This window comes from Thamnophis elegans, chromosome 3 (genome assembly GCF_009769535.1).
Source record: "Thamnophis elegans isolate rThaEle1 chromosome 3, rThaEle1.pri, whole genome shotgun sequence".
Classification (NCBI taxonomy): domain Eukaryota; kingdom Metazoa; phylum Chordata; class Lepidosauria; order Squamata; family Colubridae; genus Thamnophis; species Thamnophis elegans.
The window spans coordinates 36,693,802-36,823,238 of record NC_045543.1 but is presented as its reverse complement, the minus strand read 5'-3'; the positions used below and the strand labels follow the sequence as shown (position 1 = coordinate 36,823,238).

The following is a 129,437-nucleotide window of genomic DNA, read 5'->3' as shown; positions in this document are numbered from 1 at the left end:
TTGAAACTATATAAATGCCAAATAAACTCTGTGTAAAGCCATTTTGGACACCTGCTGTGATGGAGTTCTGAAACCAACATCTGGCGCCCGAAGCAGGGACAAAGACACCCTATGGGGGAGCAACCACCAACATACTTACCTCCCATCTGGAACAGACCCCAAGGTGCATCAATCGTCCTACGGGACCCCTCAGAGGTAAATATGAGTTGCAGTCTATCTTATCTTCAGCAACTACATGTACAAGAACTTAGCTTCTTGTTACAGAAGTCAGGTGTTGCAACACCTGAGACAGAGATAAGGAAGCTGGTTGGTGAGATAGGGAAACATTGTCTTTGGTATCCCGAATGAGGGACGCTTTGTTTACATTACTGGGGAAAAATAGGGCAAATTTACATATTACAGCTATGGTTTCAGTGCTGTCATGCAGTAAAAATTTGGCTCTAAAATTCTGACAGGACAACAATTGACCACAAAACCTCTGCCTGATTATGATCAAGTAAAAATTATTCCCCAAAATCATCTTTAATTGGACTTTCAGCTCCTCATTGAATGTTTAATTCTTCTGCTTCTCCACAGTCAGAGGAACCATTAACAAAGGAGGGGGGGATATAGAAGATACATTTTCTGTTCTGTTCACCTAAGTTGATTCCGCAAGGTCATGAAGTAATTGGCTTAAAAGATTGTTTTCTCTCTATTCCCCTCGGCTCCTCTGATCAGGAAAAGTTTGTCTTCACTGTGCCTGCCGTTTTTTCTATCCCCCTCGGCCCCCCCTGATCAGGAAGAGTTTGTTTTTACTATGCCTGTTTCTGGCAAGCCTCAGCAAGCCTTCTCTAATATCAGGCAGAAGGCTACTGAGTCATATTCTGATTTTATTAACAGATTGCAGGATGCTTTAAGATGACAGATAGACAATTCTGAGGCTCAGATGGAGTTGTTGATGAAATTAGCAAAGGAAAATGCTACTCCGAATGCCAAAGGGCAAATATTGGTCTTGGAAACAGTCTTGATTTGGCAGATACGATTAAAGTGTGTCAAGATATAGGAACAGCCTCTTGTCAAACTAATTTATTGGTGACTGCTTTATCGCAAGGCAGCAAGCCTCAAGGAAAGTTTTACAACTGTGGTAAACCTGGTCATTTTAAAAGGGAATGTTGAAATCTGGGGGTGGGGTATGTTTGCAGCCTCCCACAGCCCTTTCCATCAAGGGTCAAAATCAAAAGCAAAATGTCCAAAGTTATTTCGTTAGTTGATTTACACATTTACTTAGACCTTCTTTGTGTCAGATTTATGTTGCAGAATTGAATTTTTTTTCATAATCATTATCCATCGGCTTTATTAAATCATTATATAGATGATATTTTAATTGGAGCCCCAAAGGTACAACCTAATTGGCTTTCAAAAATGATTTAAGTGTCTATGGATTGCAAATTGCTCGGAGAAAAAATATAACTGCATGAAATGTTGCAATCTTTTCTTGCTCCTGATTTTTGTTGTTGTTGTTGTTGTTTAACTGTACACGAAAGTATTTTGCTAATTAATTTACGGCAGTTGTTGGGGACCCTTACTTGGGGTCATCCGTATTCTTCTTTGCCGACATATATACTTAGTCCTTTATTTGATTTATTGACCAAAGGGAAACACCCCAAAGATTTGATTCCTTCTGTGGTGCTGGCTACAGTTGAAAAGATTAATGATGTTTTGAGCATTTAGTTTGTAGATTGTATTTTTTTTTAGAGACTGTCAGCTAACATTTGATGTTTTCTAAGCTGCCTACAGGAGTGTTAGCTGTAATGGAAGGAAAAAAGGTATATTGCATTGAATGGCTATATTTACTTCATATCCCCTCTCAAAATGTTTTACCATTTATCCAGGCCTATGCTGATTTAATAACTTTGGGACGTACCAGGACTTGTCAAAGAAATGGAGCCGATTTGGCTAATATTGTTCTTCCTATTCCAAAATCTGGTTTTCAATTTTATTTTCAGAATAATTTATCCCTTCAGTGTGCTTTAACTGACTATATGGGTTGTATTGCATATCATTTGTCTAAAGATCTTCGGCTTGCGTGTTTAATGACTTCTTCTTTTCCTGTTCATCTATTGCTTTCGTTTTCTCTGCTTTTGCAAGCTTCTACTGCTTTTTCAGATGGAGGGTGAATGAGTGGAGCAATTGCTTATAAGGACTCTCATTATGATACCTGAAAAGTTTCCTACCTTGCAATACAGTCGTCCCTGCAATGCTTAGAATTGTTTGTTGCTGTTTTAGCTTTCTAAATCTTTTCTCAACAGCTTTTTAATTTAATTTCTGACTCTCATTATGTGTGTCAACTTATTTTTAATCTTCAGGTGCTTATATCACACCCAGGATTGATTTAATTGCATGGCTTTATTTTTAACTTTGCAGCAACTATTATAAGAGCGAAAGCATTTATATTTTGTTTCTCATATATGTAGTCATTCATCTTTTCCTGGACCTCTCTCTGAAGGTACAATTTAAGCAGATGCTCTGTGCATGTTTTACCTACTCTCTTTTCAGATCTATTCTTTAATCACTCTTTTTTCCCCATCAGAATGCCAGGGGGCTGGCACAAGCTTGCCATATTCCACTCAACCAGGCCAAGCAGAATTAATCCCCGTGGTTTGGCCTCTAATCAACTATGGCAAATGGATGTCACATATGTTCCCTCTTTGGTTCCCTGGAAGTATATTCAGTTAATCATGCTATTTCTTATCTTTTTTCAGCCATTACTGCTTTGGGCAAACCTTTCCCTTTGAAAACTGATAATGGCCTATTCTACATTGGCCTTTCTGTAATTTTGTAATTTATGGGCTATCCTATAATTCCACAGATCAAGCCATTGTGGAATGTGCTAATTGGTCCTTTAAGCACTGTCTTCACAAAACAATAAAAAAAGGAGGGCTCTTGGTTACCCAATTTGACGTACCCCAATTTGGCATGGGTAACATAACAGGTTACAAAAGTTTTGCTTCACCCTCTAGGGGGACGAGGATATGTTGTGCTTGCTTTTACAGGGTCTTTGTGGATTCTAGCACGTTGTGTTCGTCCAGCTAAGGATGTTGTGGTACCAGTCCCTAAATCCGATTCCAGAGGTGACCAAGTTGACTCTATAGACAGCACAGCGGCCAATACGATCTTGTTGTGACATGGGGAGACGTGAAAAAAACTGACCACCAAAGCACAACACATGGAACAAATCCCCGAGAACTTATGCGCTGCCATCTTTGCGGTTTTAACTGCCACTTCCTTAGTCATCATTTGTTTGTGTTTGATTGTTAATTGCTGCCCTTTAGCAACAGCTGCTGTCATCTCACCCGAACACTCGCGTGAACAGAGACTGAAGTAAAACCTATGGGTGCAGTTAGCTAATATCACATACTGATGTCTTTTGCTTATCTGAATCATATGACATGGAAAATTTGCTTTCTACATGTTTGGTTCCTGTTTGTATCCCGCCTGTATCCTGCCTGTATCCCGTGGAGGCTGTGGGAGGGGAAATGGGGTCTACGGGTGTGGGGGTGGGCTGGAGCATTACGGTCACTATGGGGAGAGGCAGGTACGACGGGAACTTCAGGGCTAGCCATTACCGGGGAAGGAGGATTCACTACATCACAGAGATCCCTCCTTCCGGCCCTGCTAGTTCCACTCCAGGGCCAGATGGCGAGAATTGTCAGGGCCCTGGTCTCACGCTGCTGTTGCTAAATGCCAGGTCTGTGGTTCACAAAGCTCCCCTCGTCCGGGACCTAATTTTAGACAAGGGGGCAGACCTGGCATGTATTACTGAAACCTGGCTGGGCCTGGAGGGAGGAGTCCCCCTCACTGAAATGTGCCCAGAAGGATTTCAGGTGCTTCATCAGCCGCGACCCCAGAGAAGGGGTGGGGGAGTGGCTGTCATTGTCCGAAGGTCTTTAGTTCCTCGTAGGATCCCTGCTCGAGCTTGTCGGGTGTGAGTCCCTGTTGATGAAGTTGGACCTTGGAGGTCAAGTGGGTTTGTTGCTAACGTACCTACCTCCCAACAGCGATGCAACAGCCCTCCCCTCGCTCCTCGAGTCAGTAGCCGAGTTGGCGGTAGAGTTCCCCAGGCTTATGGTGCTGGGAGATTCCAATCTGCCTACACTTGGTGAACGCTCTGACAGGGCGCAGGAGTTCATGGCTTCCATGACAGCCATGGACTTGACCCAAGTAATTCGGGGTTCGACTCATTCAGCGGGTCACACACTTGACCTCGTATTCCTCTCGGAGCAGTGGAGACGTGATCTAGAGTTGAAGGGCATTAAGTCCTTGCCCTTGTCATGGTCTGATCACTTCCTACTGAGGCTTGACTTTAGGAAACCAATCCCTCACTGTAGGGAGGAGGAACCAATTAGGTGGTTCTGCCCCAGGCGCCCGATGGACCCTATGGGATTTCAGATGGCACTTGGAGAAATACCTGACACTCTCATCCACAATCCGGTGGAATCCTTAGTTGCTGCCTGGAATACAGCGGTGGCGGGGGCTCTAAACTGGATTGCGCCTTTGCGACCTCTCCGAGGCAGCGGATCCAGGAGGGCCCCTTGGTTCACTGAGGAACTCTGGGAGATGAAGCGCCAAAAGAGACGCCTAGAGCGCTGCTGGAGGGCCAGTAAATCTGAGTCAGACCAAGCACTGATGAGAGCCTTTATCAGAGCCTATCTCGTGGCAATAAGGGCGATGAAACATGCGCATTTTGCCGCTCTTATTGCATCCGCTGAATCGCGCCCAGCCGCCTTGTTTAGAATAACCCACTCCCTCTTGAAAGGGAGGGACGCGGATGACCCTTTACAAGGTAGAGCTGAGGAATATGTTCAGTATTTAACGGATAAAGTCGCTTGGATTCGGACAGAGCTGGACTCCAATTGCACGGTACCAGCCGAGATAGCGGGGGAAGGTCTTGAGCGTATTTCATGGATCGAGTTTCAACTTGTCTCTCCTGAGGAAGTGGACAAGGCCATGGGAGCAGTGAGTGCCTCCACTTGTATACTGGACCCTTGCCCCTCCTGGCTGGTCTCGACCAGCAGGGAGGTGACACGCGGCTGGATCCGGATGATAGTTAACACCTCTCTCCGGGAGGGAATTTTCCCGCTCCTCCTAAAGGATGCGATGGTGAGACCCCTCCTGAAGAAACCTTCTCTGGACCCAGCCATTTTGAGCAACTATCGTCCAGTCTCCAACCTGCCCTTTGTAGGGAAGGTTGTTGAGAAAGTGGTGGCCTCTCAACTCCAACGGTCCTTGGATGAAACCGATTATCTGGATTCCTTTCAGTCTGGTTTCAGGCCTGGTTACAGCACGGAAACTGCTTTGGTGTGCTGATCAATGATCTCTGGTGAGCCAGGGATAGGGGTCACCCCTCTATCCTTGTGCTCTTTGACCTCTCAGCAGCCTTCGATACCATCGAACATGGTATCCTTCTGCAACGGTTGCGAGAGGTGGGAGTGGGAGGCACCGTCCTTTCGTGGTTCTCCTCCTACCTCTCGGACAGGTCGCAGTCGGTATTGGTCGGAGGGCAGAGGTCGACCCCAAGGCCCCTCAATTATGGGGTGCCGCAGGGTTCGGTCCTGTCCCCCCTCCTATTTAACATCTACATGAAGCCGCTGGGTGAGATCATACGCTGGCACGGGATTAAATACCATCAATATGCGGACGATACGCAGTTGTATCTGTCCGCCCCATGCCAACTCAGTGAAGCAGTAGAAGTGATGTGCCAGTGCCTGGAGCCTTTCAGGGTCTGGATGGGTATGAACAAGCTTGCACTCAATCCCGACAAGACCGAGTGGCTATTGATGTTCCCTCCCAAAGATTGGCCAAGTATTCCATCTCTCAGGCTGGGGGGTGAAATTATACGCCCCTCAGAGACGGTTCTCAATTTGGGAGTCCTCCTGGGTCACCGAACTGGTAGCAATCACTGGCTGGCCACATCCCTGAACCAGTCACCCAGTTGCTGCTCACTCACCCCGCCCACCTGTTCACACTCACTAGCTCCACCTGCCCACTCACTGCTCACTCACCCTGCCCGCCTGCTCGACACTCGCTCAATGCTCGTTCGCCTTGCCTGCCCGATGCTTGCCCCGCCCATCCCAGCCCTATACATGTTGCCTTTGCTTTACCATATGGCCCAGCTACGCATCTCGCCAGTCACCTCCGTGCCTTGCCTGCTCTGCTCAGCTCATTAAAGGTAAGTCAGCATGCTGCCCTTCACCTTGGGTTGGGCCCCAGGGACATGCTATTCCTCAAGGCCCCAGAGCCACTGCCCCAGAGCCACCACCCACCTCGGCCAGGTTGGGGAATGTTCCATTCCCTGGCTCCGGCCTTGCCTCAGAGCCTCTGCTTGCTTGTCTCCTGCCAAACCAAAAATTGGTTCCAGTATTCCAGGTGTAGTCTTACGAAGGTTTTGTAAAATGGCACTAATACATCATGTGATCTTGATTCTATGCTTGTGTTTATACAACTCAGGATTGTATTAGCTTATTTGGCTGCTGCTGCACACTGCTGGCTCATAGTTAAATGATCATCCACTAGAATTCCAAGTGGACAAGGCCATGGGAGCGGTGAGTGCCTCCACATGTGCACTGGACCTGTGCCCCTCCTGGCTGGTCGCGAACAGCAAGGAGGTGACGCAGGGCTGGATCCAGGCGATAGTGAACGCTTCCCTTCTGGAGGGCTTCTTTCCCCCTCTATTAAAGGCAGCGGTGGTGAGACCCCTCCTGAAGAAGCCATCTCTAGATACAGCCATTTTAAATAATTACCGTCCAGTCTTCAACCTTCCCTTCGTTGGGAAGGTTGTCGAGAAAGTGGTGGCCTTTCAGCTCCGACGGTCCTTGGATGAAACTGATTATGTGGATCCCTTTCAGTCCGGATTCAGGCATGGCTACAGCACAGAAACTGCTTTGGTCGCACTGACCGATGATCTCTGGAGAGCTAGGGACAGAGGTCATGCCTCCGTCCTAGTGCTTCTTGACCTCTCAGCGGCCTTCGATACCATCGACCATGGTATCCTTCTGCGGAGGTTACGGGAGGCGGGGGTGGGAGGCACCGTTCTTTGGTGGTTCTCCTCCTACCTCTCGGACAGGTCGCAGTCCGTGTTGGAGGTCGACCTCTAGGTCCTTGAAATATGGGGTGCCGCAGGGTTCAGTCCTGTCCCCCCTCCTGTTTAACATCTACATGAAGCCGTTGGGCGAGATCATTCGGCGGCACGGGATAAAATACCACCAGTATGCGGACGATACCCAGTTGTATCTGTCCACCCCGTGCCAACTCAGTGAAGCAGTTGACGTGATGTGTCAGTGCCTGGAGCCTTTCAGGGTCTGGATGGGTATGAACAAGCTTGCACTCAATCCCGACAAGACCGAGTGGCTATTGATGTTCCCTCCCAAAGATTGGCCAAGTATTCCATCTCTCAGGCTGGGGGGTGAAATTATACGCCCCTCAGAGACGGTTCTCAATTTGGGAGTCCTCCTGGATCTGCAGCTGACTTTAGAACACAATTTGTCGGCTGTGACCAGGGGGACCTTTGCCCAGGTTCGCCTGGTGCACCAATTGCGACCCTACCTGGATCGGGAGGACCTTCAGATAGTCACTCATGCCCTTGTGACCTCAAGACTGGATTACTGTAACACGCTCTACATAGGGCTGCCCTTGAAGAGTGTTCGAAGACTTCAGCTAGTCCAGAACGCAGCCGCACAAGCGATTGTGGGTGCACCCAGGTACACCCACGTTACACCTATCCTCCGCGAGCTGCACTGGCTACCCATTAGGTTCCGGACTCGCTTCAAGGTGCTAGTCGTTACTTATAAAGCCCTACATGGCATCGGACCTGGGTACTTGAGAGACCGCCTCCTGCCAATTACCGCCCATAGACTGATCAGATCGCACAGACTAGGCCTTCTCCGGATTCCATCTGCCAGCCAATGTCGGCTGGCGACTCCCCGGGGGAGAGCCTTCTCTGTTGCAGCTCCAGCCCTCTGGAACGAGCTCCCCGTAGAGATCCGGACCCTTACTACTCTCTCGGCCTTCCGCAAAGCCACTAAGTCCTGGCTGCTCTGGCAGACCGGGGGGCTGTTGAAATATCCAGCCCCATGGTAACTATGAATGTTGTGTATTTTAAATTGTTGTTTTGTCTATTTATCTCCTTCCCCTGTTTATTGTAAGCCTCCCGGAGTCCTTCGGGAGTGGGCGGCATACAAGACCAATAAACTACTACTACTACTACTGTAGTAATTCAAAACATCACTGGTTTGAGTAGATTACTATTGAATGAAAACTTTAACTATAAGACTATATCTAGTTGGGGGTTGATTGCCTATGATCCGCCCCCTGATGTAATTGTATATCCTGATAGTAGCAGTTCCTGAGAATACAACATGTGTAAAAATAGTTAATTGTATATCTTCAAGTAAAAAACCTCACTGTCTTCGTAACTTTACTGCTTTAAACTTTACAGCTTTTGAGATTATTTCCTTTCACTTTGCTTATGTTTGGCTCCTGCAAGGATGATTTTTTACATGTGGTCAAGAAACTTTTACTTATATTCCTGCTAATATTAGTGAAGCACAGTGTTGTCTCAGCCAGTTAATTCCTGTTTTGCTCTCCAAACAACAACTTCACTCAAGCCATTCTCGACATGGAGTCACTCTAGACAGCACTTGTGACTCTGAGACAGCTTTGCTTAATAAAGTAGAATATGTAGCATTGGCTATATCTATAGTGGGTGTGCCAGCGCTTGCTGCTTGCGCTCGTCTTAATATTAATGATGTTGCGTGTAATTTGGCAAAAACAATTAATGCTACTTCTTTGGCTATTTTAGTAATTAATGTGTTGTTTTAATCTTTCAGATGAATTATGAACCATCCAGCACCAGCTCAACATTTTACACAATTTGGCTTCTGATTTGAAAATTGATACTTTAGGGTCTTGGTGGGAAAGCTTTTAGGCTTGGTTGTCCACAGGTTTATTGGGAAATGTCCTAAGTTATTTAGTCATTATTTGTTGCTATTTTGACTGGTGGGTGCTGTTTTGTTCAGTGTTTTTCCTCCCTTTGCAATATATGTATCACAGCTTTTTGCCCTAAAACCCTCTTCCATACTGCCTCAGGGTCACGTATATGTCCTATATAAGTAATTGTAAAGATGTTCTTCGTTTGATTATGGTTTTTTTACTAACCCCTCTTACGATGCCTTGTCTAACAAAATAAAAAAGAGTGAGGTATAGAGGTTATACAAAAGTTATGTACAGACATGTGCAGCAAACTGCCATAGCTTAGTAACTGGTTACCTCAACATCTATGACCTCACCTAATTAGTAAAACCAGTCAGTACCAGGAACTATTGTGTTATGTGAAGCCTCTACCTTGGCATGGTCTTAGAGATTGACAAGAAGAATAAGCCAATAAGATGCTGTTGCTACCTATGCTCTTGCTTTTCTTGTTGAAACTGTATACAAGCCAAATAAACTCTGCGTAAGGAGACAGACATTTTGGACATCTGCTGTGATGAATTTCTGAGACCAACATGTTTTTGTGTTTCTCATACCATAGAAAGGCATGCCACCCAAGTTGTAAATTGTATCCCTCCAGTACAAATAATTGTCTACGTCTCAGAGTTATCCATTCCTTTAGCCAGGTAAGGGCAGCTGCTTGATAATATAGTTCCCAATTTGGCAACCCAAAATCTCCTCTATTGGTAGTCTTGCCTTAATTTCAGCCTAATTCTTGCCTTTCTATCTTGCCATATAAATTTGGTTACCATTCTATTTAGTGCCTCAAAATATTTCCTTTCTAGTTTTATTGTTATTGTTTGGAACAGGTATAACAATCTTGGTAAGATATTCATTTTGATAGTGACTATTCTTTCTAACAATGATAATTGCATGTTTTTCCATTTTTCCAGATCCAGTTTGATTTGCTGTGTTAATTTTAAGTAATTGTCTTCTTTTATGATTACACATCTCGCTGATAAGTGGATTTTAGTTTTCTCTTTTCCATTAAATCTTTTTTTTCTTTTGTAAGATTTTTAACTACGATTTTAGTTTTCTCTTTGTTTATTTTCAATCCTGCAACATCACCATAGTCTTCTATTTTCTTTATTAATTTGGGTCCCATTTCTTGTGGCTCCTCTATGATAAAAACCAAATCATCTGCAAAGGCATGTAATTTGTATTTTTCTTTTTTTATCTCCATGCCTTTTAATATCTATAACTTGATGGATGTTTCTATTTAACACTTCCAGAGTCAAAATAAATAATAAGGGGGACAATGGGTATCCTTGTCTTGTGCCTCTTTTAATATTAATATTCTCTGTTATGTCTTCATTCACAAATACTTTTGCAGTCTGTTTGGTGTATATTGCTTTGATCATATTGATAAATTCCCCCCCAAATTCCATATATTTTAGCTATAGTATCATGAATCGCCAGTTTACATTGTCAAATACTTTCTGGGCATCTAGAAACATCAGCACCATTTGTTTTTCCAGATGTGCTTCATAATATTCCAGTGAGTTCAGAATTATTCTCATGTTGTTTTTAATTTGTCTATTCAGCAGGAAATCATTTTGGTTTAAATGTATAAATTCATTCAGGAATCTCTTCAATTTTTCAGCTATTATAGATGTGTAAATTTTGTAGTCCACATTTAAAAGTGAGATAGGTCTATAATTTCTAATCTGCAATAAATCTGCATCTTCTTTTGGTATGAGAGTGATATTTGCTTCCATCCAGGATTTTGGTATTTTAGCTGTTGAAAAGACTTCATTATAAACTTCCAGCAATAACAGTCTCAAGGAATCTTGTAGTTGTTTATAGAATTCTGCCAGTAGGCCATCTGGTCCTGATGTTTTATTATTCTTCTGCCTCTTAATTCAAACATTGTTATCCTTTCATTTAATGTAGCTTTTATTTCTTCAGGGACTTTAGGCAATCTGGCCTCTTCCAGGTATCATTTTATTTTATCCTCCAATAGTTCCTCTTGGTTGTACAGATTTTCATAATAGTTCGGAATTATTATTATTATTATTATTTTCTGACATTTTTATGTACCTTTCTTGTCTATCAAGCTTTGTATCTTTCTTTTAGTTTGTATGCCAACTATCTTCCTGGTTTCTTAGCATTTTCAAAGAAATTTTGTTTTATACTCTTCATTTTACATGCCAGTTCTTCTTTTTTTTGATTAGGATTAGTTTGTGTTTTATTATTTCCATTTGATTTTTGAGCTTCTTTTCTTGTGGCTTTTTCTGCAATTCCAATTCTAATCTGTCCAGTGTTTTTGGGTGTTGCTTCTTTTCTTTATTTTTCCTTCCTATATAGGAAATAGCTAATTCTCAGAGATATGCCTTTGCTATGTCCCATACGTTTTGTAATGAGGTCTCTTCCTTTCTATTTTCTTTGAAGAATGTCATTTCTTTTTCTATTGTTTGCATGAATTCCTTGTCTTTTAATATGGATTGATTCAACATCCATCTCACTTTTTTCTTATATCCTTTCCATTTAATGTTGACTGAGTTGTGGTCTGCCCGTATATTTGGTTCTATTCCTGTTTCTTGTATATTAGTACTTAGTTCTTGTGTCATCAATGCCATGTCTATCCTTGACCAGGATTGATGGCTATTTGAGTAGTATGTATATTGGTTTTTCTCCGGAATTCTTTCTCACCATATATCTTGAATGTTCATTTCTCCACCAGTTTAAAAAATGACTTTGGTAAGGTTTTCCTTGCCTGTTTGTTTGTTTTACTGCTTCTGTAGTCTAGCTTTACATCTGTGATTGCATTAAAGTCTCCCATAAGACAAATGTTTTCATAGTCCAATTCTGCAATTTTCTCCTGGAGTTTCCCATAAAAGTCTACTTGCTTATTGTTTGGTGCATATCTAACTGTTGAGAGTACCTGTTTGTGGTTTATTGTTACTTCCATCATTAATATTCTCCCTTCTTCATTTGTATATATGTTTAACTTTTATTTTTTCTTTGATGTATAAGACCATCACCCCTTTTCTTTTGTTGTGGCAGCGAAAAACATAGTTTTCCAATTTTGGGGTACTCTAAGAGTTTATTATATCGTCTTTTGATGTGTACTTCTTGTAAGCAAATTATGTCTAAGTCCATTTTTTGTAGTTTCATAAAGAATCTTCTCTTCATAGGAGAGTTTAATCCATTTATGTTAATTGATAGTAAGTTTGTTTCTTCTTTCGTTATGTCTGTAATGGTTCCTCTCCTAATTTAAGAAAGTAAAGACTCTTGAAACGGATTATTTCAAAAGGAACCTTTAATCAAGCAGGATGGAAACCATTAGAGGCAAAGCAACATCTGAAACGCTTTAGGCAATTCAAGTGGAATTAAATTGATAATGACCCCTTCCCTTTGTCTGAATGCAGATTCTGACCAATACACAAGTGTGAAGATATTTCCTTAACTCTTCTGCCCTGAGAGTCAAATAAAACAGACGTTCCCATGGCTATCTCTAGTTAGACATTAAAGTAAAATATCCCACATGGCCATCATAAACATCCCTCCAGAGGTGCTGGGACCTTTAGTCTTCCAGTGACAGGAAACCAGTTGTAAAGTTGTAAAACTCAGTTGTTACAGGTACAGCTAGTGATTTAACTCTGAGGCCCCCCTCCTCCCATTTGAATGGCAGTATCACTTTTAGGGATCTGACAATGTCACTTTTAAGTGGGCTTTGCTGTCCTAGATGCTCTTGCTTCTCTCTGCTCCTTTGTTCTTACTCCTTCCCATTCTGCTCATTTCTTTTGTTCAACTTCACTTCCTTCTTGTTGTTTAGTTGTAGTTTCATCTGTCATTAATTCCTTTTGTCTTCTATTTTCAACCTTCCTCACTTCTTGTTTGTTGCTCCTGTGGCTTAAAGTAATAGTAGTAGATTTCACATGCACTATCTAGAGAGTCCAGTCGATGTCTTCTTTCATTCCAGGTAACCAAAATTCCCTCTGGTACCAGCCATCTAAAGTTTACTTGGTATTTGATTAACCAGTAATGATCTTTCTCCCACAATTTTCCCCTCCCTTTCAATCCTCAATTAATTTCACTATCTTTTAACTTTAACTCTAAATTCCACACAATTGTATCTAAAATGTCTAAGTAGTCTCTTCAATATCCCTCTTAATTCAGTTATTCTTCTTATAGGAAATGATATTTCTAATCTGCAAGGCCCACAAAAAAACCAATAGTTGCACATCACCTCTATTCAGCAGTTCAAAAAATTACCACTTACCGGTAGCTTCAAGTTAAATTCAAATTTCATGCTGTCCAACGTATTTGTAATCCACAAAGAGTCAAATGCTCTCAAGGACAAGCCTCTATGTCTTCCCCATCTGTTTCTAAGTATCCAGTGTAAGCAGTTTGCAAGTGTTAATTTCACAGGACAGCACTCAATTAAGTTTATCAGCTCAGTTCAGTTCCAAGGAACCCAAGCCTTTTGTATTGCATCAGACTGTTCAATTGTTCAAGGTTTTTTTCCCCCTTTACTTGACAGGTTCCACCAGCAGGTGGCATCCTTACTCTATTTCTCCACTTTCACCTAAATCCACTTCAAACTTTCACTTCTGCAAAGTTCATTTTCCAGGATTACAATGTATACTATATATCAAAGATTATCTTAAGTATCCATGAAGCTGGCAAAATATCCACAAGCAAGCCACCTGCAACCAAGCCAACTCATTAAAGGTCTATTTTTACCAAGCACTTTCTTCTCCTTTGCTTGAGTCTGTCAGCAGTTCATGTATTTAGTTGCCACTGTTCTAGAGGCGTGAATAAAGACCATAAATCTTGTTTTCAGAAATAAGTTAATTTATGGGGTAAATTCCTCAACAGGAGTTAGAAATTAAGAATAGTTCACCCAGATCACACACACTGTTTACCGCTCATCTCCTTTATTGCTCTTTCCTTGGAGCTGTTTAATGGCCATCTTTCCCCCGGGTCAGGATTTGAATTTTTCTGGGATCAAACTGTGAGTTTGCAGGCGCCCTGTGATCGCCAAAACTGCCCCTCTGGCTCTGCCACCACTCCAAGGGGGCTTGGGTCCAATTGAATCCAATTGGACCTCCTGTCAAGTGGAATATGACGGCTTAACATGGAGCTCAGTGAAAGTTCACCATTCTTGCCATGATGTCAACTCCACCCCTCTCAATGCTTCAACTTTCTGACCCAACCCTTGAACAGTACAATCACATCATCAACACAATTTTTGACAAAATTTACAAGACTTAAATGTGGCTTCTGATGAGATCATGGTCTCCTTTGATGTAGTATTCCTATTTACATCCATTCCCCCCCCCCCGCCCCCTAATTGGCATTAAGAACTTGAAGAAGACTATAATTCAGATCATCAGAACAACCTAACCGGGACCCAAATCATGAAGGTACTCCAATACTGCCAACATACTTTTTTCACATGCAAAAGGGAAATGTATGAGCAAATAAAAGGGAAACCCATGAGATCCCCAGTATCAAGAGCCATTGCAGAAACTGTCCTGCATGAACTAGAACACCATGCATTTCAAAACTACACACTTAACTTTTGGTGCTGCTAAGTGGACAACATGTTTGTCATCTTCAGAAAAAAATACACTGAAATACTTTCATATGTTACTGAACTCCATCTTTCCATGCATACAATTCACAATTGAGGACGAACCAGATAGACGATTACCATTTTTAGATGTGCTCATCAACAGGCAGAAAATGAAAGCCTAGAAACCACAGCTTGTCATAAGGCCACCAACACTCCATGCATTCTTAGTTTCAACAGTAACCACCCACTGTCACACAAAATGGGCTGCATCAGAACACTATATGGCAGAGTGAGAACCCACTGTAGTACCTAGCAAGCTAAATAACTGGAGAGAAGGTACCTACATGAACAATTCAAGCATAATGGGTATCCACAAGCATTTATTTCAAAATGCCTGCACTACATGCAAAGGAGAGAAAGGAAGAAAGAAGGAACAAAACCAACTATATGGCACACTCTGCCATATATCAAAAACATTTCAAAAGCAGTAGAACACAGTTTCCGAGATCTGTAAGTGGGCATCGCATACTGCCCAGAGGCTACCATATGAGGACAAATTATGCATTGTAAAGATCATTTGGAGGTGGGAGATACTTCCAATGTAATCTACCAGACCCCCTGCATGAATTGTCCCTGTGACTATGTAGGACAAATGGGGAGAAAGCTAAACACCAGATTGCAAGCACACAAACAAGTGTTCAGATTAGATGACCTGAACTCATTGGTAGCCTCACACTGCAATAAACAAGGAGACACATGTAATTTCCCTACTACTAAGATCATTGGCCATGCAGGTACAAAGATAGCCTGGGAAATGATTGAAGACTGGGAAATGGGCCCCTTGTCAGTTATCTGGAGTGCTGATTTACCACCAGCTTATCAAATACTTAGGAGCCAAAGGCTTGGCAGCACAAGAAAATGACAGCCACTCACCAGCCATCAACACACCAATCATCCAAAAGGAAGGCACCATATAAATACGACTCACAGAAAAGCCAAGGTGGTGCAGTGGTTAGAGTGCTGTACTGCAGCTACTTCAGCTGACTGTTATCTGCAGTTCAGTGGTTCAAATCTCACTGGCTCAGGGTTGACTCAGCCTTCCATCCTTCCGAGGTGGGTAAAATGAGGACTCAGACTGTGGGGGCAATATGCTGACTCTGTAAACCGCTTAGAGAGGGCTGAAAGCCCTATGAAGCGGTATATAAGTCTAACTGCTATTGCTATAAAAGGCAAAGCATGTATTCCAGTAGAGAGAAGTTCCCTGAAGATGGGTTCCAGCATGAGTCCAAAAGCTGGGAAGAGTAAATCTCTGGTCCCGGTGACTGACTGAAATTCGATCTCACAAGAAAGGAACCTTCAATGGAATGTTTTAATATCATTTCACACTGTAGATTATAAGATGACAGAGGTTTGAAAAAAAATGCACTTTCTTATAAACATTTCTACATATATTGAAGATGCATATAAGAGAGGATGAATGTAGGGGGGATGTTTGGCTTAGCATGTTAAATGCTATTTTGCTAAAATGGACATTGACTTCTTTGATTAGAAAAATACATTATCTACATTTATTGGTCATTGGAAGCCTCTTACGGACATTTTGCATAAAAATAAAAAAATAAAATTGTGATTTATGATTTTGATGATTAGACAGGCTGGTTTATAGAGGAAGAAGAGTAACTGATGAAACTTTAGAGAAAGGTTAAATATATATTTGCAAAATATAAAAATATAAAATATATTTGCAATCTGCCCAGGGTCAATGGAATTCAGGGGAAGACTTTGGGTTTGCTGAGAGAAGCATTCCAATATTAGGCTTGAAAATATCAGCAATGTGCGGAAAACACCAAACTATTTTCTGAATGAAGAGGGCACGATTTTGGACAACTGCAGTAATAACATGATTGTGGATTTTAGCTTGGTTCCCTGGTGGCTTCTGAACCATATACAGTATTTATTGTCTTTATCAACTCTCATCTTTGAATTCTGTATGACAGAAAAGGTCTTGCCCTTTTCCACTTAACAGACAGGCTCATATACGGCCACAGAAGGAGACAGGATCATGAGCTCTCATGTAAGCATACTCAGCTGCACACACCCATGTGAGAAATTCCAAAGCTCATCAGCTGAAAAATCCGCGTATTTGCTCTTTTTCCCTTCGCAGGGCCTCTCCTTTAGCCTGGTGTTCCTGTTCTTCTTCTCCTCTGACTGACGTCATGTGGCTGAGGGAGGCAGCAGGTTTTTGAAAACCCTTCAATGTGCATATACATCAGCTCTCTAGTTGAATTGTTGATTCTTTGTTATTTTTACTATGGTTATTCTCAGTTCTTATTTTTTATGTATTTTTCAGTAAAGGGTTTTGAAGTTGTCCTTGAAGAGAACATTCAAATAGAAAGTGGTAATATTTGCTTCTTTGCAAATCCCACTCAGTGAGAGAGAATTGAGAGAAAAGAGTGTTAAAGCTGTGATTTACCAATCGGCAGGTTCTCACAGCATATAAATGACTTCTTTATAAGAGGTGAGGATGAGGATGATTGTATCATTTATCCCCACATTACAGAGGAAAAGGGAATAATAATCTTTGGTTTAATTATTTTACTAACCCTCTCTATCTTTAATTTTTGTTCCTGAGAGACAGCATAACCTCTCTAGATATATTGTCCAGTCTATAAATTGCTGATTTTATTCCTCTGAATAGTGAGTCTCCTATCACCAAAACACAGCTTTTTTCTTGAGGAAGACCTTTTTCTTCCTGTCACTGGCATACTTGACAATGTCTCTTCTCCAGACGTCTGGAACTGAAAACAATTGCAAACTGTCCTCGAAGGATAGAAATGGTAACATTAGAGAAGTGCTCTAAGATGAGCTATTATGTTAAAGCTTGAATTGTTTACCCACTTTTCTATTGCTTTTCCAACTTGGTGTAGAAGTATGAGAAAATTTGTCTTATAATTAGCATGTTCATCCAGGAGATTGATTTAATAAACATAAACATTTCTGTGCCATGGCTTTAACCTTATATAGCCAACCTTTTGGGACATGGCAACCATTGAACATAAATACAAGTGATTCTCACAAGTGTAGCAGATAAGCACAGTCCAAATGGTGTTCTGTCTCCTTCACTGTTTTGTTTGTCATTTGGTTCTCTTCAGACAGTATGACTAGAAGCATCTGGGCCTGGTGGCTAATCACTGGGACAGCAGAACCTGCTTCCAAAGAGGTGGGGGGAACTCACCCACCACATCAAGCTCTATCCGAGCTGACTAAGTGGACTGGATCCACAATATATAAGATGTGCTAGTTTTACAGTGCTATAAAATTCTTTTGAAAATACTTAAAATGTTATGAGAACAAATAAATGTTATCTTAAGGTCAGCAGCATAAGTATTTCATCGAGAAGTAAATTCCAGAGATGAGGCACCACTGCAGACATCCAATTCCTGCCCAATAAGCTTGCCAGAGGCGAACAGAAAGTATCCTGGACTTGGAATTCAGAATTCAGGGGAAGGAAGCATGTTACCTAGGCAACCATTTAATTGTTATTCTAGATTATACTATTGGGAGGTTGGTATGAGAAAGGAGGAGCACAATGGAATTTGCATTATCCCTGTTGGGAAGAAATATGTTGTATTGCTTATTGCCACAGTCTCTCAGCCTCATGTGTCTCTTCATATACAGTACATATTGTAAATCTTCTCACATATGTGTACAAGAATTAGGAAAACAACACTGTTTTGCTGCATATTAGATTTTGGAGAAAATCTAAGTATACTGAAAAGTATTGTTGGGTCCAAATGATGAATTCAAAAAAAGGATTGGTGTGCGTTGTATTGTATTTCACAGCAATTCATAGAAGCTTTCCCTGATTTGTTTTTTTTTTTCCATTTACAACTGGCTTCAGTTCTTGTAATTGACACAGTGAACCAAGATCACAAAAGCTGGCATTCAAATTTAATGGAACATCACTCTTACATTTCTGTTTGCTGCTCCATGCATTGTTAAAATGTGTAGGTCACATAAAGTTTATATACTTATTTTTTACAAGTGTGGATAAGAAAAAAATATTTGCCTAATAGCTGAACTGAAACTTCTGAAACTTCAGACTTCTGTAATACATGACTAGACCTTGAGAGTTATGTGCATTTTTCAGTGCAATGTGTACCCAAGGAACTATACTTTTCACACAATGTCATTCTGGTGCCAACTTTCCAGTACCTTTCAAATTCCAGCAATGTCACTGGCTGGACATCTTACCAAGCTATTCTACTTTATTTTGCCATGTTTCATTTTGCTGGCTTTCAGAGCTTCCCTACTAATCAATGTGCAACTTGATTCTTTTTTTAAAAAAAATTATTTTTTATTTTCAAAACAAACATAACACATAAAATCTTCCTTCTTTACATACTGTAGAAAGTGTATCAGTTGGTTACAAAATGCTTTTGTGCATCTCTTCCACAGTCAACAAGCATAATTCATATTAGCTCAAGTATTTTAACTCAGATATTTATACATGTTATCCTTATACCTCTATTTTTATTTGACTATAATTGTTTAAACGTCCTTCATCATAAAATATACGAAGATTTAATACATAATCACATACTGGCATTTCATTTAATATTTCTAAAATCCTCCAATAACACTGAATCCTTATGTCTTATTCTAGCTAAACATCCATAATATTTAATAACAATCTTTTCTAATCCTCCTTTCCAAATCACTGTTTGCAATTTTCATCCAGTTTCCTTATATTGTACCCATACATATATATAGGTTGTCATCATTATCCCTCCTTAATTTAACTATATCCTGCATCATAACATTTTCCCCTAATAATCAAAACTTAACTGTATCTAACTTAGTTCTTTTTTTTATTAACCTTTGTATATAATCCAAAAGGATTTCTAATCTTCCTTTCATTGATACCATTCAATATTCACATCCAAGTATTACTTATCATAACACTACACATTGTATACATTATTAACATTATCAATTATTTATTTAACTATATCTATTATCACTAAATTTCACTAAGTTTAACTAGTTTTAAGTTATATTCTTCCATCTATCAACTTGTATCTTTCCAATAACAAAACAATCTCATATCTTCTGCCATTTGTGGTACCAATCCTCTAATCATCTTCTTGATCAATTTTGTATGGACTTCTCTTAGCAACTCCTTGCTTATAAGATCTCTCATATAATCTTGATGCCCTCTTTCTGTTTCCTTATTCAGATTGTCTTTGATTGTCAGTTGTGTTATCAATACTTTTGCTAATGGAATTTCTTTCTTTAAGTCCTTAGATTCTTTAATTTTATCTTCTTCTATATCTTGACCTTTGGATAAGATTTCCTCTCCATTTAATTCCTCTTTCTGTATTCCATTCTTTCCATTTTCAGGAACAAACCAATTACCATAGATATCAGGAGGTTTAGTCTCTTTATATTCATTTCCACTTTGGTTTTTTGAGTTTCAATCATCCCGTTTTGCACTTGATGAACATTTTCAATTTTTTCATCATATTTTCTTGTTATGTGTTCTAGGTATTCCAGTTTTTTCTCTACTATATTTGATAATTTCTGTATTTCTGAAAATATATTTTGCAAAGTTAAGACCTCTATTTTTTCTTGATGTTGTGTCATTTTAACAAACACAGTTGCTCTAGCTTGGAAGATTAATAAAATTAAAGCATAGATTCACAAAGAATGTTATTTTCACTTTCTCTGGTTGAAAATATACTTCAAAGGGACATCTGTGTGCTCTTATCGGTCTGTAGCCAAACAGTAAAACCTTGTGGTGCCAAGTCAAAGCAATCCGTGAAAGAAAAAAAAAACATTCCGTTTTGAATACACAAAACTCCGATCAACAAAACCTCCCAGCCTCCGGAGCGAGACACTGTTAAAGAGTTTCTTTTTGTATCTTTTTTTAATTTCAAATTAGAAAAAGAGGTCCAATCTTTAAATGAGTTAGAAAAATACCCACAGCAATAAATGAGTAAAACTTTAGTCTGTAAATTACAGAGAGTCACAAGGGGTAGGTAGAAGAAGAAAACTTAATCCATCCGCTTCAAAAGGTTTGCATAGATTCGATCAGTGAAAATAACATTTAAAAAGTAAGATAACCACTGTCCAAAACTATTCCAAATTTAATTCCGCCACTTGATTCTTCTATTCTTCAATTTAAATTGATTTTTGAGTTTTTATAGGCAGTCTCTTTTTTAAAACAATAAAAATTCCTCACTAGCTGGAAACACTTTCTCTTTCCGTATCCTTCCGTTTTAGAGCCGCCCCGACTTTGTCAGCCTTGGCTGGATTTTTTGTCACTGACTTGAAGAACCTCTCTTGCTTTTTTCAGGGATTTTGCGGTATCCCCGAGATCAGCAAGACGTATTCTTCCTGTTCACCATCTCTTCGGAACACTTTAGGTCCGTTTGGACCACCCAGTGGCAAAAGTGTTCACTGTGGTCTCAGAGCATTGAGACTGCACAACCATATTGTCACGACATTGGCTCCTCCTCCCTGCAACTTGCTTCTTTATCAACCCGAAACTTAGCCAAAGTTATGTACATGAAGGTGATGATGTATCACATATCAAATATATCACATCTGTCATTTAGAACAGAAGTATATTGGCCAAGTGGAAAAGATCAAAGTGACTTTCTCTGGGTTGCAGTGGTCAATCACATACACTTTAACAGTCAAGAACAAAACAATGGAGAACAAATGATTTGGAAGCAGCTTGACATCAAAGGGTCTTTAGCCAGTCTTAAACATTGGCTAATAGACAATTTTCTAGAATTCTCACAAAACTCATTGTTTCTACAGAGGTTGGTTTGTAGAACAACAGCTCCTTTTGAAATTCTCATATATATGAGTGTATATGAAATCATAATGATCACAACAGACTTATTTGCTTCATACATTTTCTTTTCTTCTGTTACAAGTATGATCAGGGTAATATTTTCAATGGATTTACAGCAGCTTTTCCCTATGGAGATTGCACTATTGTAGAAAGTTATATAAGTAATCGTGAATTACTGCCTTGTTATGGTGAAGGGGCTGCGTAGTTCAATGAAGCTATGAGCTATGCTGTGCAGGGCCACCCAAGATAGACCCAAGAGATTTGTCAGAGCTCTCATAGCAGAGAGCTCTGACAAAACGTGATCCACTGGAGAAGGAAATGGCAACCTACTTTGCCATGAAAACCCCATGGACAGTACCAAAAGGCAAAAAGATATGACGCTGGAAGATGAGCTCCTCAGGTTGGAAGGTGTCCAATGTGGTACTGGGTAAGAGCAGAGGGCTAGTACTAATAGCGCCAGAAAGAGTGAAGTGACTGGGCCAAAGCCGAAAGGACGATCAGCTGTGGATGTATCTGGTGGTGAAAGGAAAGTCCCGTGCTGTAAAGATCTATACTCCATAGGAACCTGGAATGTAAGATCCATGAATGAAGGCCAGCTGGACGTGGACAAAAAAGAGATGTCAAGACTGAACATTGACATCTTAGGAGTCAGCAAACTAAAATGGACAGGAATGGGTGAATTTAATTCAGATGACCATCAAATATACTACTGCGGGCAAGAATCCCTCAGAACAAATGGAGTAGCCTTCATAGTCAATAAAAGAGTAGGAAAAGCAATACTGGGATGCAATCCCCAAAATGACAGAATGATCTCACTTTGAATCCAAGGCAAACCATTCAACATCACAGTAATCCAAGTAATCCAACCACTGGAGCTGAAGAGGATGAAATTGACTGTTTCTATGAAGCCCTACAGGACCTTATAGAATTAACACCAAAAATGATGTCCTTAACATCATGGGGGATTGGAATGCTAAAGTAGGAAGCCAAAAGATAACCAGAATAACAGGCAAGTTTGGCCTTGGAGAACAAAATGAAGCAGGGCACAGGCTGATAGAATTTTGTCAAGAGAATACAATGGTCATAGCAAACACTCTTTTTCAACAACCCAAGAGACAACTCTACACATGGATCTCACAGAAATCAAATGTGCTCTGCAACCAAAGATGGAGAAGCTCTATACAGTCAGTAAAAACAAATCACAAGCTTCTCGTTGCAAAATTTAGGCTTTAATTGAGGAAAGTAGGGAAAAGCACTAGGCTGCTCAGGTATGAACTAAATCATATCCCTGATGAATATACAGTAGAGGTGACAAATAGATTTAAGGAATTAGATCTGATAGACAGAATGCCTGAAGAACTATGGACGGAGGTTTGCAACATTGTACAAGAGGTAGCAACTAAAACCATCCCAAAGAAAAAGAAAGTCAAGAAAGCAAAATGGCTGTCTGAGGAAGCTTTGCAAATAGCTGAGGAAAGAAGGAAGTGAAAGGCAAGGGAGAAAGAGAAAGATGCACCCAGTTGAATGCAGAATTCCAGAGAATAGCTAGAAGAGATAAGAATGCCTTCTTAAATGAACAGTGCAAAGAAATAGATGAAAATAATAGAATAGGGAGGACCGGAAATCTCTTCAAGAAAATTGGAGATATGAAGGGAACATTTCATGCAAAGATGAGCATGATAGACTCAAATGGCAGGGACCTAACAGAGGCAGAAGAGATTAAAAAGAAGTGGCAAAATTACACAGAAGAAAAATACAAGAACGAGCTTAATGTCTTGATAACCACAATGGGGTGGTCACTGACCTTGAGCCACATATCCTAGAATGTGAAGTCAAATGGGCCTTAGGAAATCTGAACAACAACAAAGCTAGTGGGCAGGGGACAGTATTCCAGCTGAGTTATTCAAAATCTTAAAAGATGATGCAGTAAAAGTGCTACTACACTCAATTTGCCAGCAAATTTGGAAAACTCAACAGTGGTCACAGGATTGGAAAAGGACATTTTATATTCCAATTCCAAAGAAAGGCAATAACAAAGAATGTTCAAACTATCACACCATTGCACTCATTTCACATGCTAGTAATGTTATGCTCAAAATCCTACAAGCTAGGCTCCAGCAGTATGTGGACCAAGAACTACCAGAAGTACAGGCAGGATTTTGAAGAGGGAGAGAAAGTTGTGATCATATTGTCAACATATGCTGGATCATGGAGAAAGCTAGGAAATTCCAGAAAAACATCTACTTCTGCTTCATTGACTATGCTAAAGCCTTTGATTGTGTGGATCACAACAAATTGTTGCAAGTTCTTAAAGAGATGGGAGTACCAGACCATCTTATTTGTCTCTTGAGTAACCTATATGCAAGTCAAGAAGCAACAGTGAGAACTGGACACGGAACCACTGATTGGTTCAAAATTGGGAAAGGAGTCCAGCAAGATTGTATACTGTCACCCTGCCTATTTCACTTATATGAGGAGCACATAATGAGAAAGCCGGGGCTAGATGAATCAAAAATTGGAATTAAGATTTCCAGGATAAATATCAGCAACCTCAGATGTGCTAATGGTATCACTCTAATGGCAGAAAGTGAAGAGGAACTAAAGAACCTCTTCATGTGCGTGAAGAAGGAGAGTGCAAAAGCTGGTTTGAAACTCAGCATCAAGAAAACTAAGATCATGGCATCTGTCCCTCTCAATTCCTGGCAAATAGAGGGGGAAGAAATGGAGTTCGTGACATATTTTATTTCCCTGGGCTCCAAGATCACCGCAGATGGGGACTGCAGTCAAGAAATTAAAAGAATGCTTGCTCCTGGGGAGGAAAGCTATGGCAAATCTAGATAGCATACTAAAAAGCAGAGACATCATCCTGCTAGCAAAAGTGCTAGTCAAGGCTATGGTTTTCCCAGCTGCAATGTATGGCTGTGAAAGTTGGCCCATAAGAAAGGCTGCTGGCTCTTAGTTATGTAATTGTCCATTAGGACACCTAATTTGCTGGCTTCTGACAAAGTCAACGCAGGAGCCAACAGGAGGCAAATGGCAATCAAGTAACATTGGACTTAAAAACTGCATTTCTTAGCAATGGAGTTGCCAATGCAAATGTCCATGGAGTTACTGCTGTTAAGCAAGGACTACCTGTATAAGGACAACAAAACTAATGATAACAGGGATAACAACCAACTTTAGAATTGACTGTGAAGATATTGAGGTTTCTGCTTTTTAGGATCAGCAGAGAAGGAAAACAGGCTATGGATTAGCACTTAGTACTAGAGCAGCTATGAAGGTCTTGGAAAAGATAATGAGATGTTGGGACATATCTGTACCTACAAACCATGATATTTCTTGTGACACTTGATGGAAATGTGAGTATGGCTTTAAAGGAGCAAGGCAGAAAGAATATTGATGTTTTTTTGAAATTTGGTGATGGAGAAAAGTCCTGAAAAAAAAAAGAAATCCTATGGGCAACCAAATGGATCATTCAACCCAGAATTCTCAATGTACAAATGACCAGACACAAATTGTCTTATTTTGGACAGTTTATGCAAAGACCTAACTCTCTGGAAATATCTATAATGCTGGGAAAAATGCTGACCAACAGCAAAGTGGATGGCCTCAGTTATAGTAGTGATGAGCGCTGTGTTGGAAGACCTGAAAGATCAGGTTAGGGACATATTGTCATGAATACAATGTATTTATGTAGTGGCTAATATCAATAGCAACATAATAAACCCATTCATCACTAAGTAAGGATTTTTGATGTATAAAGAGATAGACATATCTTGTAGTTGGGCTACAATAAGCTCACATACTTGTCTTTCACCACTCCAAATGTATTTATTATATACTTGTGTCATCACATAAGAGGGCACTCACACTGGTATGCTTAGATAGGCTTGAACTTTGAACTTTGAACTTTAATAGGATTTGTATGCCGCCCACTCCCTTGGGACTCTGGGCAGCTCACAACAAAGTAAAAACATTTAAAATATTTAAAAAATACAATGTTAAAAATTAATACAACATCCATTCCATCAAGTGGGGCTGGAAATTAATCAACAGCCCCAGACCTGCCGGAACAGCCAGGTCTTGGTCGCTTTACGGAAGGCCGGGAGAGTGGTGAGGGTACGGATCTCTGCGGGTAGTTCGTTCCACAAGGCCGGTGCAGCTACAGAGAAGGCCCTCCCTTGGGGAGCCGCCAGCCGGCATTGTCCGGTCGACGGCACCCGGAGGAGACCCAACCTGTGTGATCTTATTGGTCGTTGGGAGGTGAATGGCAGGAGGCAGTCTCTCAGGTAGCCAGGTCCAATACCATGTAGGGCTTTAAAAGTAACGACTAGCACCTTGAAGCGGGTCCAGAGACCAATGGGAAGCCAGTGCAGCTCGCGGAGGATAGGTGTAACATGGGTGTATCTAGGTACACCCATTATCGCTCGTGCAGCTGCATTCTGGACCAGCTGTAGTCTTCGGACACTTTTCAGGGGCAGCCCCATGTAGAGTGCGTTACAGTAACCCAGTCTTGAGGTTACGAGGGCGTGAGTGACCATTCAAAGTGCCTCCCAGTCCAGATAGGGCTGCAACTGGTGCACCAGGCGAACCTGGGCAAAGGACTCCCTGGTCACAGCCGAAAAATGGTGTTCTAACGTCAGCTGTGGATCCAGGAGGACACCCAAATTGCGAGCCCTCTCCGAGGGGTGAATAACTTCGCCCCCCAGGCTAAGAGGTGGTATGACAGGACCCTCCTTGGGAGGCAACATCAATAGCCACTCGGTCTTGTCTGGATTGAGTGCAAGTGCAAAGCTGCACTTAGTGATAATGATAAGGTTTTATAATAACTCCTATAAAGTTTATGTATCTGCTCAGAAGTTGAAAATGAGATAATTGCACTAATACTTGTGAAATACACTAAACCATTTGTTTAGTGACCATACAAAGTTAGAATGACATTGAAAAAAGCGATTTGCAACCAGTCCTCACATTTCTGGCCCTTCAGCATCAGTCATATGATTAAAATTCAGACACCTGGCAACTAACATATATCTATAACAGTTGTAGCATCTGGACATATGATCACCATTTGTAACTGTTCCAGTTGGCTTTTGACAAATCAAGTCAATGAGGGAAATCAGATTCACTTAATGATGATGATTCATGTTAACAACTGCTGTGATTCATTTAAGAAACATGGCAAATGAGGTCATAAAATTCTATTCTCAATTGTGGTTGTTGAGGACTACCTACATTTATCATCTTTGGAGGATGAATTTTATTTATTTACTAAACTTGTAAATTGCCTGATTCTGTTAATAACTTCTATAATCACAAACTATCCAGACCAATCTCACAGGCAATTGTGTGCTTCTTATTAAATAATAAAGACTACAAAATTTCTAGGTAAAGGTAATGGTTTCCCTCGCACATATGTAGGGGCAGTGCTCATCTCAGTTTCAAAGCCGAAGAGCCAGCGCTGTCTGAAGACGTCTCCATGGTCATGTGGCTGGCATGACTAAGCGCACGAAAGTTGTTACCTTCCCACCAAAGGTGGTTCCTATTTTTCTACTTGCATTTTACATGCTTTTGAACTGCTAGGTTGGCGGAAGCTGGGACAAGTAATGGGAGCTCATTTCATTACGCAATTCTAGAGATTTGAACCACCAAACTCCCGACCTTTCTGATTGACAAGCTCAGCATCTGAGCCACCACATCCCATAAAATCTTTAAAAAAATCTTTAGAAAAGTATCCAAATTATCGCTTGAAGCAGATAGTGGACCCTGCGAGACTCTAGCCTGGATGGCACTGCCAGCCACCCAACTGGTAATAAGACCTAACAGGCAATGGCAGGGCTATGCTTGCTTTTGTGACAGCACCAGCTCTAGCACCATAGCCAGTATCCACCCCCGCAACCCAAGCACCAACATTGGCTGTGGCTGCACCACCTAGGACCGGGGTCTGCAACCTTAAACACTCAAAGAACCATTTGGACCTGTTTCCCACAGAAACCACCTGGAGCTATAAAACCTGGGTGGTCATGGCCAACTCATCACTCCCACCTAGTCACATGACCCCATGCCTACCCAGGTTTTGATTCCGTGTTTCTGTGGGAAATGGCTCTCTCTCTCCCCTATCCCATTTGTTTTTCTTTCTTTTTCCTCTTCTCCCTTCTCTCTCTCATTTGTTTCCCTCTCATTCTCCCCCTCCAGCTCTCTCATTTCTCTCTCCCTCTTCTCTCTCATTTGTTTCCCTCTCATTCTTTCCCTCCATTATTTTCTCATTTCTTTTTCTCCTTTTCTCTCATTTCTTTCTTTCTCTCCCTCTCATTTGTTTCTCTTTTTCCTCCCCCTTTCATTCTTTCTCTCTTCTCTCTCATTTGTTTCCCTCTCTCTCATCCTCTCCCTCCAGACCTCTCATTTCTCTCTCCCTCTTCCTTTCTCTCCTCCTTCTCTCTCTGTTTCTCTTTCCCTCTCTCTCATTCTCTCCCTCCATCATTTTCTCATTTCTCTCTCTTTAGCTCCCCTTTTCTGTCTCTCATCCCTCTCTCTCTCACGCACACAAGCAGGATACACTCCTGGTCTGGGATCATGACAGCAGTGGCAACTCCTCCTCCTGCGCACTCAGGTAAGTAGCTAGCCATGTTGCGCAGGAGAGACGGAGCTCTTCTCTTCCTGCATATGGCAGTGGTGGCTGCTCCTCCGCATTCCCCTCCTTCCTGAGCCGACATGAAGAGAACCATGGCTAATGCTGAGCTACTCATGAAGGACGTGGAATAACAGAAATCAGCTGGTTGTGGGCAGTGTGGAGAAAACCTAGGGGTGCTCCAGCCGTGCAGCTCTGCGCCTTCTTGGGGCAGAGAGCAGGTCACCCAACTGGGTCGGGCCAGTGTTTTTGTGCGGAGAGCAGGTCATGAGACCAGGTCGGCAGGGAGCCACAGGAGGGGGGGGGGTCAAAAACCCACATGCAGCTCTGGAGCCACATGTTGCCAATACCCAGTCTAAGAGAAACCAATCACCAGCTCTTAGATGAAGTTAAGCAGAAACCCGAAGCAGTTTGGGCACTTCCAGCTGCCCCTTCTAGGGCTAGGGTGACGACTTGTATTCGTGCTCCTTGGGTTGGAAAATTGTGTCCTTATTCTTGCATATAGGTGAGGATCTGAGCAGGGAAAACCCCCAATTTCTGGGGATCTCTGTCAAATTTTACCCCCAAAGGGGGAGCTTTCCTCTCCAGCCATGGGCCCCTAGGTTGGCTAGGAAACATCATCTGGGCTGGACTGGCAGGAGGCTGGATCCCTGGCACAGCTGCTGCTGCCCCGGCCTTGTCAGCTGCTTGGTCAGTCACAGCTGGATCAGAGGTGACTACTCGGGGTCCTTCAGCTGCTGGATCACCCGCTCTCCTCCGTTGGCATTCTAGTTCACCTCGGATGTCGAGGTTTTGCCAGGCTTCCATCACGAGGCGGTTGATGTGCTGCTTCAAACAATCATCCATTAGTGGTTCCCCAGTCAGATTCTCCTGATTGGAAAGAGCTCCCAGTTCCTTTTTTTCATCTGGGTTTGCAGCTGCCGGGGGTGAGGGTCATCTCACTGGTTCTTCCATCCCAGCTGTCCCTTTTTCCTATGCCGACAGACCATCAGGGGTTCGTGGAACTTTCAAAGACAGCTTTGATGTGTTCTATGGGACATATGAGCCAGTGTCGGGTTGGGTAGTTGTTGAGGTTTCTCCCCACCACTTGGCTTCCCCTTGTTCACTGCTGTTTGGACATTGTTGGAGGGTCCCCTCAGTAGAGTACATATGGAAGAGAGAAAAAAAATTCCTCTCCAGTTTGACCATTATTGCAGAGCCTGCTTTATGCAAGGACCTGCCTCGCCTCCCTCCCCTTCAAAAAAGTACACTCTTGAAAACCTGGTATTTCAAATGGAATCTTTTATTGAAAAGGAATGAAAGCAAATCAACATCATAAGTAGGCTCTAGGGCCCTCAGGCTATATAATCTATCATAAAGGGACTTAGGAAGCCCTCCCAATGTTGATTCCCACCAATCCACAGACATAAAGATGTTTTTGTACGGGCCTCTCTGAGACAGAGATAAGCAGGAATTATCAAGGATCATGTTCTTGAGTTCCAAATCACATGGCTCCCCCCACTTTGCATCCTCCAGGGGGTGAGGATTTTCTGGACTTCTGAGGTGCCAGGCAATGGTTATAAATCGGGCGAAAGGTTATATAAATATGCAAGGCATGAGCCAAGGTGGCGCAGTGGTTAAATGCAGCACTGCAGGCTACTGCTAGATCAGCAGGTCAGCGGTTCAAATCTCACCGGCTCAGGGTTGACTCAGCCTTCCATCCTTCCGAGGTGGGTAAAATGAGGACCCAGATTGTTGGGGGCAATATGCTGACTCTCTGTAAACCGCTTAGAGAGGCCTGAAAGGCCTATGAAGCGGTATATAAGTCTACTGCTATTGCTATATTGCTAAGGCAAGACATAAAGGAGAAAGAACAAAATGCATCAAATCCAACTGCCCCATCTTCGTCCACCGAAGAATGGCAGATACACGGATCTGACATCCAATCCTGTTTTCCAGGCACTAAACGTGGCAGCCCTGAAGCTCCAACAAAAACGATGGCTTCCAGGGCTGACACAATGATGCCTATTGCTGGTCTATGACCATAATAGTTATATATTATTATTATTTCCTCCCATTTCTCTTTCCTATACATGATTAAAGTCCCTAAGAAGGGGAAAGGAAGCATGTCATACTGCCATCTTCAGTTTCTACTCTTTACTAGTATCCTGTCATAAAATGCAAGGAAGGGGCATTGGAATGTAGAGAATAGAGATGAGAGGGAAGGAGTGTGTGTGACAGCCTTGACAGAAACTAGAGGTGTGAGAATGGGCATATACTAGTCTTTGAGGACACCCGGCCTGAGAACAGAAAGGCACAAGCACCCAGGTCATTCCCAAAACACTTAAATGGCACAACACCATTGTGCCATTTAATGGTGCGGACTGGTCAAGGGGAGAGGACTAGGAAAATGGAAAAAAATGTAACATTTTGGGTGGGAATCTTCAGATCTAGCCTTTCTTTCACTGAAATCACTTAACCTTAGTAAAAGAACCAATTTTTTCAATCAAATAGAGTTAAAAGTTTTTCTTTCCTAAGCTCCTGAGCTGGGGCTTGTCTGACACTAATTTTTAACAGGGTTCAATCATTCTTGCTTCATTTTACATTCTATTTTTTTAATTTTAGTTTTTTATTTTTATATGCTATTTTCATATTTTATTGTATACCACCAGGAGTCACCTCTGAGGGAGATGAATGATTCAAAAATGTGAAAAATAAATAAGGAACCAAATGTTGAATATTTATAAAGTGTTTTGGTTAGTAAGGACCCAGGAAAGATCAGAAGATAAGCTACTGGAAGTGAGAGTGAAGTAAAACCTCTGCTTATCTTCCAGAATCAGTGTATCACTGCATTCTCATCTCTGGTCTAATAATTGGAAAATCAACTTTCCTTAAAGCAAGCCACTATAATGTTTTAGTTTTTTTCAAGACTCAAAAGTATAAGTGAATGATAACTATAGAAACACATTTTCCTCATGACAACTCTGGGCAAACTGTATAACAGGAGTACAAAAAGTGAAACCTGATCTCACACAACCCTGTTTGTAGTTTCCAGTGAGATTGCTTCCCAAGTTTTGTTATTTTTAATTTGCAAACATAGATCCATTAAGATACCCATTTACTCTCATAACATTCTATACCACCAAGCCTCTCCCCCGGTTCACTTTGGATCATGTTCCCATCAGTTTAGGTTTTAATTTTAATTGTAAGCCATCCAGAGTTGCTTTGCTGAGTTGGGCAGCATATAGATTTAATAAACTATGGAAATTTAGCATGCCTGTGATAATTTTTTATTTAGCATGGCTGAGATAACAAATTTTTGAACCTGATATACAGAAATGGCTGTGCCCTTTAAATCCAGAGTTCATCAGACAGTGGGTCCTATGTAACTTATTTAATTAATTTTCATAGAGATGGAGGGAAAAAAGATCAATGTCGCTAGTTGAACTCATGAGGGTTTTTTTAACAAGGGAATTCACTGGACAAAAGGGCGAGGAACGCAATGGACCTGGAAAGGTAAGAGGCGTGCCTCGCTTCTCCCCCCCCCCCACCTGCCACCCCTTGCTAAAGGGACGGCAGGGAAGGGAACCAGGCAGGCTGCCTTTACCATTGGGGTGAGGTGGGCGGTGTTGGACTGCGAGGCGTGCCTCTTACCTTTCCAGGTCCGTCACGTTCCTCGCCATTGTGTCCAGGGAAGCCCCTGGTAAAAAAAAAAAAACCTTCTTGCGGCTTCAAGAAGTTTGATTGAACTTGCGAGAAGGGTTTTTTTTTTTACCAGTAGCTTCCCTGAACACAATGGCGAGGAACGCAATGGACCTGGAAAGGTAAAAGGTGCACCTAGCTTCTCACCTGCCCCAGAAAATAAGCCCTCCCCCTATAATAAGCCCAAGGCCATATTTTGTGGGGCAAAGAAAATAAGACCCTGTCTTATTTTCGGGGAAACACGATATTATTCTAAATAATATCAGGCAAACAGAAAATCAAGGTTAATACACATTCTGTTGTTTCATTAGATGATGTTATCAGTTCTTTTTATCTGTTGCATTGTAAAGCTCACAGGAGAGGCACACTGCACACTCAAATTAAAAATTAATTTTTTATTGAATAACTTCCATTTTATCTATACATTAACACTGCTGTCATCTTTCCAGTTCCGGACATTGTGCCATCGTGATTCATTCCTTTTAGAACTGAAGAAACAAAATGGCAAGGAACACAATTCTTAAAAGGGGAGGAAGGAATGATTCTTGATTCTTCATAAAGCCTATAGAAATAAGTCAGAAAGAGATGGTCAGGACAATATAACAGATAACTAAGGGAAAAATTAAAAGGGAAATGAAAATATAAACATCACTAAAACCACCCAACAAGTTGGCTTCTTCATTGGTGGCCAATAGAGACTCATCAATTAGCCTTGAAGATTATTCTTTAATATTGGGGGTAAAGGGACAAGATTATGAGCAAAAACTGATATAAGAGCATGCTGCTGCCACTGCCTCCTAGTCCTGCATTACCTGGGCCACAGTACAAAAACTGCAGTCTCTGGCCTGCTGACTATAGCATCAAAGAGTCCTGTGAAAATATTTAATAGAAAAGAAAAATGTGGATAAGTGATTTCAGAACAAATTAATATTATGTGTTTCCCTGACATTCCCATAGTTCTTCTCAGAAATTGACAACTGAAACAAAATAGAATTCCGAGAGAAGCAGTTTGCTTGCAAGATCTTTGGAAGCACATGGCAAATATGCTCATCTCTTTAATACCATGTTTCCCTGAAAATAAGACCCACCCCCAAAATAAGAACTAGCTTGATTTTTGCAGTGGGCCTAATATGAGCCCTAACCCCAAAATAAGCCCAGGGATGGGCAAGACCCAGTGATAGGTTTCTACTGATTCCGACTGGTTTGGCTGAACTGGTAGTGGTCTATCAGCCTAGGTCACTGGAACCGACAATGACCAAGGCCTGCCACGTCCCCAAACAGGTTCTCCAGTCACCACCATCTTATTTGTTAGTTCTGCACATGCGCAGAACAATTTTAATTGAACTGTGCATGTGCGCGCAGTGAGCGCAAACCAGGAGTAAAGCCGGGAAGAACCCACCCTTGGCGTGGCCAGCACTTGTGTTGTGGCCACGGGCAAGCAGATGGTGGGAGGAAGCGGGCAGGCAGCCATAAAATAATACACCCCAGAAAAAAAGTCAAAGTGCTTATTTTGGGGGCCAAAAAAAAATAAGCCCCAGTCTTATTTTGGGGAAAACATGGTAATATCAAAATGCACTCAGCACAGTCCTAACCTCTGCTGCCCATGTGTGGGATAAATGCTTCTATGTGAAATCTTTTCTTGAAGGTTTTCCTTGACATGAAAAGGATAAAAATGAATTCACCTTAGAAAAAAATTCTCATTTCTTTAAATAATGACTTCCAAATTGATGATATGATCAGGAATCTAACATTTGAAGAATTTATTACATGTGAATGAATACATTTATTATACATGAAATTATCTTGCTATGTAGATTAAGGAAAATATGATTGAAATGCATTGAATTTAAGATGTAAATGAAGCATGTCAGCAAACCTAACCACTTATGCATTATTTCCTGAATTGAGATCATTTCTGTAATCATAGCTGAATTAAAAAACCTGTTTGAAGTAATAGAATGCAGATTAAAAAAAAACATTCCATTCCACTGGAACATATTAAAAAATCCAGCAGTTTTCACCCTTCTGTTTAATATGTGAAGTTAGACAAATATATACGTCTATTCACTTCAAGAGAAAGGAACAGTAAAAAATTAGATAGGAACTTAGAAAAAAGCTCAAGAAATAAAGGCATGAAAATAAAGAGAAGGATAATTGAAAAAAGAAACGTCCGATCATTTATTTAATTATACTGATAAACCATTTTTCTTCAACAATGGATCTGAATATAATATACATAATATATCTGGGTGATCCTCTAGCGGCTAGCCAAATACCGATCAGCCACTGACATTCTCTTTGAATGACTTTTTTTTTTTTTTTACATGTAGGAGGTTTAAAAAAAAACTAATAAAGGAAACTTGATGGACAGAAAACATGGATCTAATACCAAAGGAAAGAGAGAGCAAACATGATAGAAAAATGTAAGAGCAATGAGAAAGATCTGCCTATATTATATATGTCGACAACACCATCCAGTATTCAATTACATATCTATGACACTCACTTTACATATTTATATACAGATAGAGGTGTGTGTGTATACACACACACGTACACAGACAGACACATTCTCTCTCTCACACACACACACATACCAATGACTGCATCTCTAAGGATCCTTCTGTCAAAGTACTTCGAAGATATACGTAACAGTCATTGGTCTCATTTGAGACAGTGATGAGTCTGCATATAGACAGAAGGTTGAACAACTGGCCCTGTGGTGCAGCAGGAACAACCTGGAGCTGAACTTGATTAAAAATTTAGAGATGCAAGTGGATTTTAGGAAGAGCCCTCCTATTCTATCACCTCTTACTATATTTGACAGCACAGTATCATCAGTAGAATGCTTCAAGTTTCTGTTTTCTATAATGTTCCAAGCTTTGAAATGGACATCTAACATTAGAATCATCATTAAAAAGACACAACAAAGCATGTTCTTCCTGTGTCAACTTAGGAAGTTCAGATTGCCCCAGGAGCTGTTGATACAATTCTACACAGGAATATTGAGTCTGTCATTTGCACTTCTATAACTGTCTCGTTTGGTACAGCAAATAAACAAGGACAGGTACAGAGTCCAATGGATAGTCAGGACTTCAGAAAAAACAATTGCAACCAGCCTGCCTTCCATAATTTGTATACTGTGAGGGTCAGAAGGGCTGAGAAAATAACTACAGACCTCTCACATCCTGGACATAAACTGTATCAACACCTTCCCTTGGGACACCACTATCATTACATGCCAAAACCATAGACACAGGGACATTTTGCCATTATTGTTCTGAATATCTAATCCTCATAGTAGTATAATGTCTAAGTATATTTATCCATGTTGTATGGCTGTAATATTATTATCATCCTAATCTTTTCTAGTACTCCTTCTTATTGGTATCATTATTATGACTATTATTACTCTGTTGCTTTATGTGTATACTGAGAGTTTCTGCACCAGAGATAAATTCCCTGTGTGTCTAATCACACTTGGCCAAATAAAGTATTCCATTCCATTTCCTATTGCTGTTTTAGATATAATTTCAAATATAAAGATGAGTCAAAAGGTGGAATGTCCTTGGGTATCTTTATTCATTCTTCCCTTTAAAATAAAAATATGGAATGACAGACATTATTTTTGCTTGCAAAGTCATCCAGAAGTGAATATATTACTTTACAACAGAACTATAAATTTGATAGACCTGTGTCCTTCTCGAAAAGCTCCATAGCAAGGTCGGGAAGTTGTTTTTTGCGGTGGAGATCTGATGCTTATCTTCTTCTACTTCCTTTTCTACAGACCTGCAGGGGAAAATCTGTATTGGGAAACATCAAGGTAACTGATCATTTTACATATCACCTGCCACTTACTCCACCTGGGATCCTTATTATGAAGCGTCTTCTTGTTCTTCTTTGCTTTTAGACAGAAAAAAGGATACACCTGGATTTCAGAATTTACTTTTTAAAATGCTGCAAAGGCAACTACGTTTTAAGTAATTATACATTGGTTCCTTTATGGCCAAAGGGCTATATAAAAATAAACAAATTGCATTATAAATTACCACAAATCTTCCTTTAAACTGCTTATGAAAAACAACATAATTCTTCGATCCAGATGAGGCTCATTCCAAAATGAATTTGGTAACTCAAGATAGATTCCTCTTGCATAGTGCAGAACTGGTGGTACAAATATGTCGTGCTTTGTATTCACTCACTTTTTGCTTCCTAATCATTCTTCTATTTACTATGCTGCAAATCATGCACTATGGCAACAAAGCTTAAATAAATCTTTCAAGTGTTTAAATCAAATGCCATACTACAGAGCCAAAAGAGCAAGATTGGATTCAGTTTGAACAAACCCATCCTCAAACTCAGATCATAATAATACACCAATTCAGAATAGATGTCTGTTGTTCTACTACTGGATCTTGAATGGGCAGATCAGACTACTCCCAACCTCTAGAGAGCTAAGGATATAAGCTTGTGTGGTTTGACATGAAAAATACAGACAGTCCTGCCCTCTGTTGAGAATGTCTAAGAAGGAGCTGTGTTCAGAAGCCTTAAAGAGAGGGAGGGTCTTTTTATTTCTTTTTCAAAGGGGCTAAGATATGCTGTCATTCTTTCTACTATATACAGGTAACTTTTCACCTTATGACCACAATTAAGGCTAAAATTTCTGTTGGTAAGTGAGACATTTGTTAAGAGAATTTTGCCACATTTTACGACCCTTCTTGCCACACTTGTTAAGTAAATCTGGCTTCCCCACTGATTTTGCTCGTCAAAAGGTTGCAAAAGGTGATCATATAACATTGGGACACAGCAACAGTCATAAGTATGAACCAGTTTCCAAGCATGGGGATGCTACAAAGATTGTAAGTGTGAAAAATGGTCATGTCACCTTTTTTAGTGCTGTTGTAACTTTGAACATTCATTAAATGAATTGTTGTAAATCGAGGACTACCTGTTTACAGATTCCAACTATTCCCTCATGTAGGCATTTTTAATGCCACAAAAAGAATATTCCCATTAAAAAGATAAGTTAATTTTTTGATACACAATAGAATTAGAAAATAAACTGAAACTACTCCAGGACAATTAACTACTACTACAATCCTGGGTCAGGTTCTCAGCCTCAATCCAACATTGTTATTTTCCATGTCTTCTGTGATTTAAGCTTTCCTTGTGTTTGAAGCTGGAAAGTGCATTTCCACTACTACAAAAGATGCAGATGCTTGTAATTATAGGAAGTATAAGCTGAATTTCAGAAACTGTGAATCAGAATCACATATCTTTTTGCTTTTCGACATAATAAAAAAATGTCCTGCTAATCTAATTTATTTCAGAATACTACCCAAATTTGCACAGGCTGAATGCTATCTTTCTGGTTAGCTTAAATTTGCCCCAAAGCACGTCATTTTAATTGAGCTTTTGTCCCCACCCATGACATTATTAGACTCTACATAATTCACGGTTTAATCTAAACTGGAAAAAAAAATCCCATCCATACATTTCCACTGTCACAGTCTGCTCAGCTATTTTTACCCCAAAAAGAAATGGTTGATCTACAGACAAGGGTGTATCTGCTGCCTCCTTCAAGGAACTGCAAATGCCTCCAATCTTACTGAAGTACTTAGGTCTTCCTGATCAAGAAAGTTGTTTTTCTGCAAATCTTAACTAGGTGAAGTAAAATTAAACACTTAAAATAGCAGGAAATATTTCTCCCAACACCCAATCAACATGGTCAGGATAGAGAACTGACACTAATTTAAAAATGCATATATATATGCATGCGTCATACCTGCCTGCGACACCTCCGCAAGTCTCCTTGACACTTCAGCTGCTCAGCGGAGCATCACACAGGCGCCGTATGCACCATGTGCATGCACATAAGCTCCAAAGGATTAAAGGACAGGTAAGGAGCTCTTGTAAGTGGGTGGGTCCTCCGCAGCACCGTACCTGAACGGTACCTGGTGCTCCAGGCAGGCTCCGGTATGCCTGTACCGGGGCGTACCGCCTGCAACCCACCACTGATACACAAACACACGCACACACACACACACGATACTTTAAAAGGCGGGAAATGAGACTGCTGGAACAAACACCCAATTAGCGAAAATGTGCCCAAATAGGACGGCATAGCGCCAGGGCGGGTGGACAGGCCCACCTGTGATTTCCACCAGTGAACTGTCTGAATACAACCTCTGCTACTGGGCCTAAGACATTTAAAAAAGGAAACTTCTACATTAGTAACATTTAATACAATACAGATCTTTTATATTCATTTGTGAGTCTTTCTCTTTATTTCTTTCTTTCCTTTCTTCCTTCCTTCTTTCTTTCTATTTCCTACCATCCCTCACTTCCTCTTTCCTTTACATTCCTCTTTTGCATATAATAAAATTCCAGAGATACTTTGTCAAACTGTATACCACATTCACATATATGGCAGCAGAAATAAATTGCTTCTCCTATAACATCTTTCCTACAAATGGAAGTACTGCTTAGATTCCAGTGATTCCTACAATTATCAAAGTAATTCACCTGTGAGGAAATTATTGTTAATGTCACAGAAAGTTCTTTAAATTATAAGATACTGAATGATTTACATTGTGCTTAATACACAACTCTGAAATTAAGCATGATATTCCTCTTACACTATTAACAACAGGTAAAATATTCACAATTTTGCAGTGCTACAACTAATTTCTAATAAGCCTCAAAAATTGAGAGGTTCAAAGCATGATTTTAAAAAGGCCAGAAAGAAAGTATTAGAGCCAAAGAAAATTAATTTTGAACTTTTCAGAGAACACATTTTTGTTTGACATTTATTTAGATGCTGAAATTTTCTTCTTAATTAAAACTATTCTTAGTTTTCTGTTTTACACAGTATATTACCTCTGGGCAAATAAGTAGAGATAAGTGTTCCTAAGAAATTGCTTCATTTTCCATTCTATTCACACTGTAAACATATTTCCCATCCTTAGTGACAGCTTCATCTCTATGTGCATGAATAGAATCAATGCAGGATAGAAGTGATAATTAATCTACAACATCACTTTTGTATATTTAACATAAGGATGTAGTTGTTAAAAGAAAAAAGTTGAGAATAATGACCTTCAGCTTGTTTTTAAGGAAGTGATAATGAAATTAAGAGAAATACCTAAATCTGTCAGCTCCCTTAGTCAGCATTCCAGATTAAACAGAAATGTGGACTTAACATATCCGTTATGGTGAATAAGAACTGATCAAGGGTCAGACTCACCATGCAGAGTAACAAGTCAAGGAAGCTGTCTCTCATCTTTGCACGTTACATCAGCTAATATTTTGGAATCCATCTCTCCCCACATGGCAGCATTCTCTGTTCTCGGGTGCCATCTGTATAATCTCCTTCTTCTGCTGCCACCTACCAGTTTTATTATTCTGTTGCAGCACAAGGGCATATAGAAGAAGTTCTTGTTCAGCTCACAGAAAAACCACACAATGGGGATCCTTTAAAGGCATGAAGCTCACTACAATCTTTCCTCCCATACCTCCCATCTCCTTCAGAACAATTTTGGACAGAAGACCAAAATAATAAACTTTGCAGGTATCCTTACAGATGGATACTACATGGCAGATTAAAAATACAAATGCCATCAGATGCTTCCGTTATGTTACCATCACATTTCAACACACAAGATTTTCTGTTGCATTAAGCATACCTAGTTATTACCGTCCTCTTTCATAGTACCCTGTTTCTTTTTCCAAGTATATTTCTAATCAAACTCTGCAATTCATAAACTTAATTCACATAGAACATTAAAAAGTAAAACAGCATTTCCTGAAAGCTGGAACTCTGGGCAGTGCCAAATGTCTGTCTTATTGGATTGCCCTTTTAGTGCAAGCAAAGTGAAAATTTAATTTTGTTGAATAGCGTACACAGGCTCCTATTGTTTTAATATCACTTTACTTCTTCTCTCCAATTCCAGCAACTGCTAATTTGCATGAGCATTGACAATTATAAGGAACAATTTGCAGTATGATCCTTTCTCTTGTTTAGCTTTTTCAAGTCACAAGAGTTGCAGTAGGAATCAGATTGTGTCAAAAAGCCTAAAAATTGGCAAGAGAAGAAAAAAAAAGTCTGTTCAACAGCCAATTTTAATCTAATGTTTTACTCTTTACGCAATGCCTCTGGGTCAAAAATAACAGGGAAGACAATTTTATAAGACTTTTGCAGAGCAGCCATTTTTTGTTTCAAATAAATTTGCAAAAAAGTAAGCTATGTCTGGGAGAGATTAAGTATTCATGAAAAATAGAAGTTATAGAAATAGTAGTATAACAGTAAATCTTCCACATAAAAAATACTGCTTTAAATCTATCTTAGCAAAATATCTTGGCACTTTTACATTTCAAAGCAATATATTTAAGGTTAACCTGACAAAAGAAAACACTTTTCTTGTAATACGATATGTACATGCTCCCATGCAAAATATTTGGGGGATGTTCATCTGGAACATTTTGTTCTTTCATATTAGCCATCATTTCTACCACTGGCTGTGTCACTGTTGTCATATGTTTATGCAGATATTTGAATATTAAATCAAAAATAAAATATTAAGAAGTTATTCAGATTGTTCATTATTACCAATAAATAGCAGTATACTGCGCAACCCATATAGAAAATTCCTGAAATAAAATCCCCCTCTGAATTTTCGCAAGTACGCAATGCCCTCCACCCAAGCCCTGATATAAGAAATAGAAAATTATATAAACTTTTTACTCCTATTTTCCGTACCTGTTAATTGATGCCGATTAGTTTTGTGCTGACTGTGCCCCTGGAAAGCATCAAAGCCCTGTAAAACTTAAGCCAAGAACGTATATTGGGGGAAGGGGCAGCAAGAAGGGGTAGGTACATGGGAAGATCGAGATGGCAGAATCTGTGAAGTTACATACCACACCATCCCTTCTTTCTGTCACTGCACACTGCTTAAATTTTCTCTTGCTGTGATCGTACTTGAACACATGGATCACAATAAGCTTTAAAGTCTAATTCTGCTAAATATACACAAAATGAAGAACAAGAAAAGAAATACCATTTGCTTCCTAAACTCATTCTTTTACAGCAATAATCATATTATGACTCAGGAAGAGAAAAAAGGAAAGCAGTGTTAGCTAATATGGGATGATCAAGAGCTGAAAGTTACCTGCCAAGGGGTTGGTATTGGATGCCACCAGGCTGCTGCGTTTATTGTTTTACCACAGGGGGGGGAAGTTTAGGGAGGAACATTCTCAAGGATTTTCACAAGCGCTCTCTCTCTCGCTCTCTCTTGTCACCAGAAAGGGGAGAAGGGAAGTTTTTCTCTGGATTGTTTGACTTTTTTTGGCTCCTGAAAAGTTTTGCAAAGAACAGTAAGAAAATGTGAATTGTTAGAACATTCAAAAAAAAAAGTAGTATGCACTACACAGAGGTTCCTTAAGTGTTACAAATTCCCACCCAAAACATCAAGTAATTGACAATGCGTTAAACAAATAAAAGTCATTCAACTGAAAACTGTAACATGAGGGATACAGAAATTGCCAATGATGGTCCAAGCCATCATCAGAACATCCCAAAATTCACCCTCCAATATCAAGACACTCAAATATATATTAAAAAGAAAAAGAAAAAGAAAGCAAAAAGATAACCTTTTGTCATAAATTCTATAATACTTTATAAATTCCTAGAACAGTGAAAAATTAAAAATGAAAGAGACAGTAGCAGCAGAGGTTACCTGTCTGAGCACCTACAATTCCATAGAGAGAACAGGAGTGGGTCGTGAGTCTCACACCAGCCAAATAGCTCATAAACCTTCTCAAAAAGAGTGAGCCATGAGAAAGAATTGTACATGTTGATACATCTTACATAGTTTAAACCCTTATACATTTAACCAACTTGAGCTCTGCTTTTATTAAATGGGAGGATTTGAAATTTAAAACAGTATTCATCAAATCTGGTACATGTCCAATGCAGCACTTCTGAAACTGTCTTTTATTCCTCCCTCCCAAATTTCACAGGTTCAAAACATTTTTCTTGGCATATCTTCTATGGTAAATTGCTGAACAAAGTCAGTGTAGTTAGATCCAACACGTTGAAAGTTTGGTGAAACACAACAACAACAAAAATAGTCCACACATATGCTGTCTTCCCAACATCTGTTATTAATGCTCTACCAAAGTGTTCCAGAATGAGAAGTTTTATCAACAATATAAAATCTGAGAAGATACAAAGCTACAAATACAACCTGTAATTCTATACAGTAGAAAAAGTATAAACATAGCATCTGTAAAATAAAAGCACAAACAAAATATACAGTACTCATTAAACTCCATCATTATCATCCAACACCCAAACTTGGTTCCATTTGAATACTGACATTCACTACAACTTATATATTCCCAATTGTTCAATTCTGCTTTGCTAGTTGTTCATTTCAAATTATGATAAGTAATGTTGGTACTCTTAATATACTTGTCAGTATTTTTTTCCAGCGAAGTGTGATGTGTAGCACTACTCTCTACAGAACTTAAACTCTAGTTATTAGAAACTAAATTCATTTTCTTTACCAACAGTAATGTTTTTAAAGCTTCTTTTACAACATTTTTTAAAAAAATTACATTACGTGAGGGAATTTTTTTCAAGCATACAATTTCCTATATGATTTTAACATGCAATGCCAGTTTCTATTTCAACAATGTGTGAGACTTTCCTTTGCCCAAACATTATTCAGTCTCTTTTCCATCTTTCCAATACAACCACAACACACACATGGCCATCACATGGCAAACACATAAACCGAAATATAAAATCCCTTAATGTGTTCATTGTGTATGATTCAGAACAAAGTGTATGTCATTCCATTGCATTTATAGTGGTGTAAATTGAGTCTATATATTTTGAAAAAAAATTCATGTGAAAAACATTTGTCACAAACTGTTTTTTCTCAAACAGTGGAGAAACTCAAATAGCCCAAATATAAGTATTAAAGAGTTGTCAAACTTCTTCTGGCATCAACTTTGTTTCCAGTGAATGTTGCAATATTTTTCTGCTAGTTTACAAAGGTTAATTCTTTGCTCATGTTTCCGAAAGATGTGCAATCTTTTAAAGAAACCTGTATTTTAGAAGGCACATGTCTAGTTAACAAAGGGGTGAAGGGCCAGAAAGCAGAAGGAAAGAAAGCTACTTCGTGTTTTTCTTTTTCTGAGTTTTTTAAAATAGAAACCTTTGTATTTTCTTCAACCTACACATGCTAAAATATTGTTTCTGCTTCATCAGCTAATGTCAACAATCATCCTTCTATTTTGCTTTTAACAATAACAATTAATTCTACAAAATTGTCATTATTGTATTTTAAAAATCTGTACAAGTAGGCATGATCGACCTTCATGAAAGCAAGTTAATACTTTTCTATTTATTCCTAGTGTCTCGGTAAAGTGTTCACAAGTGGTGTTTGATACCGAAGTGGAAGTTAAAACAGCTGAGTGATGAAGTTGGCCAGTAGAATGAAGCTCAGAGCCTTGGAGGGTAAATTGTTGTTCTGAAGCACTGAGACAAAACAACCCTACACACAGAAGCTGCCCATCCTCCAAAGCCCTTTCATAAGCCAACTTGCTGTTACAAATATACTACTGTGTCATGTTGTGGATGGCTGCTTTTAAAGTAACAGTATTTTATTTACATTTTTCTATAATTTCAATATGGTATATACCCAAAGTAAATAAATGAGTGAGAAATGGGTGAGGAGGAGGAAGATGAGGCCATTAAAACAGACCCAAAGCTGATGTTTTGGTTATTTTATCAAATTTAATAAGAAAATGCACAGCCAGAAGTATCAGGGATGGACTGGGAGAGGAGATCATCAGGCATTCTGGAAAAAAGACTGACGAACTGGACAGACAAAAATTAATGACAAAAACAAAGCAAAATACAGACACATACAAAGGGGCCTGAGATCCACACACTGGCGGCCTTAAATCATATTCCCATTCTGGCTGGGCCTTACTGGCAAAGTGTTTCCCAAAACCAAAACCTGCTAGTTTCTTTCAGGATTTATCCTTTGTAAATCAGGCCACTTTAGATTTTAATGCCTTCTATCAATAATAGTGACACATTAAATTTACAAAATGTAATTTTGAAATTTGCAACCATTTCAACCCTCCTCCACACCCCTCCCATATTTTCTACGCATCAGACTTTTTTCTATAAGTTTGTTACTATTAGTGGTGATGTTGAGTAGTACAGGTATTTTTCAAATTGGGCCCTGTTAAAGATGTAGGCATGGAGAAGGAAGTGTTGGACGAGCATGTATTAAAAATGAAACATTAACACAGCATCTTGCAAAAAGGACTAAAACACTAACAAATACAAGTCAATGCACATTTGTTTTAAACTAGTGTTATTCTTTTTCACATTGGATTAAACATTATTTTGTACACCAAAAGTTAACAGTGCTGTTTATCTCAGTTCTTGTGCAAAAGAAAACATGCCGCTTCTGCCATCAATGGCCCAAACTGAATTTTACACACAACTTCTCCCCATCCTGACCTAAAGCAAGGTTTTAAAATTATTTTTTTAAAATCCAGATACATAGCAATTTTTTTTTCTCCCAAGGAAAGTGAATTTGATTTTAAATCTAAACATGTGGACATCTGTCAATACAGAAATGGCAGAAGTTGCAGGTTTATTTCAAAAGCTCATGCTGAAGTAATCAATGTTGCACCCTGTAAAACTGCTTAAAGGCTAGAATTTCATTGTGGACTGTTGTCAGGGATACAATTTTACAGATCTTATTGATAATAGATAGAAATGCTGATATTTAGAACCTTTGAATGAAATAAAAAAATGGCTGTTCTAATTTCTCTCCACTCCTATAGGACATAAAGCAAAAGGTATATAATAACTAATAGGAATGAGCTCCAATGAGGTGAGGGGAGGGTTGGCAAATTATTAGTTCACAGGTGCTTCTGGAGCATTAACTTTTCAAATTACAAATAGCATAAATGAAGATGAACTATTTTAATATGAGTTCAAATATAATGGCATCCCTATCAAAAACAGTTCTTACCCAGTTCTTTTCCTCCATTTCCCAATGCAGAGTATTAAACAAAGTATTATCAAATGAAAAATAGTTAAAAATAACAACTAGACATATGTTCTGTAAGATTAATAGGAAAGCAGCATTCACAGAACATGCATGTTTTGATTCTGAGCCCCAAGTTAAAACCCTCACCTCACCTCTATAAGCTGCTTCCAATAAACAGCACTACAAGTTGGTTGTATTTAAAAAAAAATTTACAAGAAAATTGGTCATAGTTATTTACATGTGGCATCACTCCACTAGGAGCTTAATCTCATTGGCTATTAGCTGGTTCATATTGAATATCCCCCCCGGGAGCTTGGTGAGCAACTCTCTCTCTGTGGTTTCAGGGTCGCTGTCGACAGAGCTGGAGCTAGCACTCATATTGTCGACAGTGGCACTAGCTGGAGGTCCCAGCTCTGGCTCGCTAGTTTCGCTAGCCGTGGATACTACAGAGAGCAAGGACATGCGTCGTGTCAAGCGACCGGGAGGAAGCAGTGAAGCGGCATAGTCCGCAATGATACCAGCTACATCTAGATTGCAAGCCTTGTCAAAGGCAATGAAACCTACATTTGCATTGGCCTCACAGACGCAGAACGAGCCATCATCCTTCATTAGGAGGTCGATGCCACAGATATCCATCCCCAAGATGTTAGAAACTTGGATTGCCAGTTGTTTCCCTTGTTCACTGAGTGAGCACATCATACCTATACCACCTAGTAACAGGAAGAAAGCTAAATCAGGGTACAATAGTATTCCAACTCAAATTCAATAAACCTATATGAGCCACAGAGAGTGCTATGTGAGTTTAATGCTTATTATGGTATTAAGGCTAGCTTTTAAGAAATTTTGTGAGGATTTCCCATTTTAAAAAAAAAGGGGGATCTAGTTGCTGGTGTTAAAAATAAATGCGTTCTAGAAAAACTTTGATGGGTAAATAAGAAAGTAACCAATACAGGCTGATATACATTCTTTATTTATCTTTATTTTCAATCATACCATTTATTTAACTAATTCACAACTACAGTGAGGCTTACCTATGTTTGACCATGCATTTGTTCCCCTCTCTCATCTCAAAGAGATGATATAAAGGATTGAATGAAATAAAATAGGAATATAGAACACTTATGAAAGCCGATGAAATAGTATTAACTTTGGAAACAACGTTCACAAAGAGGAGAATTGATCCAGAATATGGGCCATTTCAGAGTGTTAATTTCCACATAGAAGAAATGACTAACCGTTACTAGTACAAAGATAGTGTGGCATCCCCAGATACTAAGGGACTTGCACTACCCACATAAACCAATTAAAAAAAGCCGTTTTTAAAATTACTAATAGTAGAACTCTCATGAAGTTTCAATATAATGTGTTTCCCTGAAAATAAGACCAGGTCTTATTTTCTTTTGGGGTGAAAAATAAGCACTAGGGCTAATTTTCAGGGGGTATCTTATTCCCCCCCCCCATGTATGGGAGGCCACTTCTTCTGATTGTTCGCAATGACACAGGAGGCTGTGTGGTGCGCCAGTGCCACCACCGCAAAGCAGGGGGGTAGAGCTGCCCCACGACTCCCCCGGTTTACCTCAGAGCCCCCACAGCCAGGCCACCCACACCCTTACATTTGCTTCTGCTCACAGCAGCAGCTCCAGCATGACCCTGTGTGGTTGTCAGCCCACTTCTTCTGCTTGCTCACTAGCGCAACAGAGCAAGAGGTCGAGTGATTTGTCAGTGCCACAGTCATGAGGCGAGGTAGGAGAGTGTTGCTGCTCCATGTGCCCCGCACTAGCCTACCTCAGGGCCACCGCAGCCAGGCCATCCATGCCCCAACACTTGTCTTGCCTTGCGGCAGCAACACCAACACACCACTTGGCCTCCTGCTCTGTTGCGCCTGTGAGCAAGCAGAAATGGGCCACGTGGGCTCCTGCTGCACATGGCCACAAGGCAGATTTCAGGGCATGGATGACTTGGCTGGTTCTTATACAAAATCTCATGATCGGGGTAGAGAAAGTAAAAATTTTTGTAAGACCTTAAGATGAGATTAATTTAATATTGTGGGATGTTGGTATTAAAAAAGGTTCTGGTGATTATACCATGTGAAATTGCATGATGTTGGCTCGGCATATAAAATGGCCTATCTATTCCTGCTACTTCTTAACTGCAGTAAATGATTGGGAGAATGATCTAAAAGGAAACTGCAGAAGTAATGTAAATGTAAAGGCAATCTATACAAATACAAATGTTATACAGCAGTTACTTAATTTAGTGGACTTAAAATTTTATGGATAAATGGCTGCTCGATCTGAGGTTTGAACAACTTTCAGGACTTTGCCCCAAATAACAAATACAAATGTGTTGTTTGGTGAGACAGTTCATATAATAACCAATGGTTCTCACCAAAAGGTGTTTGATGTTATTAGTTTTTCTATGTAGAAGAAAATTTGCTATTTAGTGTATATGCAAGCTTAGGGTTAAATAGTGATTTCCCTTTTAGTCCATTAAATCAAAATTTATTGTATTTGTTTCTTTCAAAATAATCTCTACATTTAGAATAGCACTGGTCTATGAAAAATGTATGCCTTAAAATTAGAATTTAAAAATTTAACACATATCGTAAATTCAAACACATCTTCATTCTTACCAAGTGAGCAATTGCTCTGCATTCTACCATCTGTTGAGCAACGCAGCATAGTGCCCACGACACGGCCTCCCACCACGATGACACGCACATCTTTGCCATGAGACTCCTGGACATATTTCTGGAATAGATATGGGGCTTCATGACGAATTAGATGGCTCAGGTCTGCCAGATGGTGCTTGTCTCTGGCTAGAAACACAGCTTTTCCTGCATCAAAAAAAACACAGAAGATGAAAACTAGTCAGTGATTTTCCTGCCTGTATTTTAAAGAACTGGAAAGGCATTGTGTCTATACATTCTCAACTTCTGTACTGGAAACATTATCCGGATAACTGGTGAATGAATATAAATAAAAATGGCAAAGCACTTATAAATTTGGTGCTACTAAAACAGCAAAATTTGGAAATATTACCTTGAAGTACACTCACAATTTCCAGGGCTTATTCCAGTTCTCACTCCCTCAGTATAGCTCTCTCAGTATCCTTCAATCTTGGCCTGTACCATTCCGTGCTATTCTAGTAGAACTAGGTTGCAAGAGTGTTTTGCAACAGGTTTGGGATTCTCTAGACACATAAACAGAGGGCTGCACCAATCACAGTCTAAAGATGGCAGAGATTCCAAGGTGCTGTTCATGATTAATTGATGAATCAAAGCAAACCAGTTCTAATTAAATTGCAGTTGCCAATTAAAATGATTAGTATAGCAATGGAATATAAACCTAGTTAAAATTCTTGCCAAATCAAAATTCACATTAAATATATTGATTAAAATGTTAAATTTATTGATAAATATCCTTTAGTTGAATACAACCATATTTAGGATAATATCATTAATAAATAAAACATATTTCATGCTATCTTAAGGAGGATTTTATAAATAATCATTTTTCAGTAACGAATATGAAAAATGTTGATTCTATTTAAAATTTCTTCATTAAGGAATTTACTCATGTGTATTCAAATCTACTTAAGTTTTGGGTTGTAAACCTGTCATAGAATACAAAGCATATTCTAAGATAAACAACTAAACTAAATAAATACTAGCAATTAGAGAATACAAAACAAAATCCAGAGATTCAAATCTGTAAATAAGCGTAGGTTCCAATGCTTCGATGAAGCTCTAAGCAAAATAGCAACAAATACACATTATTTACAAAAGTAGGTAAACTGCATATACTTCTGCTTTCATTCTCTAATAAAGGAAATTTAAAAAGTAATTCAGAGTAACATGAATTAACTAATACTGATTCATAATGTGTGTGTGTGTGTATATATGTGCATATGTATGTATATGTGTGTGTGTGTGTGTGTGTGTGTGTGTATGTATATGTGGTTGTATGATGATTAGTAGATTGGTGCTGATTGGTGCTGGCTGTGTGTCCATTGTTGTTTCGTGTTCTAACGGCCTGGTGGGACTCGTTTGTTGACTAGGGCTGGTTTCCAGATGTCTGGTATACGGAAAGTATCATCATGTTTATTCATGTTGTGGGGGTGTTTCTCTATTTCGATAGCTTCCATAATTATTCTCTTGTTGAAGTGTTGAGTTTTGGAGATTAACCTGGTTCCTTCAAAATTAATTTCATGTCCTGTAGCTTTGAGGTGCTGGAAAAGGGAGGAAGTTTTTTCTTTTTTTCTTACTGCATTCTTGTGTTCTGTGATGCGTGCATTTATTCTCCTGTTTGTTTGTCCTATATATGTATAAAAAGGAATGCAAAATGGGTCTCAAGGTTCTTTTCATAGGGAGATCCCACTTTATTGGTATACCCTAATACATTGCTTTTAAATGACCTAACCCCTCAGTTGCTTACTGGGAATGTAAACTGAGGCAAAACCTAGAGCCAAATCTGGCTATTACTCCTCTGAAGGATAGCTGCTGGGAGACTATTAGGCTTTCTTTTACTTTCTTGGGTATTATGAGATCACTGATTAGATGGGATACGGTCTGGCAGAGCACTGGTTGCATTTTTATGTTCCACTATGGATGACCATGTTGCAGAGATATCATCAATTACTGCTATAGGTTGGACCTACTGCTGTAGCTAATGTAGCAATTTATTCCATTACTGCTGGGTTTGGAATTTTCTTTTCTTGTACTCTGCAAAATTTTGTCTCCTCATGCAGAAGTACTGCAGGGAATCTGTAGGTTTTCTATAATTCTACATTCTACTGAGCTGGGAAGATTTGAGGGTGATACAATAATACTTTTCTTTCCTTTCAGTGCCTGTATTTTCCTTTTCAAAAGGTGCTATTAACAGACTTGGATGAATCTGAAATACACTCAAGTACCTATCTGGGAATCTCTAAGATATAAGAGTTAAAGATTAATGCTGACTCATTCATGATGCTTCATGGATGAGTGGTGTTCTTGCTTCTGCTAGGGTCGATTTTTGGTGAGACAACAACAGTCCACCTTAATTTATACAACCCAGTGACATAATATGAGAACAAAATCATACACTAGGTTCATATGAGTGATACAATTATTTTAGAATTGTATGTTAGTTTTTTATTTAGCTACTATTGCATTATTTATAACTTAAATTTCAAAATGTTCATATTACCTATTTTTTATGAAAAAGAATGGTTCCCCAAATGCAGTAATTTCATTTTGAAGTCATCCTCAAAAGCAACATTATATCTGAAACTGTACTGAAGAACATCAGGCACTTGAAGAACAGCAGAGTTAAATTGAAGCCTCCTTCTGTAGACTTCTGCAATACCTGCAATATAATCATCTTACATTGCTCTTCCAGGAGTTCTCACTTAGTTATGCTATTCTCTTCAACTATTGTATTTTATGTGGATTTAAATAGAATCTTATCATTTGCTTGGGGTTTGGGAAATCAGATATAAGTTCAAATTAACTTAAAGTAATTGTAATGTCACAAGATTGGATAGAATAAACTGTATCAGCAAACTGTATGGAGACAAAAAAATACCACTGTAAGGCAAAAAATACCCCTCGGCCACAGCTTAACTTATGAAAGCAGCAAGCCAGTGTGCACATATGCACAGCTCAACTCACACAAACAGTGGGTCAACATGCACACATGTGCATGCACTGGCCCTGGCTTGCTAAGTTGAGTTGTGTGTGCATGTGTGTGCACGTCAGCCTGCCACTTGCACAGCCCAGTTCCCCCCCCCACTGCTCTCCCGAGCTGGGCCGCCAAGCTGCAACGGTTGGGGACCACTGTTGTAAGGAGTTACTTGTGAATAAAATGAAACAAATAACAAGTAGCATAATTTTTTTTCAAAAACTCTCAGAGAAAGTGGAAGTACTGTATATTAAATAATTATTTTCCTACAAGAAATATAGGCATTATAATATGTTGCTGCATTTATCTAAACAGATGCAAATCATTATCCTCAACAAAGTTTAATTAACGTCGGACTTTTAAATCCTCATGACTATCAAAATTTAAAAAGAAAGATTTTTATTGTATGATATTACCATGATACTGGAGACATTCAAAGTGACTGTTTACTATGGTTGGTTGAATAGTCAGCCAGATGTTTAGACTGGATTTGACATTTTTATCCACCTAACCTAATGATGGTGGTGGCATGATGACAATGATAATACAGAACTGAGGTAGAATTGTGCCCAGATTTTATCTGCAGAAACTTAATTCTACTAACAGAAATATGACAGGGGATTCCACTACATTCCTGCAGCATTCAAAATATCTGAAGCCAACCCAATAGCACACCTTCTCTATGGTGCCAGACAATGCCCATTTCCAAATTTGCACCACTAGAACTTGTTCTGAACAGATTCCTAAGATTGTTCTTTCAAGTCTCTAATATCACCTTGAGTCTAGAGACAGGCCTCGTGAAAGTGGAGGCTAGAATGTAGGCAATCATAATCAACTAGATTATTCTTTTTCCTTTTTGGCTTTCCCCCCACTTACTATAGGAATGATTTTCAGTCTACAAAGAATTAAAATCTAAAATATAATGACAACTAAAATCTCATCCTTGGGGTCCTTAGGATCTTCTCCAGCATAGGATATGATCAGGCTGAAGTTCTCATTCAACCCTGTAACAGACACAGAGCACCAACTTGATCTATCCAGGTTCTCATCTTCTTTCTCCAGTGAACCCAACAGGTTTTCTGCTTTCCTTAGGGCCGTGATGGCAAACCTATCGCACATAACACAGAGCCTCTCAACGGGCATGCAAGCCATCGCCCTAACTCAGCTCCACCGCACATGTGTGCGTGTGTGCCTCCTGCCGGCCAGCTGACTTTCGGGTCTCTACTGCACACACAAGAGATATGCATGCATGGCGGGAGGTGGGTCACACACATATGCATGGGGGTGGGGGAGTGTGGCGGGTACATCACCCTGCGGCCCATTTTTGGTTCCAGGAGGCTTCAGGGAGGCCTGTTAGGCCCAAAACAGGGGGGTGCACTGGGGGGTTGCACCTGTATGCGCACGGGGGGGGGAAGCACAGGGGGTCACATGCCCATGTGCAGGGCACGCAGGGGTAGTGTTGTGCATGCATTGTATTATGGGTGTGGGCGTGAGTTATGTCACATGTGCGCACTTTCGGTACATGGTGACAAAAAGGTTAGCCATCACTGCCTTGGGGCATAATTAACAAATCTTGATATACTGATCCGAATGGCCTTTACTTTGGCACAATGTCACACCCTCCCCTCAGCTATCCTTGAAGATTGATACAGGAAGACTCCTTACCCAGAGATACCTTGTGACTCTAGACTAGGGGTCTGCAACCTTAAACACTCTAAGAGCCATTTGGACCCGTTTCCCACAGAAAACATCGGGAGTTACAAAACCTGGGTGGGATGGCCAACTCAACGTCACTCATTCCCAGACACATGACAACTCCCTCAGCCACGCCTACCCAGGTTTAGTGGCTCCCGGTGTCTTCTGTGGGAAATGTCTCTCTCTCTCTCTCCCCCTCCCATTTGTTTTTATCTTTTTTTCCTCTTCCTCGTTCTTTCTTTCTCTCTCCTTCTCTCTTTTCCCTCTCTCATTCTCTCCCTCCATCATTTTCTCATTTCTCTCTCCCCCTCTCATTCGTTTTTCTCTTTTCCTCTCCCTCTTCTTTCTCATTTCTCTCTCCCTCTTTCTCCCCCTTCTCTTTCTCTCTTTGTTTCTCTTTTTCTCCCTCCATCATTTTCTCATTTCTCTCTCTCTGTTTTTGTCCCCTTCTCTCTCTCTCTCTCTTCCCCCATCTGTGTGTCTCTTCTCTCTCTCTCTCAAAAGCCAAAGCCGGGCCGACCTGGCAAGTCTCCTTGGGGCTCTTCACTACTCCTTTTCTTTCTTCTTGGCAACTTTTCGGAAATCCAGGCTGGCTGAGGAGTGAGCATGAGCCGCCACGGTGGCTTCACCAAAGACAACCCTCCTCCTCTTCCCACGCTGTTAGCAAGGTTGGCATTGGCCACAGCTGGTTTGGGCCAGTGTCTCGGAGCGGAGAGCAGGTCATGAGTTGGCAGGGAGCCACAGGAAAGGGTGTGAAGAGCTGCATGTGGCTTGGGAGGTTGCTGACACCCGCCTCTACACATATTATGATTTATTTATTTAATTTATTGGAATTTGTCAAATAAAAACGAGAACAAGAATAAGAGAATAAAAATACAATGACAGGGACGATAGGCACATTAGTGCACTTACGCATGTCCCCTCTACTATATAAAAACAATGAAATATGGACTTCTCCAATTCCTACACTACAGACACATTTGTACTATCCTCAACTCAGCATTACTGTATGAATGCCCAAGGGTGCACAAGACAATTTTATACTTCCCTGCTGCTTTCAGATACCATCTCTGCTACAACATAGTGTTGCAAGCTTTGCACATTTTTGCACAGCAGCACTTAGAATAACCTGTGCCACAAATCAGTTTTAATGAAACATCTTGGTGATAATTATAGTGTTTTGTAATAGATTTAGTTTATATTTTTAATGCTCATTTATTGCTTTTTCTTTTTAGGCTTTTTAGATTTTAATGTAATTGTTATTTTTGTATTTTCTAAGTTTTTAGTTTATATCATACCCTCCTTATGATGTTCTTTGACCATAATATAACTTGTTTGATTCCTATCTGTTAATAAGTTCTGTTTTATTTTGGAGGAGAGCCATCTTTTACTCATTTTATAAAATGACATTCAAAAATACAGTATATTACTAATACAGTAGGGCAGAGTGAGGAGTTGAAAAATATCTGAGAAGAAGGCAATTATAAACCACTTCTGTGGTTTTCCACGAAAAACCCTACATGAATACATCCATGGTTACTAAAAGTTATGTTCAACTCATGGGCATTTTCAAGAAGAATGTTTCACTAATTTATATGCAGAATCAAACAGCCCCAAAAGTTTCTCAAACTTGACAATTTAAAAAAAAACATATTTAAATTGAACTGTTGGGCCCAAGTTTATCAATGAATTATGTTTTGTGGTAGTTGAAAGAAAAAAAAATGTAAAATTTTATTATTACATCATTAAAGATGCAATATAGTAGTGTAGCTATATGACTTGTATAATTAGACAAAAATGTATCTAATGTTGATAAATGAATACAAATAAGTTAGGAAATGTAGATACAGCATATTCAATGTATTCTGAAAGCAGGTTGTTAATATGTCATTTTAACAACTTTTGTATTTATGATTAAGAGCACTTTTGCAGCTAAACATTTTCGAAAAAACAGCTCTCATTTAACACTATGACAATCATATACAGACTCTCACACCCACCTCTATGACCTCGTGTGTTCTTCACGACCATAGGGAACTCCAACACTTCTGCTTCATCAATCATTTTGGCAAAGTTTTCATGACCCCCTAGAAAAAAAATAGCCAAAGCTGTAAAAAGGGATACACACAAATGTGAGTTTTGGATATTTTCTTGTGGTTACAATGCAAAATGCTGTGATTCTAGACCAGTGGTGTCAAACTGGCGGCCTGCAGGCCGGATAAGTCAAGTACAGGTCACATCCATCCAAGTTCCATGAAGGGAAAAAAACATCATGATACGTCATGTGACAGCAACGTGACGCAGCTGAAGCCCGTGTTCTAGACAGAAAAAAGCATATTACTCTTGAATATTCTCAGGTTACTTTCTAATATTTTCAAAAGTTTATATTAAGGGGTAAACAGGGGTGAAATCTACACATGAATTATGGCATACTTTTAATTGTGTCCTGGATAAAAATAATTTCCTATAAATATAAAATTAGTAAAGGTAAAGGTCCCCCTCGCACATATGTTCTAGTCGTTCCCAACTCTAGGGGGCAGTGCTCATCTCCGTTTCAAAGCCAAAGAGCCAGCGCTGTCCAAAGTCATCTCCATGGTCATGTGGCTGGCATGAATAAGTGCTGAATGCACATGGAATGCTGTTACCTTCCTACCAAAGTTGGTTCCTATTTTTCTACTTGCATTTTTGTGTTTTCGAAATGCTAGGTTGGCAGAAGCTGGGACAAGTAACAGGAGCTCACTCCGTTACATGGCGCTAGGAATTCAAACCACCAAACTGCCAACCTTTCTGATCAACAAGCTCAGCATCTTAGCCACTGAGCCGCCGTGTCCCTGTAAATATAAAATTAGCTTACATTATATTGGTACAAGATATAGCTTTTCCACTTGCAATTTAGCTCTGCCTAAGAACAGAGCTAAAATGAGTGTAGGACCATTAGAAGATGATACATTATTAACATTTCAAAATCCCGTAGTTATTATAGATATATTTACATCTGAATGAATTTGGGAAATGTAGTGGATTACAAATAAATTGGGAAAAATCAGGAGTGATGTTATATAACCATAGTAAAGAAGAAGTGGATGTATTGAAAGGAAAATATAAATTAAAATTAGTAGATAGTATTAAATATTTAGGTATTGACATCCCCCAAAATATTCAAGAGTTAAAGAAAATAAATTATGAAAAGTTAAAGAAGATGTAAAAGATAAAATACATAAATATAGGAAAGTAAAATTATCATGGTTTGGAAGAATTGCAATGATAAAAATTACTAAATTTACTAAAATTAACTTTTTGTTTTGGATGATCCCAATTAAATTTTTGGATCAAGAATTAAAGCAAATACAGAGGTTGCTGGAGGTGCATTGTAATGGAGGTAAGAGAGCTAGAATATGTAAAGCATTATCGTATGAACCATTAAAAAAAGGTCAGCTGGGTCTTCCAAATGTTAGAAATTATTGGGTAGTTAATCAATTAAAGGTGGTCCTAGATATTATAGCATCACCTAGAGATTTAATATGGAGGAATATAGTTGAAAGAATTAAGAAGAATAGAAACATATTGATTTAAAAATGATATCTAAAAAATTGCTAAGAGGATTCAAAATACCTTTTTAAACTTTTTAATAGAACTATAGAATAAACGGAGATACTGGTTAATGCCAGGAATTTCTCCTTTAACACTGGTGGTGGAAATAGAGAAATTCCCTAAGATTGACTTGAAAGAATTGATTAGCAAATTAAAAGAAAATCAGAGACATAAATGGGAAGACTGGAAGAACAAGAGAAAGAATATAATACAACTAAAGAATGTTTTATTGGATATTAAATTAATTAGTTGAATTTAATACAATTAGAGAAATGGATAAAAATGGAAGAAAGATTTGAAAAGAAAGATAGACAGCTAACAAAATTGATTTGAAATGATTATAAAAGAATGTGAAGTGAGTGAAGAATATATAGGTAAAGGAAGAATTGGGAAAATATATAGAATATTAACTGAATTTAAAGATCAGGCAAAAGGTCTAAAATTAATTTGTGAGTCAGATTTAGGAGAAATAATGATACTGATTGGAAAAATATTTGGAATAGAATATAAGAGTATGTAGAGCTAAGGAAAATGGATATAAAATGATATGGAGGTGGAATCTAACACTACGTAAATTAAATCAAATAGATGTTAAATATAAAATATATGTTGGAGGTGTGAGAAAAAGGTTGGAACATATGAACATATGTTGTGGAATTGTGATAGTGCATAGTAAATTTTAAAAGAGATGATTAAAGTAACAATTATAATGAAATATGGGGGATTTTATAAAATCAATGTTGGTGGAAGGCAAAGGGAATAAACCTACTCAAGAATATATGTTGTTTTGGAGGGGATAAGGGCACAATTGGAATATATTGTATATATTTTAGTTGATATAGAAGAAGAAATATGTAATAAAAATAGTCTGCCGGGGGTGTATGCACTGTAATATTTGTATTTGTTTTGTATTTGAATTTATACGTTTGTATTATTTGTATTAAAAAAGAAAAAAGAAACCTGAGGTGTGCTCTCCCCTGAGGCCAACTCCTTCCCCTGTTCCTGAGCCATTTATGGTGGAAGGTGAACAATATTTTGAAATTAAGGAAATCTTGGACTCCCGTACACATACTCCCGTGATGTGGAAAGATTTTCTAGCTACCCAAAACAATGGGTTAATCCCCACCATATTAGAACTCTAAATTAATCAAATGGTTTCATAACCAATATCCTAATAAACCTAAATGAGACATAACAAAGTTTCCTTCTTTTGGGAGGGCAGCATGCCAGGTCCCCTGCTGGGACGCTGCCATTCTAATGCAGCAGGAGGATATTGAGGTTGCATTCTCTGCATGCTTTCCTTTTTGCTTGTATCCGTGTAGGATTTAGGGAGGGGGGCTATCCTGAAAACAGATGGGCTTCCTCCCCGCTGGTCCTAGCCTGACACCAAGGTCGCTACGCCCTGTAGTTCCCTGGCATGAAGCCGCACTCAGGGAACTATCTTCAGGCAAGAAATCATGATGCCGAGAAGCTGTGATAGTTTGACAATCGGTACTGATCTGGTCCGCTTGCACAAACGAATTCTGTTCTTGAGATTGCGTAGATGGTCTGGCGAGAGGAACACCTGGCAAGATATCGAGTCTATGATGGTGCCGAGGTGTTTGAATTCAACAAATTCCAGTGTCAAACCGAACCTGACCGTGTCCTAACCCAGGCATCAGTAGTGTAGCATCCCACTGGTTAGCGAAAAAACGTAACCTGCCTCCAATGGGGAACTGATCCTGAGAGGGATTATGAGCTGCGGTAGTATCAGTTACCGCCCCTCCCCCCGAAAGGGACGTTTAGATTGGTTCCCCCTCTGCTGTCGATACTGTGGCTGCCTAGGTAACTGAAAGAATCCCCCCTGTAGGCAAAAACCCGAGGGAGAGTACTCCGATTGCCAGGAGGGGCCCCCATATTCCTGGGCACGAAAGGGCTGCCTTCTAAGGTAGGGTGCTGGGTGTGAGAACCCCCTCCTGGGGTTGGAGGGAAGAATTTTGCGTTTATCCTTACCCTCAATCAATAGGGGAGTGAGAGAATCCCCAAATAGGGTGCCCCCCGCATATGGTTCAGGTGCCAGGCGCCACTTATGTTTGACATGTTTGTCACTGTCGCAGCCACAACAGTCTGTGCGAGGCCACCAATGATGCCATTGCTCTGGAGGCGAACTGAGTAGCGCTCAAAGTGATGTCTGAAGTAAATTGTACAGCAACTACTTTATTCAAAATGGGCTCTTGAATCACCGGCCAGAATCTGCTCTTGCAGCTGTTGTAGCCAGCAAAGGCTCGAGCGGGAGAAAAAGGACATCGCCGTCGAGACCCATACTGCCCAGGCAGCTGCCTGGTGGTCCTGTTGGAGGACCTGGTCCGCCCGCCTGTCCTCTGGCTTGAGGATGTCCTCTTGCGCCCCTGGCATCATGGTGTTAGTATACAAAGCGGCAATAGGGGGATCGATAGTGGGCCACAACAGTGACTTGTCGAGAGGCTCGGCGACATTGTAAAAATGCCTGTTATTGGCTGGTCCAGATGTAGGAGTAGACCATTGTCGGCGAATTGTGTCCACAAACAATTGTGCAGCCAGGATGACATCAGCTTCCATCTTATGCTCAGTGAACCACACACTTGTTGACTGAGCCTGCTGAGTGGGCTCCTTTGCCCCTTGATCCCCAACCAAAAAAGAGGCCTTGGCCTTGCACAATAGGGGGGTAAACAAATTGGACGGAAAGGGGCTGGTGTAGGTGGGCTTGTCGGGAGCGGGTCCCTCCTCCTCTGATAGGTAGGCCTCCCTGATCTCCCCCTCTGAAGCCGGAGAGACGCAGCGGTCAGACTCAGGTGGTGGAGGCTAGGCATAACCACCACCACCCGTGTGGGAAGGTGTCCGAGGAGCTACCACCTGTTGGCCTGCAGCCTTCTCCTTCAATCCTGCCACGATGCCGTTTTATAGCCTCCGCTACAATGTCTTGGAACCCTGATGTCATCACTGGCACAGCGGAAGGGGGGGGTACATGGTTTGAAGGGTGTCACAGTCCCCTCTGGACGAAGGCAGCTGCGGTAGGGGTGAAGGTGGCTTCTGCACTGTGACCTTGCCAACGAGTGTCTGAACTGCCCCACAGTCCTGACATATTGATGGGCAATATAGGGTCGAATGGGCCTTGACACGTTTGCAGTTGAAGTGGAAGTGAAACTGGGTGGCTAGGGGCCCGTGGCTCCTTATCTGGGTGGTGGGCAGGAAGCCCTGCGGTCTCAGAGTGCTTGCTCTTGGATGAGGCCTTATGGGGTTTTTTGGTCTTTGACCCCTTACTGCCAGAGGAATAGCCCTTGCTGGAACCAGTGGTCCCTGGGAGACAGCCAGCCTGGAGGGGGATAGGGCAGCCTGGGCCACTGCAAGGAGCCCTTGTCAGCCTCCATTGCGCTCCTGCCAGCCTCTGGGTTTCCCAGATCAACCACGCTGCTGTTGGCCATATGGTAAGCAGAGAGGCTCAAGACAAAATGACTGCCACGGTGTGGCTCCACCTACCTTCTAAAATGGTGTTTGCGCTCCCATTGGGCCTGTCAGTGCTGCAGGTCGCACTGCCGCTCTCGCACTTCGGCGCCTGGCTGCCTGTTATTTTAGGAGCCTCCTCGTGGCTCCACAGCCGCCTGCCTTGCCCAGTGCTTCCGTGCCTTATCCAAAGCCTCGCTGAGGCAGGAAGCAGAGGCGTGTCCGATTGGTGCTGCCCTGCTGCCACGCAGCAAAATGGCTTCTTCTCCAACTCAGGAGGTTGCTAGGGCCCAGGAGATAATTTCCTCAGTTCGCAGCAGCAGATTGTTTGTCATTGGGGTGAATTGAGCAGCGTGGGGAAAGAATTAGCTCCCAGCCAGAGCAAGGGAAAACTTCGTGCGTGCCTGCAATTAGCAGCCTTGCGGCAGTCAGGCTTCAGAGCCCTGAATCTGGCAGTACTCACAGTCAATGAAAGCAGAAATTTTGAATTAAGCAGGTTCGTAGCAATATATATCAGAGATGGAAAGGATAACACGACCGTCCCAGAGTGGACTGAGTCAGAAACTGGGTGGTACCGTCATGGAGGCGGGTCATATAGGGGTTAATTAATTAGTAATCGGACTCAGTCCAATCAGAGCAAGAACAGTGTCAACCCATGCATGGATGTATCTCCACCCTTACTGAGAACTAACAAAAAGCCTTGAATGCTATAGTGGCAGTGTTTACAAGTTGGAAGAATGCCGCAACAGGAAAAAGAAATTTTAACATTGCAAATGATTATGTTTGAAATTCAAAAAATATTAGTAGTAACAAAGAAAAATTGAGAAGATTGAGAATATAGAACACGAAACAGAAAAGTTTGATGGAAAAATTGAGGATATTTATCAATGAAGAAAGTTAAGGACAAAGTTCTAAAAATTTAAGAAAAAAATTAGCAAAGAGATAAGAAAATTGTGGATACTGACAGAAACTGAGCGTGGTTGGAAATGGCAAGAGCGGAATATGGAAAGGGGAGATAGATAGACTGGAACTCTACCCCAGATTTCAAAGTATAGAAGAAAAGAGAAAAATTGGAGGTAAGGAGAGAAATCTTGATAGAAGCACCAGTGATTACCAAAGGCAAGCTGATGGAAGAGCAGATGGAGGGTTTCAAGTTTCATAAGATACGAAATGAACTACAAGTTGCGAAGAGAAGTCCATACAAATAAACCAAATACAATACAACACTTACCAAGAAAGTAATCAAAATACAAACGCTACAAATGGCAAGAGAAATAAGACTGCACTATTACTGTAAAGATACAAGTCTCTTAACCAAGCATCCAAGCTCAAAGCTCCTCTGAAAAATGTCCATGTTGAGTCAAATACTGTCCGATCTTCAGGAGAAAGAAAGGGAAAGAACTCATGTTTTCGTTATCTCTTAATTTCATAATCTTTAGATGGGTGTTATTTTTTTTGCAATTTTTTTTATTTTCATTAAACAACACAAAAAAGAATCATCTTACATTACATCTTGTAGAAAGTGTGCCAATTGGTTACAAATAACTTTCGTGAATCTCTTCCATAGTCATTGCTTATATTCATATCAGATATCAAAAATGCTTTATGAATCTTACTGTCAACATGGCATAATTCTCATTTGACAAGTTGTTTTAATGTCCTTTTGCCTAAAATAACCATAGGTAAAAAACACAACCACCTGATGGCATTTCATAATTAGTAGCAAAAATCAATCCACATAACTTTAAGCCTTATAACATATTCTAAATAAGATTAGTAACAAAGTGTCTAAGTCTTTTTTTTCAAGTCACTGTTTACATATTTGTGGTCCAAGTTCCTTTTGGTAAGTATGTGCGTCTGTGCGTATGTGCGTATGTTGCGTTATATATATATTATATATATATAATATATAATATATACATATATATATCATATATATATATATTATATACAGATATAGTATATATATCTATAATATATATACTATCATTATATATATATATATAGATTATATATATAGCTATATAAGAAGATTATTCTTTACAATCCCCGGGATGCCCAAATAGGCGGGAGATCAACTACTTCCATTCTCCTTTCCTTCGGCTCGTCACAAGAGTACCATCCAGCGAACCCAATATGTTTTACTGTTGCCTTTTTGTTACATTTTTGTTGTATTGTGCGGAGAAATAATAAGGGGTATATATATCCCTTATCATTATCATTCCATTATTTATTGTTATAGTAATGTTGGTTAGCAGAAAATCCTTTAATGTTTATATCCAATTTCTTCTCATCAAGCCAACCCATATGTGTACTTTATTGCCATTATCAATTATTATTTAACATAACAATCTAAAAGTTACTAAATTATACTTACTATTTATAAAACGTAGTTAATTTTTTGATATCAACTTTCATATATCCAGTAACATTACACCTTTATAACACATTCAAAATAAAGATTAATTAACAAAATTTCTAAGCCTTTTTTCCAAGTCACTATTTGCAATTTATATTCACATTCCTTATGTTAAACCAGTACATATGTATATCATTAACTATATCTCTTATCATTTCATTATTATCATTAATATTTATTAACAAAATCATTTACTATTTATATCCAACTTCCTCACATCAGCCAACAACAAATATGTACCTTGTTGCCATTATCAATTATTTATTTAACATAGCAATCTAAAATTAATAAATTACTACTTAGTAATCACCAGACTTAGCTACTTTGTATTATCAACTTTCATATATCAACCTGTTTCCTTCCAATAGGCATATAGTCTTATTTCTTTGCCATTTGTGGAATTAATCTTCTGTTTATTTCCTTAGTAAGGTTTTATGGACATCTCTCCACACCTTGTTACTTGTGCATCTCTCTGGGTAACTTGGCGCCCTCCATTTGCTACTTTAATTAATTATCTTGATTGTCATCATGCTTCTGGTAAGGTTTCTCTCCTTAAAACCATCATTTTTTCCCTTTTTTCTTCTTCTGTGCCTTTGGGGTGGAGCTCCAGTCCATCAATTCCCTTTTCCATACTCCCATATTTTCACTTTCAACCACATTCATTCCACAAATCAAATAATCAGTTTTCTTATTTTTGTATTCATTTTTCTCTTCAATTTTTGGTGCTCCATCTCCATCATTTTTTTCTAGTAAAACAGTAACCTTCTTCTCAATTCTCCCAGTTACCTCCAGCAAATTTGAATTTCATCCCAAATATTTTGCAAAATTAAAGTTTCCTCTTCTGAAAATTGATCCATATTCCAAATTGTAAATTGCTGCCACTCTAGCTTTCCAGACTTTTTTAATATTTAACTTAAACGCAAGATCATTTGTAATCTTCACAAGAAAGAGATTCTGTTTTTTCTCTCTCCCAGTGCCGATAAAGCTCTCAAAGGACACCTGTGTAAAACACTTCGTGCCCTTGGCTTCTTATCACTTGTTATTTACGGAACTTTGAAGTAGAGAAACAGTAAGATCAAAGGAGAAACAGGAGAAATGCGTAGTTTCAGAAACTCTAGCCTCCAGCCTCCGAGCGGCAGTATTGCTTCCTTTCACTCTCTAATGTTGTCTCAGGCTTAAGGGAAACAAAGTTCTTAAATGGAATTTAATAACAAATAGTAGAACTTTTGTTAAATAGAGAAAGGAAATTTTAATCCTTAAATTGAAAAAGTAAAGCAACAAAAATAAAAGAAGAAAAATTGGTCCGTTCGCTTTAAAAAGAGGAGAAAAAAAGTTGCAAGCACTTCAATCCGCAAAGTATAATTACTAAAAAGAAAATATATATATATACTATCCAAAACAATCCCAATGCAGGTTAATTTTGGCCGCTTACTTCTTCTGCTTAAGCCTTTAATTATCTTAAAAAGAGAAATTTTGGGGGGAAGTCTTTTTCAAAACAGAAAGGATTCCTCCACCAAATGGACGCACTTTCTCTTTCCGCTTCCTTCCATTCCGGAGCTGTCCCAACCTTCATCAGCCTAGGCTGCCTTTTGTCGCCAGCTGAAAACCTTCTCTTTGATCGATCAGGGATTTTGCGGGGTTCCTGAGATCAGCAAGAACGTAGTCCTTCCTGTTCACCATCTCTTCGGGATGGTTTAGGTCCGATTGGACCACCCAGCAGCAAAAGTATAGGCGGAAGTCTAGGAACATCAAGACCGCATGTCCGTTCCATCGTGATTTTGGCTCCTCCTCTCCGGGTGTTATATTTTAAAAATCCATTCTCTGTGATGACCCGGAAGAGGCGGAAATTCAATGTTTGTCATCCCATTCTGGCTAACTCTGCTCCCAACACTTCAGGTTTCAACAAACTACAACTAGAAGATGGGGTGGACTTTATGAAGTGGCTGGACAGGTCTAACTCTATTGTAACAGGGTTAGTGATGCATTTAATCAGGAAAGGTCCAACAACCTGGGTCCCAACTTCTTAGAAGTTGGTAATGACTGTAGATAGTGTGTGGGACAGGTAACTTTGATCCCCCATGTTAAACTTCTTTGGCTCAATTCTTTTCTTGTCCCTTTGACATTTATAAGCCTCTCTAGTAGCAGTAAGTGGCTTTACCGTACAACTGTTTGTAACTGGCTATCCAGTCTTTCAGTGAGGAGATCACTGGATCCTTGGTAAGTACTCGGCATAGGCTTGAAGTCCTCACTGGCTGCAATTCGGAAAAGGGTTAAATTAGTACTACGATAAACAGACTGGTTTAAGCCACTTCTGCAAACTGTAAAAGGTCTGTCCAGTTGTTTTGTTGATAGTTGAAGGACCTATGGTACTGTTCACTCGTTCACATCACCTATTCATTTCCAGATGATGACTAGAACTAAGTCCCTGATCAGTACCTAATCAATTCAAAAAGGCCCGCCAGAGCCTTTTTCAATTCAGAGGTAAATTGAACCCCTCTATCTGATATATGATACATTGGGTGCTCCATGTAGCCAGTAGATGTGATGTAAAACAGCTTAGTGAGTCCCTGCACCGTGGCTATTCTTTGGCATGGGGCAAAGTGCACTTGTTTTGAAAATAGGTCTGTCACCACCCAGATACTGTATTCCCCATGCTTTTGGGAGTTATATTGATAAAGTCCATAGTCATCTCTCTCCAGAGGGCTGACGGCTCCGCCACAATCTGAAGCAGTCCCTGTGCTTTACCCTTTCTCGCTCTTAACAGATGCACACATAGGCAACTGGACACTGTCAACCCTGGAGCCACCTTTGAACATCTTCAGAGTTGCCACAGTAAGGCTGGCTGGAGCTGTGGGAAAGGGAGGGGGGAGTAGAGATAGCTGGGGTAATATGTAGCCAAAATAACATTCTTTCTTCTGGGAACCAAGGGCACTCTCACCAGCCCCTGGAAGGGCATAGATGGGAGGCATCTGGGATGGAGAGACTTGATTGGGGTATGTGATGGTTGAGTGGCGATGGGGGGTGGGGGGGAGAGAGAGATCTTTGGATTTTGAACTGGGTGGGGAAATCCCAGGGGACTTCAGATTTGAGTTTTCACCAGGTATGACATATGACATGCCTAATAAATCTATACATTGATGAACCCTGCCTTGGAGTTTTGATTTCCTATGGGCTGTTACTGGAACCCTGACAGACACAGAGCTTTCAATATCTTTTTTAAAGGAGGGCCACCAGAATTGTCATTTTATCAGATGCAATGTCTTTACAAATTCAAAATGTCCTGCCACTTTCGAATCATGGCATGTCTTCATAATCAGGAGCCTTTGGCTAGTTGGCACATACAGTTTTGCTCCCACCCAAGCCAGTGGCAGGGGCTCAGTGGCTAAGACACTGAGTTTGTCGATCAGAAGTTTCGGCAGTTCAGCGATCTGAATCCCTAGTGCCACGTAACGGAGTGAGTTCCCGTTACTTGTCCCAGCTTCTGTCAACCTAGCAGTTCAAAAGCGTGTAAAAATGCAAATAGAAAAATAGGGACCACCTTAGGTGGGAAGATACCAGCGTTCCGTGTGCCTTTGGTGTTTAGTTATCTCGACCACATGACCACAGAGACGTCTTCGGGCAGTGCTGGCTCTTCAGCTTTGAAACGGAGATGAACACTGCGCCCTAGAGTTGGGAATGACTAGCACATGTGTACGAGGGGTAGCTTTACTAATACCTTTATCTTTAAGCCAGTTCATCCTGAATGGAGCAGATATTACCATGGTTACAGTACCATTCATCATCTGTTAGCGCTGTTTTTTAGGGCAAAGGCCTCATCGCTGCTGGTACCTTTCTTTCTCCTGTGCTCTGGTGGTTACTTGGGATGCCAGTGACACAATGGGAACACTGGTTAGAATATTTCTGTTTTGGAGCAATTGTATTATGGCATCCATGATAGGGCATCAGCTAGAAAATCCTGAAAGTGTTGCACTCAACATGCTTGTTTAGGGGAAAGATTATGGGAAGTTTTCAACGCTTCCAGGTTTTCATGATCAGTCCATACCTGGAAAGGGAGTTTGCTCCCTTCTAAAAAGTGTTTCTAGGAAAGGAGTGTCCATCTTACAGCATAAGCCTCCTTCTCCCATATAGTCCAATGCTCCTCAGGTTCCAACAGTTTCTTCCCAATTCAAACCTCCCCCTCTTTCAAGTCCACCGGCAGCCAATACAATGCTGTCTAAGTGTTTTGAGAACTCCGAGGAGTTAGCTTGAAGGCAGTGTATCCCCAGGATGCAGTAATGGTGTCAGGCTAGAACCTGCTGGAAGGAAGGCCATCTGTCTTCAGGATAGCCCCACCTCCCTAAATGCCATGTGGTTACAGTAAAAGCGAAAGCATGCAGAGAATGCAATCCCAATAGCCTCCTCCCCCCTCCTCCAACAGAATGGCAGACACCTAGCAGAGGACCTCTCAAGAACTTTAAATGTTCTCACTGTCAAGAAATTTCTGCTTAGTTTATTGGATTTCTTTTTAAGGAGCTTCACATGCTTCTGATCCTACTCTCAGGTACTTTGACAGTCCTCTGTGACAGTCATTCAATTACTTGAAAACAGGTATTCCCCCCCCCCCCAATCCTTCTCTTTGCTATGCTAGACCAGAAGTGTCAAAATCAATTTCACTGAGGGCCACATCAGGGTTGTGTTTGGACTTGGCGGGATGGGGTGAGCATGGCCAGCTCAATGTCACTCGTGTCGGGGCACCTGTTGTGGCCTGAGCTCTCTTCCAGTGAAATTGGAAGTCTTACTATTTCCAGGGTAGCTCTGCAGGCCACATCTAAGCACCCCATGGGCCAGATCAGGCTCCTGGGCCTTGATTTTGACACCTCTGGGCTAGACATATTCGGTTCCCTTAACCGTTCATTTCATGAATTAGCTTTGTAGCTCTTCTCTGAACTCTTTCTATGGTTTTAACATCTTTTTTGTATCTTATGGCTAGAATTGGATGCAGTATTCCAAGTGTGGCCTCACTAGTGCAGTATAAAATGGTGGTATCATTTCTCATGATTTTGATGCTATCTCGCTGTTGATGCAGCCTTGGTCGTTTTTTGCAGCTGCAACCCACTGCTGGCTCATACTAAATCCCTCTCAGTTATATATAACGCATATAATATTGCTCTTCAACAATTCCATCATTCTGTATCACAAGCACATCATTAGGGAAAAAATGCTTACTGTGTTAAAGAACAAACTTCTAGATTGCTATCTACTATTGTGTCACTTGAGTTTATAGATGTACAGTTTTTTCAGCTGTTAACGTAAAATTGGAGATATTACACTTGATCTTAGTCAAAAGGCTGGGAAATTATATGGGAGAAGAGATAGCACTTTTTTCACGGGCAACAACGGAAAATAGGAAGACAATAAGTTGATATGGGTTAAGCTGACTGGCTAAAGGAGAAGGAATGAGAAGGCTAGAAAAGCATTTCCAGCAGAACATGGCTCCTTCCTTGTAGCTTATCTTTTGGTCTGCTATAGATCTCAGTTTTATACTTGGAATGCTTTCTAAGTCAGAAGAAACTTCCCTGGGAAAGGGGAAGCTCTGGAAATCAACCCTTCTGCAACCCTGGATAGCTGGACACTCTCAGAGTGCTTCTTCAAGAAGAAGTAATCCGATGATTCTCTGGCTGGGGGCGGGGTAACCAAGAAGCAAGTTCACTCTGGAAGAACCAGCTGTTTAAAACAGACAATAAAGTGTGCCACCAGTTCTTAGACGCTATCTTTTTGCATATTTACTTTTCCTGTCAAAAGAGGCTTCCTCTGACTGCAGACTGCTTTTTCCTTTTTGTTGAACTATCATCATTTTGAAGCTCTGTAACTTTAAGATGGCAAGGAGGGGAGGAGTTGGTGTATCCGAGGCAAAATAAAAAAGCTGGAAATCACTGTGGAAACTACTCTTGAAATTTTGGATTTAAATATTTTAGAGGACTTTATATCTTTAATTGACTCTGCTGAATTTTTTTTAAAGAAGGACTGTTTAAATCATGTTTTGATATTGATATGAGGAGGGGAAGAAACAGTTCCGATTTTATTTGCTTTTGACTGGACTAGTTGTGTGAGGCAGAGATTAAGTTCTTTTTTGCAGCTTATAATACAGTGGTGTTGTTTTACCACAAGAGGGAGCCAAAAGCCTGTAATATTGGTAATCCTTTTTAACTCTTCAGTAGCATCATATAACCCATTGATTTCATGTTATAAATTTACAAGTCTAAAACTCAACTTTAAAATCTAAGCTCTAGTTACACTGTGATGGCATGGCTACATGTTAGATGATGGAGAAAATTGGGGGGGGGGGGGAGAGAAAAGAAGAAAAGAAGGTGGTAACTGGAGAACCAAGATGGATTATAGGCAGCACTGGTTGCTAAAGCCTTGTTAGTTCCAGAAGAAATTAGGGTCAAGACAAGAAATAGAAGCAGATGAAACCAGAAAATTGCCAAAGTAGGAATGGAGAGGGGACAAAAAGAGGTATATCTTCCTCATGTGATGGCTATCATGAGGCTAGAGAAAACTACATCTTACCAGTATATGAGAGACTGCTAGCCAATATAAATGAACAGAGCATAGAATAACAAATTTGGAAGGGACTTTGGAGGTCTTCTAATCCAACCCTATGCATATTTAATGCTATTCCTTGGATTTAAATGGAGAGGGAATATATGTACACCAGGGATGTGCAGTCAGGGGAGGCAGGGCCTCACCACTGTCATCATGAAAAGAAAAAAATGTAAAAGGAAAAAGGCTGAGGTAGTTGCTGCCAGAGTCACAGTGGATGACTCTGCTTAGTGCTTAACTGTGTAAAAAAGCCACTAAAAAAGTGCCCTCTACAGGGGGCGGCAGGAGAATGAGGTGCCTCATTTAGTCTGACTTTATGATCACTCGAGCAGAGCTAAGCAAGGGTTAAAAGCCGAAAAATTCCTTATGTAGATGAGGCACATGATTCTCTTGCCTCCTGTAGGGGGCGTTTTTTAGAGGCTCTGGAAGCAGCTAGCTCAGTCTGATCTCAAAGCTCATGCCTTTTTCCTTTTACATTTTTTTTTCTTTTCATGATGGCAGGCAAGAGCAGAGTTGAAATCCTCTCTGAAACAGCTGGAAAAGGTGTGTGTGGGGGAGGGGAGAGGAATTCAAAAAGTTTGAATGCATGCAGAGCCACATTGCCTTTTCAAACCCCCCCCCCCCACACACACACAGAGCTGGATAAAAGTATATAAGCCCAGCTTCACTGATTACAAGTTTGAAAAGGCAACATGGCTCCACCTGCAATCAAAGGCTCGGATCGGAAGGCAGCAGGGGAATGGGGGGGGGGGCGGTATGGCAGAGTAGCTGCTTTCAACCCATTGGAAAATATATCCAATCCAACGTCTGTGTTTGTGTTTGTTTGAGAGTGAGTGAGTGAGTGAGAGAGGGATCCAACTTCTCTGTGTGCGTGTGTCTGAGAGAGAGTGAATTGAGGGGGAGAGGGAGGAAGAAGGGGGAGGGAGAAGAAAAAGAATGAAGTAAAACTTATTTCACAAAGGAGAAAAAATGCTGTCGCTTTAAATCGGAACTGAGCTTGCCTGGCTATGAAATTCTGGGAGTTGAAGTGCACAAGTCTAAAAAAATTTGAAACACCTGTGTCAGTGCCTCACCAGCCATAAACCTCACAGCACGTCACTGATGTACACAAAACTTATTTCACAAAGGAGAAAAAATGCTATCGCTTTAAATCAGAACTGAGCATGCCTGGCTATGAAATTCTGGGAGTTGAAGTCCACAAGTCTAAAAAAATTTGAAACACCTGTGTCAGTGCCTCACCAGCCATAAACCTCACCGCACGTCACTGATCTACACATACACACAAACACATGACAAACTCTCAGTTGCAGGAAGCTGCTTGTGCTAAAACTAAATTACTAGGGATCTGTATGTTGGATTATTTCCTGTCAACACAAAATCTGATGATGCACTTAATATTAGTTTCAGTTAATATTTCACAAGTGCGTAATAATTGTAGAGTTTTTCTTGGCTTACCATAAGAAAAGGTGTCTGGAAGAGGCACACCGTGACCAGCCAATTCTTGGAATGTCCAGAACTTGTTGACACAATTAAGTATGGCTTGTGGACGGTTCATTAGCCGGCAGCCCATTTTCTCCAGATGGCGAAGGACTGTAATATCACTATCACTCTGCACCCATGGGGTTGGTACACGAACCACTACTACTTGCGGGTAAGCAGTGATGAGTTCCCCACTGACCCGAAGACCTGCAGAAAAGAGTAACAAAAGATGCAAATTTGATTAAAATCATAGTTAATAAAGAAAAAGCACTATATTTAATATATTAGAATGGTATAACCAGCCCCTTTAACTTTTGGGAAATGACACATAGATGTTACACTATATCATGCCCCATTGCATTAGGTTTTATATGATTTTCACACAAACACCAAAGGTCCTGGTGGTCTGCATAAATAAAAACACTATAAATTATGTACTATGTATACTACAGTATAGATCAGCAGTCCCAATTTTTCTGGCACCAGTTTCAGAAGAAACATTGTCTTTCACAGACCAGGGTGAGTGGTATGGTTTTGTACACAACCTAGATCCCATGCATGCAGCTGAAGCTTTACTTGCTCATCTGCCATTTGCGCAGCCCAGTTCCTAACAGGCCATAGACTAATACTGGTACCAGGGATTGGGGACCCCACAGTATCTACTGCACTTAGTATATAAAGTATACATACACACACACACTATATCCTCTCTCTCTGTGTCTTGAATGAATTAAAACACAAGCCAGTTATACGACACTGGGACTCTTAAAAAAACATAACTTAGAACTGCTCTTGTTTTCTTCCAAGCTCAGAACAACATTTTCAAGTACAGTGTGTTCTTTTCTGAGTCTGGTATCTTTGAAATGGCAATTTTCAATTTTGAACATTTTGAACTTTGAACTATCTATATACTGATATTTGGGGAATTTTCTGTTATTCAGTAGTAAATATTGTATCTGAACATGAGCCCCTGACTTTTTATTACTTCTTTTCCTTTTTAAGAAATTGTATTTTTTTAATTGTGTGTAGTCCTTGGTGCTCTCTGAATTTTACAGTTTGCTTTTATTACTCAACCATATAACATCTTCAGCACTCAACTGAATTTTATTGTATTCTTCAATTGCTGTATTATGGTTAAGGTGGTCATACCCTCCAGGCCTTGTTTTTTTGCCTTTTTAAAGTTTGAATACTAGCTTAATATTTTATACATTCCCCTTAATATGTAGACGATTAAATTAAGGTTATGTGTCAATAGTCTTTCCAATTCCACTGCTTATTTTTGTTTTTACAAAACTCTATGCAAGGTCAAGAACATTTTTTTGTCTTGCACAAAATTAAGTTTAAAACTTCTTATTCACCAGCCTTCTTATAAAAAGTAAAGGGTGAAGAAAGGGGAGTATTTAGCTTTCATTCCTTTCATGCACTTCCATGGACTAACTGAGGGTATGTGAAATAAAGTAGGAAATCCTACTAATGGTAGTGGTGCAAACTTTTTTTTTTTTTTGGAAAAACAACAACAAGGTGAATAGGAAATCTTCAAATTTGAGAAGAATTTGATGTCAGGGTTCCAAGTAACGAAAGAAGACTCCGAGACTTGAGTTTCCTGAAAGTTCCACTTTATTAGAGATATATTGGCACACTGGGAAAACCCAAATCTGAAAGTTTCCAGGTTTTTCCCACCCAAATGAAAGTTCAAGTCCCTGCCCAGCACTCACATGTCCATCACATGGTCTAATCAGGCACTGTCCCAACTGGAGATGCCTCCCAGTCACACCACTCCAGTTGCAGGGCAAGACGTCCTTGACTTTGAGAAAGGAATGTCATTTTGACTATATCTATCACACTCCATATGGATCCCCCTCCCAATTTCCCACAGCATTAAATGTGGCAGGTCTGAAGGCCCAACGCAAAAGATGGTTTCGAGGCCTGACATTTGAGTTATTGGGGGGGGGGGGCAGTGAAGAAAAGATTGAGTGCCAGTGATCTAGTCTGAAGAATAGAGAACATTGCTCCATTAGATCTCATAGGAGGACATGATCTAGATTTTCATTGATTACAGAATATCATGTAGTGGCAGCGTTACCTCTAAGCTGTGCGCATGCGCGGCCGCGCAGGTAACAAAAAAACACCACGCACAAGTTTCAAACTACAGCGCAGTGTTTTTTAATATCTTTAAATGTGACTAAAAATATCCCCCCTCCCTCCCTTCTCTCTGCACCGAAATCTCTCCTCCATCTGGTGATTGGTGAAATCAAGGAAGACTCTGCCCGGAGATAGATGACGCTGCAGAAGGGAGAATTCCCATTGGTCTTCTGGGGCTTTGTTAGTTCCTGGGAAAATGGGATTCGCTGGTTGTAGCCTGCGTTTCTCTGCACATCCGGGGTTTCTCAGGCATTGCCTCATTTGAAGCCCTTCGGGCTCAGCCTTTTTTCTGCGATCCCTTTGCTTTGGGGAGAGAGGGAAGCAGCGTGGGATTGGACTGCCTGAGCCAAAGGGGTCCACGGGATCTTGAGACTTGATTTTTGAGCAGTACCAATCCTCTCCACTCTTTCCTTTTCCTTTCTGTCCTTCTAACTTCCTTTCTTTTTCCTTTCCTTTTCCTTTGCCTTTCCTTCTTTCCATTTCCTTTTCTTTCTCCTTTCCTTTCCTTTTTTTTTTTTTTTTTTTTTTTTTTTTTCCTTTCCCTTTCCCTTTCCTTCTTTCCATTTCTTTCTTTCTCCTTTCCTTTCCCTTTCCTTCTTTTCCATTTCCTTTCTCTTCCCCTTTCATTTCTCCTTTCCTTTCCTTCTTTTTTTCCTTTCCTTTCCTTCTTTCCTTTCCTTTCTTTTTTCCTTTTTCCTTTTCTTTTTCCTTTTCTTTCTCTTTTCCTTTCCTTTCTCCTTTCTTTCCTTTTCCTTTCCTTCTTTTCCATTTCCTTTTCTTTTTTCTTCCTTTCTCTTTTCCTTTCCTTTCTTCTTTCCCATTTCCTTTCCTTTTTCCTTTCTTTTCTTGTTTCCCATTTTCTTTCCTTTCCCTCCCCTTCCCTTCCCTCACTCCCTTCCTGGGGGTCTGAGGGAGAGGGAGGGGACCCTTTTCCTCCCTGCCCCACTCCCAACATCTGCTCTGATGGCAATTATGGCTAAAAAAATTCAGGTGCTCAGGCATGAAAATGTGCCGCTCGAACACTATACTTTTCCGCACACACTGAAAAAAAATTAGAGGGAACATTGTGTAGTGGGACACAAGAAACATGTTTTGACATACTATCCTCCTTTTGGAACACCATACCACTCAAGTTTACATTGGCTCTGACCTTGCCAAAGTCTTGGTTATCGTCCAGATGAGGATTCAAGAAGTTAGTGAAGCCTGCATAGTTTGTTACTGTTGGTGATGGGTTACCCTTGGCTGCCAATTTTTGTTTTTATTTTATGCTGAATAATATAGAGCATGTTATTCTATATTGTTTCTGCATAAAATAAAAATGAAATGTGGCAGACAAGAGTAATCCATCACCCAAAGTAACAAAGGAGAACACCTCCTTCTATGATGGGTCCTTGATAAGGCAAAGGGGCTTGTGTGGGTAAATGAAATTGTGGGTTATGTTATCAGACATGTCCAGAAGGGCCTCCCAAGGCAAACAGGCCATGACAGATTCCCCAGACTAGCACCAATCACATCTGCCAACCCGCATTGGACCAGAGTGGAAGATTATGGCCTATTCCTTCCACATGCCAATACAACCTCAAAAATGACCCACATTCTCGGGAGCCTTAGGGCAGGGGTGTCAAACTCGTGTTGTCACAGCGGCATGTGACATATCGTGACTTTTTCTCCTTCACTAAACCGGGCATGGGCGTGACCAGTGCGTGACACATCCAGCTTGCAGGCTGCAAGTTTGACAGCCTGCCCTAGGGCAACTACACATGGCAGCGGGAAGACCTGCCCAGAGGCAGAGGGTGCTAAAAATTACCAGGTTAAATCAGGCTCCCTTTGGACTTGAAGGTGGAAATACCAGATATCTTAGTGAAGGAAGTATCAAGTGCAATAAGACCAATAAAAAATGGCAAAGCTTCAGGAAATGACTGTTACAGTTGAAATGCTGAAAGCTGGTGGTCAGTTTACACAAGATACTAGCAAAACTATACTTGAGATGCCTCAGAGAAAAAAAAAACCCAATGCATGGAAACATGATAAAGCAATTATTATACACAAGAAAGGGCTCAAGATGGTTTAAAGAACTATTACCCAATAAGCCTACTTTCAGTCATCTAGAAGGCTTTCACCAAGATAATAGCAAAAAGAATATTGAGAACATTAAATGATGTATAGGCAAAGGAACAGGCAGGGTTCAGGAGTAGCTACAGCACAATGGATCACATATAATTGGCAAGCTAAGCATAATTTTTCAGAACAATCTCACCCTATGCCTGAAAAGTTTTCGATTAGTGTGTACTACCAACTGTTAACATATGCCAGTAAAACATGGATATTAATCTCACAATTAATACAAAAACTAAGAGTGATGCAAAGAGCCATGGAAAGATACATACCAGTGGTGGGTACGACCAGTACGCCCCGGTACAAGTATACCGGTGCCTGCCGGGAACACCAGGTACCAGTCCAGTATGATGTTCCAGAGGGCCACCCGCCTTTTGGCACTCCTTACCGGTATTTGAGGTTTTCAGGGCTTCCGTGCACAAAGTGGTACAGAGCCTACGCGATACTCCGCCAAGCAGCTGGAGCGTTGTGGAGGGCCGCAGGCGGAAAGTATACATGTGCACACATTCATGTGGTGGATGCCCATCACAATTCCTCTTCTATCCCCTTATCTAGATCATTTATGAAGATTTGAAGAGTACTGGGTCAAACCAGAACCTTGAGGTATATTCTGTCCATGTAGATCTGCCCAGGGTACGATCTTACCGGTTTAGCAACCAGTTCGCTGAATGTGTGCTTTGTGCACACCTAAAGTGGCCTGATGCGAGCTGCGCGCGCATGCATAGTTCACAGGAAAACAGTTGAGGCAAAGGAATCCACTTGTGTTATCCTTATCAGCTGGGGTAAAAAAACAAGGAAATATAGGTGAGTATAGTCCAGGGGCGGGGCGGACCCACCTGAAGGTCGGAGCGAACCGGTTCGCTCTCAGCTGATTTTTGGAGCTACCGGTTGTGCCGAACTGGGGCCAAACTGATAGAATCCCACCTCTGATCTGGCCCCATTGAGTGCAGATGGTTAGCCAGATGCAATCCATCGGGGGTGATGCTGTTATCCCACATTTTTTCTAAATATTTTGTTACTTTAAAATTCTGTTTTCTGTCTAGTGTCACCTTGGTGAGCTTTATAAATTGAAAAAATTAAATTACGCATTTTTCTCCTGTTTCTGTAAAAGTAAAGATTTATGTTCTTTGAAAAATAAAGCAGAAGATTAACAATGTCTTTTTAAAAAGATATTTTAGAGATAGTCAATATATTGCAGCAGTGCGTTGCTAACAGGGCAATTCTGGAAAGCCCCTTTCCTTGGTATCCTAACAACTGAACATGTCTTAGCAAGGAGGTGATGAGATTTGACAATTTCTTCAAGCACTTAAGCCAGAAGCATACTTCCTAGTTTCTCCAGTTATCAACATATCAACATACATGTCAAAGTTCACTCTATAGTAAGATAAAGGCTATAATTATACACAGCTTATACCGTAATTCTTTTTGCTCTGCCTATCTAGACATTTTTTTTCATATTGATGCTTAAAAAACAAAAAACAAACCAATTCATTCATCGTCCTTTTAATCCTGATTTTTTCAAATGTTACAGAAAGACCATAACTGTAAAGAGCAGAATTTTGCTACAAGATACTTCATTAGCTGGCAAAGCAAGCATTACTGCATTGCTGCTGAGTTGCGCTTAGATGTTTATTGCATAGAGTTGCACTAATTTCAAGGAAAGTTTAACTTAATAAGCCACACCAAATCAAACAAGAATCTTTATAGCTCAACTAGAAGGCTATTATCTTATACATACTAAAGGACAGTTCTAATATGGCATGCAGATAATTTGATACTGTCAATGTGGCTAGTTATCTACCATATGTACAAATGCAAACACAGCATTGCAAGTATGGCAGTTATGTATATAAGGACCTTGTGAGGGTAGAAAGAAAGATCCTGGACCACAGCCTATATTTGACTGAAATGCTTTTTAAGATGTTTTAATATGTTAGCTGAACTACTATGAACAATTGGTTTCCAAAAACCAACAATGCACATATAGACTGGGTGAAACCAGGCTTCATAGCAGCAACTGTGAGAGGGATCTTGGAGTCTCAGTGGAGTCTCAGTGTAAGGTTCTACATTTAGGCAAGAAAACGAAATGCACAGGTACAGTATAGGTGGTACCTTGCTCAATAGTAGTAACTGTGAGAGGGATCTTGGGAGTCCTAGTGGACAACCATTTAAATATGAGCCAGCAGTGTGCAGCCGCTACCAAAAAAGCCAACACAGTTCTAGGCTACATAAACTGAGTGATAGAATCAAGATCACGTGAAGTGTTAATACCACTTTATAATGCCTTGGTAAGGCCACACTTGGAATACTGCATTCAGTTTTGGTCGCCACGATGTAGAAAAGATATGGAGACTCTAGAAAGAGTGCAGAGAAGAGCCACAAAGATGATTAGGGGACTGGAGACTAAAACATATGAAGAAATGGGTGCAGGAACTGGGTATGTCTAATTTAATGAAAAGAAGGACTATGGGGAAACATGATAGCAGTGTTCCAATATCTCAGGGGTTGCCACAAAGAAGAGGGAGTCAAACTATTTTCCAAGGCACCTGAGGTAGAACAAGAAGCAATGGGTGGAAACTAATCAGGAGAGAAGCAACTTAGAACTGAGGAGAAATTTTCCTGAGAGTTAGAACAATTAATCAGTGGAACGCTGGCTCCAGAAGTTGTAGATGCCCCAACACTGGAAGTCTTTAAGAAGATGTTGGATAGCCATTTGTCTAGAATGGTATAGGGTTTCCTGCCTAGGCAGGGGGCTGGACTAGAAGACCTCCAAGATCCCTTCCAACTCTGCTATTGTATTGTATTAAATATGAGTTAATAGTGTGCTGCAGCAGCCCCCAAAAAGCCAAGGCAATCCTAAATTGCATTACAGAGGGATACCATCATACTATTTTCCCAATTTCTACCTTCTACTCTATTTTCTAATCCTCATGAAGCAATTACCATATTAATAAGTATTCATATCTCTAACCATCATCTATTGCCCTGTTTAGTATTTCAATTATTATTGACTTTTGGACAAGTCTCCCTTTGGGATGTTTCTAAAATATCAACAAATCATTAGGATAGTAAAGTTCAATTAGACTTTAATGTCATATATATTTCAAAGTGTTTTAGTTTAATTTGAAATTGGGATAGTTATAAACAGTAGAAGTTGTATTACTGTATTATCTAAATAGCTGGCATTGTTATTTTTAATTGATTCTACATGATGCTTATGGAGACTATTACAATCTCCACTTTTTTGTTTTCTCCAATTTTATATTGTCTAAACATATTTGTCTAAAATTGTGGATGAGGAATTTTGTTGTTTTACACCAAAGCACCATTCTTATAAAAATAATTGGTACATTTCACCCGGAACACCCTGAGGTTGGGAGCCAAGTGTAAGAAAAAAATATAGGTAGGTAATAAACCATTATTTTCCTTTTCTACAATTGTTTTTAGAATTTGTGATGCTATGCATACATGAGGACTACGCTTACAAAGACTGTTATCTCTAATGTACTCAGTGAAGTATAGTTAAACAAAAACAAAAAGTACATGTATACTTGCACAATGAGGATTTTCAAGACTCCCATATACCACCCTTGCTTTTGGACTTCGTATGATGATACTGGATGGTACAGCTGTGATAATTCTTGAAAAAATATATCCTGGTCATAGTGATTCATGCACTGACAAGCTATTTATTAGTTATTACAATGCACTAATGTATCTTTTTAAGAAAGCTCTGATCTTTCTTCTAGTGAAGAATGACACTTCAAAGAAGTTCAATTTTGAAAGATATTTGCTTTTTGCTCTAATTAAAAAGTTACATATTTTTAAAACATGAATGAGACTGAAATAAAAACAAATGTTTCTTCCAATATTGATTTTCGCATACCTGAAATCAGCTGACAATGGCAATATTCCAAATATGGAATAGTACACTTGGCAAAAAATATTCATTTGGCAACAATGCCAAGAGGAGCAGGTAACCAAAGCAGAATACCAGCCCAAATCTGCAGAGGGAGTCAAGAAAACTAAGGTCCAGAATGAACTATGACTTGCAACAATGCCAAAATAAACAAAAAAAATCAATATGTAAAGTTGTTCCTTACATTAGAAAGTCAAGGAAGGTCCACTAATAGAAGCAGATGAAAGTGATAGGCAGCAAGAAGATAGCACCATCAGTTTACCTTTGATTATGGATTTCTTGTCTCGCTGCTCTCAGAGGATCAGATTAGGTAATCATATCTCTCAGCCCTTATTCTTAACACTGGTTCACCACAAAGTTGCTTGTTGAGTCCCTTACTCTACACTCTTTATGATACAGCAGGTGGTGGGACTCATCTCCGTGGGTGGGGGGGTTGAGTCTGCCTATCGAGGTGAGGGAGATAGGTTGCTTTCGTGATGTGGAGACAATAACTTGAACCTTAACACCAATAAGACAAAAGGAGGCTTATACTGGACTATAGAAGGAACAGATCAGGCACCCAGCCCTGGCTTATCAATGGAGAACAAGTGGAGCAAGTGGCCAGTTTTAAAGTTTCTGGGTGTGATCATAAAAGAGGACCAGACCAGGGGCACACACATTGCAGCACTGGTCAAAAGGGCCCAGCAGAGATTATACTACCTGAGACTTCTCAGGAAACAACTGAATGAAAAACTGCTGGTGACTTTCTAGTGCTGCACCATAGAGAGTATTTTAACACTGCACCTGTGTATGGCTTGCCAATTGCACAGTGGCAGATAGACAGCACTCCAGAGGGTTAACGTAATTGCCCAGTGGATCATTGGTTGCCCTTCCCCTCTTTGGCAGAGCTTTATAGATCCCGCTGCCTTAAGAAGTTCAAAGCATTCTTGAAGATCAACTCATCCTGGGCACCCTTTTTTTACCATCTTGCAGATGGTCCAGGATATAAAAACAAGGACAACAGGCTAAAAAACAGTTTCTATCCCAGGGCAATAACTATATTGAATTCTACTGTATAGTGTAATATTAATCAGGTTTTTCAATTCAGTTCTATAGAATGTGAAGGATGTGTGTTTGTGTTTTATTTTTATAGTTATAATGTATACTGAAGAGGGCCTTAATTTCGTTGTACAAGGTGCAATGACAATAAACTAAAAAAAACCTAAATTAATTCATTCTTGCATCTGTCTTTATGCAAAAGAAGAAATAGCCCAATATATTAAAAGCAAGCACAGAGAGAGACAGAATGCAAGTCAAAATAGGCAAGGAATTGGTAAGAGATCACCTGGATCAGATGGTTTATATCCCAGTGTTCCAAGGGAGCTGGCAAACGTGATCTCGGAACCATGGAACACATTTCAAAGCTCCTGTACCATAGGAAAACTATCAGAAGACTGGAAAAGAGCTTTTGTAGTTCCAATCTATTAAAAGGGAAAATGGGCCCAGGAAATTCAGGCTAATCAGCTTGATATTAATATCTGGGAAAATCTGGAAAATATAATCAAGCACCAGATTTGTGAGCATACGTTTGTTTAAGCATCTCCTAATCTCTGAAAATTGCACATGTATGACCAAGCTCCTTGAAAGAAACTTTATTTTAAGTCCACAATAGAATCATAGTCCTCCACCTTATAATCATAGTAAAATGAAAATAGGAAGAAAAGGTATACATTAAAAAAGGGTTAAAGATAGAGCTTCCTAGAAGAAAATAACTAAACAAAAGCATTGTCCTCAACCATCTAAATGTGTGCATAAAGAGGAAGGGGAATAGAATTAAATGCTAATTTCCTGTCTAGAAGTGCATTAGCACTCCATCAAAATAAGGGAAATGAGTGGAGCCTCCCAGTGACCAGTCACAGAGAACAGTCACCTCCGTTCCTGTGCAGGTTTTCTCCCTGTTTGTGGGCTCCGGAAGGAGCCAAAGCTGCCTTGTAGGGGCAGTGAAGCTAAGGAGGGGTGCTCTGGAGGCCGCAGGAGAGATCGCAATCTCCTGTTGAGCCCCAGAGCTTTTTCCCTTTATGCCACATCGGGGAAAAAGAGGCAGTTTAAGATGGCTGCCACAAGGTGGGAGAGAGGACGACTATCTAAGCACAATGCAGGCGCAGACTTTGTTATAAACTGGGGCATAAACTGGGTGACAAGAATTCTTTTTATTTCAATCTTAAACCCAAAAGAATAATCCAGGAAAAGATAGGTTCACAACTATTTTTAATAGCAGCGACCTAGCACTTCTGAAACTCTGGAGCTACCCACTTAAAATCAATTATTGGACTGAGGACTCCAAAGATTGGAGAAAACAGAGTGGATTAATTTGATCTGACTACTATTATTATTTGACAGAATACCACACGAGGTTAAAAAGAAAAGGGATAGAAGAAAAGAGAAAAGAAGGAAAATTAAACAAAACTTAAAATCTGGACAATCGGGAAAACAGATAATTGGAAAATTAAAAGACTATAAAATACCAAGAATTTTAAAAATTATAAAACTATGGGGACTGGAGACATAACTATGAGAATGATTACGTTTTAGTAATACTGGCTCTGTAGAAGTGTTTAAATATTGAGTCATTTGAATCATAGAGATATGTTGAGTAATTGTAATAAAATGGATTACCAGAGGATGATAGAGGGATATGAAGAAATAATTTGATGCTTAAAAATATGCATGAAACTATAAAGAACAATAGAAAACAAGGAGTGCCTAAGGGCCAAGAAATGAGTGTAGAAGGCCCGCAACAATTGGAGAAGAAGATGAACAAGATATTCAGGAAATAGATGGAAAATTAGAAGAAGCAGTGGAAGGAAAAAATCAAAGTAAGATGCAAGAAAATAAGATAATGGAGAGAAAGGACTGATAAATAGGAATCAAGTTGATAATATTTTAAAGTTTACAATAGAATAGAGAAAAAAAAGGAAAATCTCTTCAAAAAAAGAACTAGAGATGGGAAGATGCAGAAAGAGCTAAAGGGTTAGGGCAACTTGAAAGAAAATTTAGTGGATATAAAAACACTATAAAATACTATAAATTTCCAAGAGAGAGAAGAAAAAGGGGATAAAAAAGTTAACATATGATGGAACTCCAAAAAGACTACCCTGTTTCCCTGAAATAAGACCTCCCAGGATAATAAGCACAATCGGAACTTTTGAGCACTTGCGCTAAATAAGCCCTCCCCCGAAAATAAGTCCTCCCCAAAAATATTGCAACACAGCAGCAGCCATGAGGTGACCACGCTCACCGCCTCCTGCACCTCAAAAATAAGACCTTCCCAAAATAGGCCAAGCACTTATTTTGGGGGTCAAAAGAAATAAGACCCTGCCTTATTTTCGGGGAGACAAGGTAAGAGATGATGGATAGCGATAAAATGCAATAGTAAAATAGAAAGTAGAAAATATAAATAGGGAAATAGTAGTATATATACTAACAGATAAGTAGAATTTACTATATTAAAAATAAGCTAACGGTCGAAGGTAGAAGTTCAGGATTAGGGAATTTAAAGGTATTATTAATATTGTGTTAAAATATATTGTGAATTTCAATCTTCAAGGACTAGAATTTGTGGGGAGTTGGAGATATAATCCCAGGATCAATTGAATGCTGTTAATATTTGGATTGATTCGTAGTTTTGGATATTTGGGATATTGAAAGCATGTTGGAAAAATTGGTAATTTTTAAAATATTAAATATAAGACCGGGGATAATAAATAATGGTGAAAAGATTTTTATTTTTTTTTAGATTTTATTTATTATTTATAGGCCGCCCTTTTCCCTGAGGGGACTCAGGGCGGCTTACAATTCATGGAGGGGAAGTGCAAGACAAAACATAAGACAATACGTGAGTGAAAAAAAAAATAAAACGATAAAACACAACTTTCATTCAACTTCGGGTGGGGCAGATTAGAATCTTTATCCCCAGGCCTGACGGGATAGCCAGATCTTAAGGGCTGTGCGGAAGGTCTGGACGGTGGTGAGGGTGCGAATCTCCACGGGGAGATCGTTCCAAAGGGTCGGAGCTGCTACTGAGAAGGCTCTCCTCCGCGTAAGTAAAGAAACGTTACTTATGTTTAAATGAACCAATGGGAAAAATAAGAAAGAATAGATATAGAAATAAGAGAGGAACCACAATATACATATTTTAATATAACAAGATATATGTAATAATGAGGGAGGTTTAGAAATTGAATGGTGGTGTATTAAATATGTTTAAACAACATAAAACAAGGAAAAAGAATTGTAATAACTATGAGTAACAACATTATGTTTATCTGTGCTAAATGTATGGTACCCAGGTGTCACACTGTTCACACATTGATATGTAGAAGGAATATAAAATAAAAACTTGACATAAAATGAAGTTACACAAACAATTGTACTGATGGAAAAATCATCTTAATGTAAATATATTATCATGGGATATTCCACAAGAAATGAACAAAAACATTATTTCAACAGCTATAATTTTACTATCCCCATTCATTTGCTTACAATGGCAACTGAAAGCACCATTTCTAGTCCAAATACCTGTGAAACAAGCATATCTCTAGCAGTATCTCTTAGCTTTGTGCCTAAATAGATATGACAGAATTTTTTAAAGTCTCACTATTTTGACATCTACCTATTTTCAGTAACAATCCAGAGTGCAACTAGCTGACATAGAATGAAAAACTTTTCTTTTTGGCAGGATTTGAGTCATAAGCATATTTGAAACACAAAGAACATGTACAGATATATGAACAAGTCTGTTTATACTATTCTGCACGCCCCCCCCCCCTATTTTGTCTTTAGTTTAAACAAGCAATTGACACAGTTGATAATTAATCGGAGACACGCAGTTCCGTCAAACTGTTTAACAATGAATCTCTTTCATGGATTAGATTAGATTAACAGAAATGGGATTAGATTAGATTAACAGAACTGGAAGGGACCTTGTAATCAGCGGTCACCAATGGTGGTCCGTGGACCCTGTGAGAAATGTTGGTGGCCCAAGAAATCCCATAGCCCACGAAAAATGTTGGTGGTCCACAGAAAAATTATTTGCATTTTTTACATTGCACTAAATTAGAAGTCCTCAAACTACAGCCCCTGAGTTCGGATGCAATGAACATTTGTGTTGCTGCAGAGTGTCTCACCCTTGGGAACTTTTTATGTGGGTCAGAGGGGGGCAGAAATTCCAATTTGGGGTCTGCTTCAGCCTCCTGGTGTGGGGTTATGGTCGAAGGCTACAGGGAAGTGCTGCTGGTGACAAAGAACTGGAGGGTCTTGTTGCAGTGGAACTGCATCATGGCCTGGAATTGGCTGACCATCTCAGCCTGCTGAGCCTCCAGGCACCGGTATCTGGCCTTGCACTCCCACAGGTCTTCCCTCTGCTTGGAAAGCCTATGCTCGTAGTCCTCAGTGAGATGCTTCTGTTAGCCTCTTTCTCGGTCAGAATTTGAACTGAGCCAGTTGTTTTGCCAACTCTTTCTCATGGTAGCTGCTTAGCTCCAACAACTGCTTCCTGTTGGGCTCTAAGGAGCCTGGTGGCCAGGCGAGGAGTGGCTGGGAGGGGAGGTGCGAGTAGAGGGTGTCAAGGTACCCCTCAACATGAGTGACATCAAGTTGGTCATTGCCCACCCAGTCACATGAAAAACCTAGCCACGCCCACCTAGCCAGTCATTAGGCAGATTAGTGGGCCGCAGGATTTAAAATTATGAATTTAGTGGTCCCTGAGGTCCGAAAGGTTGGTGATCTCTGTTGTAAGTCATCAAGTCCAACCCCCTGCCCAAGCAGGAGACCGTACACCATTTCTGACAAATGGCAGTCTAATATCTTCTTGAAAACCTGTTCCCACAACTTCCGAAAGCAAGCTGCTCCATTGATTGATTGTTCTCACTGTCAGAAAAACTATCCTTATGTCTAGGTTGAATCTCCCCTTGATCAGTTTCCATCCCTTATTCCTTATCTGGCCTACAGGTGCCTTGGAAAATAGCTTGACCCCTTCCTCTCTGTGGCAGCCCCTCAAATATTGGAACACTGTTATCATGTCTCCCCTGGTCCTTCTCTTCACTAGTCATGCCCAATTCCTGTAACCACTCTTCATATGTTTTCGTCTCCAGTCCCCTAATCATCCTGGTTGCTCTCCTCTGCGCTTTTTCTAGAGTCTCAACATCTTTTTTAGTGTGGTGACCAAAATTGGATGCAGTACTCTAGGTGTAGTCTTACTAAGGCTTTATAGAGTGGTATTAGTACCTCCCTTGGTCTTGATTGCATCCCTCTGTTCATGGAGCTTAGGATGGCATTGGCTTTTTGGGCAGCCGCTGCACATTGCTGCCTCATATTTAGCTGGTTGTCCACTAAGACTCCAAGATCCCTCTCACAGTGACAGCTATTAGGCCTGGTTTCACCAAGTCTACTGTATACTTTGGTTTTCCTTGCCCAAGTGTAAGACTTTACTTTTCTCTACATTGAATTTCATTTTGTTAGATATGGCCCAGTGTTCAAGTCTGTCAAGATCCATCTGGATCTTGAGCCTATCTTCTAGGGTGTTGGCTATTCCTGCCAGCTTAGTATCATCTGCAAATTTGGTAAGTTCCCCTTCTATTCCCTCATCTAAGTCGTTTATGAAGATAAAGAGTATACTGGGCCTAAAATGGATTAATGGAGTATACTTTAGTAAAGTGGAGGAAAAAACATAATAGATCCATTTTCAGAATTGTTTCCAATTTTATTTTAAATTTGGAACCACTGAACAAAATCTTTCAAGGATTCTAGAGCATGGCACAATTACTAGAAGATTGGGAAAGAGCTGATATGATTCTAATCTTCAAAACAGGAAAAAAAGTGGAACCAGGAAACTACAGACCAATCAGTTTGACTTTAATACCTGGGAAAATCCTGGAAAAGATGATAAAACGCCACTTTTGTAAGAATCTAGAAATAAACAAAGAGATTTCCAGAACCAATGTGGGTTTCTTAAAAATAGATCATGCCAGACAAACCTTGTTGCCTTTTTTCAGTGACTAAATTAGTGGATCAGTAAAATGATGTGGCTATACAGATGGTCTTCAACAGACAACCACAATTGAGCCCAAAATTTCTACTGCAAAGTGAGATATTTGTTAAGTGAGTTTTGTCCCATTTTATGACATTTCTTGCCACAGTGTTAAGTGAGTCACTGCCATTATTAAGATAGTTAACATGGTTATTACTGAATCTGGTTTCCCCATTGACTTTGCTTGTCAGAAGGTTGCACAAAGTGATTGCATGACCCCGAGGCACTGCAACCATCATAAATACAAGTCAGTTCCCAAGCACCTGAGTTTTTAATTACATGATCATGGGTCTGATCACATGATCATATGGTTGCAATGGTCATAAGAGTGAAAATTGGTCATAAGTCACTTTTTTCAGTGCTTTATTAACTTTGAACAGTCACTAATGAAACTGTTGTAAATCGGGGACTACCTGTAGTATATTTAGGCTACAGTTAAGGCATTTAATAAAATAGACCACAGCCTACTTCTTCATAAGATGGAACAATGTTTGACAGACAGTACTACTACTAGATGAATTCACAATTAGCTGACTAATTGCAGTGTGTAGCCCTTAACATAACTGCATGTACATAGAGGGATGCATGCAATGGGATACCTCAAAGTTCTGTCCTGGTCTAGTGCTCTTCAACTTCTTCATAAAAGATCTAGATATAAGGGGGAGTCATCAAATTTGCAGATGACACCAAGTTAGGGGAATTGCTAATACTTTGGAAGATAGACTCAAGGTTCAGAACAATGTTCCCTCTAATTTTTTTTCAGTGTGAAAAAGTATAGTGTTTGAGCGGCACATTTTCATGCCTGAGCACCTGAATTTTTTCACAGATGTCACCTAAGACAACAACGAAATCAGTATTATTTGAAACTCAAAGTTATGTTTATTCAAGGTACCTGCTTAATTAAAAGTGTTATATAATATCAGTATCACTTAACAATGCTCCTGCTTAGCAACCAAAATGTTGGCTCAGAAAGTCTGGCATTTGAAACAAAAATAGCCTTTAAAGTTGTGGTGTGTTAGGAGCATTTTTATTCCTGCATTTTAAACACGCACACACACACACACACACACACACACACACACACGGAGAGAGGGAAACATAGGAACTTCGAAGGGTGAATAATTTGAAATGGTAGTTGGAGAAAATAGTGTAAGTAAAATAGTGCTTTATATAATTAATGAACAGGGTTTTTTTAAATAGTTTCTTTTTACATTCATTTCTGTGTTCATTTCTTGGGAATGAAATTCCTTGAGGCTAACTTAATTTTTGGAAGAAAAAAATAATGCCTGTAAACCAGCAAGAAATTTAAGACAATCTTTAAAATTGTATTTGAAGAATTTAACAAGAAGGCATTTCTGTTTGCATTGCTTTTCAGCAAACATTTCCTATTTTTACTGCCTTTCATTCCCCCACTTTTCACTGATATGTTTATACATATTCATTAAGTGACAGCATTTTGGCAGACAGCATTGCTTTTTCTACATTACTGTATGAAAATGTCCTGCATCTAAAAATGACTGATCTATGGCCTTATCACTGCTGTGACGAGCCCCCCCCCCCCACCAGAATAACTGCTGCCACCTCCTCCTCCTCCTCCAACAGCACCACCACATTTGCTGCCCGGCACTGCAGCTGAGGTGAAGCCGCCAAAGCTCCCGCTGGCGCCCCCGCCCATGGCAGCGGCGGCGGTGCCTGCCTTCCCCTCCACTCGGAACATCTCACCTAAGCAGGGGTGCTGGCGGGAGCTTTGGCGGCTTCACCTCAGCCGCAGCGTTGGGCGGCAAATCCGGCAGTGCTGTTGGGGGAGGAGGAGGCAGCAGCAGATATTCCATTCGAGCAGAAAGCAGGGCAAGGGATGGGAGGAAAGAAAAGAGCCTGAAGCGCCCGAAGCGATGGGCTTCCGGAAGGTGGAAATGGGGGGGGGGGGAGATACCAGCAGGTCGGGCATCCAGGAGAGCCATCTCGGTGCCGCCGAGGGGGGGGGACGCCAGGTGCTGGGCTGCCTCTGACTCGCCCTCTCCATGGCTCCCCAGGGCTGCAGCAAACCAAGCAACAAAGCGAGCTAGAAGGACCGCCGTTTTTTTTTAATATCTCTCCCAGTCTGGGGAAATCCTTTGCGGGCGGCCAGTTCTAGCCACCTGCAAAGGACTTCCCCACGTTTGCTTTGATAGAAATCTCTGCACGGCAGTTAGAAACTGCTGCGCGGGGGTTTCTTGCCACGTGCGCGGCCGCGCAGCCGCGCACCTTAGAGGGAACAGTGGTTCAGAAGGATCTTGACAAACTTCAGCATTGGGCCCTATTCAACAAGATGTATTTCAGTGATGAGAAAAGTAAGATCCTGCACTTAGGCAAGAAAAACCAAATGCACAGGTATAGAATAGGCAATAGCTGGCTCAACAGTACTAACTGCGAGGTGTTCTAGTGGACCACCATTTAAGTACTGAGTTAGCAGAGTGCTGCAGCTGCCAATACAGCCCTAGATTGCATTAATAGAGGAACAGCATTAAAATCAGGAGAAGTTATAGTATCGCTTTATACTGCACTAGCAAGACCACACTTGGAATACTGCATTCAACTCTGGTTGTCATAATACAAAAAAAGACCCTGGGATCCTAAAAAGAGTATGAAGAAGAGCAACAAAGATGATGAGTGGTCTGGAGGCTAACCATACTATGAATGTATGTGGAACCAATCAAAGAGAAGGATTAGGGATAACATGATAGTGATCTCTCCTTGCTTGAGGAACAGTCAGAGAAGAGGGGATCAATTTTTTCTCCAAAGCCCCAGAAGCCCCAGAAGAATCAATGGAAAAAAAACTCATTAAAGAGAGATCCAACCTGGAACTAAGGAAAAATTACCTGACAATGAGAAAATTAATCAACGGAACAGCTTGCTTCCTGAAGATGTGGGTGCTCCATCACTGGAAATTTTCAAGAAAAGATTGGACACAATACGTTTTTTTCAGAATAGGGGGTTGACTTATTGTCCAATTCTTCAGAAGCCCCTGTCTGTGCAGGACTTCCAGAGGCTTCCAAATTTGTGTATAACTTCTGGAGACTTCTGAAGTCAAGTGGGATTTCCTGAAGCTCCTGAAGAACAGAACTTGTTTGCACATGACTTCAGAAGATCCATGAGTTCAGAAGCCTCTGGAAGCCCTGCATGAGTTCAGAAGCCTCCGAAAGGTCAAGAAAAGAGCCTATTTATATGGGGCTTCCAGAGGCTTCTAAAATCATGCAGGGCTTCCAGAGGCTTCCAAAGTCAAATGGGGCTTCCAGAAGTTTCCAAAGAATGGGCTCTGTTCATGCAGGGCTTATGGGGGTTTCCAAAGTCATGAGTGAAGAGGCTCCAAGAGCTGCCTCAGGTAGGTCATTGCAAGCCACTTAACAGCAGGAGAAAAACACATGAAGGTGGGCAGAACAAAGCAAAACCTCAGTATTGGGCAGTGAGGGCAATTGTGCCATTCACCAAAGCACACACACCTTGGAGAATACAGTGCTGGCATTTGAGTGGCAGTAGCAGGCTAGGGCTGATATAGAGGGCTGCCTACTGCTGCTGTGCAGGACTACCTAGATCTGGAAGACAGGCATGTGGAGAACTGGAGCACCCCTGTAGTCATAAGTGCTTGAATTTTTATTATGTGACCATGACAGTGCAACAACAGCTGTAACTTCAAACAAGGATATTAATTCATTCAGCACCGTTTTAATTTCAAACACTTGCTAATGACCATTAGAAAACTACATGTATTATTTCTAATGAAGACTGAAGTACACCATTAATATTGTTCTATTATTTTTGTTGCTTGAATATTTTCTGAAATTTATTTTCTTTTATTGTGGGCATCCATTATATATTTATAATAATTTTAAACTATTTTATTCTTAACATGAGTGTTTTATTTGTATTATGTTCTTGTAAAATCTATCAACCAGCTGATTATAATGGATATAAATTACATAAATGAAATAAATCAGCATTAATAACTTTTTGATGGGTATTAATATATGTACACTTAGATATTACCTCTCTACAAATTTCTTGTGGGACATTGACTCAGAAATCAATTCACTTTCTTCAGAATGAACATTTTGAAGATGACATAGCTTTCATATGGGGAGGGGAAAATGAAATTCAAAAATAATTATTTTATTTAATTGAGCTACTCCCAGCCATTCCAAAACTGGGAATTAGTCCAAAAATCAGGTGGGCTCAGAGTAGGGAAGACTGTAGTAGGAAGCTTTTCACTGCAGTTGAAATATACTGATGGTACAGCACAATAGAAATATGCCTTGTAATACGGAACAATGTTCAATGCCAAGACAGAGCTGGTGACACATTTACATTACATAGCACTGTAGGTTGACACCCCACCCCTTGGGGCTATTATAATCCCCCTTGAATTCTGCTATGATGTGGCTACCATTTTAATTATTAATCTGCTTTATTTTCCAAAAGAACAAGAGACAATGCCAGGCTGACCAAATACAATCATTTCTGAGATTTCCATAACACTGATGATGTTACCTAGTTTGGGTAATGAAACATCTGCAAGAAAACAAGCAAACTCAGAGAGCACCAAGGACCCTTCATTTCAACCCTGAGCTACAAATATTCTCCTCCATACTCTACTAACAGTCATCAATTCATATCTTCTATATAGTATTCTTACCCAGATTTCCTTGCTCAATGGTCAAGACCACTTCATCCATCAGCAAAGCTCGGAAGTCTAGATCCTCTTCACAACATTTGGCTTTAAGTGCCCTTAGAATTTCCTGCTGAGGATAATCTTCTCGGATACGTCGATCTGTTAAAACCAGAGCCTGGGAATAACAGAACTACACATCTTGAAGTACGTCTGCAGACTTTAGGTATCCTTTGAAAGGAATATCTAAAAATATAAGTAAGAAACTTAGCACACACGTACATATAAACCATTCCAAATGACAATTCATTTTCTTGTAAAATTTGGTAAAAGCTAAATTTCTTGCTCAAATTGGAGCTGAGTAGAAGGAACAAAGAAAAAATAATTTTAATTAAATGATGGAAACCATTTAATATTTTAGTATTTTTATTTTTTGGTACAGTTTATAGAAATCAGGATAACAGGATTACCTGTTTAAGAACATTTAAAAAATAAGGAACAAGAAAAGTACTTGAATCTTACGGGAAAATTATTGAGATTTGAAAATGACATCTCTGCCCATCCAAAAGAATTTCTTTTGGAGTAGAATTAATACAGATCTGTGGGCCTAGGGTACATGGTTCAGCACATATCTTGATTATGCTGATTGTGTGGTTTTACCTTGGCTCCTATCTTTATTATTTAGTGTTTTGCTATATTTTTATATATTTATTTCTTATTAGTGGCCCAAGCCATATGTTTGAGATAGAGGATTTCCAGGGGAGATAATGGCAAACTGAAAACAGCTCTGCAAAAGTGGAAATGACCACAAAAAAGACCAAAACACTGGTGAGTTGACTGGTTTCTTGGAACTTCTCTGGATTAGGATGAGACTGCACCTATATGTTCTAGATGGCTGCTTCATACAAGGAACAGTGTTTTTGTGTGTGTCTTGAGTGCTGGGAAATGAAGGGATCAGCATTCTTGATTGCACCACTGGTAGAGTTTTTAAAGAAACTAACTTCACAACTTCATTTTCTAATCACTTTTGAAAATTGTCCCACATTTTAGACTTTTGGCTGATGACTTGACTGAAAAGTTGATGTTTTGTGGATAAAGGATAGGATATGGGATGAAGATACATTTCTTTGTAGTCTTGATAGAAGTGGAAAGCCACTACATTTGTTTATACTTGTATATATATAGTATGGATATATGTTCTTTTTCTTTATTATATTCCCACTTTGCTTTTTCTTCACTTTATTCTTCCTTCCTCTTTAAATTTAAATTTGCATTAGATTTTACTACTATTATCAATATTTTAAATATGTATAAAATATTATTAAAAATAATATGTGTGTGTATAAAGTGGTGGGTGACTGCATACATTCAATACATATTTGGTATAATTCTAAAATTATCAATCTAGCTCTTATTTTCATCAACTATGCATTTATGGAAACAAGTAATGGAATCTGCATACTCCTCATGCAGGATAGAAAAAATCAAGGCAAGTGACAAAGCTTTCATTTTTTTTCTTGGTTTACTCATACACAAAGCACTCTCCCATTTGTTCTGCAACTATTCTATTTATGCCACCTGAATTTTTTTACAAACATCTCTGATCTAGCAACTAATCCACCTCAGTTGCTAGATCTAATTACTTATATACTTCATATCGCAACTTTGCTGGCTGCTATTTTTACTTCCTTGTGATGTCGTCTTTGAATCTGTACTGTTAAAATCAATTTATTTGTTTTGAAGTTTATGGTAACAGGCTAAATTCCGGGATTCAGATTTACCCTACCTTCTTGGAGGGAAGAGAACTGTACAAAAGTGGATAATCTTTGAGTGAATAGGGACTACAATTTTTATTTAAATCATTTTTAAGTAATCTGATGCAGTGTGCATTTGGAAGGTAATAATGCCATTAAGAATTAGATTGGCAATGTCTTCTTAGTTGCTTTGAGCAGTTTCACTTTTCTAGATGTGCTAAGCTTGCCAAAAGAATACCACATTTTTTTTATTTTTCACCAAATGTTGGTGGAAAGTCATTTAGTTGTTTATTTTTAAAATCTGGCATTATGACTTCAGAGATATTTTTCAGTGTGGGAGAATATAAATAAGAGGTTCAGGGACACATACAAAGTATGTTTGGAGTTACCATCTCTAGTATGCTTACTGCACTATATGAAAAACAAATACAGAAAAAATGTTACCTGTCAAATTAAAAATTAATGACAGTCACAATCTAGGCACGTACATTTCACAAAATCTGTTTTGTGTAGAATAAGATTTCAATTTTTTAATTTTAAAAATGCAAAACAAAACATGTTTCATTTGTGAGTATTGTTCACTTGACATTGCACTAAATTATATGATAGGGCCCCTTTAAAGATTGCCAATCCACGAAACAAAGATTTTAATATCTTAAAATATAAAATATAAATAAGAATAAAATTGATGTTACTTTTGCCATGTTTCCCAGCCTGCAGGAATGGGCTCCTGTTACTCAATGACTTTGAAATATTAATATTGTGCTAATTCCTATACAGATAGTCCTTGATGTATAATCCAACATGACAGAACAGAATTCTGTCCTATATTTGTCAGTGTTACTTATATATAGTTGTGGGAATTAAAATCCAGACTGATGGTCTTAAATCAAGAATTTAGATTATAAAGATGTGATCAAGCATATATAGTATAAATTCTGTGTATAGTACAATAATAATTTGGAACATGGATCCAATATGAAGTTCCTCAAAATTCAGATGAGCAGTACTTTTTGCACAGTATCATATAATATATGATTAATCCATTAAAAGAAACCTACCTGTTTAAATGTTACATTTTTAAAGCTATTTTATCTGGAAGATAGATATAGTTATATTGCATTTGTTCATTTTTATTTTCCCCTTATTATTTTTATAAATAACTCAAAGCAGCAACCTATCTAATACTTCTTCCTATTTTTCCCACCACAGCAAGCATGGTATTGATACAATCAAACACTATATAAACGTAATGTTTCTTTGCAGTTAGTTTCTCTGGGAATAATTCAATCAAGTGAAATATTTATGTCCTGGGGAAATGTGAGATAATCTCTTTATCATATGACAGGATGAACATATTTTATTTAATCTGAGAGAACCATGTAGGGAGAAAGAGAATAGAGAATTCCAACTATTATCTGTGGTATAGTAGTTGAAAATCCTAATCTGTTGTTTATAAACACTTATTTAAAAAAGCTACATTTAAAACATGTAACATTAAAAATCAATAGGTGAAAAGAATCAATACAGATTTGGTGCAAACTATATAAAACGTATATATTTATTGAAAATGTTATCTGTTTTATATAAGAAATATTTAGAATTTGCAAAATAAAAATCTAGTTGAACTAAAAATATTAATTCCGATTTTGCATTAATTTGCCTTTTACATGTATGTACTGTTGTAAATTTTAAATTAAATATCATTACAAAAAAGGTAACATAAACATTAGCCAGTCATCAACTGCTACTCCTTTTAGAGAAATAACCACAGAAACCAGGTGATCAAACATGCTTTTTGACTGCATCAATCTACTTATACGCCTCCTCTAACTTCTTTTATTTGCAAAGGACGCCACATCCTGGTGAAGGGGGAATATTTCTCCTGCACTGTTTAGCCAACAGTGACATCTTTTTTTGAACTTTTTTTTCTCACTTGTCCATAAGGGAAAACCTAGCCAATTACTTTCAGCTACTTATGAAGCTAATTACCCTTTAAATTATTTCCCATAATTCCACACATCAGAAAGAACAACTCCATTTTAGTTTCTTTAGGATTGTAGGAAGTTCCTCTGCATTCTTTGTTTCTTCTTTTTGTTGAGAGTTCTATTCAGGATACAAGCTATTTGAACATCTACACTGCATAACCGAATACCAAATTATTGTATAAGACCATGCTCAAAACTCCTCCCCTTTTCCTTTCCTTCCCTCTCTTAATCTAGCACTATTTCCTAAGACAGGAGTAGGGTGGGGGGAAAATCAGAGTATAACTTACCAGACAAAGGTGGGGAAAACAGCAATGCTTATGAATTGTTTCTTCTGCTCTCCTTTCTGAGAAGAGGTATTTCTGGAACTTTCTTTTTTTTCCTCTCCCTTTTACCACCCCCTTGGAGTATAATCAAGTCCTTTCAATGCCTTTTGACTCTTCAAGAATGATTTGGTCATTGAACCTCCAAAAAAAGAAAGGTGTCATGGGAATTGTTTTTGCCTGACACTCTGATGGTCCACACCTAACCGTTGTTCTGATGACTAAAGTAATTTGGTTGGGAGGTTTAATCCTCAAATTACATCCATGGAAAGGAGAATAAACAAAGGGAAAAGAATATTAAGCTTAGAAGACTAAGCAGTCAAAGCACATAAATGCCTTGTTTGGATCTTCCTCAGAACAGGGCCCTTACAAAGACTGTACCTGGCATCACCAGTATCTGGAAAACAAGAAAAAGAGAATTCAGGTTAGCTTTCAACGTTTAAGCCTTATTGAAGAAAAAAAAGAGTGATTTTAAATGTATAATCTAAAATTAGGTTTGATTAAGATCCTAAAGCAGCATTCAAACTGAACAAAATGAAACTTACTACTCATGAAAATGTGATATTACTCTAATGAGATAAAAATCTTTTGAATCATTTAGCAAAAGCATACCTTCAAAACCCTCTTATAGTACAAAAAAAATTGAAAGAAAAAAAGGCAAATTGACCATGAGTAAAACATGAGTAAAACTGCAAGTCTGAAGGAGAAAGTCATGGTTTTACAGAATACTTATTTCATTACAAACGTATTTTAAAGCAGTACAGTTCAAGAAACTATTTTCTATGCAGCAGACTATCTTCTTCTATCCAAAGATAAGTACAACAGAAGAGGCTTTGTTGTAATATAAAACTAGCAAGAAATATTTTTCACACAGCTACGATTGCATGTCACCATTAACACTTAAGCATCAGTACTCAGACAAAGAATTCTAAAATAACATACGTATGCACATTTCCCTTCCTGAACACAGAAGATGAGGCAATTTCTAGTCGAAAGGCTTTCGACAAGTCATCACTAACCTGGTTGCTCTTCCCGTCGTCTCCTCCTCCTCCTCCTGGACAGGACTCTGGATTTTAGGAAGATTAGGCGGGGAATCCAACGCCTCCCCTCGAATATTATAAAAGGGTGTCAATAAAATAAATGTGGGGAGACATAAAAGGACTGGGAAAGAGGACACGCTTCAGCAAAGACTAAAGACTCGATGAATCCGGCAAATGTGGCACTATTCAAATCTCGGTCGGTAGTATCAGAATTATTTCCCGACAATGTGATAATGATCAAAATTGGAAAAACGAAAAAAGAGGGGAGGTGCCGAAATCGGCCTCTCCAGCCCCGCGCGCTCTCCCCCACCAAGATCGTCAGCAAGAGGCTGATGATGGAAGGGGGAGCTGACGTGCCCAACCTTGGTATTATAGATGAACCAGCGAAATTAATTTCTCCCCACGACTAAGGGGAGAGAGGCAGCGCCTCTGCCCACCCGTAGGGCTCCCGCGGTCGCCTGAATCGCGCTCGCAGTCCCCCAGAAACCGCCAACTCCGATCTCGGCTGCCCGCCCTGCTTGCCTAGCTGCTTGCCTAGCCTGCTAGGGTCGGAGGGAGGGATCGGAAGACGCCGCTAGCGCGCGCACGGCAAAAGAAGGAGGCGCGGTCGGCACACGCAGCGTATTCGAGGACGCCTCATTTCGCGCGCGCCCGTTAGATGAAAGCCCCCTCCCCTTCCTCCAACCAATCCTGCGCAGGGAGCGGTAAAGCGCAGCGATCTTTCCCCTCCCCCGCCCCAGTTGGGTGCCGTCTCCTCAGAAGCAGCTGTAGTCGTTAAAGGGAGGAGGGGAGCGCGCGTACGTGAGGCACAAGGGGAGTCGAGCTAGTGTGGCAGTCAAGTTGTCCTTTTCTTCTTCTCTGCTGCCAGTTTTCACTGGGCTTATTCTCTTAAGAATTTGTGGCCGTTTCCCAGTCGACCCCACCCACTTTGCAGACTTACGTGGAAATATCATGGTATTCGCCCACGCCCGACCGTGTGAATTGCACCCATCTCGTTAGCCAGCTTCGTTGAAAGGGAGCGTTCGCTCTTTGCCAGCTCAGCAGCAAGCTCGATGAAACCTGACTGCAGATACGGATCCTCTGCATGGGCTGCGTAGGAGAGGGGAGTCGGGTTTTGTGACCCAAAATATAGAAAGTCCCTCTTTTCCTGTAGCCTTTTACAGCTAGCTGAAGGCTGCATACAGTCACTTAATGCACCCTTAAGATAACATCCCAATTAATAAATTCCCCACCTTATCCTGTCATTTAAATACTAAAAGAATTAAAGAGGAATCCCTCATTACTGACAACCATAGAGTGGCATCGTAAGATGCCAGTTAGGCTGCTTAAATTTAGCTGGTGATTGATTATTACCTTAGTAAACTCTCACTAGCTTTTGATACTGTCATAGTATCTGCCTTGACTGATTTTGCAGGATGAGTGCTGGATTAGTTCCACTTTTAACCAGCAGAATGGTTTTCACCTTGAGTGTGAAGGGGCAACTTTGCTGTGAAAAGGGACCTTATTATTGAACATTTCTAATTTTAGCAGAAAACAAGCAGTTGGAGGCAGGACTCTGGAAGAAAGAAGAAATCTTATTAAACTGTTTCTCTTAATGACCTTTCTCAGAATCATTGGAATAGAAGTGAACAGGAAGGAATAAGGGGCATATGATGCCTCTGGCTATCTAATCTAATAGTCTGTGCGACCCTCAACACAGACACTTTTTTATGCTTACAATGTAATGTCATATATGGGGGGACAAACTTTACCTCATGATGTCCTAATGCATTCATCATTTTGATGAAATCTTTATCTTGTTATGGCCCTCAAAGTTAGAAAAGTTGTCTTACTTTGTGGCTGATATTTCATCAGTAATGTTACTATACTGGATAGAGACAGAACTTCCAAATTACTTGTTATGGGTTTGCCTTTGCTTGTCAGAAGGTCGCAAAAAATGATCACATGACCCCCCAGGACACTGCAACTATCATAAATATTAGTTGCCAAGCATCTAAATTTTGATCACATGACACCCCCCCCCAGGACACTGCAATGGTCATAAGTGTGAAAAATGATCATAAGTCATTTTTTTCAGTTCTGTTGTAACTTTGAACAATCATTAAACGAACTGTTGTAAGTTGAGGACTACCTGTATTATTTTCAGTCTTTTTCCATGGATTAGAATAGGGGTCCTCAAACTACAGTCCCCGGCCAGATATGGCCCACTGAAGCAATTTATCTGACCCGCGCTCCTCTAACTGCCCCCTGGCCTGTCCAACAAGCAATGTTGGCGCAGGCAAAACCCCAGGGCAGCTCAGTGGGAGTGGCTGAAGCTCCTAAACAGACCATCAAGCTAAGTGCCTGAAGGACCCCATCCTGTCACCAGGGAGTCCATATGCCTCAGCAGATGGCGGATGAGGCCTTGGCCGGGCTCCTGGGGAGATGGGGGCTTCGCAGGGGGCCTATCAAGCAGTCGGAGCCGGCTCTGCCTGAAGGAGGCCAGTTGAGGCTCCTGCAAAGAGGGGCTCAGGCCTGGTCCCCACGCGGTGTCGCCATGATCCATGATCTGCTGTTGGCACTGCACAGCTACCCAGGTAGGTGGGTGCAGCCTCAGCCCTCCCTCCACAGACCCAGCCCAGCACACTTCCTCCTCTTCCTCCTCCTCCTCCCCTGCAAGTGTCTCCAGAGCCACCACTGTTCCTGCAGCTGACTGAGGCCACCCCCCTGGCCTGCGTTTGCTGCCTGGACACACACTATGTCCACCGGCCCGAATTCATCGAGCAGTTCACTGAGCGCGCCCAGCCACTGCTGCTGCCACCACCCACCATCCCGTTGCAGGTACCAGGCCTGTGTGATGGACTGTGATATCAGGTGATCTCAGAGACACATAGAGAGAGGAATGAATGGGTGATTGGGCGCATGACTGACACTTGGCTTCCAGTGCCGGAGAGGGCAGGGAAGGACCGGACTGCCACTGCCTTTCATTGGGGCACGTGGAGCAAGACGGCTCCTGTTGCCATCTCTTCTCCCCCCCTCACTGGGCTTCCTGCCCCTCACTTATCACTGGCAGGGCTTCCTGCCCCTCACTTATCTCCACCTCCCTTTCTCAATGCAATTTGGGGGTGGCAAGTGGGGAAGGGTGGCGAGGGGGAGAAAGGCTAGTCCTGACTCCCAGGCCGACTGGCTTCTTCCAGGCAGCTCTTTCTCTGCCTTTTGGCATCAGCTGTCAAAGAAGAGATTTTTGTGGGCAGAAGAGCTTGTCCCACCCACCACCACCCAGATGCCCTTGCTTCCCCCAAGCATTTCTTTGTCTCCCTGATTTACAGCTCCATCACATTTCTCGCTGTCGTGTGCAGGGCAACAAAAGTTTGTGGGACTAAAAACAACAGTTCAATCAATCAATTCCAACTTCTCATGAAAAAAAAGATATCACAAAGTTGGAACTGATTGATTGAACTTTTTGTAGTCCCATAAACTTTTGTTTCCCTGCACATGATGGCCAGAAATGCAACATAGAAGCTGGAAATCAGGTAGGCAAAGAAATGCTTAGGGTAAATGAGGGTACCTGGGCGGTGGTGGGTGGGGCAAGCTCTGCGGTGCTGCGCTGCAATGGAGAAACGGGCAACGGAGTGGGTGGCACTAGGGAAGGAGGATGACATTTCCCCTCTTCTCCCTGCTTCTCCTTCCCTCGTGCTGGCTGCTTCGTTGCCCGTTTCTCCATTGCAGTGAAGCACCCAGGATCCACTTTGATAGGGGGGTGGTGTAATAAATTTGTCTGGCCAAACTAACCCCACAGTCTCCCCTACATTGGGCCCAGCTTTGATTGTGCTGCCAACTTAATTCCTCACAACTCTCACTTTTGCCCATAAACTGACCAACATACCCTGCATGCAGCTCCACGGGGAGGAGGGGAATCCTTCCACTTCCCCCCACTTCTTCACTTTCTCGCACAAGCTCTCAGGAGCATCAATTCATTGTCTCTATGGTAACCCCCCCCCCCTTGTTCCTCGGAAATCTTGCCTCTTAAAGGAGCCGTGTCCAGAAGGCCGAAACAGGCACAAGACCAATGTGCAGACAAGCATCCTTGGAAACAGCCTTTCAAACTATAGTCCAGCCCCCAAACAATCTGAGGGATTGTTTAAAAAAATGAGGATCCCTGGATTAGAAGGAGGAACCTAGAAACTAGACACTTCAGAATCTCAAACCTTCATACATTTTCTATGATTACCATTAATCATAGAAATATCCATTAATCCATAGGTATATCCATTAATCTCTCCCGACATATATTTGTTTGACGTTATTTTTCTAGGACTGCTGAGGGTTATCTTGCTGGTCAAGGTTTGTATTTTATTTTTTAGGGAAGAGGACAAAGGAAAGGAAAGGGATGCTTAAAGAGGGAAGAAGTAGAACCAAAGGAGGGATTGCTGATACTCTGTTTCCCATGACCCATGGAGCCAATGTGCTGAAAATAAATCTCAATTTTAAAAAATGTCTTGCATGCAAGAGAAGAAAATAAAGTTCTTACCTGGATAAACTCTGATCTTTAGATTATTGCTGATATTTATTCCATTATAATTTTCTACTCCTTTGATTTGGTTATTTTTTAAGGAATTCAGTTTGTATTTTACTTACATCTGTGGAACAGTGCCTATGAAGTCATAATATTCCATTTCAAATTTGACAATTAAAATAACCCTAATACACTCATTATAACTCATCATTTTTTATTTGCTGAAAGCCATTGTTAGACTGAAAAAAAAGTATAAACATTTTTTTTCTAAATAACTATTCTGAGATTGCAGAATATGGAACAATTCCCTTTTGCTTGCACTAACGAACTTGCTTAAATGATTTTAGGAAATGATGTTTCCTAAAAAAATTATGGTCACCTATTATCTGTCAGATCTGCCATCTTCAGCTTCAATGTTTTGCCTGCACCCTGTCATAAAATGCTGGGGTGGGGAGAGGGCAATAGGATGTAGAGAGTAGAGATGGGGGGAAGGAGGGGTGACAGCCTTGACAGAAATCAGAACCGTGAGAACCAGCATGTGCCAGTCTTCAAGGACACCTGGCTTAGGAAAAGAATGTGAAACTGCACCAAGTGGAGTCAAACATCCAAGCTGTTCCCAAAACATCTAAAAGGCATGCCATTGGACAGAGATGGACTGGTCAAGGGGGAAGGACCAGGAAAAGGGGGGAAATGTAACATTTTTTGTAGGAATCTTCTGATCTAGTCTTTCTTTCTCTGAGCCACATGTCCAGTCCAAAAGGCCACTCCAGGGCCCGCTAAGAAACTGGTGAAACAAACACCAAGAGTCAGGGACCTCCTGGAGGTCATTTTAAATTATTGTGTGTGGAATACTTTAAAATGGTTTATTTTAAATTATTGTTGGTAGAATTTTTTTTAAAAATTGTCTTAGACTATTTAAAAAAATATTCTATCAACAATAAATTAAAATAAACCATTTAAAAATATTATATACTCAATACTTTTAAATAAAATGATTTAAAAATATTCTCTCCACAATACATTTAAAAGTATTGTGGATAGAATATTTTTAAATGGTTTATTTTAATTTATTGTGTATAAATATTTTTAATGATTTTATTTTAATTTATTGTGTATAGAATATTTTTAAATGGTTTTTAAGGATTTTTTTATGATTTATAGAATATCTTTAAAAAAATATGTTTAGGGAATTTTTATTTATTTATTGTTTATAGAATATGTTTATTACAAAAAATGTAACTCCTTTTTGCAATTGTTTTATTTGTGATGCAATATGTTGATTTTAAGTGTGCAGGTTGGTGCATGGTTTATGTGTCTCAAAGTGGCTGCCTTTCTATGGGCAGGCCAGGTTGGTGCAAGGCAGCTTTGCCAGATTTTGTGTGTTTCTGTGTGATACCTGGTTTTTTAGGTAATTGTGAGGTGGTTGCTGGTTCTATGAGCTTCCTGGTACTATCCTTTATAATTTCCCACAATGCCTTAATGATTTTTATTCCAGTGGCTTTGTCTTTCCTGTCCTTAGGGTTAAGGAAAAAACTGGTTACGTCTGCAGTCTTTTGGGTGGAAATTGTTATTTTTTGGTGTTTTCCTGACACTGTCATAGTTTGGGTGTGTGTGTGTAATGTCCCACAGTTATCTACACATTAATAATGATCAAGTACTAATAATATTTCCTTATACATTTTAGTGACCTTTCCTTACATAATTGGTGTTTTCTTTCACACTTTTACATTTCTAATGTCTGTTTCTGTTATTTAGCAATTGATAAAACAAAACTTATGGGAGCATAGTGGGTCCTCAGCATCTGCTGGAGCACGGATCAAGCAACTGATTGTAGTGGCGTTGGTTCTGACAGGTCTTTGGCAGTTTCGAACACTTCCCGTCCACAGTAATCGAGGAATATGTTCTTCTTGCAGCCTTCAGAAAGGCCCATGAGGTCATTGGCCTCGAGGAAACAGTCAAACCGTAGCATATACGAATCCCAGTGCTCGGTGACTGGGTCATACGGAGTCAGTGGGGTGTGCATGGCCATTTTGTGTCCTGAGGGCATTTTGAGTTTGCCGCTCAAAAATGGCTGCTTGTACTTGCTGGATTGCTATCCTCTTTTTGGTTCGCCAATTGGCTTGCAATCCCATCCTCGTCACCAGTGTTAGATCAGGTAATGGATAGGCACACACAGGCTAACGGTAACAACAGCTCTTTATTAAATGCAACAAGTGAGAACAATCCAGCGAAGGTTGAGTCTGACAGCAGCCCTTTTATAGGGAGCTGTCAGACCTTTCGACCAATGAGATGAAACCTCTGTTCCGCCAGAACAGAGGACCTTGGTGGAAGCCACTATAGTTGGAGCTGGTATGTAACACCTTGTTTTTCCACTGTTGTGCAAACACAATTCCAGCAGCTGTTAACATGTGTAAAATTAAATATGTATTGTATTCCTTTTGAAATGCCCAACCAAATATTACTGGTTTTAAATCCATATCTTGCTTTACCATTGCTTCTAACCATGACACCACTAACTCTTGAATAGCTACTTGGTCTGTCCTAAGTACTGAACCTAATTCATATATTCCTGTTTTTTTAACTGAGGAATAAATTTCAGAAAAAGAAATCTGTATTGCTCTGTGAATTTACCTATGACATTCATTCTTGATCTAACTTCTTAGATGAAAAACTATGTCTTTCCTGTTTGTTGGGGGACATCCTTCCTGAAAATATTGTACATTGTTGGATGAAAACAGAGGTCCCTTCTGTTACCTGTAGTGTAGTCCTCAGCTTACAACCACAATCTAGGCCAATATTGTTTTATTCCTTCTGCAGTTAGTATTATTTAACAGAATGGAGAGGCAACAGAGTATGACCGCTAGGACAGTCATCTTTCCTATGCAAGTAGCTGTTTTATTGCTTTGTGTGCTGGTTTCATCCTAATGCAGTGCATGCAATGAAAGAGTTCATTTCTGTGTCTCTTCTTTGTGCAGGCCATTCATTGGAGTCAGTGATATTGAAGACTGGCAAGGACAGTCATCTTCCTTCTGTAAGTAGCTCTTTTATTGTTTTGTGTACTTATTTTAATCTTATTTAAGTAGTAAGTGCACAAAATAATAAATTTCCTTTTTTATATCTTTTTTGTAGATTATCCATTGGGGCAAAGAATTCAGTAATATCGTCTTGGCCACTCCCACCCGGTCATATGACTGCCAAGCTACTCCCACCTGGTCACATGGCCGGCAAGCCACTCCCACTCGGTCACCTGGCCAGCAAGCCACTCACACAAAGCAGGCCACACCTACAGAAGAAGTTCCAAAAAAATTTGAAACCCACCACTGATTCCACCAGAGTAAAATTGACTATTTGGAGTACTATATTTCCCATGAGGAAATAGAGATGGACCCTGAAAAGGTGTGGGCAGTATTAGAATGAGCTCCTCCCTGCATGAGGAGGCAACTTCAGAGTTTCCTGGGGATTGCTAACTTTTACTACCAATTCATCTCATTTGTGCAGATAGCATTGCCCAACACTAATCTTTTAAAGACCAAAGGGGAAGGGAAGCCCAAGCCTAGCCAACAACTAAAATGGTCCATGGAGTGCCAAGCAGCATTCAAAAAACTTAAGCGCTTGTTAAAGCACCCCAATCCAAATGACCTTTTTTATTATTCACATGGATGCTAGTGATGTAGCCATGGGAGCCATATTGTTACAGAAAAAAATGAACAGGGGGTCCTGCAATCATGTGTTTGCACCTCTAAAAAAAGCTCACTGAAAATGAGCACAGGTGGGCAGTGTGGGTGAAAGAGGCGTATGCGGTGCGCTGGGTGCTCCTGACTTGGAAGCACTTCCTAGAAGGGAACAAAGCCCCATTTGAAGTGTGGACAGACCGCAAAAATTTGGAGGCCCTGAAAACCCCGGAGGCTGCCTCCTAAGCAAGTCTGCTGAGCTCAGTACTTTAATCGGTTCAATTTTATGTTGTGCCACATTCCAGGAGAAAATACTTTTTTAGCTGATACTCTCTCAAGGTTACCAGAATATAATAGCTCCAATCCTGAAATCATCAGGCTAGTTATCCCATCTTGGCAGCTGGCAGCCCCAGTCATCACTAGAGCTCAGAGGAAACTCAAGTCCCAGGTAGCGGATGACTTATTCAGCATGGCAGCATTAGAGAAAGATGAGTGGTTTCAAACCTACCAGACCGAGTGCACATTACATGATGTCTTAGCATTGGTAGAGGCTAAACTCAGAAAGTTAACAAACTGATCCTCCAAAAAAGCCATGACTCAAAAACAATGGGACATTTTGGCTTCATAAAACCCTATGTCTTGTAAAACTCCAATTTTGTTGTCCATTGATCAAAAATGATATAAAATGTTATGTAGCCAGATGCCCCCTTTATGTATCTGCAAAAGGGCACCAGGAAAAAACACCAGGATTCCTCCAGTCAATCTTGTTCCAGAGCTCCAAAGAGCTCCAAAGAACAAGATTTAAGTGGATTTTATAGTAGTTATCAGAAAGTTTGGGGAAACACAGTAATTTGGGTGATAACCGACCTTTTTTCTAAGCAAATACACTTCATGCCATGTCAAAAAATTCCCTTGGCTTTTACATTAGCTAGACTGTTTGTGAAACAAGTATACAGATTCTATGGGGCGCTGGAAAGAATCATATCAGATTGCAGTGTTCGGTTCACTTCACGTTTTTGGCAAGAGTTTATAAAACTATTGGGGATCATCCAGGGAATTAACTCCTCTGGACGCCAATTGGGGTTGTGTATGAACATATAATTGAGGTTCTAGAATAATACCCAAGGTGCTATATTAAGTACCAATAGAACAATTGAACAGATCTCCCTCCTTTTGTCGAAATGGCGTATAATAATGCCATGCACAGCTGCACAGGGTTTACTCCTTTTAAATTGGTAACAGGGCAGGACTTTGTATCTATTCCTGAATTGTCCCAAACCACTCCATTAAATGCCACCCTGATAGAATGGGTTGTGCAACTTCAAAACACCTGGCCAATAGTGCTTGAGAAAGTGCAGAAATCATATAAAAAGCAAGACGACAAAAGATGCTTTAAACCAAAAGAGTTCAAAATTGGTGATAAAGGCTATCTATTCACCAAGTACCTGCAATACAGACAATCTTCTAAGGTCTGAAATACACTGGCCTTTTCCCTGTCAGAAAAATCATTAACCCAGTAACAGTTCAACTTGAATTACCAAAAACTCTTAGGCGCATCCATCCAGTATTCACTATAGTTTACTAAAACTGGCAACCACTCTCCCCTACACCTGGCAACGAAGCTACCACCATCAATCATATTGATACCACACCTGTATACAGTTGGATTGAAAGTTTGGGGGGGATGACTATCTATTGTATTTATGCTATTTATTTGGCTAGGACATTTGTGGGCTGGGTTAAGACATTATTGATTGAATTGGAATATTATTTAAGGACTAGGAAATCCAGTTTGTGAAAAAAGGGAACTAGTCTATAGCATAAATCAAAGAAAAAGGGGGAAACACTAATTGTTACAAAAATAACATCCATAGTAAAATAGCAAGAAACAAAACCAACAGATAATTGGACTGTGAATCAATTATTTTTAAAAAGAACCAAAATCAGGGGAATAGAAATGGAATAGAAATAGAATGCAATAAATGTCAGAGACAAATAAAATGTTATCTTAGTGCCAGAAGCAGAGTTTCACTAGATAGGAACTTTGTTTTCTTCTCTCATGTGCAAGGTATTTTTAATTGGAATATTTCTAATATTCCAATTTAAATATTAAAATATTTTAAAAAATCAAGAACTATTTTTCCAAAATTAGTAGGATTAGTAGGACCAGAACTCCTTTTGTGAGCATGCCACTATTATCATACAAACCAAGATAGCTCATCAATTAGGATAGAAATATGAGAGGTTCTTGGTGCTCTCCACAAATGTACAGTCTGGAAGCTTTAATATGTTGGAATCAACCTATTCAGTCTCCGAGGGAGGAAAATATTTCTATGCCATCAGTCCAAAATATCTCTGACTTCCAAGTGTTCTCTGTCAATCATGATAGGATCAGGAGGTGGTTGCAACTTTGAATGCAGGGAAGAAGTAGTTTCCAATTTAATAGACTACAATGAAATATCGAGTATACATGTTTGAGTATTTTTATAGTTCAAGTTCCAAAGTTACTGGATTAATAATTCTTTTTATGGGGAAAGGTCCAATATATTTTGGGCCCAATTTTTAGAATGGTTGTCTGACTGGATGAATTTAGTAGACAGATAGACCTTATCCCCCAGTTTAAACTTGAACTTTTTATCAGCTTGCCATTTGTAAAATTCTCTGGTTTCCTCCAAATCCTTTCTCACCACTGCCCAGGTGGTTTGTAATTGGGTCACCCATTCTTGGAGTGATGCAATCAATTGGGTAGCCTGAGGCAATTCAGGAATAGATACAAAGTCTTGTCCCATGGCCACTTTAAATGGAATGAACTCGGTACTACTGCGTACTGAATTATTATAAGCAATCTCCATGAAAGGGAGAAGATCCATCCAACTGTCCTCCTGGTAATTAATATAGCACCTGAGGCAATAGTGAAATTCAATTTTTTCCCTACCCATTCTGGGGGGGTGGTTTGGTGGGAGTGGCTTGGTGATGGGGGTCATGTGACTGAGTGGATGTGGCCAACTTTATGTCACTGACAGCAACCCACCAAGCCACGCCCACAGAACTGACAGAATAGTTAGGCTGGCCAAGTCTTCTAGCGTTCAACCTGGCTGCTTCTTGCCTCCTTCTCATGTTTGCTCTGTGTGTATGACCCTGAGAAGGAGGAGAGAAGCAGCCACATTGAACTCTGTGGCAGAGAGAAGCTGAATTTTTCTCCCTTCCTTCACAGAGGAGCTGCTCAGAAGGCAGCTGCCAGCTGCAGTCTGTCCCTTTATGGTTCCACCTCCCTCCCAGGATCGTACCTTGAGGACTGCGGCCAGCAGTTGCTTTTGAAGCAGCTTTGCTGCGATGCCATCCCTCTGGTGCTGCTGTTCTCCTGCCCGGGTCCGGCCACTCATGGCACTGGCAGGCGATGGGGCCTGTGTGCAGGCGTACCCTATTGCCTGCCGGTGCTGCTAAGGCAACATATGTAGGGTGAGTGGGTGGGGCAAACAGCTGGAACAGGCGAGCAAGTGGCCAGAAGGGGTGAGTGGCAAATGGGCTGGCGTAGGCGGGGCCAACTAGGGGGTTTACCAGTTCAGTAAACCAATTCAAATCATCCCGACTAGTTCCCCCGAACCAGTCTGAACCAGTCGAATTTCACCACTGGTTTGAGGTACTGCTCCAAGATCCCATTGTCATGTTCATGGCCACCATTAGTAGCAGATGAGGGATAGAGCTGAACCCATGAGTGGTCCTCAAAAGTTTCAGGAACTCTTGTCAAAATAGTGAAGTGAATTGGACTCTGCGATCTAAGATTATCCATCCTGGAACACCATGTAATGGATAAATATGCTGAACAAATAATGTAGCCAAAGTGTGAGCGGAGGGAATTTTTTTGGGCAGTGAACAAAATGTACCTGTTTGGAAAACAAGTCAGTTATTACCCAAATTACTGTGTTCCCTGAACTTTCACGCAGTTCCATTGATATCTGTTTTCATGGACCTTTTGGTTCTGCTACGGATTGGAGGAGATCTGGTGTCTTCCCTTGTCTCCATTTAGCAGAGGCACAGGTAGGACAGCTGGCTACATAGCTTTCTATGTCCTTTTTGAGGGACAGCTATTAGAATTGCCGCTTGACTAGGTGCAGGGTTTTTAGAAACCCAAAATGCCCAACTATTTTTTAATTCAACCAACAACCAATTACTTTCTGGGACAAACAGTTTGCCCCCCACCCAAACTAGACCATTCTTCAGTGCACATTCATTCTTATTCATCTGGTACCATTTGTCCAGTGGTGGGTTTCCATTTATTTTACTACCGGTTTGTTCATGTGCATGTGTAGAAGTGTCCGGGTGGGTGGGCCGAGCCTCTGGGCTGAACCGGCAGAAATCTACATCTGCATTTATCTCTCCAGAAGGCTGCTCTTAGGGTGCTTTTCAGATCATCAGTTAGTTGGGTTTTCGCTTTTGCTGCACTCAAGTGGTGACTGTGGCCACTATTTGCCTGGAGAAAATGACTGTCAATTACCTCCAGCTTTGAACTATTATATTGCAGCAGTGTGGATTGAGCATCTGCTGGCAAGTACTTTCCCCCTGGGAGATAGTTGGTAGATAGTCAGAGGTGGTATTCAACCAGTTCAGACCAGTTCGGGCAAACCGGTAACAGAAATGTTAACTAATTCAGAGAATTGGCAAATACCACCTCTAGCTGGCCCCGCCCCTGCCCGCCCAGTTGCTGATTGCCATTCACCCGCACCTGCCCACTTGCCCCACCCAACTTGCCTCCCTGCCTGCTTGCCCCTCCGCTCCTTGATCAAACACTCCTCATCTCCACCCGCTCGCCTGCCATTGCTGCCTGCCTTCCACTGTGGCCCTGATCTCCCTGGGTGAGTGAGCCTGTAAGCAAGCCCCGATTGAGTCGACTCCTGTGTTGGCCTAGGCTGCTGCAAGCCATGGTTGAGTCAACTCTTGGCCCAGCCTACCTGCTGACACCACAAGCCCCAGTTGAGTGCCAACTCTTGGGCCAGCCTAGGCCACCACCTCAGGGTGGACACAGTGCAGCTCAGCCACCTTTTTGACCAGGCTCTCGCCATCCTTCCACTCACATTCCACTGCCTGCTCACCTTTGCCTCAGGTGAGGGGACGTGCCAATCTCTGGCTCTGGCTTTCCCCGGGGCCTCTGCCCATATGCCTTTCACTCGGCCTTTGCCTCAGGTCAGGGGATGCGCCAGTTCCTGACTCTGGCCTTCCCTGGGGCCTCCGCTCGCATGCTGCCCACTTACCCTCTGCCTCAGGTCAGGGCACATGCCAGTCCCTGGCTCTGGCCTTCCCCAGGACTTCTGCCTGCATGCCGCCTACTCACCTTCTGCCTCACTCACCTTCTGAAGGACCACTTTGGTGGTAGGGGACACCCTGAGGCTCAGCTGCCTTTCTCGAGAAGCCTCCAACCACCGGTAGATTTCAGCACGAGAAGCCTCCAGCTGCCACTGCCTGCTCAGTTCCGGCTGGCCAAGAGGTGGCAGCTGGAGGCTTCTCGCACCAAAAAAGAGGTGGTGGCTGCAGGCTTTTTGCACCAAAAACTACATGTCCTGTTCTTTGCACCACTCGTGGCCAGACCTGACCAGGAGAATGGTGTGCTGCACTGGAGGGACTTGCCCACACATCATCATCTTGCAGAAGGTCCTGGCACCATCAGGTGTGTGCGTGTTTGCTGTGTGTATGTTTGAGGCTGAGAAGTAGAAGACTTGGCCAAACTTTTCTGCCTCTCTTCACAGCAGAGCTGTTTGGAAAGCAGCACATATGGGGAATATAAATTAATATATTAAATTAAATATTAACATATTATTAATAGACATCTAAATATAAAAGTTTTTGGGATGTGCATATTTAGAATGAAGGATTGCAAGAAATTAAATGGATAGCAGCAGTGGTGGGATTCAACTTTTTTTTACTACCGGTTCTCTGGAGCGTGGCTTGCTTGGTGGGTGTAGCTTGGTAATCATGTAACTGGGTGAGTGTGGCTTGGTGGTCGTGTGACTGGGTGGGCGTGGCCAACTTGACGTCCCTAAGGTCAAATTGCCTGGTCTCTCCTTGCTTCAACGGTCTCAACAAGATACAATTTCCCTACTATATTTACTACTACTGAACATCCAAAATATACTATTTAATCTTATGCATATGTATGTCATATGTGTATACACATATTACATAGTATAGCATGTGTATCGGGGTGAAATCCTTCTTTACCTATTGTAGGGACGATAAGCCATGGTTTTCTGAACCTGGGGTAAAAAATCCCTTGTGGCTTCGCCCTCGTCCCTTCCTGGCCTGGCTAAGCTTTCTGGCTAACCACCAACTTTCCCCCCAGCCTCCAGCTTGCTTACCTTTGCTCTTTGGACCAAATCCTGAGCTGCTGGTCACAGAACGCCTGCCTTGCTGTTCGCCTGCTGCTTCTGAAATCCCTCGGCTGCATCCTGCAATCCATCTCATCGGCTAGCAACTGAATCTCCCTCCCTGCCTGCCTTATGCCTTCAATTGGGTAAGTAAGTGGTTTTTTTTTACTTTTTAAAAAGATTACTTGCGGGTTTTCCTTTAGGATTTTTTAAAGGAAATAATAGCCATTTAAAATTTATAAAGCTTTAGCTGCTTTTATATTTTTAGATTTGTACAGCTTTCTGAGGTTTTGTGTGTTTCTATAGTGTTTCACACTCACTACACAAACACACGAAATCACACCAAATGTATGTATGTGACATTTTGTGCTTGTGATAGTTTTGTGAGTTCTCTGTGATTGTGACTTTCCTGCTTGTTGTTGCAGGGGACATTTTGTGTGCTTTTACATTGTGTTAAAGCAGGATAAAAATGTGAATTAAAATATAAGAGTAAGACGTGGCAAAAGGAAGAGATAAAAGCCTGCTTGTAAGTCATGTACAAAAATAGGAAGATGTCATAAGCCCTAAACCACAGAAGTCCAGTAAAGGTTCCAGTAAAAGTCATTATGTCAAAAGCCCATAACCACAGGATTCAGCCAAAGTTTGTACAAAGACATGTAGTCAGTACCTATGGCCCTTACAAATATTGTAAGACAATATCTACTTATAAGGCTTCTTTCCTTAAGATAACCAATAAGAAATGAGTTAAGTGTTTCTGTGTTGCGTGCTTTTGAGAATGTATAAGAATGCGTGCTTTGATGATGAAGATTGTTCAGAACTTGCAATACTAGCCTTTGATTAGTTTTCTGAACCTGGCTGCCAATAAACTTCTCCTTGAATCCTGAGACGTCTAACCCCTGTCATTTTCTGCAACAGTGTGAGAGTTGAACAATGGCATTGTGTTTTTGTTAAGTGTGAAAGTTGGTTTTTGAGCTCTTAGTGACTCTGTGAGTTTCCTGCTTGTGGTAGGGGCTGTTTTGTGTGCTTTTGCAATTCTGCTTGGGCTAGATGACCTGCAAGGTCTCTTCCAACTCTGTTAATCTGTTAAGTCTGTTAAGTCTGTTGCAGGGGGCAGTTTCTGTGTTGTACAGCTGCTTTTGCATTGTGTGTAAGTTGAACAATGTTGCATTGTGAGTTCAACAATATTGTGAGTTAGTTGTGCTGTTTTTGTGTAAAATGTGAAAGTTGTTTTTTGAGCTCTTTGTGGCTCTGTGAGTTTCCTGCTTGTGGCAGGGGCCCTTTTATGTGAGGTGCAGCTGCTTCTGCATTGTGTTGCTTTTGTGTTGTTTTTGTATTAAAACTAGTGTTTGTGTTTTTGTGTTTTGTGTGCTTTTGCATTGCTCCCATCACTGGTCCTCAGCTAACGAACTCTTTTACTTCCTTTTAACAGCAAGGATGAAAAGCCAACAAACTTTGGTTTTCTTGGTCAAGAAACCAAGACTGTCACAACACCCATCAGATAATTCATTCATCATTCACACCGAGTCCACTTTCTACCACACCTTTAACTATAACCTCTGTACATTAGAACATTACACACACCTTCAGATGTTTTCCTCTAGTTTTTACATGACTGTTAGAGCCAGGAGATGTCAGGGATTGAGTAAAATGTGGTGAAACTTACTTAACAAGGTTCTTGCTTAGCAACCAAATTTTGGGCTCAATTGTGGTCATAAGTCAAGGATTATTTTTGCCTTTCTCTGCATGGAAGCCTTGTCCTAGTAAACTCCTTCTGCTTTCTGGCAATTTTCCTCTCTGCTAGAGGCACCAAAATATTCCGGATGATATAAGGTTTCCTGCTGGAGCAGGGATTTGGACTAGATTACCTCCGAGATCCCTTCCAGCCCTAGTTTGCTGTGCTGTTTTAAAGTGTCTTCTGAAGCCACATCTAATGCCAGGGTTTGTGATCCTTCCTTCCTCTTCTCTCCCTCCCTCCCTCCCCCCCCTCTCCCTTTCTCTTTCTTTCTGTTACATATTAACAGCCAGTATGGTAGTTTCCACCAAGATCCTGTGATCCAGCAGGAAAATACTGAATGGCGATGCTGCTGTCAAACAGAGTGGCTCTGGATTTTACATAGTTCATTCTAATAAAGAGCTGTTGTTTGCTGCTATGCCGGAGTCTGCCTCATCCATTCACCCGATCTAACACTGGCGACGAAGGTGGGATTGGAAGGCAACTAGGCACCAAAAAGAGCTGACAAGACAATCAAGCAAAACAATGCAGCTGGAACGAATGCGGCATCGAGTGGCCATCTTTAAGCAGCAAATTCAAATCTGCCTTGACTGAACAAGCCTCTATTCTTGACTTGTCATCTGGGACAACTGAGAATGTATCTACATCCTTCTTTATATGACAACTTGCTATATGATATAGCTGAAGGCTGATACCATATCTTCTCCTTAGTCTTTTCTGTAGGTTATAGTTATTCTTTAATTACTCCTTAGTTTCCTGCTTTTTCAAATGTCGTCTGAACCCATTCTACAGTAATATTTTCATGTCCTTTACAGAATTTTGCCAGGTAGGCCAGATAAAGACAGAATAGATTGGAACAATTATTTCCAGTGATCTGGCCTGTACCATTAAGCCATTGTTTTCTGTTATCTGGTTCCTGGTTATTTTGGAAATAATTAGGATGAGGTCCTCTGAAAATGGCATGCTAAATAGGGGACCAATCTTTTTCTCTTGCCAACAAATAGTTGATCCTTGGTGGTATGTTCCCCAAATTTGAACAGGAATGGCTTGTTGAAGAAGGCTTGAAAGGGGCATGGATTTTAAAGACAGAGATGATAGAATTAGAATTGATGACAAACAACCTGGACTTTCTTAAGAAAATGAATGGAGATTGGGGAAATGACTTATATCTATCTGGAAATAAATTGTGAAGAGACACTGCATTTTGACCTGTAAGAGGCGGTTTTTTTTTTTTTTTTTGAACAAGAAATACTGTAGAGATATCTACCAGAGATTTATTATTTTGGGGAATGAGATCCAATTCTTGTGGAAGATCCCAGTTAAAATTTTAAGGAAAAGCCTTATCATTAAGAATAAATTGAGGATATTTGATCCTGGACAAACAAGAGACAATGATTCTGGTAGTTTATGGTAGATTAGAAGCTGTTGCAGACTTTCTGCGAGTGAAATACTATAATAGATTGTTAACAGAGGGCTTTGAAGTTTAACTTTGTTGTTGGCTTTACCTACTAACTATACCTTTTTTATATAGTAGATAGATGTCAGGTTAAATTGGTTGGGTAAACCAAGTTGTAGGAGGTAATAAACTGTAGGCTTCTTTTGTCATAGCAGAAAGCTCTGACAAAACGTGATCCACTGGAGAAGGAAATGGCAACCTACTCCAGTATCTTTACCATGAAAACCCCATGGCCAGTTCCAAAAGGCAAAAAGATATGATGCTGGAAGATGAGCCCCTCAGGTCGGAAGGTATCCAATATGGTACTGGGGAAGAGCGGAGGGCTAGTACTAGTAGCGCCAGAAAGAGTGAAGTGACTGGGAGTAAAGCCGAAAGGATGCTCAGCTGTGGACATAGCTGGTGATAAAAGGAAAATCTGATGCTGTAAAGAACTATACTCCATAGGAACCTGGAATGTAAGATCCATGAATCAAGCCAAGCTGGATGTGGTAAAACAAGAGATGACAAGACTGAACATCAACGTCTTAGGAATCGGTGAACTAAAATAGACAGGAATGGGTGAATTTAATTCAGATGACCATCAGGTACACTACTGCTGGCAGGAATCCCTCAGAAGAAATGGAGTAGCTTTCATAATCAAGAAAAGAGTAGGAAAAACAGTCCCCAAAATGACAGAATGATCTCACTTCGAATCCAAGGCAAACCATTCAACATCAGATTGACTATGTGCTCTGCAGCCAAAGATGGAAAAGCTCTATAGTCAGTAAAAACAAGACCAGGAGCTGGCTGTGGCTCAGATCATGAGCTTCTCGTTGCAAAATTTAGGCTTAAATTGAAGAAAGTAGGGAAAAGCACTAGGCTGCTCAGGTATGAACTAAATCATATCCCTGATGAATATACAGTAGAGGTGACAAATAGATTTAAGGAATTAGATCTGATAGACAGAATGCCTGAAGAACTATGGACGGAGGTTCGCAATATTGTACAAGAGGTAGCAACTAAAACCATCCCAAACAAAAAGAAATGCAGGAAAGCAAAATGGCTGTCTGAGGAAACTTTGCAAATAGCTGTGGAAGGAAGAGAAATGAAAGGCAAGGGAGAAAGAGAAAGATGCACCCAGTTGAATGCAGAATTCCAGAGAATAGTTAGAGATAAGAATGCCTTCTTAAATGAACAGTGCAAAGAAATAGAAGAAAACAATAGAATAGGGAGGACCAGAAATCTCTTCCAAGAAAATTGGAGATATGGAAGGAACATTTCATGCAAAGATGGGCATGATAAAGGGCCCAAATGGCAGGGACCTAACCAAGGCAAAAGAGATTAAGAAGAGGTTGGAAAATTACACTGAAGAACTATATAAGAATGAGCTTAATGTCCCTGACAACCATGATGGGGTAGTGGCTGACCTACAGCCAGACATCCTAGAATGTGAAGTCAAATGGAATCTGAGCAACACCAAAGTTAGTGGAGGTAACAGTATTCCAGCTGAGCTATTCAAAATGTTAAAAGATGATGCCGTAAAAGTGCTGCACCCAATTTGCCAGCAAATTTGGAAAAATCAGCAGTGGCCACAGGATTGGAAAAGGTCAGTTCATATTCTAATTCCAAAAAAAAAGGCAATAACAAAGAATGTTCAAACTATCACACTATTGCACTCATTTCACATGCTAGTAAAGTTATGCTCAAAAATCCTGCAAGCTAGGCTCCAGCAGTATGCCGATCAAGAACTACCAGAAATACAGGCAAGATTTTGAAGAGGAAGAGGAACTAGAGATCAAATTGCCAACGTATGCTGGATCATGGAGAAAGCTAGGGAGTTCCAGAAAAACATCTACTTCTGCTTCATTGACTATGCTAAAGTCTTTGATTGTGTGGATCACAACAAATTGTGGCAAGTTCTTAAAGAGATGGGAGTATCAGACCATATAGTATCAGACCATATAGGTTTCTTGAGAAACCTATATGCGGGTCAAGAAGCAACTGTCAACCACAGTGTGCTCTGGTGGCTCGGGACTGCTATTACAATGGAAAAACACGGTGGGACGACCTTTACCTTCCGGGATGGCTGTGACTCCCTGCTGATGCTGGTGGCCTACCTGAACAGTCCTCTTCCCGGGCAGCATGTGTTGGGAGGCGTGGCAGGTACCAGACAGCTTGGAGGTGGCCCGAATGCCGGAAACACTCTTGATGCGGCTGCTACGAGAAGCCTCACCAGGAAATGCAGAGGATTGGATTTGGCAGCCTTCCCCGCCAGCATCTTCATGCGGGAAGTGCTGCTTGCATCAAGTAGCTGAGCGGGTGGGTGCAATGGGCTTCCATGTTATGGGACGCCGCGATTAGGGAGGTGGGAACACTGGCATGATGGGTCATGAGGGTGGAGTTGAAATAAAGGTTTATAAGGTGGCGGGGAGCACAGAGCAGAAGCTGTAACAATTTACTGTTTGTATATGAAACACGGCGGTCAGTTTGTGCCGGCTTGGATAAACAAAGTTCTGCCTAACATCAGGGTTCAAAGACTTTACTATCCGTCCAGAACCTGACAGTAATAGTGAGAACTGGACATAGAACCACTGATTGGTTCAAAATTGGAAAAGGAGTCCAGCAAGGCTACTGTATACTGTCATTTTGCCTATTTAACATATGCAGAGCACATCATGAGAAAGGTGGGGCTAGATTAATCTAAAGTTGGAATTAAGATTGCTGGGAGAAATATCAACAACCTCAGATATGCAGATGATACCACTCTATTGTCAGAAAGTTAAGAGGAACTAAAGAGACTCTTGATGCGAGTGAAGAAGGAGAGTGCAAAAGTTGGCTTGAAATTCAGCATTAAGAAAACTAAAATCATGGCATCTGTCCCTCTCAATTCCTGGCAAATAGATGGGGAAGAAATGGAGGTAGTGACAGCTTTTATTTTCCTGGGCTCCAAGATCACCGCAGATAGGGACTGCCACCAAGAAATTAAAAGATGCTTGCTCTTGGGGAGGAAAGCAATGGCAAATCTAGACAGAACACTAAAAAGCAGAGACCTCACCCTAACAACAAAAGTATGTATAGTCAAGGCTATGGTTTTTCCAGTTACAATGTATGGCTATGAAGGTTGGACCATAAGAAAGGCTGAGCGCCAAAAAACTGAGGCCTTTGACCTATGGTGCTGGAGAAGACTTCTGAGAGTCCCTTGGATTGTGATTAAACTGGTCAGTCCTAGAGGAGATCAACCCTGACTGCTCTTTAGAAGGCCAGATCCTGAAGAGGAAACTCAAATACTTTGGTCACCTAATGAGAAGGATGGACTCACTGGAGAAGAGTCTAATGTTGGGAAAGATTGAGGACAAAAGAAGAAGGGGACGCCAGAGAATGAGGTGGCTGGATGGAGTCACTGAAGCAGTCGGCATAAGGTGAAATGGACTCCAGAGGATGGTAGAGGACAGGAAGGCCTGGAAGAACGTTGTCCATGGGGTTGTGATGGGTCAGACACGACTTTGCAACTAACAACAACAAGTCCTGTTTTGCTAGTGAACAGATGTTGGGTCAATTGAATTGATAGATTTCCACATTAGGGATATCTTTTTATGTAATATAGCATTTCTATTAAATATTAAATGGGGAAATTTAATAATTAGTTGTAGACCCATTATGTAAAGAGAGAGGATATTTTTATATATTTTTCAGCATTCATCCAGGGTGAACTTTATATGTTTAATGTCAGTGTGAATCCTATATTTATCATTTATTATTGTTGGTTGGTTTCTCCTTTTTATTTTTTATTTTAACTTTTGAAATAAAATAAAAAATTGTAAAAAAAAATCTGTGGGCCTGTTTCACTAGAACTATTATTCTTAAAATATATGTATTAATATTCAACTGAGGGACAATTTATGTGTATGTTCTTTTTTTTTCTTTTTATGCACATCTTTTTTTATTTTTTTAAGTCTTGTGTAGTTTTGGTGTTTTAGAATTTTTTTTGCTTTTTTGGAGTTTGTATTTTAACATTATAAGAACATTATAAGAAATTTAGAAAAAGAAATAATTGGAAGGAAAAATCACAAAGATGATTTCAAGGTCAGTGAGATTAATGAAGATGAATTGATGTGTTCCTATAATTTGCTAATTCAAAGGGGCAGTGCATGTTTATTGCACTGGCTGGCCATGCCTCTGAACCGGCCCGCTCTTACGCTCGCCCTGCCTCGCCTTCTCCCATGTGGATCCACAGAACTACTTCCTCCTTCCTATACACAGGTAGGCAGCATTCATGCTAGTCTAGCCCCCCCCCTCCCCACAAGCTGCAACCCGGGCCCTGCCTGGTCAACTGGGCGGCTGGCAGGGAAAGTGGCAAGTGAGCGGGCGGGTGGGCAGGTGGGACTAGTCTGATTTCCAATGCTCCATCCGGCATGGATGGTGACGGCAAGTGGTAAAGAAAGTGAGCCCCAGGCTGGCATCCCTGCCTCTTTCCTCCAAGAGTAGGAGGAGAAGCAGGGTGGGCGAGAGCAGTTGCGGGTCCAACCCAGCCAACCTCAAGAGGCAGCTGAGAGGAAAAGTGGTGCTCACTGAGGTGACCTGGCTCACTTTCCCGTCTCCCTAGCAGAAGCTTGGCCTTCTCCTCCCCTCCCTCATTTCTCCCCAGCCATGCTCACCTCATGCCGCTTCTGCTGCTGCAGCTCCCTGTCCCATCACAGACTGACCCCACCTCTCCCTCACCTGGCCTGAGAAGGTACGGGTGACAGCAGGGATGGAGAAGCAGCCAGGGCTGATTCTCCAGCACCTCACTTATGTGGAACTTCTTCTGGCCTTAATTGTGCTGGGCATGCCTCAGTCGCTTGGGGAGACTTGCAGCCTGCTCTCTGCCCAGAGACACTGGCCTGGCCCAGCTGGGACTGACGCCAGCCTTCACAGACAGGGGCTGGCAGGGTGGGAATGGAATCCGGGAGGAGGGGACATCGAAAAGGGGGACAGGCCAGCAGTGCCCAGCCATGCTCACTTAAGGAGGGTCTTAGCAGGACTCAAAAGGGTGTGGCTTCTCTCCTACACTAAGGCCTCAGCCATCGCCTTGCCATGTCCCCCCCCCCACCGCCGCTTCTCAACCGAGCGTGGAGGGTGCAAGCTCCAACCCAAAATGGCAGGAAGCTAAGGCTGTCTTACGTGCAAATGTGGCATGAAGAGAAGTACAGAGCTGCTTCGCTCCTGTACTAAGGCTCTAGTGACCCTCCTCCTCCCCTCCTTCTCCTCTCATGGTGGGGGGGAGGAATAATATGGCAAGGCAATGGCCTTAGTGCAGGAGAGAAGCCTTTTGCATGCGCATGTCAACTTTGCCTGTAAATGCTGCCTCCAAAGTTAAAAAAATGAGGGGAGAAAAAAAAGGTAATCTGTTAGGGCAAGCCAAGCAGCTGCTGTTCTGGGAGGACGTGCGCCATTTGGTCGCTTTTGCTTTCCCTCCGTTAAAGCCTGCTCCTTGGGAAAGAAGGGAGACATCATGAATGATGTCAAGTTGGCCATGCCTCCCAGGCACATGACTAACCAGCTATGCCCACCCAGCCACGTGACCAACAAGCCACTCCCATCATCACATGGCCAACAAGCCATGCCCACCAAATAAGCCATGCCCACCAAATAAGCCATGCCCACAGAACCAGTAGTAACAAATTTTGAAACCCATCCCTGGTCAGTTCACTGACTTTCTGAGAATTTCCTTCAGATAATCATCAGGAAATCATCAATGTGATCTTTCCCTGTCTACTACCACAATTTCACATAAAAGAGTTGTTCACTCTTGCTGTAGGTAGAAGCTCCTAGAAGATAATGGATATTTTGATGTTGCTGGTATTGTAACTTAGACAAGGGGCAAAGCTTGAATACAATACATAAATAATAATACATATTTTATCCTCACCCTCCTTTTTGTAAGTGTGGTTTTTAGAAGGAATGTGCATTCATTACTATACACCAGTGTATCATACAGTTAAGGGAACTAGGTATGTCTAGCCTAAGAAAGAGACAGATTAAGGGTGACATGATAGCTGTCTTCCAGTACTTGAGGAGCAGTCACAAGAAAGAGGTTCAATTTATTCTCCAAAGGACCTGAGGTCAGGACAAAAAGCAATGGGTAGAAGCTGATTAAAGACAGATCCAACCTGGAACTAAGGAAAACTTTCCTGACAAAAAGAACAGTTAATCAATATAACAACAACCTCCTGGGTTGTGGCTGCTCCATTGCTTGAGGCCTTCAAGAAACGATTGGACAGCCATTTGTCCATGATGGAATAAGGTCTCCTTCCTTGAGCAGTGGGTTGGATTAGAAGACTTCCAAGGTCCTTCTCCACCCCCATGATTCTTTGATTTATTTGACAAAATAGGAGACTCTCTAAGATGCTTTTTAGCTGAAATTATAAAATCTGCTATTTCATAATGTTAGATTCCAGATAATCTTTTCTAATCACACAATAAAATTATGAATAAGTAATTTGTATTAATAACATATGGTTTAATTTCTTAAGAATCAATTGTTTCAGTCACACATTTAAAATGATCCACTGTTATTTCTGTTCTATGTATGGTTGAAGAATACATTTAAGAAGCAAAAAATTTTGTTTCAATAAATACATAAACGTATGATGTGCCCAAGGCAACAGACAAAAATTAGTTTTTAAGAGAGAGGGAAAAACCGGCAAGTTCAATGTTGTTCTACATATAAAAATATTCAGGTGCAATTTCATAAATTATTAAACATTGCATGTGTATATATACCTCTCTCCCTCAAAATACACACGTAAACAATAATACACTAGAATGATAGAATATAATACTTCATTCGCCAAGTATGATTAGACACACAGGGAATTTGTCTTCAGTGCTATTAATCATATTAGCTAGATATGGAATTGCTACAGTATATTAATTTTAATGGAATATCTTGCCATCCTCCACAGGCCAACAGTGGCAAAATCCATCCCAAGTTTAGTGTTGTATCTTCCTAATAAAACCTCAGGCTTATCTCATAAAAAAACCTTCTATCTTTTGTCACCAAATAATTATATCCATTTTGAGGTAAGACTATTCCCCATTGTTCTTCAAGTTATATTCCTTTAGATCATCTGTTTCCAAACTTTTAATTTAGCATGACATTGTGTTTTGATTCATTGTATTAATGATTTAACTATTTGTGTGAACCTAGTGGTGTAATTCAGCTGGTTCACACCGGTTCAGCTGATCTGGTAGCTAACCTTTTGGGCAGTTGGTGAACTGGGTTGATCCCACCACTGGCTGGCCCCACCCATTGCCCTTCCCCTCCCAGCCACTCCTTACCTGGCCTGAGAAGGTAAGGCACTCCGGTCCTGCCACATTCAGCTGAAGGGCCTGTCAGCTCCAGCCAGCTCAGAGGCCTGGAGCTGCCATTCAGGGGAGAAGACTGGGCCAGCTGCCAAGACTCACTGTCCCACCTACACAAACTGAAGAAATTTCTGCTAACAATCCATGATTAAATGCCAGGTGGTTTTGCTCTGGGTCACAAGGTGATGGGTGTGCACACATGCGGGGTGTGGCTTATCTTAATTACCAATGTAGCTATAAAAGGTGGTGGGAAGCAAAGGGTGGCAGCTCTGACAATTTATTCATTGCCTTAGTGTTTTGTTGGTCAGTTCGTGTGGAAGGAAGAATACAAACTGCATTTACAAACCATTTCTGTATTTGGCTGGTTTCATTAACCCTTCGGAACCTGACAGTTTGTCAGAGCTCACACCAAGACTGAAGGTACAGTCCTTGGGTTGGGGGCTGTGGGCTTGGAGGAGTCTGCCGTGGCAACTGATACAACTGTGCTGGAGGCTGTGTCAGGGCCAGCAGGAGAGGCACCATTGGATGTAAGGTCTAAGGACCACTTGGTGACATGGAAGCCTATAGCAGAACTTCTAGAGGCCGATGTGGGCCAAGCCCATGCAGGAGATTGGTGTCTGGGCTTGCCAGCGGCTCAGGACCACAGAGGCTTACCACCCCATGCTCCCCAGCTCTCCTCTTTTGGAACCCATTTTGTCCAATGTCATGAAAGGTGCAGCTCAGATGACAATTGGAGTTACACCACCATGGTGGACAGCCCAACTCTACAGATGCTCAAGGAAAGGTTTGGGGCAGTGGGGTTCCGAGATAATGGACATGGCAGTGGTTGGAGAGGGTCCCTGGAAAATGGATCCCAACAGGCAGGGGGAGTCGTTGGACAGTCCAGCATAACCAATCCAGAACAGTATGGTGCCCAAGGGGCCACAAGAGTAGGAGATCAGCAGCCTGGGCTTGGTTTACCCCAAGATGCCCAGGACACCTGTGAGAGATGAGCGGCGTGAGAGAGCTATGCACCTCACCCTTTCCTTACCCAGAGGGGGTCTCCAGCTGGTTATGGGCCCGGAGTGATGGGATGCTGGGACCCACCGGCAATACAGGCTACATTTGACGGTAGCCCAGGATGACTGGCCCTCTTCTTAGGCCAGGTGTTAAATCACATGGATTGTTATGGCCATATGTATACATCGCAGTGGATCATGGTGATGGCCATGATGGCAGTGATGGACAGAGAGACTGCTGACTGGGTGGATGATCTGTATTGGGCTCATGCTGTGGAACTCATGGACATTGGTCTGTTTCTGATGGCACTGTGGGAGAGATTTGAAGATACCACCAGGATCCAGTGGGCGGAAGCAGAATTGTGGGCTACAAGACAACAAGTGAAGCCAGTAGCTGAATACATCAGAGAGTTCCGGTGTCTGGCCAGCAAAGTGAGGATGTGGCCAAAGAGGTTGGTGGTGCATTACTTTAAGATCGGTCTTGACTGAACACTTCGCCGGGCCTGCGTCTACAGAGGGTTGCCACCTATATTGACTGCATGGTTCCAGGCCGCCACGGAATTAGCTATAGAATTCCATGAGGATAAGCCAGGACGGGAGAGGAGTAGGCAAGGACAAAGACAGTAACAGATGCATCAAATCAGAGTTGCCCCCAAAACCCCACAACCCATAGCGGTTCCCATGGGGCAACCCCATTCCCAATGGCAGCTGGACTGACAACGCCCATCTGGCCACCTATAACATGTTTTCGATGCAGAAGGCCAGGGCATAGACCAGCAGTCTGCCATGAGACCGTTCTTACAGCATCCGTGAGCACACCAAGGAAAAAAAGGGGGTGGCCAGGAAGAGCATGAGGGGCAGCCAGGAGAAGTCACATGGGGCAAGTCAACCATTTCCTATATCAGTTAACTCCAGCCAATCGGGTGATATGCTCAATACCGGTGGAAGTGACTGTGGGAAGGGTTCCGACCCAATATAACCAAGCCTATCAAATGTTTGTGATACAAGTAGTGGTGGAAGCAACCAGGCAGCAACAATGTACAGCCCTGATCGATTCAGGGTGCACTCGGTGCTTAATGAATGCCACAGTTGCTGAAACTCTGGGGGTGGGCCTCAGGAAGTTGGCTAGGCTGATCCATTTCACACAGATGGACAGGTTGGTATTGGGGGGCCAAGGTTGGTATTGGGGGGCCAACCAACCACACATGTCAGATGTGGTCAGATCAGGTGGTATTGCAGATAGGGTCCCGTCAGGAGATCTTGCAGTTTGTAGTGGTTCCCAACATTACAGAGGAGATTGTACTAGGCCTGGCATGGTTGGACAAATGGGGACCTATGATATGGTGGGGTGGTGGTAGTAGGCATCTCAGAATAGTCCTCAGTCCTGACCCCCATCTTCTTGAGGTGCAAACCACGGCCCAGGGCCCAGTGGGATTGTGAGCTACAGTGCCATCGGTACATACAGCTGGGGAGGAGCAATTCCCTCAGGTATATGCAGACTTACAAGATGCATGCAGTGAACAGGAATGTGATACTTTGCACCACCACCCCCCGATTGTGCCGTGGAACTGCTCTCCGGAGCTAAACTGCCAAAGCCCTGGATGTATTATATGACCCCGCAGGAGCTAACAGAGATGAGGGCATATATAGAAAAGAACTTTAAAAGGGGCTTCATTCAGCCAGCTAGATCAAGGGTAGCCGCTCCTGTTCTATTCCGGGAGAAAAAGGATGGCAGCTTATGCTTCTGTGTCAACTTCCAGGGCCTTAATGCCATCTGTGTGGAACATCTATACCCTCTTCCTTTAATGAAGGACATGCTGGCTAGGTTAGTGGAGGGATGTATATTCACAAAATTAGATCTCAGGGAAGCCTACTATAAGGTATGCATTTGCGCTGCTGACGAATGGAAAACAGCCTTCAATTGTCCTCTGGGCAGTTACCAGTTCTGGGTTATGCCCTTCGGACTGCAAGGAGCCCCAGCAGTGTTCATGCAGCTAATTAACGAGGTGCTGCATGAGCATCTATATCAAGGGATACTCACCTATTTGGATGATATCCTTATATACACTAAAACCATGGAGGATCATGTAACTCTTGTACGTCAAGTGCTTAAAAAGCTGCTGGATGCACATTTATACATTAAATTGTCTAAATGTGAATTCCACACGACGCAATTTGATTACCTTGGGTTCCGTATTTCACCTAAAGGGTGGAGATGGACCCCGCAAAGGTAAAGGTGGTGTTGGACTGGCAGGCTCCTAAAACCCACAAGCAGTTACAGAGTTTTTTAGGGTTTGCCAATTTCTATCACCACTTCATCCCGTCCTTTGCCCAAGTGGCCCTTCCACTTACCGACCTCTTACACACCAAACATCTCATGACAAACCCTTGACCAGGAAGCCCAGTTGTGTGGACAACAGTGTGTCAGCAAGCATTTGAGCTTCTGAAGTCCTTGTTTGCACAAGAGCCTGTATTGAAACATTCAGAGCCCACTAAGCCATTTGTGGTTCAGGCAGTTGCCAGTGATGTGGCAATGGCTGCAGTCCTCTTACAAAAGAACAATGAAGGAGTCCTACAGCCGTGTGCCTACACCTCGAGGAAATTGACAGGGCCTGAATGCAACTGGCCCATTTGGGAGAAGGAGGAGTTTGTGGTCCGGTGGGCACTGTTAATGTGGCAGCATTTACTGGAAGGGGGAGGGATACCCTTCGAGGTCTGGATGGACCACAAGAATTTGGAGACCCTACAGACCCTGTGAAGATTGTCACCAAAACAAGTTAGATGGGCCTTGTATTTTCAGCGATTCAACTTCCAATTAAAATATATACCAGGGGGCAAGAACTTCTTAGCTGATGCCCTCTCCCACAAATCACCGTATCATAATAAAAGGGAGACTATCATCCTGACCTCACAGGCTAGGGTGTTAGCCACTCAACAGGCTCCATCGGCACCAAACCTGTATGCCCAGGGGAAGGACCTCTCCAGAGCAATCAAAGCAGCGCTCCCAATGGACCAGTGGTTTTAAGAAAATCAAACTTTATTAACACAGTGAGATGGCTTTGCCTGGAAGGGGTCAAAGTTATATGTACCAAGTGTGGTGCGGGTGGCCGTGCTGCAGCGCTGCCACGACATTAGCTCGGCTGGACATTTTGGGTTCCTCAAGACTCTGCATTTAGTAAATCACCAGTTCAGGTGGTCCCACATGAAGAGGGACATAGAGGAATATATAAGGGGTTGTGTTATTTGCACTACCATGAAGGCCCGGCCTGGATGACCTCCTGGACTTTTACAGAAGGTGGCAGATCCAATTTGGCCATGGGAACAGATAGCCATGGACTTCATCGTGGATTTATTGGACAGCCAAGGGAACAAGGTCATTTGGACAATAATAGACCTGTTCTCCAAGCAGGCTCATTTTGTAGCATGTACCAGCCTTCCATCTGCTAGGAAGCTGGGTGAACTATTTATTACCCATGTCTATAGGCTCCATGGCATCCCCAAAAGGATAATTTCAGATAGGGGAGTGCAATTCACTGCCTGGTTCTGGTGTAGATTCGTGGAAATGGCGGGATGGATGGATGGATGGATTGATAGATAGATAGATAGATAGATGATAGATAAATTGATAAGTCTCTCTCATTCTCTTTCTTTTCTATGATAGTTGTTTTCATATAATATACAAATCTATTGATATATAGAGTATACCACCCCTTAATACTCCTTAAAATTGATTATTGAGTAGAGGAAGAGGGAAAAGGAGAGAGAAAGGGAGGAGAGGGAGAGGAAAGAAGACAGAAAGGAAGGAAGGAAGGAAGGAAGGAAGGAAGGAAGGAAGGAAGGAAGGAAAAAGAAAGAAAGAAAGAAAGAAAGAAAGAAAGAAAGAAAGAAAGAAAGAAAGAAAGAAAGAGAACGTTACGAGGGAGAGAAGAAAGTGGGATTTCTGGAAAAACACTAAATTAGGGATCCAATTCTTCCAAAAAATGACAAGCCAGCATCCCAGACATCTCTAGTGGCTGCTAGCCCTTTGAACCAAAGATCTTCAGAGGATATGCTCCAGAGAGAAAGATTCAATTCAACTAAGGAGCTTCAGATGATATTACAGACTATGCAAGAGGCAATGGCTAAAGATCACAAAGAACTAAAAAAGAATATTAGAGAAATAAGAAATGGTACTGGAGAACTAAAGGAGAGGATGCAGAAGATGGATGATAAATTTTAGAAGTTCCGGGAACAGATCAATAAACACGAAAAAAGAATAAATGCAATAGAAGGAAGGTTGGAGAATGAGGGGGGGGGGAATGGAGGAGCTGAGTTCTAGGCTGACAAAGAACTTGAGTTAATGGTCCTTATTCTCTGGATTATTTTGGTGCCTCTAACAGAGAGGAGAAAAGGGAAGGAGTTTACTAGGACAAGACTGCCATGCAGAGGAAGACAAATGTAGTCCTTGACTTACAACCACAATTGAGCCCAACATTTTGGTTGCTAAGCAAGAGTGTTGTTTATTCAATCCATGACATCTCTTGGCTCTAACAGTCATGTGCAGGCTAGGGAAGAACATCTGAATTGGAGAAAGTGGCCCAATTTCTACGGTTTCAGAATGTAAAGGAAGAAAAAGGCGAGGATTTACCAGACATGAGGGCAGACCTTATGGCAAAGCCTTTGGGAATAGGAAAGGATAAGACGGCAAGTGAGATCGATGAGACATATAGAATCCAGACAAACTACGCAAAAAAGAACAATCTCCTGAGGGAAGTCCATGTAAAGTTCGTTTAAAAATCAATACGCGATGAGGTGCTGAATAGAACAAGAGACAATCCAATAATACACAATCAATGACAACTAACAGTCCTAAAACAGGTACCAAGGAGAATCAGAGAACTAAGAAGGCCCTATCAATTTTTAACATCTGTGCTGAATAAATACGAAATTAACTTCAGATGGCAACTGGTAAGTTGGAGAGATAGAAGATTCAGAATAGACATGGTGGAACAAGCGGAAGATTTCTACAACAATCTTGTTGGGCAGGAGGATGAGGAAGATGAAGGAGAACAGTTGGGAGCAAGGATGCAAGGACTCAGGGCACAGATAAGAAGAGAAAAGGAACTAGTGAAGACAAGAAAGGAGAAAGAAGTTGTTTTAGAGAAAAAAGGAGAAGAACCAAAAGAAGTGAGAGAGATAAGGGCAACAAGAAGCACACGACCTAAATACACATAGAATCATGTCGGGAGAAATTAAGATTCTATCATTGAATAAGTGGTCTAAACTTACCCCAGAAAAGGAAAACAACCTTTAATAAACTAAAACATTTGCATGAAGATATAATTGCAATGCAAGAGGTCCATATAACTAAACGACAGATCCATCAACTTCTGTAGCCATTCGTTCATGGTGGGAGTCAAAGTGTCTTTCCATTTTTTTGCTGTTGAAAGAAATGTCCTTCTGGGTTCAGCTCCAAGTCCAATGTGCACTCAGGCATAAAAAAGGGAGGGAGGAAGAACAGCTTCAAAAAAAAAATAAAACTAGCAATAAAGAGGTACTTTGAAAACTAGCAATAAAGAGGTACTTTGAATCAACACTCCAAAATATCAGATTCCATTCCGATGGAAGCAAATTCTCATTAAGTATGTTAAAACATTTACAAATGTAAGCAAAATATCTCAAAATCATTTCTTTTTATAGGTTTAATTAAGCATTTTAAACCTCAAAAATTTCCAGAAGAAAAAAAAACCAAATTGTATACAGAGCAGAAAAGGAAATGTAACTGCATAGCTTTTATATGCAGATGAAAAAGATCACAACAGTGAAAGGTAAAGGTGCAGGAGCAGGGCACCCATTTACCCCAAATTTCTTAAAAGAGATAAAAAGGTGGTTACGGTGAGCAGAAAAACTCAGCCTCCTTTAATCACCCAGAAGGAAGGAGGGAAGGAAGGGGGGATACACACAAGGCAATCACAGGTCTTATCACTCCCTTGGGGCATCAGGGACACACACTCACATTCATAGTGCAATCAGACCTTCATGCTTGCTCATGCCAACCAATCATTATAGGTATTTCAGGAAGCTTTTTCACAAGCCAATGAGCTCCATTTTGTATTATTAAGAGGATCTCACACTCCAGGTTTGGAAATGGTAACACACATACATACATACACACACAAACACATACCATTAAAAACCTTGCAACTTACTTTTTCTGTTTCAGAGTACATTCACACCAACTTTTACCATCAACTTACTCACATTTGCATTGCAATCAGACTGCTTGTGTAAATTAATTTCACATACAAAAATCCCATTTCATTCTTTCTTCATGCAAAGCAATTATTACAATTATTTCAGGGAGCTGTACATAAGCCAATGAGCTCTATTTTCTATTATTAAAGGATCTCATATTAGCAATATGTTCATCGCTGTCACACACAGATTTCCAATTCATTTTTAACAAAATCAAATCCATAATTTCTTATCTAGTTTAAACCTTTCTTTCAATTGTTGATATGGACGAATTGTTGAAACTAAGTGGTTATACACAGTATTTGTCTTTCAAAGTAATACTCTAGGAATTTGATAAAGTGGACTGATCACAAAAGTTTATGTGATAACAAATATGCAAGTCTTTACAGTTTTATAGGGTGCTTTATACTATTGTTGGAAGAAATGTCCTTCTGGGTTCAGTTCCAAGTGGGAAAAAAGACACTGGAGAAATGGAGGCTGCTTGGAAAGATGGCTTAATGGTGGACATGGCTTGAGTCCTGAACAGAAAAGGTGATCATATGCTTCTTCTTTTTTAAAAAGCAATTTTTATTTGTTTTTGAACAGGGACAAACAAATATAAAAATAAAAATAAAAAATCCATCTTTCATTACAAATTGTAGAAAGTGTGTCAGTTGGTTACAGTATTTCCATGCATCTCTTCCATAGTCACCACCTGCTTTTCATATCAAATTGCATATTTTAAATTCATGTATATTCATGTACTCATTATTATATCTCAACCTTAATTTGATTAAAATTGTTTTTACATCCTTTTATATATAATATTCAAAATCTAGAATAGGATTATATGATAAAATTCCATTAAATCAACCTAAAATAATCCAATCACAATACATCTTTATAACATATTCTAGATAAAGCTTTTAAATCTTCTCTCATAATCTCCATATATTGTTTATATAAAATTTCATATTATCAAACTGCTATAGCTATATGTATTGTTATCATTATTAATTATTATCTAACTATAGCTATTGTCGCTTCATTTTATACATACTACTAGTAAACTAAATTTAGCTTAATTTTTATTATACATTTTCACTGCATCAACCTGTATCCCTTCAGCAATAGTACAATCTTATACCTCTTGCCATTTGTAGTGTTAATGTTCTAGTTATTCTCTTAATAAATCTTGTATAAACCTCCCTTGGCAATATGCTGTTCCTTTTGTATCTCACAAAAGCTTGAAATCCAACATTTGCTCTTTCCATCAGTTTATCTTTGGTTATCACTAGTGCTTCTATCAAGATTTCTCTCCTTATCTCCATCAATTTTTCTCTCTTTTCTTCTTCTGTGCTTTGAAGTCTGGGGCAGAGTTCCAATCCATCCATCTCCCCTTTCCATATTCCGCTCTTGCCATTACCAACCATGCTCACTTTGCTGTCAGTATCCACAGTTTCTTATGTCTTTGCTTATTTTTTTCTTCCATCTTTTGAACTCTGTCCTCCACTTTCTTCATTTGGTAAACATCCTCAGTTCCTCCATCAGATTTTTCTGTTTTGTATTCCATATTCTCCAATCTCTTTTCAATTCTCTGTCACAACTAATAAATTTTGAATTTCAAACATAATCCTTTGCAATGTTACAGCTTCTTTTTCCTGCTGGGCCAGGAAAGATAGTTTTGCAGATACTGCCACTATAGGGTTGAAGGCTATTTTAGTAAACTTCAAACAGGTTCATTTATTATATTTCAAGTTAAAATGTTGTCTTCACTCCAATAGCTATTGATAGAACTTCCAAAAGGCACCTGTATAAACAACTTGTGCTCTTGCTACTATCACTGTCAGTAAACAAGCTGAAAGAACCTTGAATCTCAAGTGATCAAAGAGAAAGAAGAAAAAACAATGTATTCAGCCTCCAGCCTCTAAGTGGCAGTGTAACTGCTTTTCCTCCTGTTCTTTATAATCCTTCTTATTCTCTTCTTTATATTCCAAGCTTAAGAAAGAAAAAAATCCTTAAATGGAGATAAAAAAACAATCCAATCAATCAAATCTATCATTATAAAGAGAATTTTAATCCATAGGTATAAGCAAAAGTGAAAAAAGAAGAAGAAAGAATTAATTCAGGTAAAAAAATAGGGAGCCCCTGCAAAAGTTCCATCCGTGAAAAAAAGATTAGAAACTGGATAACACACTAAGTTCAATGCAGATCAATCTCGCTGCCTAGAGTCTTCTGTCTTCAATCTTAACTTAATTTTTTTTCTTGGGTAGTCTCTTCCTCTAATAATAAAATTTCCTCACCAATTTGACACACTTTCTCTTTCTGCTTTCTTCCCATTCCAGAGCTGTCCCAATTTCAGCAGCTTCATTAGCTGCATTTCTGTCACCAGAAAAAAGTGCTATTCCTGGACCTTTCAGGGACTTTGCGATGTCCCTGAGATCAGCAGGAGGTGCCCTTCTCAATCACCTTCTCTGCAGGACAGTTTAGGTCCAAATGGACCATCCAG

General features: G+C 40.6%; 1 protein-coding gene, 2 long non-coding RNA genes and 1 pseudogene across 3 annotated transcripts; 2 read left to right on the top strand and 2 right to left on the bottom strand.

Moving 5' to 3' along the window:
• Positions 1-32,097: 32,097 nt before the first annotated feature.
• Positions 32,098-36,432, bottom strand: LOC116505968. The gene is made up of 2 exons (XR_004254993.1): positions 32,535-36,432; positions 32,098-32,284 (listed from the first exon to the last, which is right to left on the bottom strand). It is a non-coding gene; the product is annotated as an uncharacterized LOC116505968 (long non-coding RNA).
• A 620-nt stretch (positions 36,433-37,052) lies between these two features.
• RIMKLB (ribosomal modification protein rimK like family member B) lies at positions 37,053-89,795 on the bottom strand. The gene is given in 6 exon segments (XM_032213477.1): positions 37,053-45,514; positions 47,437-47,640; positions 54,163-54,249; positions 69,669-69,899; positions 89,607-89,747; positions 89,750-89,795. Coding segments are annotated over 6 exon segments (1,158 nt in total). The 5' UTR covers positions 89,781-89,795; the 3' UTR covers positions 37,053-45,050.
• Positions 89,796-106,642: 16,847 nt separating this feature from the next.
• LOC116506811 lies at positions 106,643-112,620 on the top strand. The gene is made up of 3 exons (XR_004255071.1): positions 106,643-106,885; positions 109,182-109,352; positions 110,636-112,620. It is a non-coding gene; the product is annotated as an uncharacterized LOC116506811 (long non-coding RNA).
• Positions 112,621-112,623: 3 nt separating this feature from the next.
• On the top strand, positions 112,624-115,254 carry LOC116505718 (annotated as a pseudogene).
• Positions 115,255-129,437: the final 14,183 nt, after the last annotated feature.